Source organism: Schistocerca gregaria, chromosome X (assembly GCF_023897955.1).
Source record: "Schistocerca gregaria isolate iqSchGreg1 chromosome X, iqSchGreg1.2, whole genome shotgun sequence".
Classification (NCBI taxonomy): Eukaryota; Metazoa; Arthropoda; class Insecta; order Orthoptera; family Acrididae; genus Schistocerca; species Schistocerca gregaria.
This window is the reverse complement of record NC_064931.1, coordinates 310,978,365-311,122,543: the sequence shown is the minus strand read 5'-3', so window position 1 is coordinate 311,122,543 and position 144,179 is coordinate 310,978,365.

The following is a 144,179-nucleotide window of genomic DNA, read 5'->3' as shown; positions in this document are numbered from 1 at the left end:
TACAAGCTCATACTAGGAAGGGAAACAATATTATTTAAAAATAGTCTCAGATCACAATTCTGTAACGAGATAATATTCTTCGATTAATAAAAATGGTTCAAATGGCTCTGAGCACTATGGGACTTAACATCTGAGGTCATCAGTCTCTTAGAACTACTTAAACCTAACTAACCTAAGGACATCACACACATCCTTGCCCGAGGCAGGTTTCGAACCTCCGACCGTAGCGGTAGCGCGGTTCCATACTGAAGCGCCTAGAATCGCTTGGCCACACCGGCCGGCTTCGATTAATAATCTCACATTTGCTATATTCTCTAATTGGTTTAAACTTTGATTGCCAATCCCGTCAATGAACGGAACTTGAAAATTTCGATACAATACCATTCTCGTCATGTGACGGGGTATGATTTCTCCCGCTCTTAAATACGAAATCACGTATATTGATGGTCTGTATAAGTACTCACTGTTGCCTAGTCTTCTTAATAAATATTGGAAAACCACAAAGATGGCCGGGAGTCTAAGAATCGGCATACCGACCTCTTCATTGCTCTAACTTCAAAGTTTCATTCAGATCACTCTGTAAATTTATCAGAGTATAACACTTCCTACACAGAGGGTAAAGAGAAGTTTAGACAGCGCCGTGTAACACGCACGACTTCTTGTCTGACAGTTCACAGGGGCATATTTCGTGTACCGGCGTAAAGGGCGCGTAAATCACCCTGCCCTGAAGAGTTTCTGACCGCAGCGACCTCTATCATTATAATTTCTTCTTCCATTTGCATTTTGGACTTTCCAGTCCTCAGATAATTTTTTACTCAACAGGGATCTTGTCCTGAGTGAAACCCAGTAAAATGTTTCACACTGTCTAGCAAGATAAAGCTAATAGATTTTCGTAAGACTTAACAGGAACGCCATTGTGCTCTGAGGGAGCCATTCCGAAGTTGATCGTGGGTAAAATATTTAAGTTACAATGTTCAAAAGCCACACCACACTTATATTCTTGACTCTAAAACGTACTAACATTTCAAAATTATCACTTAAGTTCAAATGGTAGTTAATTTACACAGATTCTCGACTCTACAATGCACTAAATTTTCAAAATTATTACTTAAGTTCAAAAGGTAGTTAATTTACACAGATTTTAGCAAACTCTGCGTATCACTAGTTTTTATTGCATTTGTTCATTTCAAATTATGTACAAAAAAGTATAATTAAGAATTTTTTTACATCAGATGACATGTTTTTACCACTTTAGACTATCTCAGTTTCCGTCTCCATAAGAAAACATCGAAAAACTTACCCCGTCAGTCCACAAAGTTTCGAGACTAGATTAATAAAAAATTGGGAAAAGTTAAGATGGTGGTTTTAAAGCTTCAGGTGTTATACACAGTCTCTGCCCAGTTGAGTGGAACTCACAGAATGTTCATACAACCATTTGAAACTGTCAGTTAAATCCATCTTTGGGATATTGTTTCATTCGCGTGTCTTTTTCTCACCTTCCTCGGTATTGATGGACCATGAGAGACCCATTCTGAACTTTGTCCTGTTGTGATAGGTTCATACTGATAACACCAAATCTTGTCACTCTTGACGATTTTTTTGCAGAAAAGAATTGTCCGTGTTTTCCATTTCAACCAAGTCGCAGCTGGCGTCCACACGTCGTTGTTTTTCTTTGGATGTCAACGTGTGCGGATCAAACTGTGCTCATACGTTTCTTCAAAACGTTCTGGAGACCGTCCCGAACACTTGATTGAGAGCTGTTGCTCCAGTGCAATTTGTGACCCAACAACGTTGACACTCTATGGGCGCACGCCCACTACTTAACACTACCTGCTCGCATCTGACTGGTCGAATGCACTTGTGTTGTTTACTGTTGTTACTTCAAACTGCCACCGTAGTTTATGCGCTTCTGTTGCATGTATGTCAGAAATAAAATCAGTCCCGAAATTAGTTTGGACGGGCTGTATATAATTTAGTCAAACGTTACTTCTCTTCATGTACTACAACTTAATGATAGAAAGGTTATAATAGAAATAGCTATTATTAATGTCAAATTATTTTGAATATATCGTGACGTAATTAGGTTGCACAACGAACTGACCTACCGTTGCAATCAAAATCATTCTGCGGCGCGGACAGAAGGTATGCGCAGAGAGCGATGCAGGGACGCCGTACTTGCTCTTCCACAGTGTGAGCCACACTTCTGTCTCGTATCGTTTCATTACTTATGAAAGTAGATCATAGCCAAATGTGTAAATTTCCTAATGAATAATGGCTACGCAACTTTCAGTGCAGGACGCGAAGCGTCACCAATTCTAAATTCATTCCTCCTGCAAAAAGTATTTTTTGTTGATATTAAGTATTTGTTGATATTAAGTATTAGTTAAAATGTTACGAATTTATGCAGCATGTAAACAAGTTAGAATATTTACATTGAATAGGAATTGGTGCCTGGACCAGACTTAAATATAAGGGCGTAACAGAAGGCTACCCACAAATCTCTATCGGTTGCAGGAGGAGTCTTGGGGAACGAAGAGGGAATAAGAAACTACGACCAGCCACACCTCCACAGAATCATCAAGGAGAGGAAGAATGCCATAAATGTTTCCCTAAATGTTCGTGTAGCTGTGAGTACCGTTCTGTGGAGTTCGGCAGCCTTCTGCAAGTCTATTTATTTGGAGCAAGTTCGGCGATTTGCACGTAGATAATGATAACGCAGACAACTATTCCAGGGTGGAAAAGAAATCTCTGTCCATGCCGGGAACTGAACTCGGGGGCTTTCGGTTTCCAATCCGTCACGCTGACCGCGCAGCTACAGAGGCAGACGCCAGAGAGCGTTGCGAAAGGACATTTTAATGCTGGAATGCAGACTGGAACTCTCCGGATTTCTAAAGGAAACGTTGGCCTGATCATGGGAAAGAATTTTGCTCGAACCGCTACCAACGCCTACCAGTACCTGTTTTTGCGTCACTACCCGCAGTACTCGCACAAGCTGTTTGGAAATTTAGTTCTTCAGATAACGCAGTTTACGATTGTCCATTCTCCGTGAAGCAGATGAACTCTGGGGCACGTGACAGTGCAGCAGCTCACGATACAAATCTCTTATAACATTTTGCGGCATCACGCAGGGAAAGCTAAAAAGATTCTCATCAAAATCATTAAAATAGTGTGAGAAAAGGGACTCATGGAAGAAAAGTATTAATTCTCTTTCCTCGAACCTTGGAAGGATCAATCTGACTGAAATAATAGTAATAAGCTATTTTTGATTCTCACAATGTAAAGAATGCAACTCGGAGGCATATTATATGCGGGTAGCATCAGGCCTGGGCTTCCGGGGAAGTCTTCTTCTTTTTTTGTGGGTCTTCTTTTTGCTTCGATTTTTTAGATATCTTGTCGATTATTAACATAACAAAATGTTTCATAACTTTTTGTCAGAGTCATAAGTGAGACGCTGTTTTTAACAGCTGTAGACAGTATTATGCCACCAGTAATGAATTCAACAACCCTTTTTTATTCGTGGACAACGTCTCAGATTCTGGTTCGTCGTTTAGTCTTTCGTCAAGCACAGTAAGATATGATCCTTAAGAGACTTAAGCATAAAAACAGAAATCACGTTTTCTACACAAAAGCAGTGTGTATTGTTTTTAATCGTTCCTGTCGTTTGATTAATCTGCCCGATCGAAGATGAAGGCACCAACTTAAATTATAATAATTCCGGGGTGGATCTCTGTACACGATTTTCTATAGATACTTACTAGGCTGTCACGTCTGAGTGCCCAGAAAGTCTAATATCTCAAAGCACTTGATATTTTAAAGCATGGTAAGCAGACCGAGACGGGATGTACCAGTTGTATAAACCCTTAAGTCAATTCCGGTTTAATTAAGGTTGCGCAGTGGTTGGTTCTACTACACCATCATATTTGAAGGTATTGACCGTAGTCCCCTACTGAGCAATTTCGCTGACTACAGAGGCGCTTGACTCCGTATGAGCTATAGAGTAATTTAAAACATGATTGACTGGGGAAAAGAATACACACCAGAAGTCATTTCTAAACACTTACTTTGTAATATTTTAGACGGGCTCAATACTTCTGATATTGTTGGTACCCCAGGATCTGCCTGACTGGTGCCTTCAATGTGCCTAACGCTGAGTTGTACGTGACCCTGAAACGTGTGGATCACATGAGGTGCGACTCAGAGAAAAGGTTTCAGTGATTTTTCAGGTTTTTGAGCACATGTGCACAGCAGAGAAAATGGTGAAGAATAAACATGGTTCCGTTCTCTTGCTACAACAGCAACGGAATGAAGGGGAAGCGTGTTACAAATTGCTAGGTACAGATCCACAAACGCATAAGGAAAAGGATCCAGATAATATACAAGCCAAAGAGACGTGTTGGGTTAATACGCTATATGCCGCGAAATATACCATAGTTTTGATTAATGTGTTAGGTAAGAACTTGCTCTGTGTCATTTCAACACTCTCTGAATAAAATTTTGCTGTGGCATAGTTTATCCGTAATTTGTTTTATAATATTGTTAACACTGAATTTGAACATCTGAAAGAGCTTACCTCGAAATTTATTTGGAACTTTTGTTCTTCAAAATGTAACAGAGGATAACTTTTGTCTCTGTAAATGAAACAAAATAATTATATAGAAATTCTCCAGATTTACTGAAAATGTCAATGGAAATGTTAGAGGAATACTGGATTACGAAAACGCTCATTCCTTTTGCGTACATACGTGTTAGTGATGACGTTCGTCCTGCTCATATGAAGTGGCTGCAGCTGCCCACGGTATGCAGTCGTGAGGAACACTGCTCAGATTGGCGTCATGGACATGCGAACCAGTTTTCTTAAAGCCCCCGTGTGAAAACTATGTACCAGCATCGTGATGGAACAGGATCATGACTGTTGTCTCAGTCATCGCTTCATGGACCCGCACGTCACAGCACATATCTGATCACGATCACATCGCTGTTCGCTCCCGGCTGCTTCTGCTGCGAAGCACAACAGTGCTAATTCTGCGTCTACCTCTTATACACTCCTGGAAATTGAAATAAGAACACCGTGAATTCATTGTCCCAGGAAGGGGTAACTTAATTGACACATTCCTGGGGTCAGATACATCACATGATCACACTGACAGAACCACAGGCACATAGACACAGGCAACAGAGCATGCACAATGTCGGCACTAGTACAGTGTATATCCACCTTTCGCAGCAATGCAGGCTGCTATTCTCCCATGGAGACGATAGTAGAGATGCTGGAGTTGGAGTAACTGTATATAGGGCAGAATGGTTGATGCAGGCAAGTCTCAAATATAATATAATTATGTAATAGAAAACAACCCATGCAGAGCCATCAGCTTTGCACATAGCGTCCATGCATTACCGCTATTTTGTATATAGCTTATTAGGAATCGCGTTTAAAATTTATTTACTTACAGGTATTTCTTCTCTGTATCACATAGCAGGAGATCAGATATTGTGCATTGTACTACGATAACATCAAATCCAAGAAAGAGTTACTTAAAAAGATTCGAGGAAACAATAAATGTGCTTTTCTATCAAAGTAAGCCATTATGGCTCACTTAAAGATTGTTTGTAATATACACCGGTTTTTTTTAATTGGAAACATGGTACCCCTGTTTCAGAAGAATGTGAGATGTAACGACTTAATGAAGCAAGCAGTGTGTAATATAAATACCATACGGTGATTCACCAGAAAAATTCCGAGAAAGCTACACGAATAAGATGGCAGTACTCATTCTGATATGCAGGGTTGAGCACAAGTCACGATCGGGAAGTATTCAAGTAACTTCCACGTTTGCCTGGATTTGGATATGAAATATAGGTCTCTATAGTACGTCTGCCTTCTGGTAGAGATCACTCCAACTACTACAGTACAGATGATAACTGCCATACGTAAAAAATTACAACAATGTAGTTAGTTAATTAGTTAGGTACAAGCTCTATAGATCATTTGAACGATTCTTTGATCGAAATGGTTCAAATGGCTCTGAGCACTATGGGACTTAACACCTATGGTCATCAGTCCCCTAGAACTTAGAACTACTTAAACCTGACTAACCTAAGGACATCACACACATCCATGCCCGAGGTAGGATTCGAACCTGCGACTGCAGCAGTCGCCCGGTTCCGGACTGAGCGCCTAGAACCGCGAGACCACCGGGGCCGGCCTTTGATCGAAATGGTGTGGAATGAGTCTACAGAATATGGATGCATGATTAGTGTTAACATAAATGAGTGCATTATCATTTTTACTGATGCAGCTACACTCAGAAACATTTATTTTTAATGGCTACCACCAGTTTTTAAGCAGAAATTCTTCAGAGGAATAGAAATGTTTTTAAATTAGATTTGGAAGCGTGCTTCTCTACCTGTCAGATATTTTATTGGGCAGATGATCAAAAAGTTTTATTGCTGCGTATTGAACCACTGAGCCACTGACATCTTTAGCTGTAGGTAACAAAGTTCATTTTTCCCTCTAGTTTTGTAGGTATGTATATAACTGTTCTTTCTAAATTGTGATGGATTATTTATGACATATTTCAGCAGCAAATATATGTATTGTGACGCTGTCACTTCATGAAAATACGCCATGTGATTGTGTTGATTTGCTTATGGTTCTGTCGAATGCTACAGCATGTGATCGTGTTCTGTTTTCTTACGATGACATTACTGTTGTAAATATTTGTGTTATAATGGAGATTACAAGCAGATCAACAAACGAAGAACGTCTTCTCCTTAGCTTATCGGCGCATGAATAAGAACGAACGGGTGAAAAATTTGACGAAATTATTGAAAACTTTTCTAATCGCTGCAAGAAAGAAGGCCCAGCGGAGGCTGGACTTTGCAGCTGGGTCTGTGACAGATACGCTTCGCAATGGAAGACCTAAGAAATACGACAATAATAATGAAGTCACTAGTAGCTGAAATGCAGCATTGCTACGCTCGCCGTAAAAATGGACAAGTAAGTGACCGGCGGACCAGAACTTTAGAGAAGCTCCATGCGTCGTTTCATTAAGGTTATCGTTCATTTCGACCCGGCACTATCAATGAATTAAGTGGTCATGATATGAAAACACGGCGCTATTCTTGCCAACGGTTACTTGCAGCCTCTTCGACGTTTACGGCTCGCCAAAATGTTATGATGATAGATGAATGTGCTGTGTATCTTAGATATCAGTCTCGAAATGTTTATATCTGGGCGAAAGACAACGCTCACTGTCATGAAGAAATTAACCAATACCCTCCTTATGTACGCTATAGGCCGGCATTACCAGTGACCTTACCATGTGGAGTATGTCGTCGATCAGCCTGTTACAGAGGCATCGCATCTCCATATGTTATCTCTCTGGCTGTTACTTGAATTCAAAAAGGTGGCCTCTTCAACGAAGTTATTCAGCAACAAGTTGCCGCCCGTGGACAATACTGGACTCTTGTAGGAGACAGGTGGGACAACCAGTTTCTGTTATGGGTTGGACTTGGAGAGACTCTTCTATAGCCGTCCAGAAGCCTGGACTTAAACAACGTGCGATAATTGGCTGTGGTCCTTCCTAAAGGAAAACATTTCCTCGTATGATTTCCGTTGAAGAGCTGAAAGAAGAGATTATCCGTACGCTGGGAATTATCACCCACGAAACGCTACGGCGGGCAGCAGACGCACGTGGCAACGAATCCAACTATGCTCCGAGAGTAATGGTCAGCATATAGAGAGAGTTTGAAATATACAAGAAATACGAAAGAGCTTTTTTTTCTATATTATTCCATTCTTGTATGTATCTCTTTTGTTAAATACAATTTCTGCTAGAGCTAAGAAATCGTCGCATGTTTTTGTTTGCTTTTCGTGTTGATTCGTTGTTCGAAACAACAACGTTAAACACTTCCGATCGTGGCTTCCGGACCGCCCTGTACATATTGTTGCTTTTATCACATAATATTTATTGAGCCGATGGAGAAGAGTGGTACAATCCTCCTAGTAAACTAGAAGAAGAGACGAGACGCAACAGTAATGGCACTGGGTAGTACGAGAAAATTAACTCTTAAAACATCATAGTACTGCCTTACTTCAGAGAGAAATCGAAAAACGTGTAACTACATGCTATTATTTAAAGATATCATGATATAATTAGAGGGATTATCGCACTCATGAGAAACTTAAAGGTACTGTTCTTCCCACTTAATAATCCCAAACAAAACACAAAATGGGTAAATGGTGCGGGAAGATAAATGATATACGTCAATCACCTATCCACTGCCATACAGCATATGGTGGCGAGGGAAGTGAGATCGGTTGAATTAACTGCAGGACGGTTATGGTCATCATCACTCATGAGACCAACGACGAAATAAAACTGTACAATTTTTTCCTCCATTAACAATTCAATTCATTGAACAATCACAATCGCTGTCATGAGTAATTGTCCTTCCTTTAAAATTTGGTTACTGTGTTGCATGTAGTATTATACTAGGAATAAAATTAAATGCATAATTCCATTTTTACAACGTATGTACTTTTGTGCATTTAAAGTAGCTATGGGTATTGATTTGGCCTGTAACTAACATATATCTTTTGAGTTTATATTTACGTGCTCCTTTTTCCCCATAAATAAATCGATAGCAGATGTATGACATTTAGACTCTGAGTTACCTCCTCCTTTGCTTTCGCAGCTTTCCTTTCTCAGTAGCTCGTTCATTTCAAGTTAGCGGCAAATGGGATTACGGCCGTAGATTTGTCGACTTACGCCGGGATCCCTCAAAGCTCAACAATCGATCAGTGGGATCGTTTAATTCGTGAGATGCCTCGAAAGTTGCCATCCTACCAGATCGCCTGCGCACCGTTTCTCGGGCGCCAGATTACCAAAGCAGACCGTTTTTCGTTCCTCAGCATCAGAAAAATATTCTTAATAATAACACTTTATTTTCTATGGGCACAATTTTCTGCCTAATGAAAAGTCTTGGTAGAATTATTAGATGTTATTGGAATGTGAATTAATTTTTGTATTCACTTTAGCTAAATAAAAAATAGAGAAATACAGACGGAGGTAGTCACTGAAAATTATGGAGGAATAATATCTTGCACGGGTGACATGGAGACACCTTCATTTATGTTAATCTGTTCATTTTTCAAGTACTGCTGGTATTGTAAATTTTATTGTTTGGAAGAACCCTTTGCCCTCTTTAAATACGCCAGATAATGAAGAGCCCAAAATATGAACTGCATTCCACTTGCTCAGACAGTGGCGTTGTCTATCTTCGAGCTGTCCCTCATCATCGCAGTGTCCCATCTCTTTAAACAGACTTGCAGGGGTTGTCATTGATGTCTCTTTCTTTGAGCATGCGCTCGCTTCTAAAGAAGAAAATAAGGTATGACGGCATCAAGACAGAAGCAGCGACACAAAATGCTTCGTAGGGTGTCCCTTTCCTCCAACTTCTCTCATAGCACAGGAATTGCAAGCGCACAGTGAGCTTAAGCTGTAAGCTGCCTATTGTAATGCGATCGCCCGCTCTCTTCGCCTGTAACATCTTTCTTTCCTCGCAAAAGACAACCCTCTCTCTATAATTATGCTTAGAGCAACCAATTTTCATAAGATTCTACAGAAATTTAATAATATATTATACAGTAAACTGATGCAATCGATACCGTATTAAGCAAATTAATGGCTCTGTTAATTAAAATGCGTTCGAAGATACATTGAAAAGTTCCGATACCAGGCTGTGGACAGGATTCTCAATTCGCTCTTCGGGGAGCTACACTGTTGAAGATTCTGAAAGCTAAATATTCTGCCAGAAGTTTCCTATTCAATCAAGATTTATTGTTGGAACAGAGCATGTGGCGTACATGAAATGGTGACATTTACAGATCAATAGCACAAGCGTTCCTGAAGTACCAGGTATCGACCCATGGTGAAACACCCATATTAATATGTGATGTAGCCTCCACTGGCGGCAATGCAGGCGTTAACACTGCCACCCAGTCGGTCGTACATATGCCGAATACTGTCCTGGGATACGTTATGCCACGCCTCCTCACGTAGCCCGGTAAGAATTGTTGGTCGACAAGTTGGATGATTCACTTCTTCTCCCATCATATCCCGCACGTGCTCGGCTGGAGAAAACTCCTGAGATCGTGCTGGCCAGGGAAGTTGCTGCACGTCCTGCGTAGCACGTTGGGTTTCACGGGCAGTGTGTGGGTAAGCATTATCCTGTTGGAGCAACACATCACCTTCCTGTTGCAAGAACAGCAGATAAACGGGCCTAACAACATTCTGCACGTGCCGAGCGCTGGTTAGCACCCCCTTCCAAGACACCAAAGGTGTACAGGAGTTGTAGCTTATAGCAAAATGGCTCTGAGTACTATGGGACTTAACATGGTCATCAGTTCCCTAGAACATAGAACTACTTAAACCTAACTAACCTAAAGACATCACACACACATCCATGCCCGAGGCAGGATTCGAACCTGCGTAGCTTATAGCAGCCCAGACCATAAGACCTGTGATTGGGCCAGTGCCTTGGATTAATGCACTCTGTGGGATAGTCACCAGGTCCACGTCGTACGCACAAACGACCATCACTTAGGTGCACGCAGAATCTACTTTCATCGCTGAAGATCACGGCGCTCCATTCCATCTTCCAAGTAATCCTTTGACGGCACTAGGCGGGCGGTGCACGTCGATGCTGTGGCATGACTGGAAGACGGGCAAGGTGTGTGTGCCTGTACTCCTACGGTACACTTGACACAGCAAGTCTAATTTTGTGAGACAAATCTCCGAAATGACCATCTCGTCCTTCGGAAGACCACAGTTTGACCCTTCTCAAACTCGCTCAGTAGGCTGCAGGAAGCGCTGGTGCAGCTCCATGGCATGGTTACCTGCGTGCTTCGTACATCAACATCACAATGAGCCTTCTGGTTGTGAGCATTCCCTATTAAAGGGGAGGCGCAGATGTCACTATGGTAGCTATGCCGCTACACTGCTTTTGCCGGACGACGTTGAAACCATTATCAGTACATCTACTGTCCTCCAGGTGGCATAAGCCACCATCGGATTAAAATTGACATTGTCTTTCCAGGTATACTATTTTTTTCATTTTTTCCGGCGGTGTAGAATACGAGAGTCCCGGAGTCAGACTGCAACTAAGATACGATGAAGGCTGTAAGAGCAGGACTAAGGTACTAATTAACATCATGGGAAAAAAGGACGATGATGATGGTACAGAAATATGCATTCCAAGTATGTATTGTGACAGTGCAATGAAAATGCCTATCTCCTTGACAAGGTACCTATATGAAGACCGCGGGTGAACACCATTTATTATTCTTACTGATTTTGGGCAGTCAGTACTTTCTTTCTAAATTTTGAGTGACCCTAGGAAATTAGTCCATAAGGCATTATTGAGTGTAAATATTGCAAATGCGCCAGGAGGTAGATTCGTTTGTTTCCATGGGTAGTAATTATACGAAGAGCAGAAGTAGTTAAGCTTAATTGATTGAGTAGCTTGGTAATACGCTACTTTCAGTTCAAGTTTTTCATCATTGGAGCATTCTGCCTCATTTACTGACTATTGCTCATCAGCCGACTCTATTTCTTGTAAGGAGATGAATATAGTGTGTTTCTCAAAATTTAGGGACAGTCAATATATATATATATATATATATATATATATATATATATATATATATATATATATATATATTCCCAATTTTTTAGATGTAGTGGACAGTAGAGTTCTTTGTTTCAAGCGCCACAATGTAGAGACAGATACGAAGGCTGAAGACTGACGAAGACTGACATTTCTCCAGGGTCATTTATTCTTTCTTGTATGGACAGAAAGAATTGGTTAAAAATTACGATCAGTCTGAAGACTGATGTTTGGTAAATCCCGCAGTTCCATTTAAAAATAGACAGGCTGTGGCACTGAGAGCACTTCTATACTTTGTTATCATTTGTACTGGTTATCACTAGACATATAGCACGTACATTTGACAAGAACTTGTTGAGAGTTCAGGCAAAACTTCATATTTGCAGTCATCATGACGTCATCCTAAAAAAATAACAAAAATTAATCGGTAAACATTTACATACACTGTTCTTTCGACCACATTTGAACGCCGTGGTTGCCTCTGCAGCTGCTGGTCCGTGGTTGTTTACACAAGTAGACCGACGAATATAGAAAGTCTTACATCATGAAGCAGCAGTACGATTTTTATCAAACGTTGTTGGTATGTTCTTCATACTGCTCGAGTTGGGTGGTTAAGCTTTCATTACATTCGGAAATGAAGTACATTATCAGCGTCAGTATGAGGCGTGACCCTCACGAGCACGAATACGCTCTTCTAATCGTATTGGTATGGAAGAAAGCAGCCTCCTGATTTCATCTTGAGGAATGTCTTGTCATGCCGAAACATATGCTATGTCAGTTTATGACGGTTGCTGGTTGACGGCTAGTATAAAAGTATACGTCTTCCAATCACTTTCCAGAGATGCTCAATGGATAACAAATAGCAGACCGGACAGGCCAGCCTACGAACCGTACACATCTCAACGAGTATGAACTGCAGTGTTGTCTCTAGCATTATTCTGCTTTGCTGTACTGGGTGCCCTGGCTAGAGGTAGACTCAAAAAAATCCTTATAACCAAAGAACTCCACATTTTATGTTGTATGGTAAATAGGTAATCGATAGAGACACTCTCCAATATGTGATCCTCGCCATGTCATGGACTGTGCTGCGCGCCATTGACAGGACACGCCTATCTCTACATGTTGGTGAACTATGCAGTTCCGCAGATACCTCCCGACCTCATTTCCCAGCAGGATCCTGGCCCCTCCACACTATTTAGGTGATATTACCACATTTCTCCATAAGGCGTTTCAAGATCGTCGGATTGGAAAGAAGCGGAAGGGGGGTTAGCATTGCATGGCCCCCTCGGTCTCCGGATCTGACCCCGCCGGATTTCTGTGCATGGGTCTTATGAAGGGCATAGTTTACAGATCAAGGGTTCGAAATCTGGTAGATCTGAGACAACGGATCTGAATCGTTGCAAAAGCCGTAATACCTGTAATGCATGTGAACATGTGACGGGAAACAGAGTATCATTTCCATATCTGTCGAGCTCCAAACGGTGCCTACTCTGAACTGTACCAACACGCATAAAAATGTTGAGATCCTGTGCAAAATGTTGTTCAAATAAACTTATAAAACTTAATAGGTAGTGAAATACAAACTAATGATTTGTACACCTCTAGCCCAGATACCACGTATATGCCATTTAAGTACCCTGGTAATGAAGAGTATGAGAAAGGGCTTTACTATTCTTGCCACATATTGGCCAGCGTTCAGCCTACAGTATTACCAAAACAGTTCTTCCCATATTTTATGCTGCTTCCCGTAACTTTTCTGCAGGTCTTCTGCCGGCCGCGGTGGTCGTGCGGTTCTGGCGCTGCAGTCCGGAACCGCGGGACTGCTACGGTCGCAGGTTCGAATCCTGCCTCGGGCATGGACGTGTGTGATGTCCTTAGGTTAGTTAGGTTTAAGTAGTTCTAAGTTCTAGGGGACTGATGACCTAATATGTTAAGTCCCATAGTGCTCAGAGCCATTTGAACCATTTTGCAGGTCGTCTACGTATACGTTGGCGTCGATATGACCGCCACAGACAGAAGTGAGGCTCTTCGCCGAGTACCACAAGATACCACTCAATGTCCTAATTTACTCCTCCCCTAAATCAAGCTTGTCTCTGTTGTCTGTTGAATCCTCCCCTAAATCAAGCTTGTCTCTGTTGCCTGCGATGGTAGCAGCGGTTAACGACAGCTGAAAACTTGAGATCTCAATTCAGTTTTCAGTAATCTATTCCCGACGGTCCGTGGTGAGACACTATCTGCAACCTCTACTCGGATTTTAGCTGTTGTCAGCAGTCTGTTCGTGGAAGCAAGTCGAAGAGTCCTTCGATATTCTCATGGTGTCGCCTTTCGAGAGAGAGCCGTGCCTACTCTTTTTATGACACTGTTCTCTTGAGTCCATCTCGTCAGCACTCGTTGTGAAGTCATTGCACAGCAGCCGGCTCTCTTTGCGACCTGGCGATATGATTGTCTCAAATTCTGAAATATGGCTATAAGGTACAAGTGCACGTCCTGTGGGCATGAAGTATTGAGATGTCCATCTGAAAATTCCTAGCAACGTTAGATACAATTAATAGCCACTATATATTCGCACCATTCTTCGTTAGTTCTAAAGATACTGAAAATAAGATCACGTAAGGATGATATTTTAATCAACATTTTCCATAACCATGGAAATACTAAAGTATTAGTTTGATATCGTTCTGTCAAGATGTTCGTAGTGCCTACGTCTACATCTACATGATTACTCTCCAATTCACAATAAAATACGTGGCAGAGGGTTCATCGAACCACCTTCTAGCTATTTCTCAACAGTTACGCTCTCTAACTGAGCGCAGGAAAAACGACCACTTAAATCTTTCTGTGCGAGCTCTGATTTCTCTTATTCTATCATGATCATTTCTATCTGTGTAGGTGGGAGCCAACAGAATATTTTCGCATTCGGAGGAGATAGTTGGTGGTTTCACGAGAAGATTCTGCTGCAACGAAAAACGCATTTGTTTTAATGCCTGCCACCCTAATTCACGCATCATGTCCGTTACACTCTCTCGCATATTTCGCGATAATGCAGCATCAGCTGCTTTTCTGTAAACTGTTTCGATGACCTCCGTCAGTAACATCTGATGTGGATCCCACACCGCCCAGCAACATTCTAGAAGAGGACGGACAAGCATGGTGCACGCAGTCTCTTTAGTCGATCTGTTGCAGTTTCTAAGTGTTCTACCGATAAATCGCAATCTTTGGTTTGCTTTACCCGCAACATTATCTATATGATCCTTCCAACCAAAGTTATTCGCAACTGTAATCACTAAGTATTTAGTTGAATTTACAGCCTTTAGAGTTGTTCGATTTATCATGTGACCAAAATTTTGCGGATTTCTTTCAGTACTCACGTCGATAACTGCAAACTTTTCATTATTTAGAGTCGATTGTCACTTTTTGTACCATACAAATATCTTGTCTTAATCATTTTGCAGCTGGTTTTGATTATTTAAAAACAATCTAAGATAGCTGCTCTGATTTTCTCCTATGTCGTTTATGTAGATCAGGGACGGCAGAAAACCTATAACACTTCCTTGGGGAACGCCAGATATTACTTCTGTTTTACTCGATGACTTTCCGCCAGATACTACCAACTGTGGCTCTTCCATTTCTGTGCGTGTATATTTACAGGGATAAATCACCCATTCTGGATGATCAGGTCGATACCTTGGTGCAATTATTGTTTCCTAATTGTGATACTGTGTTACAAGACGACAGCACTCCTGTTCACACAGCTCACATCGTTCAGGACTGGTTCTGTGAGCACGAGGGTCAATCGCCGCGTCTCCCCTGGCTATCAGTCACAAGATCTCAACATTATTGAGCGTTTGTGTTCTACTTTGGAGAAAAGAGTGGGTTGTCGCTATCCACCTCCATCATAGTTGCCTGAACTTGTCCCTGTTGTGCAGCATTCCTTTGAGAATCATATGGGACACTTAATTATCCATTCTGAGACGATTGGAAGCTGTTTGGAATGCCAGTTGGTTTCTTACTCCATATTGGGAATGGAAATGTGTTGTGTTTCTAGTGTTTCAAATATTTTTGTCCAACCTTATATTTCTGCACTATCCCATTAACGGTCGATTGTAGTTGACGTTGAGACAGTCGTAATATTTACGTTCTTGCACGTCAGTAAATTATGTACTACCTCCTATACAGTTTTGGATGCTTCTGAAATTGGTATTAGCATATTCTGTGACTGATTCCGATATTGGTAAAATATTTCTTCTTATGGTGAGGATTAACTAAATGAGGGTTAGTTTTTGCACATGAGCAATCCACAAGTTGCCAATTCCTCTATTTTAAAGTTATTTCAAGGCTTCATAGGTACCTGTGAGAAGCTAAAAATGGAAGTCCACTGTTTTCCCTACACAAACATTGTCACAGACAATGGTAGACAGATGACTAAGAGCTCTAACGAGTGATACCCTGAAAATGATCTCAATAGCTGAGGACAGTGTGAGCTATCGCTGAAAATGGCAGTATTATCCATTCTCACGAACCCATCGCCAGTAATGCATTGTAAAACATAACATATTTGCGTGTAAATTACTCTCCTTACAATTCTCTGGATGTCTCAAGACAACTGGTCAGATATTACATCTCTTATTCAGGCAAAAAGCTGAATTTTTGCGCTTCACTAGAAAATGTATCTATTCTATGTGCTGTACGTATGTACTCGTGTCAAACTAATAAACTTTAATATATATATATATATATATATATATATATATATATATATATATTTCTATTAGAGTACGCGACATAGCTGTTTGTATCAGCTTTCTCATGACACCTATAGATTTGTAGAAATTAACATGAATTGAGGACATTTCTGTAATGGCGTAACAGTGTATTTAGACCTAAAACAAGAGCGGTAGCTTTAAAGACTTATAACAGAAACCTATCAAAGGAACGTTCTGAACATCTTTGTCGCTGCTAATAAGGTATTTCTCTGGTTACCCAACATAAAAATCCGATATTAGACGTTTCTCACAATACAGCTAATGGGTATATTTAACCTGTGTGCTGGGTTACAGGTTGTTTTTAGAGAAAAGAAACATGTTTTTCGTTTTTGCAGCAACAACGGGAAAGTCTGTTAAAATGTTCTCCATGTCCCAACAAAATAAATATTTCATAAGTGACAATAGCTGTCTAAAATTTGTACTCGGCAACAGGATAAATTTAGACCTTACAGCAACGCGACTGAATCCAATCTTCACCTCAAAACAGTTAAGTTGATTTTCCACCAAGCTTACAGCAGTCACTCTCTTCCAGATATATTGTATATGGCTGTTGAAAAGTGTAGGGTTTAGGGCACGGTACAACGGAAAATTACTACTTAAGTGCCACAGACAGGCGGCGGCCCTAGAGGTTAACTCTGTCAACAGGCTTGCTTACGTGTATTAACAGACGCGATCTCATAACTGTTTTGGTTTGGCTATAAATAGTGTGGTAACATTTAGACTCGGGGAATACGAATCAGATTACAAGCTCAAAAACATTAGTTTGTTATCCGGCCTGTTGTAGGACTTGTGAAGACTTTCAAAACGCACTGAGGTTAGAATTACGTGGCAGAATTTTAGTCCTCTATCTAACTTGCTGCATGAGCTGGTAGTCAGGTGGGAAAAACGAGTCTTGCCACGTCCTGTACGAACATGCATATGAGGAGTAAAGCATTGCAGTATTCCGATTTCACGTGAAGTTGTAGATCCTCTGTGACTAGTTGAGTTAGCTTCATCTCTGATTAAAGTACAGCAAGAGCATACCACCACCAATATTACATTCAAGATAATGCACAATAAGTTTGGGATTCCTCCGTGAACTGCAGACCTTATATGACTAAGTGGGTGACCCATTTGTGGGAAGATTAGAGCACACCAATCCGACAATTCTTTTGTCAATGAAGCACTGTTGTTATCAGATTATACGTAGTGAAAATATTATTTATAAACGGTATCTCTGTGTGGACGCTATCAGCACTTAAAAATGAACTTTCTCGGTCTCAAGTGCTTTCTCACTGACACGATGTTTCATGACAAAGAGAGACTGCGTTACAAGCAAACAGCGGACTTAGTGCGGCAGATTGAACCCATGTGTTTAACATGCCCATCATACGTTGAATTTCCTGGCACAGTAGCACCAAACAAAAAGGAACAATCAACTGAATGTAGTAGTAGTAGTTTTTTAGAACAGAAATAATAATCGGTATGTATTGGTCCCTATTACCTCTTCGAATCTGTAGACGTCTGGGAGACTAGTCGCTTCTCTAGAGCATGCTGAATTGTGTAACTGGCATACATTCAATTTTTAATTGTATGCTCTTGCAGATGAGTGCATTCTCTCTCGTTAGAAAGTTTAACCATTCAGGGCAAGTCCCCTGCAAAAATAGTATGATTGCCAAACAGCAATGAGGAAGTTTGAGCACTTCTGCTGAACATGTCAGTAATTTGTACTGAAGTATCACATAGAGTATAGATGAATCCACTCATCCAATGATAATGTCACTTTCGTGTCACTCCACTGAGGATTTTCGAAAACAAGTGTTCACAGTAGGTGGCTGTGAAGACTTTTCCTCACTCGCACGAAAAAATACCAATTATGAGTTACAGGTATCAGCGCACCGATGTATCAGGTAGCATTGATCTCTCCTCCAACACATCAGGGGAGTGTTGCACTGTGGAAAGGAAAACTGTAGTTGTTTGCGAAAACATGTACACAATGAATAGTTAATAATAATAACAATAATAATCCGTCTGGGCGTTGCCAAAAATAACCTCTATATACCATATCTTGCATTTGCAGACGACTTGGCGATACTAACAGAGGATGAGCAGACTGCAGTCGAACACCTGAAAATACTTAGAGAATGTGAGAAAACTGAATTCTTTTGTTCAGAAACAGAAACTGCAAGCTTGAAACAAAATATGGTAAAATTAACTGGGTCCCATACTTTAAATACGTTGGAGAATTCATCGACCCGACAGGTATTGAAGAAATCTCAGAGCAACATTGCCTCCAAAAAATTAAAAAATGATTAGGGTTAACGCAAAATCTCTACAACAAAAAATCAGTGTCAAGATGGGCAAAAATTCGACGTTACAATACTGTAATAAAACCAGAAAGCCTCTACGCATGTGAAAGACTGACCCCGTAAGAGAAAACAACAACTTGAAGACATAAAAAAAAGACTGGAAAATCATCAGGAAAATTCTAGGAGGAAGACATGTCCAAGACGGTTATAGGCTACAACCAATTGAAACAACAGAAAAGTTTTCAAACAGTGAAACTGATATTAGGAAAAGGCGAATGAAATTCTTTGGTCATCTCAGCCGACTATCAGAAAAGCGATTGACAAAGAGAATAATAGATTATGTAACTTCACTTAACAATTCCACACCTTGGTTAGATTAACTTCGGAAGGACCGAAATAATGCAAACATAAGACCAGCCGACATTCGAGGAAGAGACACTTTCAGACACAAAGTAGACAAGTAGGAAGTTATATCAGAGCAGCCAAGAGAAAAACGGTACAGACCAAAGTGGTCGGATGAGCATAAACAAGCCTTTTCGGAAATAATTAAAACCTACTGGAAGAACAAGAAGAATCCAAAGAAAAATTGATCGAGTTATTTGCTTAACGTCTTCCATTTCTAGGGATAATTCGCCAATAACAATAACAACACAATGAGAGGGCTTAATATTTACATTCAACTGTTTCAGTTAGTTTTTTGTATTCTGTCTGGAGGTGATAGCAAATCTCTGATGACGCTTCATGATGATCCTTTCGCAATGCCGTACAGAGTGCGAATGATGGTTTACATGCCTGGATGAGTGATGGGATAAGCGACTGAAGTGCCATGGAAACTGGAACTACTGTTTTTTACTGGTAGTGGAGGGAAAGTCCTTTGCATCCATTTGTGTGACGTAAATAATGTTAACTGGGTAATAGGTTATAGATGGGGCTTGACTGAAAGCCACAGGTTATAAATTATACTAATCAATTAGATCTTTATACTTGGATAAATCTGGCCAGCATTTCTGACCAGTAAGATAATACGCTAACCTCAATTTTTTAGTTGCTTTCCATTTATACTTCAGCAAATTGGCCTAGAACGGATGAGAAGCTGAGTGGAAGAGGGGGGTCACCTTGACCTTGGGGAGGGATCGGGCAACAGTGCAGACTGCACTGAAATGTAACCAGCCCCACTACTGGGGTGTCTTCACGTTGGGGTCCATTAACTTTGAATAAAATGTATTTTTCAAAAAAAATCCTTTTTCTTGTTTACCCCAAAAGTTTTCAGTCGGTTCAGTTTTGTACATTCGCAAGCAAATGTATTCTTACAAGCCGATTTGTCTCTCTGAAATGAAGGCTTTGTAAGATTGAACAACTCTGTAACCTCATCAGTCCATTTGCCTCCACAGAAACTTCACATTGCGATTTTAAGAACTGTAAGTGCTTCTCTATTTTTGCAAAGTCTTAAAATATTTCTACAAGTTTTTTGCCAACATCTGATATAAAACTTAGAAATACTGCAGTGCATATTAAGGAATTCTTCTTTTTATATTCAAGTGTAGTTGGAAAATGAATAAACTCTTAATTTCCAGTATTCTACACAAATATATTTTGTGTGTGGTGGAAAGCGGACGCGCTTTGTATCAGATCACATATGATCTTCCCGTTTCCATCTTACTCGTTCTGAGCGCATTTAAATATGTCGGAATTTGTCTTAGGAAAGCCACGACTGACATATTGTACTCGTTTGCTAGGAATTCCAAGTATTCTCTTGTTTCCTGTGTATTCAGGTTTTCCAAGAATGAAGTTACTTGTTCTTTTATTTGCCAAAATCAATCGGTTTCTTGTCCTTTACTTAGACAATGATCATTGTTGTACTGCAGTAAATCACAATTCACCAAAACAAATTCAGAAAGAAATTCATAGAACTCTGTGTGACCGAGCGAGGTGGCGCAGTGGTTAGACACTGGACTCGCATTCGAGAGGACGACGGTTCAATCCCGCGTCCGGCCATCGTGATTTAGGTTTTCCGTGATTTCCCTAAATCGCTCCAGGCAAATGCCGGGATGGTTCCTTTCAAAGGGCACGGCCGACTTCCTTCCTTGTCCTTCCCTAATCCGATGAGACCGATGACCTCACTGTCTGGTCTCCTTCCCCAAAACAACCAACCAACTCTCTGTGCTTAAGACCAGCACGAAATCTCACAGAACTGAACAGCTTGACCAAGCAGTTCGTTATGCATTTCAGCGTAGTATTGAGTTTTCCACAAAAGTGTGTCTGGTGAATTATACACTGATAAGACAGTAACCCAGCGTCATTATCTCTGGCACTCCCCTCATCGCCGGGAACCATCAGTTGAAAGGGAGCCCATTTTATTGTAACGAATGTTTGATTTTGTCATGAAGTCCTCAAAAGTCCTTAACAAATCTTCCCCACGAATCTTGCATTTAAACAGCAATAACGCTTGCAATTTATCAGTGAATGCTTTATTTTAATTGTGAAAAAAAAGAAAAATTGCACAAAAACTGACACTGGTTCATCAACAATATCCCATGTTACAAGGGCATTTAGGACTTCCAACAAATCACTTCCGTGCCCACTTTCAACATACACTCCTGGAAATTGAAATAAGAACACCGTGAATTCATTGTCCCAGGAAGGGGAAACTTTATTGACACATTCCTGGGGTCAGATACATCACATGATCACACTGACAGAACCACAGGCACATAGACACAGGCAACAGAGCATGCACAATGTCGGCACTAGTACAGTGTATATCCACCTTTCGCAGCAATGCAGGCTGCTATTCTCCCATGGAGACGATCGTAGAGATGCTGGATGTAGTCCTGTGGAACGGTTTGCACATGCCATTTTCACCTGGCGCCTCAGTTGGACCAGCGTTCGTGCTGGACATGCAGACCGCGTGAGACGACGCTTCATCCAGTCTCAAACATGCTCAATGGGGGACAGATCCGAAGATCTTGCTGGCCAGGGTAGTTGACTTACACCTTCTAGAGCACGTTGAGTGGCACGGGATACATGCGGACGTCCATTGTCCTGTTGGAACAGCAAGTTCCCTTGCCGGTCTAGGAATAGTAGAACGATGGGTTCGATGACGGTTTGGGTGTACCGTGCACTATTCAGTGTCCCCTCGACGATCACCAGAGCTATACGGCCAGTGTAGGAGATCGCTCCCCACACCATGATGCCGGGTGTTGGCCCTGTGTGCCTCGGTCGTATGCAGTCCTGATTGTGGCGCTCACCTGCACGGCGCCAAACACGCACACGACCATCATTGGCACCAAGGCAGAAGCGACTCTCATCGCTGAAGACGACACGTCTCCATTCGTCCCTCCATTCACGCCTGTCGCGACACCACTGGAGGCGGCCTGCACCATGTTGGGGCGTGACCGGAAGACGGCCTAACGGTGTGCGGGACCGTAGCCCAGCTTCATGGAGACGGTTGCGAATGGTCCTCGCCGATACCCCAGAGGCAACAGTGTCCCTAATTCGCTGGGAAGTGGCGGTGCGGTAACCTACGGCACTGCGTAGGATCCTACGGTCTTGGCGTGCATCCGTGCGTCGCTGCGGTCCGGTCCCAGGTCGACGGGCACGTGCACCTTCCGCCGACCACAGGCGACAACATCGATGTACTGTGGAGACCTCACGCCCCACGTGTTGAGTAATTCGGCGGTACGTCCACCCGGCCTCCCGCATGCCCACTATACGCCCTCGCTCAAAGTCCGTCAACTGCACATAAGGTTCACGTCCACGCTGTCGCGGCATGCTACCAGTGTTAAAGACTGCGTTGGAGCTCCGTATGCCACGGCAAACTGGCAGACACTGACGGCGGCGGTGCACAAATGCTGCTCAGCTAGCGCCATTCGACGGCCAACACCGCGGTTCGTGGTGTGTCCGCTGTGCCGTGCGTGTGATCATTGCTTGTACAGCCCTGTCGCAGTGTCCGGAGCAAGTATGGTGGGTCTGACACACCGGTGTCAATGTGTTCTTTTTTCCATTTCCAGGAGTGTATATTTTTTTAATATCTCAGAGTCTGGAAATGGATTCTGGTACTTATTAAATTTGTGGCACAACGCAGCGCTGCTTCTGGAGATTTTCCTTACTCGCTCATGCACCTGTCTAGGATGACCTTGATTTTTTGGCAAGATGTTAAATTTTCCTAGAGTTCACCTTCACGCGTTGCATTTACAAAGGGAAAGGTTTTATTCAACTGCTGATGAGTTGCTTCGTAGTGTCGCTTTCAATCAGCACTTTCAACAGCTACCGTTTTTTTTAATTTTTTATTTATTTATTTTTTATTTTTTTACATATGAGGCAGTTGGAACAATTTCAGCCCTACTAGCAATACAAAACATTGTTGCTCGGTCTACTCAGTCAATAATTTTCCATTTTCACCGTCAACGTTACGCTTGTTAGGTCCCATTTTCACTGATGCACAGAATGTTGTTAGCACACGTCAATAAATCAATAAATAACACAAACGAACTTACGCTCGCGTCGCGTAAGATAGCAATGACGAATAGCGGTCTGCTCCCGCCAGCGTCGCAACAAACACTTTAGTTGACTAAGGTTCGAAACACACCAGACGGAGAGCACAGTAGCACTTTTCCTACTTCCAAGTAGATTTTAACATTGCTGACGTTAGAATGAAGTCATAGATTAATAAACCTAACCCCAGCTTGAGAAAGAATCAAAGCGGATGCTGGAGCATGCGCGCGTAGACCCTACGTAGAATCAAGTTATTTATTTATTTTGTTACTTTATTTCAGTATCAGCAATGTAGAAACTTATTTGCGATATGATTTTGAATCGCATATGCTCGAGAATATTCCACTATGCTATGCGAGAGACGTGTGTCGGCCCTAAATAAATATACGAATGACTAGTCGCCGGACAACCTCCTGGCAATGTTGTTGAGTTTGGGAAAAATGTCGCAAGCTAGCTTTAAAAAGCTCTTGCATCTGTACGTCTCTCATGGTATTGCCATTGCGGAAAAACTTATTGGCACGTAAAAAGTGAATTTGAACTGAATGAGAAGTTACAGCTTGCAGATATTTTTGGCGGTCCGGATATGGACAGCCGTCCGCCTGTTGCTAACCGTTGGCCTATAGGGATGGCGCTAAGGCAGAAGACTAGTGAAATGAAGGAACACTAGCAGAGCACCTCTTATTGATGGCCGGCCGCGGTGGCCGAGCTGTTCTAGGCGCTCAGTCCGGAACCGGGCGACTGCTACGGTCGCAGGTTCGAATCCTGCCTCGGGCATGGATGCGTGTGATGCGTGTGATGCAGGGACTGGAAGCTGTTCCTGAGCGTAAATAATTGTAACGTATTGTGTATAAATATACGAAAACATCCATTATTCTTCGATTACGCTATTGGCGACAAATCACTGGAAACAGTAACGACAGTAATATATGCATGACTAGCCGTCCGAATCAACGTAAAACTACAGGTAGGAAAAGCAGATGTCAGCCTGTGATTCACTGGAAGATTCTTCAGGAAATATAATTCATCCATGAAATAAATACCTTACTGAACTCGCTTGGCTGATGCTTAAGAGTTTCTGCTACCCTTCCGAGGTAGATTTAGAAGAGAGAGAGAAAATCCAACGAATAACGGTGCGTTTAATGACGCACCGTTTAATAGGCACGAGAGCGCTACAGACATTTTCATCAAGCACCAGTAAGAGAAGCTACGAAAGAGACATCAGGGAAAAAAATCTAATATAAAACTGCTACAGAGTGAGTTCCAAGAACAGTTGAGCAACATATTACTTTGAAACTTCCTGGCAGATTAAAGCTGTGTGCCGGACCGAGACTCGAACTCGGGACCTTTCCCTGTCGCGGGCAAGTGCTCTACCGACTGCGCTACCCAAGCACGACTCACGCCCCGTCCTCACAGCTTTAATTCCGCCAGTACCTCGTCTCCTACCTTCCAAACTTTGCAGAAGCTCTGCTGCGAACCTTGCAGAACTAGCACTCCTGAAAGAAAGGATATTGCGGAGACATGGCTTAGCCACAGCCTGGGGGTTGTTTCTAGAATGAAATTTTCACTCTACAGCGGAGTGTGCGCTGATATGATGAAACTTCCTGACAGATTAAAACTGTGTCCCGGACCGAGACTCGAACTCGGGACCTTTGCTTTTCGCGGGCAAGTGCTCTACCATCTGAGCTACTTGATGGGGCAGCCCATTGATAAAGTTGTAAATTGAGGTTGCGGGGGAGGGGGGAGAAAAGAAAGGAACTACTGATGTGAGCTGCATCGGGACTGTGTGCGGAATCAGCGACAACGGGTGAAAATGTGTGACTGACCAGGATTCGAACCTGGAGTATCTTGCTTACTAGCAGTTAACCACTGCGCCATCCGGATACAATATTTATCCCAATTGCGCGGACTATCTCGGCACATCTCCAGACAGACCTACATTGCTACCTACCGCCACCTATCAGCAGTCCCCGTCCATGTCTTCCATGCTCACTACTTTGAGATTCCCGTAGGAGGTCGAACGTAATTGTGTATCCGCACTGAAGGTGGTGGATTCATTGCCCTTCGAGGTGAATCAGTTATCTGAATGCGTGGTGGTTGTTTTCTCGGAGAAGCCCGAAAGAACAGAAACCACGCATTCTTATCATTGATACAGTGACCATTTTGTTTTTGTCCCTCTGCGGGCGTGCTACGGTACTGTGGTGCAAAAATTGCGGTGTGTACCAGACTTACAGATATGTAGATACAAACAAACAATATATTAATTGCGTAACTTTATATTTGCAAGGTGATAATTACAACTTTGTGACTATCGAATTATATGTTTTTTGATATGATTCTGACGAGAAACTTAGAGTTTGTACGGACTTTTGCCATTCTTCCTACATACAGCTCCCGAATGGAAATGGAAAGGGGATAGTCTGTTGTGTTGAAACAAGGACCCTAAGCAACACACCGAAAGCTTGCGGACTCATGATCTTCCCCAGTACTAATGTTTTATTGAAACTGTCTCTATCACAGAAATTTATTACAAGGTTTACCAGTTATAGCTTCTAAGCAGCCGAAGCAAAAACTAAGTAACAGAAAATAGATGACGCAAACAGATACTGTAAAATATCAACAGTAAAAAGTGCATACGTATTGGCAGAAACATACACAGTAATCTTGTTACAGGATATGTCTCATAATAATGGTCACAACTTTACAAATAATCTTTCATGCTTTTGTGCCACACGTTCAGCTGCGGGATGAACTATGAGGAGGCTTCAAGAAGTAAGTTACACATGTCATTCCACGCACTACGCAACAAGAATGACGCTCAGTCAGAAGGGAGTACGTATTGTGCGTTTCCTCCAGACACAGTTCTCCTGCGGTGCAGGTAATTGGTTCGTCGCAGTGTTGTAGTGAATTGGCGCGGCATCTGGAAACGTACTACCAAGCTGAAGTCTGCAGGACAGTACCATATTTGTGGGTAAAACGTCTAAATTTCATCAGATTCACCATGAAATGCTGTCGGTATATGGACGAATTGCGGTTTTGCGTCCAGTCACATTGTAATCGTGCGAATTATTTGGCCAACGTTGCACGGACGAGGGTGATGGTGATAGGGGAGTACCAGACTTATAGACCTATGGTTTAGGTTTAGGTGTTCGTCTTTCCCGCGCGCTGTTAGGGAGTGGAATAGTAGAGAGATAGTATGATTGTGGTTCGATGAACCCTCTGCCAAGCACTTAAATGTGAATTGCAGAGTAGTCATGTAGATGTAGATGTAGATGGACGGAAAGAGATTTATCAGTGACCAAGACGTTTGCATAGCGGTTGGCGAATGGTGAACAAGAAGCGGATTTCTGTTGCCGAGGAACTGAGCGATTAGTAAAACGTTCCGATAATTGTTTACAGAGACTTGGTTACTAGGGTCAAAACAGTGTCATGTGTATGTGTCTCTCTGAAGTGCAGTGAAGCATTTTATAAAGGTTACATGGTCTGCCATAACACACTGATCAAATGTTTCAAATGGTTCTGATCACTATGGGACTTAACATGTGAGGTCATCAGTCCCCTAGAACTTAGAACTACGTAAACCTGACAAACCTAAGGACATTACACACATCCATGCCCGAGGCAGGATTCGAACCTGCGACCGTAGCGGTTGCGCGCTTCCAGACTGAAGCTCCTAGCACTGCTCGGTCACGGCGGCCGACCCACACTGATCAACCAAAACGTTATGACCACTGCCCACTACTACCATAGATGCTGCCTCGTGGCGTTGCGGACACGTGACGCGGTAACAAAAGTATGTAAGCGGGGCAGACAGGGACAGGGGATCACCATAGGGAAGACATGGACTGTAAAAGGAGAAATCCATTGACATAAGCGACTTTGACGAATGGTAGATCATTATTACGCAGAGCCTGAGAACGAGCATCTCGAAAAAGGCGACGCTGATCGAATGTTCACGTGCTACAGTCGTGAGCATCTACGGAAAGAGATAGGACACTGAAACTATCACTAGGTGCTAATTGCTTGGACGTCCATGACTATTCACAGAACGTGGGGTTCAGAGGCTTGTCTGCTCGGTAAAGTAGGATACATGGTCATCTGTGGGAAAGAGCGCAATGCTGGTGCACGCGAAAGTGTTTTGGAGCACACCGTTAGTCCTACACTGCTGAACGTGGAGCTCCTCAGCAGACCACCCCTACGTGTTCATGTTGTTGTTGTGGTCTTCAGCCCTGAGACTGGTTTTATGCAGCTCTCCAAGCTACTCTATCCTGTGCAAGCTTCTTCATCTCTGAGTAACTACTGCAACCTACATCCTTCTGAAACTGCTTAGTGTATTCATCTCTTAGTCTCCCTCTCCGATTTTTACCGTCCACGCTGTCCTCCAGTACTAAATTGGTGATTCCTTGATGCCTCAGAACATGCCCTACCAACCGATCCCTTCTTCTTGTCAGGTTGTGCCACGAACTCCTTTTCTCCCCAAATCTATTAAATACCTCCTCATTAGTTATGTGATCTACCCATCTAATCTTCAGCATTCTTCTGTAGCACCACATTTCGAAAGCTTCTATTCTCTTCTTGTCCAAACTATTTATCGTCCATGTTTCGCTTCCATACATGGCTACACTCCATACAAAGACTTTCAGAAACGACTTCCTGACACTTAAATCTATACGCGATTTAGATGACCCACGCGAAGACATCTAATGCCAAATACCTTCACAAACCTGCCAACAAACTGTCGGATCACAGAAACGCAGAAACAGTGACATATTTCGTTGAAAAGATGGACAAACAAGTATTAAGCAGATGGTCATAACATTTCGGCTCATCAGTGTAATGTCGAACTCACTTTTTGAATTCCCTTGTACAACCCAGAGAGGGCGCAGAAGTATGCTTCGCTTACATACTTAAAGCTAAAAAGATCACTATTTCTCTTGTCAAAAACAAAATTGTCTGCATTTTTGTTTGTGAGTGAAGGTGTCTTTTAGATATACAGTTGTACTGTCATTTTAGTGTCATTTATACGGCTGTCTTAAATTATGAAATGCTCCTGTGCCTTCTACTGATATGATTTCCGCCCGGGGACTGGGTGTTTGTGTTGTCCTCATCATTTCATCATCGTTTGGGAAAATGGCGAGACAGGACAGTGTGAAGACTGGGACTTGGTGCGGACGCTGATAACCGCGTCATTGAGCACCCCACAAACCAAACATCATTATCAACGTCATAACTGATACAATTTATCTCGCTGTTACAAAGGTGATCCAAAAACACGAAAAACAAGGTATATTTCCGACAATATGTGCGCAGTTTTTCATTGGTCGTACTTTATGCTATCTGTATGCATTATGTCTTTTGCCCTTTTTAGTTGCGATGATAGCTGATTAGCATTTCAAACCGCTTCATCTTGTTAGTTTCTGTTATCAAGACAGTTTCAGTTAGACATTTGTGAATAATAGTTCACGCTGTCTATAGACAATGTCCATTTCCATGTCTTCATTACTTTCTAAGCAGAATTTTAGTGGTGGAACCGTAGCTGATGAAGTATTTGTTGTGGAAATAATATTAATAATAATAATAATTATTATCATTATTACTGTTATTATTATTATCATGGCGATGATCATAATGATTATGTGTTTAAGAGGACTAAAGTACTGGGTCATCAGACCCTCCATTTAATGAGAGAAACACGTAAAAAGGTAAAAAGTGAAAAAAGGTGTGACTTGGTTGCTCCAAATACGTAAGCAAGCCAAGGAATTAGAAAAGGGGCGTAACAGTATTTGTAACACGATATGAAAAAGAAATAGAGATAACGCAGGCAACATCTTTCACAGAAGGATATAAAGGCAAAACAACGTCAGGGGGGGAAGACAGTAAGCTGCGATCGCATTGGGGGGGGGGGGGGGGGGTATCAGCCGCAGAGGGAGGCTCTCCTCCCACAACCACTCCTAACACTGAAAGTGGAGGACTATTATACACTCCTGGAAATGGAAAAAAGAACACATTGACACCGGTGTGTCAGACCCACCATACTTGCTCCGGACACTGCGAGAGGGCTGTACAAGCAATGATCACACGCACGGCACAGCGGACACACCAAGAACCGCGGTGTTGGCCGTCGAATGGCGCTAGCTGCGCAGCATTTGTGCACCGCCGCCGTCAGTGTCAGCCAGTTTTCCGTGGCATACGGAGCTCCATCGCAGTCTTTAACACTGGTAGTATGCCGCGACAGCGTGGACGTGAACCGTATGTGCAGTTGACGGACTTTGAGCGAGGGCGTATAGTGGGCATGCGGGAGGCCGGGTGGACGTACCGCCGAATTGCTCAACACGTGGGGCGTGAGGTCTCCACAGTACATCGATGTTGTCGCCAGTGGTCGGCGGAAGGTGCACGTGCCCGTCGACCTGGGACCGGACCGCAGCGACGCACGGATGCACGCCAAGACCGTAGGATCCTACGCAGTGCCGTAGGGGACCGCACCGCCACTTCCCAGCAAATTAGGGACACTGTTGCTCCTGGGGTATCGGCGAAGACCATTCGCAACCGTCTCCATGAAGCTGGGCTACGGTCCCGCACACCATTAGGCCGTCTTCCGCTCACGCCCCAACATCGTGCAGCCCGCCTCCAGTGGTGTCACGACAGGCGTGAATGGAGGGACGAATGGAGACGTGTCTTCTTCAGCGATGAGAGTCGCTTCTGCCTTGGTGCCAATGATGGTCGTATTCGTGTTTGGCGCCGTGCAGGTGAGCGCCACAATCAGGACTGCGTACGACCGAGGCACACAGGGCCAACACCCGGCATCATGGTGTGGGGAGCGTCTCCTACACTGGCCGTACACCTCTGGTGATCGTCGAGGGGACACTGAATAGTGCACGGTACATCCAAACCGTCATCGAACCCATCGTTCTACCATTCCTAGACCGGCAAGGGAACTTGCTGTTCCAACAGGACAATGCACGTCTGCATGTATCCCGTGCCACCCAACGTGCTCTAGAAGGTGTAAGCCAACTACCCTGGCCAGCAAGATCTCCGGATCTGTCCCCCATTGAGCATGTTTGGGACTGGATGAAGCGTCGTCTCACGCGGTCTGCACGTCCAGCACGAACGCTGGTCCAACTGAGGCGCCAGGTGGAAATGGCATGGCAAGCCGTTCCACAGGACTACATCCAGCATCTCTACGATCGTCTCCATGGGAGAATAGCAGCCTGCATTGCTGCAAAAGGTGGATATACACTGTACTAGTGCTGACATTGTGCATGCTCTGTTGCCTGTGTCTATGTGCCTGTGGTTCTGTCAGTGTGATCATGTGATGTATCTGACCCCAGGAATGTGTCAATAAAATTTCCCCTTCCTGGGACAATGAATTCACGGTGTTCTTATTTCAATTTCCAGGAGTGTAGTTAGTGTAAAATCTGCTCTCGGTCAGGAAGTGCAACAATTTGGTAGTGGCTGTGGCATCATCCGGGAGTGTCTGAGGTAGTGAGGCAGGCAAGCTGAGAGTGTGCCAGCACGGCGCACTCAACAAGAACATGCGCTGCCCGTTCCGACGCAGAAGGAACTCGTGGGTGAGTCTCATGCGACCGATGCGTAGTGGATACAAAACAAACGCATCTTTCCGCTTTGCGTTTGTGGAAATAATTATTCCACAACACTACTGATGCTGGATTCCATCCTGACACCCTGGCTGAATGCGAGAACCATTGCTTTAGAATGAGTCTGCGACCCCGAAACAAGTCGCAAAGAAATCTGTGCGTCCTTAGTCAAACAATTTGTACGATTTCACAGTGGCTGGGCGCGAGACTGTATTTCATCCATACGCCGCCATCATCTCACGGTGAATCTGTGTGAAATTTAGACATTTTCTTCGAAAGAAGGATACTGCCCTGCATGCTTCAAACTGGTAATACGTTTCCAGCTGCCACGCCAGGTTACTCCTTCACTGCGGTGGCCAAGTATCTGCACTGCAGCAGAACTGTATATGGAGGAAACACAGAACATGAACTGCTTTTGGCAATGCTCCACTCTTGTTGTGCAATGCATGGGACGACACGTATAACTTATTATTTGAAGTCCCCTCGTTCTTAGAAATAAAGTTTAGCTGTACAACGTCTATCCCCAAAACAAATCGTTGTGGCGTATAGATTTTGCTCTCTCTCTGATGAGCACTACGTTGATCAACTCGGGAAAAATACTGTCTGATTAAGAAGTATCCGGACACCCGTATGCAATTCGGAACTGACCACTAGATGTTACTAGAGCTGGACCCACCAGTACAAAAGGATGAGGCGAGTATTGTGTGTGTTGTCAGCAGAGAAGCATAACAGCAGAGTGTTTCGGTCAGGAGGGCTCAGTGAGTTAAAATGTGGACTAATAATTGGATGTCATTTGAGTTACAAATCCAACCGGGACATATCAGTCCTTCTCAAGCTGCCAAAGTCGACTACTGGTAGCGTTATTGTGAGGAGGAAGCAAGAAGGAATAGAGACAGCTACATTCACTGACGGAGAGGAACCATCGAGCATTGCCGAAGATAGTTGTACAAAATCGCGTGGAGTCAGTATTCCACAGTGCTGCCAGCAGTCCACCTACGACAATTACGGTGCGTAGGAAGTTAAAAAGCATGGCGTACAACATTCGAGCAGCTCCTCACAAACCGAACATTTCTGTAGTCAGTGCTAAACGACGCTTAACGTAGTGTAAAGAGCTGTGCCAGTGGACAGTGAGTAACTGGAAACGACCGATTTAGGGAGATGAATCACGCTATACACTGTGGCAGACCCACAGAAGTGTCTGAGCTCAGCGAATACGCGCAGAATGTTACCTCCCATCTTTTGTAGAGACAATAGTGAAGTACGGTGTAGAGGGCGTTACTATATAGAAGTGTTTTCCGTGGTAGGATGTGGTCCCGTTATTGTGCGAAAGAAAACGCTAAATGCAGAATCATATGAAGACATTTTACAGAATGATTGGCTGCACAAATGGAGGAACACTTCGAATACTACGACTGCTTTTGTCAGTTCGTTGGGATTAGTTGCGACGTCGAATTCGCTCTAGACCCCAGCGTCCAATGGCACTACCTTCTCTACTTTCAGCTCTTGAGTGAAATGGGCTGCCATTCCTCCACAGACATTTACATACCTCACTGAAAGTGTCCTCAGCAGAGTCTAAGCCGTCATAAAGGTGAATGGTGGCCATGGTTGTTGTGGTCTTCAGTCCTGAGACTGTTTTCATGCAGCTCTCCATGCTACTCTATCCTGTGCAAGCTTCTTCATCTCCCAGTACCTACTGCAGCCTACATCCTTCTGTATCTGCTTAGTGTATTCATCTCTTGGTCCCTCTCTACGATTTTTACCCTCCACGCTGCCCTAAAATACTAAATTGGCGATCCCTTGATGCCTCAGAACATGTCCTACCAACCGATCCCTTCTTCTAGTCAAGTTGTGCCACGAACTTCTCTTCTCTCCAATCCTATTCAATACCTCCTCATTAGTTAAGTGATCTACCCATCTAATCTTCAGCATTCTTCTGTAGCACCACATTTCGAAAGCTTCTATTCTCTTCTTGTCCAAACTATTTATCGACCATGTTTCACTTCCATACATGGCCACACTCCATATAAATACTTTCAGAAACGAGTTCCTGACACTTAAATCTATACCCAATGTTAACAAATTTCTCTTATTCAGAAACACTTTCCTTGCCATTGCCAGACTCCATATTATATCCTCTCTACTTCGACCATCATCAGTTATTTTGCTCCCCAAATAACAAAACTCCTTTACTACTTTAAGTATCTCATTTCCTAATCTAATTCCCGCAGCATCCCCCGACTTTATTCGACTACATTCCATTATCCTCGTTTTGATTTTGTTCATGTTCATCTTATACCTCCTTTCAAGACACTGTCCATTCCGTTCAACTGCTTTTCCAAGTCCTTTGCTGTCTGTGTCAGAATTACAATGTTATCGGCGAACCGCAAAGTTTTTATTTCTGCTCCATGGATTTTAATGCGTACTCCGAATTTTTCTTTTGTTTCCTTCACTGCTTGCTCAATATACAGATTGAATAACATCGGGGAGAGGCTACAACCCTGTCTCACTCCCTTGCCAACCACTGCTTCCCTTTCATATCCCTCGACTCTTATAACTGCCATCTGGTTTCTGTACAAATTGTAAATAGCCTTTAGCACCCTGTATTTTACCCCTGACATATTCAGAATTTGAAAGAGAGTATTCCAGTCAACATTGGCAAAAGCTTTCTCTAAGTCTACAAATGCTAGAAGCGTAGGTTTGCCTGTGGCCATACCACATGATAATGTCCGCTAATGTTGTCCGAATACTTTAGATGACAGTGTAGGTATTGACTAATGAGTAGTATGCGATCTGTACCACATGCAAAAGGAAATCACACTAACGTTACTGGACGCCCCGTGGTTTTGGCTAGTGATGCTGGTGGTCGGTATTGCCTGAGCTGGCGGGTGGGGCAGTAAGGAAGGCTGGGGGAGCACCGCAACAGCCGCGGCTGTGGGACAGGCCAGTTGCAGTCGCAATCAGGAATGTCGCATCGATCCTGCGACGCCGCGCGGTGCGTGCCGCATCTCCTGTGTGCTGCGTGCACTCACGCTGGCTGCCTTCTTCACACGCAGCACAGCCCTAACTATGCAGAACGCTTCATTCCGTGAGAACCCTCACGCGTTCATTCAACTGTATTCTTCTCGCAGTCACTAAAGCTGGCCGTAGCTTGCACCTCTACCAAATTTCGATACACGAAAAACATTTCGCCCAGTTTGTACAAGAGGTACAATTAACCAACCTTCTGATAGCTTCTTTTCGTGTAACTTAAATGCACACATGCTATCATTAATTCACCAGAATCTTTAGTGAGCGGACTCACATTCAGGAGCAGCGGGATCCAAATCCCCACTATGATGCCGATTCTCCGTGGTGTTGCTTAACCTATTCAAGTGAATTCTGGGACAGTTTACGAGACAAGGCTACGACCGCTTCGCTCCCTTGACTTTTTTCTCCTGAACTTGTTTTTAGTTTCTAATGCTTCCAATCTCTTGGTGTAAAATGATATTCTCGTCGTTGCTTCTCACTAACCAACCATATATCTCAACAGGATCTTCCTAATAATTATCCCATCGAGGCATGGAAAGACTGTAGGGTAGAGTCTCCAATTGACACAGTTTCTGCAAAAGTTCTAGATTAAGTTACAAACATCTGCGCTGTGTATCACAGAATAAGAATAAGAGACATTTCTGATGGCGATTGATGCGTTCGACGGATGGAGATGGTTCCTTGGTGTATTCAGGAGATGTTGGCTATGTACATGCTCCGGAAACCATTTTAATTTTCCCGTACCCTAAGAACCATTACATACGATATGATACTAGAAACACACCAGTGTTATTTACCCACATCACAACTCCTATAACTGACACACATGTTACACAGTGTCATCTTGATATTCCTCCATATGGAAATTCTATTCACAACCTCTTTACAGGCTGGAGCAAGTGGCAAGCGATAATGGGTAGTGCTCTGAGTAGCTGTTCTGTGAAAAGAGACATAAGTAATGAAATCACAAGTATGTGAGAAATTGATTCAGTACAGTCAGTTCATATGTTACCTTTAACTACATAGTTTGCACCCAAGAGCGCCCAAGGACTTGGATACATACACATGCACTTGCACTTAGCTGACTATCGGCAAGCATTCTGTCATCTGGCTTACTTGTATTTGGAATTATTCAGAAAATTACCTAGACCATAGTCTGTTTCTTATACATTTTCCGTTATGCTGTTAGTGAACCGATGCCTAACTTGAATATCTGTTTGTCGATGATGACCTCATTGCTTATGAATCTCTAGATCAGATTAGGAATTTGTGGAGAAGCTTGGGGAAACTGTGAAAAGTGTAAATCTGAAATCTGTATCCGAAATGCGATTCCAGTGTGCTAACCACTGCTCCTTTTGTCTCGCTATTTTATTTGAATTCAAATGCTCTATCTCATGGTAGTACGAAGTACTGTATATATAGATGCAGCATGCATCTTATCATAATTAAAGAATACGTGGCTTCAGAAGTTATTAGAGGTTGTTTGTCAATATTATACGCTCAGGATTGAACAATTACTGATCTTGCTGCCAAATCTATTCTGCGCCTAAATATTAATAACAAACTCTGAAACTGAAAATGTAGATAGAATAGGATCTCAGAATTTAGTTACCAACTAACATAGCTATAATATTGAGACTTCCGGTTTCAAAAAAGTGACTAGGCTTTTTTTACCGTGCCCACGACAAATATTGAAACTTTTGACGGTTGTTTGGCTGCTTCGGCTACTTTCTTCGATTTAATGACAGTCGACACATACTGTATAGTCGACCGACCGTGTTTAGCAGATTTAGCAGTTGTAATAGTTTCATTCTGTCGATGGCCAGAGGGATATTTCCATTAGTGCTCCGAGATAATGTTTGCGTTGAGCGGCCGTCACCAGGCGGCTCGCTGGGCTGGGCGGCGGCTATCGGACAGTCCAAACATTGACAAAGACCTATTTCCCCTACACGATCGTTTCCCCAGTACCTAAATATGAATTTCGTGGACAGCTTCTGCAGAAAACGTTTCATAAACTTTCTCTACGTCAAGTAAACTCGAGTTTCGGGCAAACACAACTTTTCATGTCAGTATGACTATTGTGTCGCGGCTCCATGTCCTTCAGAAGAAAAATTACATGTCATTTCCTGAGAGAAAAATATGAAAATAAACACGGGGGCGTTACTTATGAAGCATCTGAGAGTAGCTAAATCTGTGTAAACATAAGGTAAAAGCGGGACGGATGACCCGAGGGATTGACTCTTCCAGTAATTTCCTTAGTAGATGTTCTTGTGCGAGCGACGTTCGTAGTAGCTGCAACCGTTGATGAGATCAGTTTACTCGCAAGTTTTTGTACTTCAGGAGTGGAAAATGAGGATAAATTGAAGAAATTAGAATTTCGAGACCACGCAAGTAAAGGAAGTTTTTCACGATTCAGTTTTAATAGTAGCTAATAGTAGATACGGGCCTGGTAGCTAATATATCGCATTTAGACTGTGCAATAGAAACACTGCAGGTTATATGGCTCGAGTAATGGCTTCTTTCGCTTCATCTTTGGTGAAAATGTGGGTGCGGCATCTGTCCCTATGAAAAAATACAAATGTCTCACCGTTACTGTGGGACAGATGCCGCGATTCTTGCAAATCTAACAGGAATCCATAAGATTGTGTTTTACAGTAGCATCCGGAGATAACGCATTAGAAAAACAGACTGGAAAATGGACTGCAGAAGATCTGACAGAGGCCATGAGACTAGTCAAAGAGAAAGGTAATGAAAAAAGGAAAGCAGCTCGCATTAAAAATATACCAGAACGAACATTAAGAAGAAGATTTGCTACCTGCAATTTCAAGAAAACAGGGATTGGACTATCACGACACCTGTATGAAGATGCAAAAAGGTAATTATCTGTCCATATAAACAAACTGCAAGCATCTGGCTTTGCTCCCAAACCGTTAAACCTCTATCAAATAGCTTTCAATTCAGCTGATCATATGGGACTGAAAAATAAATTCAGTCAAGAAAAGAAAGGTGCAGGGAAAGATTAGCTTCTCTCATTTTTAAAACGCAGTGCAGACAGAAGCATCAGAAAAGTGCAACGACTTTCTGTTTCTAGAGCGATTGAAATAAACAGAGACGAAGTCAATTCTTACTTCGATCTGTTTATAAAAACGTTAACAGTAACAAGCTTTTGGTTAAAGCGGGTAGTACCTACGACGTAGGCAAAACTGGTCTACAGCTAAACAGTGATCAAGGGGAGATTGTGGCGGCAAAAGGAAGCAGAGATGTCCATGTTATTACTTCTGCTGAAGAAGGAGAGACACTAACAGTTATTGCCTACTGTATTGGTGAGGGAAGTTTCTTACCATCCAACTGCATTTACAAAGGTGTAAATAAAAAACAAGACTCTGAAGACAACATGCCTCCAGGATCAGTTGTTGTTATGAGAAGAGAATCCGCTTGCGTCAGCACTGATATTTTCACGTATTGTTTAAAAAACCATTTCCTTCCTAGAAAGGCACCTGGCCCTGCTCTTCTTCTTCTAGATGGTCACTTCTCCCATATGTATTCTGTCACCATTTGGGATATAGCTGCTGGAAACGAAGTGTCGGTAGTTTGTTTGTCTAGTTATATGACACACTTTTGGATTCACTGAAGGAAAGAAGGAAGGGAAAGTCTGAACTCAAAAAAATGTAGCAGCTCAAGGAAATCAAATCCCCAAAACCAGAGGGAAAAACCGCCAAAGAAGCGTCTGTTTGAAGACAGAATTTAAGAAGAAGAAAGATGATATTTCCCTATACGATAGTTCCTCCGATGAGTTAAATTTTGAAGAAAACGAAAGTGTAAAGAGCCTTGAACCTTATCAAGAAATATCGTTTTCCTCTGATTTGATTCAATGTGTAAGATGTCCTAGATGACTTCATGAATCACGCACTATCTATGAGAACATTGTTTTTAAATCGTTCACAAAAATAACATAGTTTTAAACAGAAGAAGCAAAGTGAAGCCATTTTCAGTGTCTTTTGTATTTGGCCATCTGTCCCTCCCTTCTGCGGCATCTTGCCCGCCATTTATCAATTTCTTGATCTCTACAAGCAACAGTATATCATAAGAATGTTCCTTTGCTATAAAGCTTTTTGCAGTACGACAATTTCTGTAACGATACGCAATGTCCATACCACCTATCTTGCATAAATTTACTGCGGTTTAAGTGTTTGTATATTGATAAAAGATTAATTTGAAAAAAAATACGTGGTATGTCCATCCTTTACCTTACATTTTATTCGTGTAATAGGAACAAAAATTTAACTAAAGTTAACATGAATTGACTCGCCTGAAAATAATGTTCATAATCCGATATATTGTACGATATGTATGCCGAATGGCTTACACACCCATGTGTGTGTTAACCTACTAGCAGCATAAATCTGTCTCAGATAACGTGAGACAACGAGAACTGAGGATGTACAGTTTCAGTAATGAGTTTAAATTGGTGATTTACCGCAACAAAGAACTTCATTTTCTTCACTCTCTACAGTTAATGAGCGTGACGAAAGCTTTACGTTTTGTTATTTCATGCTGAAATGCACAAATAATTGTCTTTAACCTTTCACAAAGCAACGAGTAGTTGTCATGGAAATGTATTATTCATCTAGTGTGATGTGGAAAATATGTAACATAGAGTAATTTATCACATATTCTCCGTGGATACTTTGTGGAGATTCTTTATTGAAACCACACACAGAACGTGACCATACAGCAATACTTTCTTCATTCCACAGTTCCCTTGTTATGAAAAATGACTCATTTAAACAGGGAAAAAAGCACAGTAAAGAAAATAGACTAATTGAAACAATCTCCAGCTTCAGCTTCATGAACTACTCCCTGCAGCAAATATGTACCGAAGTAGGATTGCGATTTAGCTTTCTGCCTAATTCTGTTTATGTTAATTACTTGTGTCATTGCTCTATCCCAGCCCACAGGGCTGTTGACAACTACGTAGTTACGAAGTCATACAACGATCAAAGTTTTCAGAAGTTGAGACTCTTCAATGCAGTATCATACGTTTGATCTATTTCCACTGTGTAAAAAGATTTGATCAATATTGACGAAATAATTTACATGAGGTTATGGATAGCTCCAAAACAGCAATGTAATGAGAAAATAATACATAATGCAGAAAACAGACCTAATTGTGAAATACACTGGGACGTTATTAAACAGGGAACTAGGATAAACAAACGGAAGCCCAACAGCATACAGATGTGGGACTGGTTAAAGTAATAATTGATCGACACAAGTGGCCACACTTTGTGGACGAGGGTTTTCCATGTATTCCAGAGAAGTTAAAAAATATTCCTAAAAAAACAGGTGTAATACAACCATGCAGTAGAAACCTTGATGTTATTATCAGCCACAATCTTGAAACCAGAAAACGACACAAAAACTAAATGATAAAGTTCACCAGACTTAGGTAAAGTACCAGTCTATGAGCATAAAAGTTCCAAAAACGAACGTAATAAATGATTACCTAATAAATTTTCTTATGCCTTGACCACACTTTTTTTATTTCCCAAAACTCTTTGCGCGGTTCGACATTCCGTCACTTTCAAAGGCTACAGAATACAACACAAGACTGGTATCGGAAGATATGAAAATATGTTACATTTCACGATTGGTAAGAGTCATAGTACAACGAATGGAATATGGATTTCTAATTTATCAGTGTTACGTCAAGCTTTTAAAATGGCCGCTTAGTCCCACAGAATTTTCATACAAACTGCAGCTATTAAATGACTAGTTTCCATCAGGTAATTTTCTAGTGTATCTAAAACAGGTAGTTAAATGAAAAGAAAACAATGGAAAAAATTAAATAAACTGTTTATCATTTCAAAAGTAATCGCCATAACTGTTCATACATTTTAGAAATGAATGCTCGGAATGAGCTGCAATAAGGTAATTTTTTTAATATTTTACACTGCAAGGCTCTTTCGGCTTATTTCTATTATCAAGTGACTTGCGAAATAACATTAGTAAGATTATCTGTACATAAATTGTGGCTATTTACTCTTACATTTGCGCTGGTACTTACGTCTAGTTGGAAGTGACTACCATCCTGCATCTATAGTAAAGTCTTTCTGTCATGTGCCGGTAAGTATAATAGTTCTTGAAGTTATGTAAAGTAGAAATACGTTTTTGTCAGATATTTTAACAATTCAGTTTGGACAGTTCTTTACTATAATTCTGTATGTTTACGAAGTATATACAGCTTATCAGATATGATGTAACACCTCATTGTTCTTACTTTCCTTAAAATTTTAGCTATGATCCGTGTGAGTTTTGTTTACCATTTGATTATGCTTTGTCGTGCTTTATTATGTCAATAAAGTTTTCTAGTTGGAATTTATGTTTAAAATCTTTGTGTTCGTTTAGAACCTTGTGTGGAGTACTATGAACATTCTCGATGAACTGGAAATTTATATCCAAACAAGCAAATACCCACATGAACGTCTATATGAACACACAATTTTTTACAAAAGTACCATCTAGAAAACTTTATTGACTAACAGATCACGAAAAGACATAGTCAAATGGTAAACAAAACTTACACGGACCATAGCTAAAATTATAGGAAAATAAGAACAACCATAGGTAACATCATTTCTGGTAAGCTATATATACTTCGTAAACATATAGCATAGTAGTAAAAAAACTGTCAAAACTGAACTGTCAAAATATCTGACAAAAACGTATTTTTACGTCTCGTAACTACGAGAACTATTATACTTACCGAGACGTGACAGAAATACTGTACAATAAATACAATATGTTCGTCACTTCCAGTTAGACTTAAGTACCAGCGCAAATTTAAACGTAAAACAGAAACAATGTTCTTTAGCAGGTCACATGTTAGTGGCAACAACTCGAAACAGGCTTGTCGTGTAAAGTATTAGAAAACGTATTACCAACTGGAGCTGGTTTGGATTATTCATTGCCGTACTGTCTTATACCGATGTATACGATGCTGCGGGCCCAGCAGAATATAAAATGTTAAAGCATTTATCCCACTGTGAGATAAGACAGTCAATCCCTTCGCGGAAGAATGTTGGAGGTTGCATTACAGGAGCATAATTGTATCCTTGACGTGCAGGCACCTCTTCGTCTGAAGCAAATCGACAGCTACAAATGTCTGTCTTCAGGGCTCCAAAAATTTGGAAATCGCATGGGGAGAGATCGTAAATATATCCAGGATTTGTAAGGGCTACCCAGCGAAACTTCTGCAGCGTAGTTCAAATAACCTTAGCAACATGTTGGCTGGTCGATCTGCATCGGACAAACAGGTGCACGTCTGGATACTATCGTGGTACCGCAGGCAGTCGCAAATATTTTTCGATGAAAGCATTGACCGTCTTGTCTCACAGTGGGATGGATGTATTAATAGTTACGGTGATTCCTTTTGAAATAATAAACTGTTCAATTACTTTTTTTCCAACTGGCTCTTCTTCATTTGACTGCCTGTTATGAAGCAGCGAGAATTGGGAGATGGTACAGGAAAATACTGAAGAAAGCATGGAATACGTGCTGATTTCTCTGCTGTCATCATTTTCAAAAAATAATACAGTCAATTACGATCTATTACTTGAACATCTAAAACATTAACGTGTCATTGTTTGGTTAGAGAAGCCGTAGAAATACAGGATCAGACTTAATAGATTTTACGGAAGTTATACTTGTTCTTTAACATGGGTGAGGGTGTGATCAGCATATTTTTAAATCTGTCCACGGCTTGACAAAATTGTACTACATAGGCCAACATCGTTAGGAATAACATGTGTAGCTAGCTATTGGTTGCGGTGCTACCTAGAAGACAGGGTACAAAGAGTAGAAATAACAAATCGAAATAACGCCACAATTTAGTAAAAAACTTACAAGAATCAAAATATATCACTATAGAAGTTTCTCAGGTATCAGACAACGAAGCGCCAAAGAAATTGGTATAGGCATGCGTAATCAAATGCAGAGATACGTAAACAGACAGAATACGGCGCTGCGGTCGGCAACGCCTATATAAGACAAGTGTCTGGCGCAGTTGTTAGATCGGTTACTGTTGTTACAATGGCAAGTTATCACGATTTAAATGAGTTTGAACGTGATGTTCTAGTCGGTGCACGAACGATGGGACACAGCATCTCCGTGGTTGCGATGAAGTGGGGATTTTCTCATGAGTGAACAGCGAATATGAGGAATCCAGTAAAACATAAAATCTCCGACATCACTGAGGCAGGAAAAAGATCCTGCAAGAACAGCACCAATGACGACTGAAAAGAATCATTCGACATAACAGAAGTGCAGCCCCTCCGCAAATTGGTGTAGATTTCAGTGCTGGGCCATCAACAAGTGTCAGTGCGCGAACCATATAACGAAGCATTATCGATATGGGCTTCCGGAGCCGAAGGCCCATTCGTAGATCCTTGATGCCTGTACGCAATAAAACTTTATGCGTCGTTGGGCTCTTCAACAGCGACATTGAACTGTTGATGACTGGAAACGTGTTACCTAGTCAGATGAGTCTCGTTTCAAATTGTATCGAGCGGAAAGACGTGGACGGGTATGGAGACAACCTCATGGATCCATGGACCCTGCGCGTCAGCTGGGGAATGTTCAAGCTGGTGGAGGCTCTCTAATGGTGTGGGGTGTCTGCAGTTGGAATGACATGGGACCCCTGATGCGTCTAGATACGACTCTGAGAGGTGACACGTACGTACGTCTGATCACCTGCATCCATTCATGTCCATTGTGCATTACTACGGATTTGTGCAATTCCAGCAGGACAATGCAACATCCCACACGTCCAGAATTGCTACAGAGTCGCTGCAGGAACACTGTTGTGAGTTTAAACACTTCCGCTGGTCACCAAACTCCCGAGACACGAACTTTATTGGGCATATCTGGAATGCAATGCAACATTCTGTTCAGGAGAGATCTCCACCCCCTCGTACTCTTACGGATTTATGCTGTCAGTTCCCTCCAGCACTACTTCAGACATTAGTCGAGACGACGTTGTGTTGCGGCACGTCTGAGTGCTCGCGGGCGTCCTACACGATACGAGGCAGATGTACAGTTTCTTCGGCTCTTCAGTGTATCACAAATAAATAGTATAGCCAATGAGAAACATTTTAGAAAATGGGAATGACATTCCGAAACGCGTGATGCAAAATGTTAATAAAAATAAAATCGTGGATGGCAGCAGAAAATGTTATTTCGTAAACATCCTAACTGTTTCTACAGTCTCAGTCAGTCAGCAACCATTTACAATAGAACAAATGAATTTTCTCCATCTGTAACTGAGGAGATTCCTTTGTAGCAAGAGTGCGGAAGTCATTTTTCGGAACAGTCTCCGAATGGTATCAATAAAGCAGGGTGGGTCTTTGCCGAGCGGTGGTCTCGCGGTTCTAGGCGCGCAGTCCGGAACCGTGCGACTGCTACGGTCGCAGGTTCGAATCCTGCCTCGGGCATGGATGTGTGTGATGTCCTTAGGTTAGTTAGGTTTAAGTAGTTCTAAGTTCTAGGGGACTAATGACCACAGCAGTTGAGTCCCATAGTGCTCAGAGCCATTTGAACCATTTGAACCTTTGCCGGTTTTTACAACACGTGCCATCTGGGTGGCCAAATAATTTGCTCGAATTGTCCAGGATATTCTGACTTGGCACATTGTCATCTATGAAAATGCCATTGTCGTTTGGAAACATGAAGTGCATGAATGGCTGCAAATGGTCTCCAAGTAGCCGAACATAACCATTTCCACTCAATGATCGGTTCAGTTGGACAGGAGAGCCTAGTCCATTCCACGAAAACATAGCCCACACCATTATGGAGCCACCACCATCTTGCGCAATGCTTGTTGACCACCTAGGTCCATGGCTTCGTGGGGCCTGCGGTACACTCGCAGCCTACCATCAGCTCTTACCAACTGAAATAAGGACTCATCTGACCGGGCCACGGTTTTTCAGTCGTCTGGGGTCCAACCGATATGGTCACGACCTCAGCAGAGGAACTGCAGGCGATTTTGCGCTGTTAGCAAAGGCACTCGTGTGGGTCGTTTGCTGTCATAGCTTATTAACGCCAAATTTCGCCGCACTGTCCTAACGGATACGTTCGTTGTACGTCGACGACTGCGTTGTCCGTGGTGAGAGATAATGCCAGAAATTTGTTACTCTGAGCACATTCTTGGCACTGTGGATCTCGAGTATTGAATTTCCTAACGATTTCCGAAACGAAATGTCCCATGCGTCTAACCCCAACTATCATCCCGCGTTCAAAGTAGTGTGACCAGAATCACAAGGGAAACCATTTCACATGAGTACACACGACAGCTCCACCAACACGCTGCACATTTTTGCCTTGTGTATACGATACTATCGCTATCTGTATATGTGCATATTGCTATAATTATTTGTGGATAACAATAAGAAGCGATATTGAAAGGAAGTTCTGGAATACTGTTCCAGTGGTTCGAATCTTTGTCAAGTAGTCATAACAACAGACATTAAAGCAATTTATCGATGGACTGCTAGGATGATAAGAAGTTAGTACAGTCCATATGAAAGTGTAACAGAACTGATCGGGGAACTGAAATGGGGCCGGTCGCTGTGGCCGAGCGGTTCTAGGCGCTTCACTCCGGAACCGCGCTGCTGCCACAGTCGCAGGTTCGAATCCTGCCGCGGGTATGGACGTGTGTGATGTCCTTAGGTTAGTTTGGTTTAAGTAGTTCTAAGTTCTAGGGGACTGATGACCTCACATGTAAAGTCCCATAGTGCTCAGAGCCATTTGAACCATTTGAACTGAAATGGGAATTCATGGATGAAAAGCTACGTAGTCTCGCGATACTATATTTGATCAGTTTAGAGAACCTTTATTCCAAGAAAACTGTGTGACCATCACACTGGTACCATCCTTTATCTTGCATAGAGATAATGAGAATTAGATAAGAAAGATTAAGGCACCTGCACAGGTATTCAGGCAGTCATATTTGTCACTCGATAAGGGACTGGAACAGGGCAGGAAATCGATAATTTGGATAGGACCTACTCCCCGTCATGTGCAGCACAATAGCTTGAGCTGTATATGATTATTCGTTAAGTACCTTCAGTTTGTCAGAAGATGACTTCATGGTAACTAAAATACATAAAGGAATATCAGTGCATAGAACTTTTCTTCTAGTTTTTAACTCAGATTACAGGTGCTCAACATTGTCACCTTTTGGAAGGCGGCAAACGTCAATGTGAGCGCGCCGTCCACTGAAGCTGATGTCTGGGAAGGCAACCCACTTAGGAAATTTGTTCACTGGGTTGTCTATCTGCAGAATCAAACTAATTCGATGCGACAATAAAAGTAAGGTAATTTGTCTGCACGTTCTGACATGACTGTAACCTATTAATGAGCTCTAGAACTACGCCACGGCACGTGTTACTATTCGAAACTTGATGTTCTATCCATCGATACGTGTCATTTTTCTCTATGTCTCATAGTTTTCGGTTTCATCTTCTGAAACTCCGGAATTGCTTGCGCATATCATTGTATTTTTGTATGTTATACAGGGTGTTTCAGAATTCATGTTACACAGTTTTAGAAGCTGTGGTGGGCATTTAGTAGCTCGAGTTTTACAAAGGAACCCATATCTCGAAACATCACCCAGCTACGTTACAGGGCGTCAAAAATTATAGTCAGCGGCAACTCTAAATGTATATATATACAGGGTGATGCCGTCATGACGTTACAAACTTTCTAGGATGACGGAGAAGGATAAAATAAATGTATCAATTTGAGGCAAGGGTCCCTGTAGCGGAAACAGACAAGCAGAAGTTATAATCGAAAACCGTTCTGATACAGCGGAATAAATGCACTGGTCCTCTTGTTGCTAAGATTGTGGGGTAGGCAACTTCCAGAGGTGGTAGTATGGATGAAAACAAGGAAATAAGGCCTAGTAAACATGAGCTCTAAAACGCATACCTGTGGAGCTATGAGCCTTCTTCATATTCGCTACTGAGAAATACATATCCTCTATTGAACAAGTGTTCATACATAGCTCTTAAGGTATGCATATGTCTATAGACATTTTTTTCTTGGTATGGTCCCTTTACCGCCTCCGAAAGTTGCGTACCCTACAATCTTAGCAACAATATACTAGTACATGTATTCGACGGTCAGAGATATCAGAACGGTTTTCGCTTATAGCTTTCGACTCGTTCGTTTTCGATACAGAGTCCCTTGCTTCAAATTGATACATTTATCGTTCTTCATCGTCCTAGAAAGTTTGTAACATCATTACAGAACCATCTTGTATACACATACATTTACAGGCGTAACGTCGTTGGATGACGTTTCCGGCTATGGGTGCCTATGCAAAACTTGATATATTAAGTCCCCTTTACAACCTCTAGAAGTGTGTAAAATGAATTGTGAAACACCCTGTATGATGTTAACATCTTATTCTCTTTATCAGCTCAATATTTCACTCCCATGGCGAGATTATTACTCTTATTTTAAGGCAAGGAAATTGAAAGTAGCAGTACACCAAACGGGTACTAAATACTATAGTCCTTGCTTAGCAAGAATGACAGGATCCAAATTGCTGAGTATCTGAGTAGTCAGCATCAAATATTCAGTGTCGTGTACGAAGATGTACAGCACAAATAGATACAACTGAAAGGCATCGTTCTGTTCTCCTTAGACATGAATATCCCGACTTCGTAAACAAAGCAAGTTTCATCACATATTTAAGAGAAGTCAAAACTTGTTTGACAAACAAAAGCCGAACGAAGCAAAAATGAGCGTAAGAACAGCAATGAATGAATCGTTCAGTGACATTCAGAGTGTGATTTTGCCAACCGTACTGACTAAAAACACTGAGAGGCTTTGGTCTTATGTAAAATCGGTCAGTGGATCGAAATTATCTATCCATTCAATTACAAACCATACTAGAACCGAAATGGATGGCCGAGATTCTGAATTCGATCTTTCGAAGTTGTTCCAAAGCCTAAGATATAAGGTCCCTCCATTCAATCATCATGCGAACGCCGAAATAGGAGATGGCGATATAAGGAATAGCGAAATAGAAAAACACCTATAGTCGCTTTGTAGTGAAAAGGTTTCTGGACCAGATGAGATACCTAAATGTTTCTACGTAGATTGTGCGAAACAATTTCCTCAGCTTCTACCCTCTGTTTATCATATATAGTTGGAACAATGAAGGATACTTAGAGACTGGAAAAAAGGGGAACCCATTCCTGTTTCCAAGAAGGGTCGTTGGACAAATAGATAAAATTATAGGCCCATATCGGAGGCGTGAATCACTTATAGGATTGTGGAACACGTTTTATGCTCACGAATAATTACGAATTTGTTGAATTAAACCAGATGATGCTGAGGGAATTTAATTAGAAAACGAGGAACTTAAAGTAGTATACAGGTTTTGCTATTTTGACAGTAAAATAACTAACGATCGTCGAAGTAGAGAGGATATAATATGTACACTGGCATGCAAGAAAAACGTTTTTGAACAAGAGAAATTTGTTAACATCGAATATAGACTTAAGTCTCAGGAAGTCTTTTCTCAAAGTATTTGTTTGGAGTGTAACCACATAGATAAGTGACATATGGACGATAAACAGTTAAGACAAGAAGAGAATGGAAGCTCTTGACATGTGGTGTTGCAGAAGAATGCCGAAGATTAGATTGGTACATCACGTAACTAATGAGGAGGTATTGGGCAGAATCGGGGAGAAAAGAAATTTGTGGCACAAGTTGATTTAGTTCTGGAGGGAGGGGTGGGGGTAAAAATCGTAGAGCGAGACCAAAAGATGAATACAATAAGCAGATTCAGAAGGATGTAGGTTGCAGTGGTTTCCTGTAGATGAAGAGGCGTGCACAGAATAGAGTAGCATGGAGGGCTGTATCAAACCAGTCTTCAGACTGAAGATCACAACAACAACATTATGACGCATTTGGAGGACTAAAATGAGCTATAGAAAAAAATCAACATGTATTTAACAAACAGATATTGCGAAGTTCTTCTCGCTTTGTTTCTTCTTGAGATCCATAGCGTTGTAGATAACATTTGTAAGGAAATGCAATGCATCCTCGAAACACGTGGCGTACAAGGCGCTTGTTCAACCGATTCATTGGTATTGCTAGGCACCCCAGGACCCGTACCAGATTCGATTAATACACGAATTGTACAAGACCCTATGAAAAACATACTGAATACATTATTGTAGCCAGTATAGACACAAAACTCACACCCACCACAGAAATACAAATTTATATGTGAGCTAGCTTCGCAGACGAAAGAAAGATTGAAGAAATGTATGGATGCGCTATCATACCTAAGCTGAGTGCCACAGTTTTCGCGTCCCAGGCGGTCTGAATCAAAAGAGCTTACCGAAGTTAGTGGGTGAGATAAATATTGAGAGACTTTCGAGATCTCGTGCTATTACTCTACCCAAGTACCAGAAATCATGGACTACGACCCTGCTTGCAGGGAGCCACTAATTTCAATGGGTATTGGGCGAAGGTGATAGACACGCAACACAAATAAAGGATTTAGAAATAAGCACAAACAGATATGTTCCGAAATTAGCACAGAACAACGTACTCTTATCCGAGGCCGGCCTCCAGTAACAGAGACACATTCACTAATGGCATATACGGACAGCATTCACCTATAGCTACATAAGATGAACTGAGAACACATCGGTGTGTCAATCCTGAACTATGAGAATTAGGTTTCGGCAACAATAGAGGGGACGGCAGAATTCGGTGAATCTTACCGCATGGCTGGCGCTGCCTGCTCTCTCTGTTAAGCTGTCGGCACACGGAACGTTGAGCGTTGAGCGTGCCGAGTTTCTGACGACATAGCATGGAACAGCACGTTCGGGAGTCTCTCCGAACGTGCAGAGCAGTATTTGGCATGTCAGATATTCTGAGCGTGCGTCCGGGCGTTGAACAATGAGGTGACACAACGCCACCTAAGTCACACACACGCCGTCTCCCTTCAGTACAGAGTTGTGAGGCGCCATATTGGCATTCATTTCAAGCCTATACGTATATATGCCGTTTCTGAGCACCAGCAAATTGAGAATTACTGGAAAACCCGTTGTTAACTGTGTGACTCGTTCCAATAAAATAATGAGAAGCATCATATTCGTGGCAAAAGAATTATTGTAACTTGCGTATTATGAGAGTAGGCTATTTGAAGACAGCGACACACTGAAGATCCACCCAAAACGGTTTGTTCTTGGTACAATTCGTTATAATTAAATTTCAATTAGCAATATATCTACAATTAAGGTTGGCGTAAGATAATATGATTTCATGTAAGGCGTGTGTTGTTGGTTTAGCGTAATTGTCCAAAAATGAAATGTCAATGGGGGCGGTGGTTCGCGTATTGACACTTTCAGTTTTTTTCCTAACATTCGCGTTTTTATTAGGTTCTGATACTTTATTATTAGTTTAATATAAGTATATACTATAATATTTGATGTTATGTAAATGTAAGTTCACCTTTTCTTGAGGAGTGACTTTGTTCCATCGGCTTAATCTGCAGGACAGCTTGCGCTACTTGTATAAAGATATTTTTCTCCTTTTTCTTTTACGCTTGGTAATTGACATGTTGCAAAGATTCTGCTACTGGGTAGGAACAGTGATCAAGTAAGACTGACCTTGGGGTTTTACTAAAATGTGGGAATGATGAAATAATGTTTATCTTATGCGGAGAAGTATTCCAAATTTGTACCGCACTATTTGTAATGAATCTTTTATAAGCCTGTGTCCTTATTGATTGGACATGGTACTTTCCTTTTCGTGGACGATGGAGGAAACGTGCGTTGTAATAGAGCTAACGTCGGAATGTTACGCGTGCCCGTTTGGTAAACAGTGTGATTTACGAACTTGAAACATCCCTCAACTGCCGCTGGAGTGCGTTGCGATAGCGTATACGACGTTCGGGCCCACTTACCGTATGCGCAAGTCGCATCGTTCCTGAGCGTTCAGCAGCACGTTGAACTTAGCACGCTCAGCGTTAACGTTCGACAGCACGGTCCGTGTGCCGACGGCTTTAGTATCGCTTTACATTTGCGATAGCAAAACGACCGAAAAGGCGATCGAATCCGACGAGCATCATTATTAGACTGTACCCGAAGTCAGGAACCGTTAAACTTTGCCGTCGCATGGCGAAGCGTACGTATGGACAACAGGCGATCGTGGGCGAGACGCCATTGACCTGGCCGCTTCCTTTTTGCCCGGAAGTTTCCTAATCTGGCGCAGCATCGGTCATTGGGACACCGGGATGTTTTGTCTTCGTACGCGACTCAAGGAGAAGACGCTCCGTTTAAACTTGGATGTTTTTAACGGCCGCAGCCATTATTGACACTTTATTAATTCCTCGCTAAATGATGACAGCCGAGATTTGAACTTACGGAATTATTCATACAAGGTTTCTTTCGTTTCTATGATCATTTAGATGCTTTAATTCACGGTTGAATCTTTAGATACTTCGAAATAAAATTGATATGTAAATTATGAATAGAGCAGCGGTTTGTTCGTCGTCAAAAGTTCCCGACTCTGTCACCTGATTTCATATTTATTAATTACTCATGACTCATCGTTTGTTTCCGACCTTGTGCAGCCGCCCATGCGCCTGTCACTGCACGTGACGTTTTTGGGGGAGTTCGTAACACGATATTTTACGTTACGTGATGAGATAAAAGAAATTATTCAGATAATTACGAAAATACAATTGTGGTGGGGGGACAGGAATTCAATTGTAGGAATAGTAAGAGAAGGAAAAATAGAAGGTTAATTTGCACGGGGGTGGGGGGGGGGGGGGGGGGAGAGGAATGAAAGAGGAAGCCACCTGCTAGAATTTTGCATAGAGCATAATTTAAACAAGGCTAACACTTGGTTTTTTGGAGCAGATGTGAACTCTGACCATAATTTATAGGTTAAGAACAGTAGATTAGAACTGAGGAAATTGCAGAAACGTAGGAAATTTTGTATACGGGATCTGCATAAGTTAAAAGAAGTAGAAGTTGTTGAGAGTTTCACGGGAAACTTTAGGCAACGATTGACTGCAACAAGTCCTTGGATATCACATTATTGTTATTTTGAAAATTATTGTTCTATGTAAATGTTGTAGATAAAACAAAAGGAAAGAAAACTGCAAAAAGATGAAAAACTAAAATTGTAATATGTACGACCTGTTTTAAAAACATCAGGTAACAGGTCTATAATTTGGCAATAAATAAATAAATAAAAAATGCCTACAAGTTTCTTATTCTCTGGTTCCCTTGTTGGTGGATGTATGACGGAGTTGGTAATACGAAGGCGCGAGAGGTTAACGGCTGCGGCACGCGGTCGGTCGGTTATCGCCCTTAACGAAGGGTGCTCCGCAGCACTTAGGTGTGCCTTACCTAAACCCATCTTGTCAGAGAAGTCGCAGGGTTAGTGTCGCCTCGCGTGTTGCTACATTTCTCCGAAATCTAAACTGATCTTCTCCGAGGTCAGATTCTACTAGTTTTTTCAATCTTCTGTAAAGAATTTGTTTTATGATTTTGCAACCATGACTTATTAAACTGATAGTTCGGTAATATTTACACCTTTCAGCACCTGTTCTCTTTGGAACTGGAATTATTACATTCTCCTTGAAGTCTGGGGGTATTTCGCTTGTCTCGTACATCTTACGCACAAGACATAATAGTTTGCAGCAGAATTGGTATTGTCGGCATCCACAGCTGTCCAACCGAAGCATATTGAATAATGTCGCTTCAGCTGTATGCAAATTTTTCTTTTTTCTGATCCAACTAGTTTCGGGGCGTTAGAGTCACATCTTTAGGGATACAGATCTATAACTTATTCCAACCGATAAGAAGAAGATGACTCAACATTCTGTGCCCCATGTTGATATAACTGTTTACCGTCAAGGGATTGGTAGTCCAATTTAAAATGAAGCAAAATGTAAGGAAAATCATCCCGATTCAGGAAAACTAAGGCTTAACATCGATGTGACAACATGAGGTCCGCAGTAACTGTCTGAAGCGGTCTTATTCATCATGGAATAGTGTGGGGCTCTCCAAGGATATCAGTATTTCTGACGGAATGTCATCCACTCCAGTGGCATTAACTCAACTTAGGTCTTTCACTGTTCTGTGAAATTCTTCCGCAGTATGTCCCACCTCATCTTCATCTACGTCCTGTTCACTGTCTATAACACTGCCTTCTAGTTCATCTTCCTTGTGTATCCTCTATGAGTATTCCTTCCAACATCCAGCTTTCCTTTATTGCTTCTAACTGATTTTCTATCTGAGATCTTGATATGCACACAGGCGCTTCTCTTTTCTCTATAAGCCTCTTTAATTTTCCTATAGGTTTTGAAAAATAAATAAAATTTCGTAGTTTTTTACGATGAATACAAAACGATGGTAGTATAGAGGAGAGATTTGTTAGCACCATCACCGAATGTGACTGGCGGTGAATACCTCGGAATGAGTTTTTCGAGCCGTTGACCGCCAGTCACACACACACACACACACACACACACACACACACACACACACACACACACACACACACACGCGCGCGCGCGCACACACACACACATTGCTGTTAGTACAGATATAGTATTGCTTGTCCTGTTTATTACTAATCCTATGTGTTAACTTCAGGTGCCCATCTGTGCACAGCATTTGGTGATTTCTTGGCTAGATCGCCAGCACTTTATGCTTATGTACTGTCACATCTCGGATTCCTCCTCCTGTTCCTACTCACTGTCACTGTATCACTGTCAACCCTCTGGAGATTGTTGTTACGTTGCACATAGGCATGTCTGTTATGACACGTCCGCATGTACTCTTCATATGTGGCTTTTGAAATACTGTTTGTCAATACGTTTAATTGTGCTCATTGTTCTCCGTCTCTTATTGATATATATATATATATATATATATATATATATATATATATATATATATATATATATAGTCGAAGTGTATTGTTTCTATTGTTTCTATTGTTCGCGTATTTCCGGCAGAAAAAGACAGTGCGTTCTGGGGAACCTCCTTCCCCGCATGTGCATGTAGGTGTCTGCCTCAGACTCACCCAGTTTAAGTGCGTGGGATAAGGTCCGTGTCCTGTTAAGGAATACAACATACCGCGGCTGGGATCGATATGTTTCATTCTCAACCGCTTCCTTATGTCAGGGAGAAAGTCGTGCAATCTACGTCCCTTATCACATACATCCCACTCATCTTGCCATGCCGGCCGGAGTGGCCGTGCGGTTCTAGGCGCTGCAGTCTGGAGCCGAGCGACCGCTACGGTCGCAAGTTCGAATCCTGCCTCGGGCATGGATGTGTGTGATGTTCTTAGGTTAGTTAGGTTTAATTAGTTCTAAGTTCTAGGCGACTGATGACCTAAGAAGTTAAGTCGCATAGTGCTCAGAGCCATTTGAACCATCACCTTGCCATGTATCCAAACGCCAACTTTTAAGGTGACGTATCGTCTCTATCGGCACACCAGTTATTGTGGTACCTTATCTAGTCTCTCCATCTTTAACAAGTTTAACCAGTACCTTGCAGCTCTATATTTGACCGTGATATCTATGGGGCATATTCCGAGCACCACACACAGTTCATCTGCTGAGGTGTTGCCGAAGGCTCTAGATAGCCTAAGTAGGGCACTTCCCTGCCCTCGTCTGACCGATGCTTTGCTGGTGACCACGTTCAGTTTATGTGCCCACGTGCTAGCTGCGAAGCTGAGTACTGATTCGAAGAGCGCTCAGTGGTATGTCAGTATGTCTGGTATAGGTAATCTGAACTGTTTTTAATTTAGCATCACCAGTTTGTGTAGTATTTTTCTGCTTTGTTGTTAGCCTTATGTGTTCGTGAAAATTCAGTTTTTCATCTATATGTACTCCAAGACAGTACGTAACGTGTTCTCGTTTGATGTTTGTGTACCCAATTTTAACCGAAGGATTCCTTTGGAGTGATTCTTTCAGTAATGTGTATGTTGTTTTGTTTTCGACTATTCTGAGTTCATTGTTGTAACACCATTGTGTAATTGTTTCTAGTGTCCCACTGGCTTTCTCTTCTAACTGGGCACTATTGTTTGCAGTGACTACAAATAATAGTTCATCTGCGTAGACGACAATTCCGTCTGACCTGTCATCCCCATCCAGAAGTTGTACGAGGGGTTCGATTGTTATGTCCCAGAAGATTAGGCCGCAGATCAACCCTTGAGGACAGCCTTTGGTAATTATTTTAATTACTTTCCGGCTGTCCATCTGCCATTCGACTACTCGATCTTAACAGTAGTCTAGGAAACTGTTGTACAGTGACTGCGGTACCTCTAGATGTCTTAACCTCTGAAACAGTCCGAGCCACCAGAGATTATCGAATGCTCCGGCAATGTTAATCATTATTGCCATGGGGTATTTTTGTTTTGTAGTTCTAACTATGTGTAGGGCCTGGTTGATGGCATCATCTGTTGATCTGCCAGTTCTGAAGCCGAATTGACGTTGGCTCATAGCCTTGAGAGCTGTGTGTTTGCACGATCTTACACAGTAGCTTCTCCTGAACCTTTGCTAGGATGTTTATTAGGCATATTGGCCTGTAAGTCTTTAGATCTGAAGGGTCCCTGTTCACTGATTTCTTAATAATGACTGCTTTGGAGGTTTTCGATACGGTACGTACCCCGCCCAGCCGTAAGGCATCGTTCAGTAACGTTGCTAAGAACGGGGTGATTTGCGCTGCTAGTTTTTTCAGTGTTTCTGATTGGATACCATCAGGTCCAGGTGCATTCTTGTTTTTAAGCTCTAAGATTGCTAGCGCAACCTCTTCTTGTGCAAAAGGACAGGTGACAGTTGCAGTGTTGTATGGTGTGTGTAGGTTTTCTCTTAGTGTTGTATCATATTGTGTGTCTGTATCGATAACGTCGTCCGGGAGCAGAAAATCCGCTGTATTCCTCCAACCCCTCGTCATCGTTCCGTCATCCTGCCTTAGCGTTCCCAGAACTAGTGGGGTTTTTATCATCTCTGTCAGTATTGTGTATGGTCCCCCCCCCCCCCCATATATTTTGCTCTGTTTGTGTTATAACAAATAGCTCCCATTGTTGTCTACGCGTGTTGCATAGGGTCTATCTGTATAAGTCTTGTGCATGCCTATATGCTTCAAGTCTTATGCTTCTGTCCCTATCTGCCATCGCGCTTTGATATAATTTTCTTTTGTGTTTGGAATCTTGTTTGAGTCTCGTGAGTTCATTGGTCCATGTTACTGGTGAGAGTTTTGTGTTCTTTGCTGTCAGTACTGATGTGTTTTGTGCATGTTGTGTACTTGTGTCAACTTGTGTGGTCTATAACCGATACCTCCATTGATGTTTTCTAGATCGTTTATTGGATAATTTCCGTTAATTTGTTCCAGTCTGCTTTGTATCTGGTGTGTGATTGGATCGTTGTGGCCTGAGTGTAAGTTAGTGTGTATGTTAAGACGTTGTGATCGCTACTGGTCATCTTGTCATGTACAGTCCAGTTTGTTACCTATGCCATTGCTGCATTATTTGCTTGCGTGAAGTCGATATTACTGCTCGTACCACCGAACCCTGCATATGTTGGTACAGGTCCTTCCGTGTCCATTACATGTAATTGTGTTCCTCGTATTAGGTCGGTGATTATTCGTCCCCTGTCATCTGTTCTGCCTGAGTTCCAGAGCGTCGATCTGGAATTAATGTCAGCAGTTATCACTAATTTCTTGCCTCTGGCGTACATTACACGCGGTTACACTTCATTTTGCTCTCGCTTCTTCCATGCTTTTTGCCTTCACACGTTTTTCACTGATGTTGTTGGTGCTTGCTGGTGTGGTGTCGGCGATGGTGGTGATTTGTGTGGGACTGAATGTATGTGTTATGTTGTCTTTGTTGATGTTTGGAGTGGAGGTTGTTTCTAGACGCACGTTGACATCGCTGTAAATGCCACTTGTGTCTCCCTCTGATTTTTCCTCATCTAATTTGCCTACTTTTATAAGTCAGGGTCCGGTAGTTCTGAGTTTTGTATTGGTTTGTGGCCTGATTGTTTCTGTGTGTATTGATTCAGGGTCTACGTATCAGTCTGTTGCTTGTTCCTTTTTCCCGGGGGAAGAGTGCCTTCCGAGACAAATTTGACTGGTTTGCCGTACTGTTCACATTTACGTGTGTCGTATGGTTTTCCATGTGGTGATGATTCTGGTTTGTGTTCATCTTCTGTATGTGTGATGTGATGTACTTCGGTTTGGAGAAATTGTGAATGCGTATCTCGGTTTTGTTTGTACATTTTCTTGTGCACAATATATGTAAGCTCATCTTACAACTCATCTGTCCTCTGCGTTAATGGTATTTGGAAGTTTATCCGGTGGTGTAATTATCATTTGATCTACCACCTCGTAGTGAATGGAGCCTCCGATGTCCTGTCATCTATACAGGGTGGTCCATTGATAATCATGTCATCTATTCAGGGTGGTCCATTGATAGTGACCGGGTCAAATACCTCACGAAATAAGCATCAAACGAAAAAACTACAAAGAACGAAACTCGTCTAGCTTGATAGCTTGAAGGGGCAAACCACATGCCGCTATGGTTGGCCCACTAGATAGCGCTGCCATAGGTCAAAAGGATATCAGCTGCGTTTTTTTTAAATAGGAACCCCTATTTTTTTATTACATATTCGTGTAGTACGTAAAGAAATATGAATGTTTTCGTTGGACCACTTCTATCTCTTTGTGATATATGGCGCTGTTGTTGTTGTTTTGGTCTTCAGTCCTGCGACTGGTGTGATGCAGCTCTCCATGCTACTCTAGCCTATGCAAGTTTCTTCATCTCCCAGTACCTACTGCAACCTACATCCTTCTGAATCTGCTTAGTGTATTCATCTCTTGGTTTCCCTCTACGATTTTTACCCTCCACGCTGCCCTCCAATATTAAATTGGTGATCCCTTGATGCCTCAGAACATGTTCTACCAACCGATCCCTTCTTCAAGTCAAGTTGTGCCACAAACTCCTCTTCTCCCCAATTCTATTCAATACCTCCTCATTAGTTATTTGATCTACCCATCTAATCTTCAGGATTCTTCTGTAGCAACACATTTCGAAAGCTTCTATTCTCTTCTTGTCCAAACATTTTTCCATGTTTCACTTCCATGGCGCTGTAGTAGTCACAAACGTGCAAGTACGTGGTATCACGTAACATTCCGCCAGTGCGGACGGTATTTGCTTCGTGATACATTACACGTGTTAAAATGGACCGTTTGCCAATTGTGGAAAAGGTCGATATCGTGTTGATGTGTGGCTATTGTGATCAAGGTACCCAACGGGCGTGTGCTATGTATGCTGCTCGGTATCCTGGACGACATCATCTAAGTGTCCGGACCGTTCGCCGGATAGTTAAGTTATTTAAGGAAACAGGAAGTGTTCAGGCACACGTGAAACATCAACCACGACCTGCAAAATTGATGATGCCCAAATAGGTGTTTTAGCAGCTGTCGCTGCCAATCCGCACATCAGTAGCATACAAATTGCGCAAGAATCGGGCATCTCAAAAACGTCGGTGTTGAGAAGGCTACATCAGCATCGATTGCACCCTTACCATATTTCTGTGCACCAGGAATTGCACGGCGACGACTTTGTACGTCGTGTACAGTTCTACCACTGGGCACAAGAGAAATTACGGGATGATGACAGATTTTTTGCACGTGTTCTGTTTAGCGACGAAGCGTCATTTACCAACTGCATTAACGTAAACCGGCATAATATGCATTATTGTGCAACGCAAAATCCACGATGGCGGCGGCAATTGGAACATCAGCGACCTTGGCAGGTTAATCTATGGTGTAGCATTATCGGAGGAAGGATAATTGTCCCCATTTTATCGATGGTAATCTAAATTGTGCAATGTATGCTGATTTCCTACGTAATGCTCTAATGATGTTACTACAAGATGTTTCACTTCATGACAGAATTGCGATGTACTTCCAACATGATGGATGTCCGGCACACAGCTCGCGTGCGGTTGAAGCGGTTCTGAATAGCATATTTCACGACAGGTGGATTGGTCGTCGAAGCACCATACCATGTCCCGCACGTTCGGCGGACCTGACGTCCCCGGATTCCTTTCTGTGGGAAAGTTGAAGGGTATTTGCTATCATGATCCACCGACAACGCCTGACAACATGCGTCAGCGCATTGTCAGTGCATGTGCGAACATTACGGAAGGCGAACTACTCGCTGTTCAGAGGAATGTCGTTACACGTATTGCTAAATGCATTGAGGTTGACGGACATCATTTTGAACATTTATTGCATTAATGTGGTATTTACAGATAATCACGCTGTAACAGCATGCGTTCTCAGAAATGATAAGTTCACAAAGGTTCATGTATCACATTGGAACAGCCGAAATAAAATGTTCAAACGTACCTATGTTCTGTATTTTAATTTAAAAAACCTATATGTTACCAATGTTGGTCTAAAATTGTGAGCCATATATTTGTGTCTATTACAGCGTCATCTATCACAAAGCGAAAAAAGTGGTCCAACTAAAACATTCATATTTATTTACGTACTACACGAATATGTTATAAAAAATGGGGGTTCCTATTTTAAAAAACGCAGTTGATATCCGTTTGACCTATGATAGCGTTATCTAGCGGGCCAACCATAGCGCCATCTGGTTTCCCCCTTCAAGCTAGATAAGCTTCGTTCTTTTTAGTTGTTTCGTTTGACGCTTATTTCGTGAGATATTTGGCCCGGTCACGACCAATGGACCACCCTGTATAATCTACCGTATTAATACAGTTATACTGTAACGTCGTTGTGTGTGTTAGGGGCCGGATGAGTTCATTATCGTTGTAATTCTCCGGCAGAAGATTAATGTGTCTTTGCTCTTTGGTACCTTCTCTGTAAGGTTGAGGGTGATTTACTTTTTTATGTATTTTGGGTGCTTGACTTTGGATGTTCGTGTTTCTCGTGTGTGTGCTGATTTTTAGCTGCCAGGTTTTAGGCATCCGCGCAACCAGGACTTTTGACCACGCCAATTCATGCACCCGCTGAAGACTGATGTGCATCTTGTAAGTCCCCGCCTCTGCTTCCGCCCTGTCCGCGGCTCGCCACAGTCGCCATCAGCCTTCGACGCGGCGCTTCTCGAGACGCGTCCTGCTCAGCACGACACTTTCGTACTTGTGAAGTTTTCAGTCATGACTACTGAACTTAGACAAATTTTCACATCCTATTCTGGACACGGACTTCAGTTCAGAACGAAAGCAGGACATACACGCGCTCTTGGTCTTTGAAATCTAAAATACAGTCTTCACATTGAGTTAAAAATTACGTATTGAAGATAAGGATGTAGGTTACAGGAATAATCAAAGAAGCTATAACAGCCTGAAGGATCGATAGCTCTTTGTAAGATTCAGTTAATCCTCATTAATTTGTGGAATGAAAACTTGAGAAGTGAGAAAGTTAACAGCTACTGCTAAATGACTGTACTTGACTGAGTATGTGTCCTTGGAATATTTCGCGTTGGCATGGCTCAATAAAATCTACAATTTACAAATCTAAAATTTACAAACCGCACCACTTTGAATAAAAATTCGAAGCGACGCGGCTAGTAAACCGAAAAGGTTATCTTGATTCAGTATATCTGCTACTTCCTGTAACTAAGTCGTCTTTTGCATGAAGATATTGACATACATTTCTTGTATGGTCGTTCGTAGAACATGATATGTGAATTCTCGTGGTATGTCTAATTTCGCTTTGTCCTAACTGCGATGACAAGAAGTATTGCCTGTATTATGCAGTCCATTTTTTGTACTTCGCGTTTCATCGTGTAGCTACCCTCTGTTACAGCATTAATTGAACGAGATAACCTAATTAAAGGTGAGTAAATTCAAATTAGATCGTACTTAGTACTCCAGTATCCGAGCCCAGCGATTCTGAAAGCCCACCGGAGAGCATGGAAATGGATTTCGGCCGCTGAGCAGAGCTGTTACAGCTGTGAGCGCCAGCATTGCTTTGCCGCGGCTCCACACACACACACACACACACACACACACACACACACACACACACACACACACATACTCGTTGTTTCGCTCAGTGTTCACACCCGGCGATCTGATGTTGATGGCCCTAGGCCGATAAGTTTAGTATCGTCGGGTTTCTTTTTAGTCGTTCCCGACATTCTGTCGAAACTCAGCCACAGTAACTGGCAATGAGGCAAATGGTTAGCAGAGTATCGTGGAGGCTAAGCTTACGAAACTCTTGTAACAGCAACAGCAATAGATGCTACCGCAGAAGAAACTGCAACAGCAGTTGTAAGGACAGCAACATCGACAGAAACATCAGCGTCAGCAGTAAAATGAGTTGTTCCATCAACAACTTTAGCTGCTGAAGGACCAACTGCTGATATAGGACCAACTCAATACAGGCAATGGTCAGATCACGAGGCGAAGTGCTGTACACTCACGTTTTCCCCACTTAACGATACCTATAAGGATTTTACAGAGGCTGAAGCAATATTTCACCGCCTTTCAAGTCATTGATGACAGACTCCAATGGTCACTCTTCCTGCCTTGGGATTTTCCTGGAGACGTTTTTCTTGATTATGAAGTTGGCTTGTTTCTCGAAATCAGTCAGCCTTACATTTTAGGAATTCGCTATTATTCCATGCGGTCGTATCGGGACTCGAATTACATAGAATGGCAAACAACCTGCCCAGTCGTATCGCTCCTGGTGACTGGTTAAATCACCCGCGTCATTTCACTTGTGCGAATCCGGCATGCCAAACCTCATATTCAGATTCTTTAATTAGAAATATAGTGGTCCAACTGGCTGCCGATCGAGACGCACCCACTTTAGCCCTCAAACTAGACAATCCATCATTGGAACATACTCTGAAACAACTGATGTCATCAGTCACCGAAACTTAGAACTACTTAAACATAACGACATCACACACATCCATGCCCGAGGCAGGATTCGAACCTGCGACCGTAGCAGCAGCGCATTTCCGTGCTGAAGCGCCTAGAACCGCTCGGCCACCTCGGCGGTAGCTCCGTTCTAAATCAACTTTCACCTGATGTGGAATCAGGCAGTCTAAACCAGGTATAACCACGTAGCTCCTGCGCACTTTAGGAGTACTTGTACGCTAACCCAGAAGTTACTTTCCCCCACGCGGAATCCCAGCAGTCCCAAGCCGAGTGAATTAACGTTACCCTCATGTATGCCACTTAACATCCAGAGCGCAGATTCAGCTCAATTTCATTAAATAAATTCTTACTTGACACAGATACTTGAAACCCAGTAACTAATAAAAATTTGCACAATTTTCCTTTCACATAGCCGGTCAGAAAAAGTCTGTCACTGATCCGTGATAAACTTCACTGAGAGCGTTGAGCAGTGGACAAACCACCCTTGCCCCGTTTAAAGGACGCGTATGAGATCCGTCCTGCAACCACCTTCCCCAATTCTGGGTATAGTTTCATTCGGAGAGCCCAAAACGTTTACATGTTTGACATTGCTACTCTCTAGAATTACGCTTAATATGACTTGAACGACAGCATTTAAAGCACTTGATACCTGTATTAAATATCACTTTCCTTTCCCGTTGTTATGTGTCACATCGATTTTAGCTAGTGCTCTTACAGTATCTCCTGCTTCATCCAAAGTCTTTGGAAATTCCATGCAAATCTTACGTGGTCTCTGTTCAAATTCCCGTAAAGTATCCTTATTAATATTATCATCCTCATTCAGCTCACATATGCTAATATTAATCTGCAAAACTCTATTTATTTTCCGTGTTTCTGCTGCTCACATTCGTACCTTGATGTATTTTATCTTCCACATCTTTCCACTAACTCTTCTTCCAAGTCGACTAATGATTGTACATCCCTTAATGTCTTCTCACATATTACATAAGCGCTAGAATCCCCTTCTAATTCCAGTCAGGCTACACTTAATAACTGCTCATTAATCCAATTTCCAAACGTGGTAGCTGTATCTAAATTATGAAAAAACACAAAAACATCATCCCCCGATTTCCAGGAAAATTAGGTTATCACCAAAGTGCTGTAGGTATCAAGGATACGCTCACTAGGATGATACCGTTTGCACCTTTCCTTACTTAGTTTTCCTATTCCTGCCTGTAACTGAGCTACCTCCTCCATCTGATGGTGAATCGCATCTCGACCCAGAACCTGCTTAGACATACGGCTTTCTTACTACCATTACAAGTACACAGTACACTAAAAACAATAAGGAACAAGAAAGGGTGGGAGAAGCAACCATACAGGTCCTAAAAATTCTAAAATCGTCATTTACATATACTGCTACGTAGATTATCACTGCTACAGAGCCATGGAACTGGCTGCTGTCTTCCAGTTGTCCTCTATCTTCGTCTTCAGTATTTTTTTCTGACTCCAAAGATAACGGGATTTCTAGGTAGGCTTGGTGGTGGTGGTGGTTCTCTACCAGAGATGGATCTGGGTGCTACAGAAGAGGCAGCTCGTGGGTACAAGAAACTCTTTATTACTGTTTATTTCTGTTCATCATTCTTCGATGCTGCTAGTGTCGATACCTGGTGAGTGCTGCACCTACGAGGAGCGTTCAATAAATAATGCAACTTTTTTTCTGAAAGTAGGTTGGTTTTATTCAGGATTCCAATACATCATATTATTCCCCACTCTTTTGGCCACAAAATCCTGTTTTTCAACATAATCTCCGATCGACACGACGGCCTCACACCACCTTACCCACATATTACCATTCTACTGGTCATCGTCATACCCAACGTCTTGCTGCATCAGTAACCTCCCCATCATCCACGTACTGCTTCACACGGAGTGCGTCTTTTATTGGGCCAAACAGATAGAAGTTGGAAGGTGTGAGATCCGGCGTGTAAGGTGGACAAGGAATAAGAGACCAATGAAGTTTTGCGAACTCCTCTCGGATGCGCAGATTTATGTGAGGCCTTGCATTGTCATGGAGAAGGAGAAGTTGGTTTGCGTTTTTGTGATAACGTACACGCTGAAGTGACTTTTTCAATTTCCTGAGTGCAGCACAATACACTTCAGAGTTGATCGTTGTATCATGGGGAAGGACATCAAGCAGAATAACCTCTTACTAGACCCCAGAAGACTGTCACCATTATTCTACCGACTGAGGGTGCGGCTTTCAAGTTCTCCGGAGGAGGAGTGATGTGGTGCCACTCCATGGATTGCCGTTTTGTCTCTGATTCGAAGTGATGAGCCCAAGTTTCACGGTCTGTGACGATGTTCGTTAAAAGATTGTCACGATCAGCCTCGTAACGTGCAAGCATTTCTCCACAGATAGTCCTTCGTTGCTCTTTATGGTATTCTCTTAGGCGGCAAGAAACACTGCGGGCACACACTTTTGAGTACCCTCGCTCGTGGACGAGTGTGTCAGCACTACCAACAGAGACCTCTAGTTAAGCAGCGAGGTGTTTGATTCTGATACGTCAGTCACCTCCCACGAGAGTGTCCGCACGTTCCAGCATTGCAGGAGTCACAGCTGTGTGCGGCTAGCCGTAACGTTGTAGATCGAACAGGTTTGTACGACCTTGTTGCGATGATGACAGACGCCTTGCCCAACGACTCACCTTGCTTTTGTTCACTGTCAGGTTTCCGTAGACGTATTGCAATGCTCTGGTTTTCCGCCAAACGAAACTCAATGACAACTCTCTGCTTGGAACGCACCTCCGTTACAGACGTCATTTTGAAGGCTGTTCAAAGCGCTGCCACCTATCGGAATACTGGCTGAATGGGGAATACTCTACAACGTCCCATTACAAATTCTGCATTTTTTCAACCGAAACTGGGCCAGAAAAAAATGTATTGCATTACTTACTGAACGCACCTTGTACACTAAGACTCCCAGCGCTGGGCCTGGCAGCGACAGTCAGCGCCTACTGAGCCCGCAGCTGCTGCGTCAGATAAGTCTTGTTTCCAGCTGTAGCAGGCTCGTCGCAACGTCGGCTATTGTCACCGAGAATACGGCAGACTATGTCTTGCCCCCAGTGATAGAGAGTCAAGGAGTCCCCAGTTAGGGCATCAGCAGAGGCAGGGACGGCTAGCCTCTAGTGTCGTAGACCCATGAAGATGTCAGAGTACTTAGCTGTCCCAACATCCTATTGGTCAGGGGACAGAAAGAGGTTCGAGGCCCGACAAATGCGATATCACTAACATCGTTGGAACCGCACTGGCCTGAGCAGGCTGGATGTCATAAAGCAGGTAATCGGTTTCTGCCTGTGATGACCATCTTCAAGAGCTATAAAAATAACATAGAGACAGTCTACCGTCGAACGTGGCCAAGTACGAAGTGCATCAAAATTACAAACAAGGCAATCAGAACCCATAATATATACGTAAATAACACATTCTAATACCTGCGTACAAACGGTGTTTATACTCAAGTACGAGAATGTATTTTTATTATTATAGATTTATGCTGATATCGTCTATATCTTTCTCCTCCATAGCAGCCCGTTGCGTTAGCTTAAGATTCAAACTCTTCTCCACATCTTTGTTGTAAACGTGTTGTCTAAGATGATTCTTTCGTTAAACCATACAGATCCTTAATTTATAGAACCTAATAATTAAGTAGTAATTCTTGAAAGTGACAGGAGTACGGTTCTGAAGAATGTATCAAACATATTGTCACCGAACGAGCTAGGAGTTTTTTGATAGCTTATCATTATATCCGCGGGGAGTAGCATATAAGTGACGAGATAAAGTTCTTTAAATACCACCTGATTGTATACACATTTACAGTTCTCTCAAAATCTTGACTCGTCACCGCACCACGAATAACCTTGCAAGTAGGGCAGCCACAGCTGTGAGTAGTCTTCTTGGTTGTTATTAAACCGCTTCCGCTCTACGGTTTCAAATACCATGAAACCGGCAGTGATCTAAAAATAAAGGACTAAATACAGCAGAAGCGGTGTAATAATGCCTAAGGCAATCGAGAACAGTTTTTGAGACAGAACTTCTGGATTATATGCTCTAGAAATAAAAGATTACTACTTCTATAGTTTCATGACAACTTAGACAAAGAGTAATCAAATTAAATGCTCACGCCATGCCTCGTCATTTGTTCAAGAAGCCTCTTCTTCTTTATGTACCCACTTAAACAGCCATTTAATAATTAATAAATGAACAAGTAATACCTTGATGTTCATTTGTATTGCATCATCTCTTGTCATGTTTCGTTCAACAGAACTAACGTATTTGCTGCTTGAATAATACATGTGCAGACAAATATTACCATGAAAAACACAACAGTTGACATATCAATAATATTTATACGTATTTAACTTATTCCTTTGAGCTGCTGTTGTCGCCTACCTCCAGGGTATTCGCTTTCCTGTGTATGCTCTGCCAGTTACATTTCCTCTCCACGAATTTTATATGTTTTTGAGCATCCATCAGTGGCTAGCCGCAAACTGATTTGAGTGACACTTACTATAGTGAGTTTACCACTTACTATCACACTCACTTTTACTTTATTCTTTATCTTGCAGACGGAGAGGGGCTATCCACACTTGCTATATTCTCTACCATATATTCTAAGCCACAAATTTGTAGGAGGCACTTGCTGGTACCAGTATGTTTATCGACATCGTGTGGTCTGATGCCACGAAAATTCTTGAGGCTTCTGCGCTAACTTCAGACACTGCAGCCTCTTAGAGTAAACTGAAATATGCGTTTGGAGTGTCAGTAACAATGAATGTACCTAATGGCCATTAAAATTGCTACACCACGATGATGAGGTGCTACAGACGCGAAATTTAACCGACAGGAAGAAGATGCTGTGATATGCAAATGATTAGCTTTTCAGAGCATTCACACAAGGTTGACGCCGGTGGTGACACCTACAACGTGCTGACATGAGGAAAGTTTCCAACCGATTTCTTATACACAAACAGCAGTTCACCGGCGTTGCCTGGTGAAACGTTTTTGTGATGCCTCGTGTAAGGAGGAGAAATGCGTACCATCAAGTTCCCGACTTTGATAAAGGTCTGATTGTAGCCTATCGCGATTGCGGTTTATCGTATCCCGACATTGGTCGAAAACCAATGACTGTTGGCAGAATATGTTATCAGGAGGGGGTTGAGGAGGGTAATACGGAACGCCGTGCTGGATCCCAATGGCTTTGTATCACTAGCAGTCGAGATGACAGGCATCTTATCCACATGGCTGTAACGGATCGTGCAGTCACGTCTCGATCAGTGAGTCAACAAATGGTAACGTTTGCAAGACAACAACCATCTGCACGAACAGTTCGACCACATTTGCGGCAGCATGGACTATCAGCTCTGAGACAATGGCTGTGGTTAGCCTTGACGCTGCATCACAGACAGGAGCGCCTGCGATGGTGTACTCAACGAAAAACCTGGTTGCAAGAATGGCAAAACGTAATTTTTTCGGAGGAATTCAAGTTCTGTTTACAGCATCATGATGGTCGCATCCGTGTTTGGCGACATCGCGGTGAACGCACGTTGGAAGCGTGTATTCGTCATCGCCATACTGGCGCATTACCCGGCATGATGGTATGGGGTGCCATTGGTTACACGTCTCGGTCACCTCTTGTTCGCATTGATGGCACTTTGAACAGTGGACGTTACATTTCAGAAGTGTTACGACCCGTGGCTCTACCCTTCCTTCGATCCCTGCGAAAACCTACATTTCAGCAGGATAATGCGCGACAGCATGTGCTGGTCCTGTACGGGCCTTTCTGGATACAGAAAATGTTTGACTGCTGCCCTGGCCAGCACATTCTCCAGATCTCTCACAAACTGAAAACGTCTAGTCAATGGTGGCCAAGCAAATGGCTCGTCACAATACGCCAGTCACTTCTCTTGATGAACTGTGGTATCTTGTTGAAGCTGCATGGGCAGCTGTACCTGTACACGCCATCCAAGCTCTGTTTGAGTCAATGCCCAGGCGTATCAAGTCCGTTATTACGGCCAGAGGTGGTTGTTCTGGGTACTGATTTCTCAGGATCGATGCACCCAGATTGCGTGAAAATGTAATCACATGTAAGTTCTGGTATTATATATTTGTCCAATGAATACCTGTTTATCATCTACTTTTCTTCTTGGTGTAGCAATTTTAATGGCCAGTAGTGTACTTACAGAGGACCGATCATCAATACCGTGTTGTACATGAGCAGATTACCTGATTTATGAAACGGAAGTTCTGCATAACGATTGGCAGCAGCCATTGTTATTTCGTAGGATCAGTTTGAGACGAGATATTTCTGACCTAAATAACACTTAGTGTCTTGAAGTCACCTTTTCTTCGAGTTTCTGTACTCTGGATTAACTTAATCCACAAATTAAGTAATGCTAATTCATGAGATTCCTGACAAAACAGTGGTAGAAAGAAAATAATGTCCAACAGAACAGACACCACTCAAATATATACATTTATGTAAGAGTGTGACATCTCCTTGACGTTAGTTTCAGATCACATCCACTAATGTCGTCCGAACTTCTAAGGAAATCAATAATTTGCGAGTAGCAGGTTAATGAATGAAGGACACTGCATTCAGCCTGCGATGATTTGGAACCTGGACGGTCAGGTGCAATGTCCGGATGCCTGAATCGGAAGAGGTAAATCAGAATTCGAGTCCCGGTCCGTCATAAATTTTCAGCTTCCGCCATTGCATTTCCACAATGCCCTGTGCGGCTGTAAGTCACCAGTTTCACCCTCATCCTCTCCCTTTTCTCCCCCCCCCCCCTACTTCATATTAAATTTTTTTTTTGCTGTAATTTAGTGTACGCTAGCTTGAACATGGGAGTCATACTTTCTTTGCCTTAAAGCAGTTCATATTCAAGTTTAAATCCGAAATCTTACTTTACTTGTAGAATGCAGTATGTGGCAATAATAATATTTCCGTCACAGAATGCCAGTGCCTTGAAAGGGAAGCTATTACATGTTTATATCTCAAAAAGGTTTTTATAGTAACTGTTTATCACTTGAACGGCATATCTGCAACAGGATAATGGCGTTGGTGTGAGGTTCGTTTCCATCAGTGAGGACGGGCGTGCTACAGTACGTACGCCACGCGCTCCGCGCATATGTTGCTGTGCCAGCCCGAAGCTGACGCTGCTGCCATCTATCTCGGCGCTGTAACTAGATAACGCAATGGTACTTTGTCATTCTCGAAATTCCTGTTCTTGCGCCGTGCGAAATATCTTTAAAAGTTACCGCAAAAACATGAAGATAAAACTAATCTAGTCCCCCCACTCCCTAACCCAAAATCTTCATTGCAAAAATTTCCGGAAACTGAAAGAAATTTTATTTTATTTGGCCGATGTATTATCTCGATTCTTTGAGTGTCGATTGCTTATATCTCATATGTAATCTACATCTTTGAATCTAGTAGTTCAGTGCGTTTCCTGTTTCCGATTAAAAAAGCAATAATGGTGCAAAATGTCTATTGCGTTATGTTTTGTTTCACGTCATCTTTCATGTTTTACGTTAAGAATTTTTCCGTCCCGGATGATGATTTTAACACCATATACCGAGTTTCCAGGATAACAACATTGTTTAAAAAAACAGGTAATATTTAATTTATTTCAGTGAAGCCTTCATGGGATATTCTGTATATACAGGAATTCTGACAACACAAGCAGAACCAAAAGTAGTTGAATACAGAATAACTGTAGATAGTATTCTGATATTTAATTATAGAACAAAAATGTATGTGAATGTTTGTAAGGAAAAAGCTACTAACACACAGTAAAATAATATTTTGTGTTCTGCGAGTCTTGGGCCTTTCGGAGTCAGCTCTCTTACAGATGCAGGCATCCAGGTACGCCCCACATCTTGAGTCTGCCAGTACATCTCTCCCACTTTCCAAGCTCCACAGAGGCTTTCATGCTTTGCTGGGATATTGGGAAAGTACGACTGAAGCAATGGAACACTGCAACTGTGAGGTGTGTCTGAACAGCACAGTCTTCACGAGCCCATAGCATCTCTCCTGCATTCCAAGCTCCACAGGGGGTTTCCTGCGTACTTTGCTGGTATGTTTGGAAAGTAAGAGTGAGGTGATGGAACATTGAAGCAGTGCCATGTGTCTGAATAACGAAGTCGGCATGAGCCATGTCCGTGAAAGGCCATGATCCAGTTATGAAATGTATTTGCAGCTGTAAATATGTACAACCATCAGTTGCATAATTGAGTGATGACGAAGAAAATTTATGCCGGATTGGTACTCGAACTAGAACCTCCCGCGAGCAATCGCCTACCATTAGGCTATCCGAGCACTACTCGCAGCCAGAGCCAAACTTCCGTAAGTCGTCTACACGTACTAGTACATCCATTATGTATATTCCACTACAGAGGAGACGCTTTAATTGAAAGTTGCTTTCCCGGTGTCGGTGGATTAAGGAACATTTCCATCGTACTTCAAAACAACACCAGCACTACAATCTCGTAATGATCCAGGTGTCACTAGCTACTGGTCTTGTGCTTAGCGTTGCTGTTTCTCGGTCGTGGAGCCCTGGCTTAGATTCTGGGCCAGGTCTGTGATATTCTCCACTCGAAAGAGTGTGAGTTTGAGTGAGTCTGCGTGAGTGAGTGAGTGTGTGTGTGTGTGTGTGTGTGTGTGTGTGGGTGGGTGGGTGTGTGTTTGTGTGGTTTCTACTCATCATCATCTAATCTTCTTGAAGGCCACCAAAGTGGTCAATTAAATATACACTACTGGCCATTACAATTGCTATACCACGAAGATGACGTGCTACAGACGCGAAATTTAACCGACAGTAAGAAGATTCTGTGATACGCAAATGATTAGCTTTTCAGAGCATTCACACAAGGTTGGCGCCAGTGGCGACACCTACAACGATCTGGCATGAGGAAAGTTTTCAACCGATTTCTTATACACAAACAGCAGTTGACCGGCGTTGCCTGGTGAAACGTTGTTGTGATGCCTCGTGTGAGGAGGAGAAATGAGTACCATCACGTTTCCGACTTTGATAAAGGTCGGATTGTAGCCTCTTGTTCGCATTGACGGCACTTTGAACAGTGCACGTTACGTTTCAGATGTGTTACGACCCGTGGCTCTACCCTTCCTTCGATCCCTGCGAAACCCAACATTTCAGCAGGATAATGCACGACCGCATGTTGCAGGTCCTGTACGGGCCTTTCGGGATACAGAAATTGTTTGACTGCTGCCCTGGCCAGCAAATTCTCCAGATCTCTCACCAACTGAAAACGTCTGGTCGATGGTGGCCGAGCAACAGGCTCGTCACAATACGCCAGTCACTACTCTTGATAAACTATGGTATCGTGTTGAAGCTGCATGGGCAGCTGTACCTGTACACGCCATCCAAGCTCTGTTTGACTCAATGCCCAGGCGTATCAAGGCGGTTATCACGGCCAGAGATGGTTGTTCTGGGTACTGACTTCTCAGGATCGATGCACCCAGATTGCGTGACAATGTAATCACATGTCAGTTCTAGTATAATATATTTGTCCGATGAATAGCCATTTATCATCTGCTTTTCGTCTTGGTGTAGCAATTGTAATGGCAGTAGTGTACTTAAAAAAACTAAAGATCCTAGGTGGGTTATTCCGGCCATAAATGTCATACTCACATTTAATTTCAATAACATATGTTCGTGATCCTAGCCGGCACTTTGTTTTAAATCATCGAAATCCTCATATGAACTTACATCCTATTGCAGAGTTCAGTATGCAGTCTGGAAACGGAGATATACCATCAGTTTAACGTGGATTTTTCATTCCGTTGTGCAGTTTTCTTCAGTGATAGTATCGCGTCATTACCATGAGACTTCTATAAATATGAAACTGACGGAATTCTAGCGTCATATAATGTTTTTAGATGTCGCTACAGAGCTGTTGCACTACACTGCAGAACTACATTGGAGACGGTAATGGCTGAACAATGAAGAAATGCGGTAACAGAGGGTGAAGGACAGGTGCCTAAACACAGTATTGAAAAAAAGAGAAAAGCGCTTCTCTAATTTGCCATAACCTTTGTTCCATTGTCAGAGTTTCATATCCCTCAGGGACGGGCTCTTTTGTTTGATTGTATTAGCCTTTGTATGTTGCAGAAAAGTTTTTAATTGCTTTGAGTTGCCTCTTTGAAAGCTAATTAGAGCTTCAAAAGAAACTAAACGGCAGCCGTGTTTGTGGATTCTAGGTAATAAGATAAGAGCTGTTGTATAGCTGCAGACAGAGTAACGCATTCTTCTCACATACTTACAACTAGATGATATTTGTACTGTGCCTGACAGTTTGCAGTTCAGTAATGAAAATTAATAATAATCGTGGGGATATAGGTACACAAGATAATCTCTTCCACATATTTAGACTATACACAAAATGCTTTATTAAAGCAGACAGGAAAACGTACTTGAATATGAGAACGTGCTGAAAAGCAATGGCGCCGAATTTTTATTTTGTTCTGAATAACGGTTGAAGTATTATACGTCATGTATATTACTCGGTCGACTTTTCCGCTTCGCTGACGCAAGTTGGAACCCTCTGCTTCCGAATTGTATCGTGTAACGTGGCGGTGTGTAAAGTAACTATGTCGCTGAGCGAGTAACAGTGTGTCGTAATCGATTTTAGAATTGGAAGAGTTCATCCATATATGGACCACCGTCTCCTTCATCATGACAATACCAGACCACACACATCTGCAGCAGTCCGACGCCGTGGTTTCACTGTGATCATCTATCCTCCATACCGACCTGACGTGGCCCCAACCCATTTTCACCCATCCTCAAAATAACCATCTCCAAAATAACACTTTCGAGAACATCAATTTGATACTAATGAATCAGTGGAAGCAGAGTTGGGGTTTGGCTCCGTCAACGAAGTCAAACATTCTACAGTGACGGTGTCAAGAAACTGGACTCTCGGTTGGGGGACATGTGCTCGTTGCCAGGGCGACTATATTCAGGAATAAATATGTAGACATGGAGAATAAAGACGCAAAACGTTAATAAAGTTTGTTTTATTTAAAAAGGTTTAAGAGTTTTCACATAAAAAGGACAGAGGCATTACTTCTCAACATGACCTCGTATATCGACAACTGGCATGACTACAGTATACTGATTACCGAAAGAAATACAGACTGCATACTCCGAATTGGCAGTTGACGTGGTTGCAATAGAAGATACTTAATTGTGAAGGAAATCACTCGTGTTCGACTTTGGATTTGTTTATAACATATAATATTTGAATTTCCTATGAGTTCAGTGACTTCTATCCGGCTTCAGCGATCGTACTATCGTTTACGAGGGATCCATGCCTTCACTTCACACTCTAAAACTATTTTCTCGATCACTGCGCATCAGTTAAAGATGACCTCACCAAAGTCTTCCATTGACGCGAAGAATTCAGTTACCACATGCACACCGTAACGTGTAACTTTATTAAAGTGTTCGTTGTTCTCAAAATGTACGCAAAAATTAACGCATGTGTTGCCATGGCATAAACGAAACGGATCTGCTCACATTACTAATGAATTATTTGTTATGGCGTATGAATGTGTAACAGTTTGTCGACGTTGCACTGTGTCCTTGTTCGATTAATTCAGTGTCAGTGGACGACGCTCGTAAATGGTTTGAGACTTTTTATTTTTTTTACTTCATCCACGACAATTTTCCTCGAAGCTGTCCTTTGCCAATGAGTCAACTGATTTCTCTTACAATTTTCAAACGGAAGCACCCATTTTAAGGTCGAAAAACGTGACGGTAATACAACGTAACATAATAAAAGGTGGATGGAATAAATAAAGGGAAACAGGAAATGAATATACATTATAATACTCCTTGAGGGTTCGTATTAGTGTTATAGAGATGGAAAATTTACAAATTAAAAACCGAATGTAATAATAGTTTCGTTGTGAAATTTTAAAGTCAGTAAAGAAATCGCTACTACTATTACAAATATACATCTGTACCATACGTGCTAATATGCTAAACCTGAAAGAAATTAACTACTTTTAGAATATTTTGAATTTACTATACCGCATATTATAGTAAAAATGACATTCAGTAGGCAATATGAGTACTGCAGTTTTTCTGACTGAATCCTTTGTTTTACGCAGAATTTTCTCACAACAGAAAAGCATTTATTTGGGAAATAACGCTTGTTTGCTTATGATCTGCGTGCGATAGGACACCGTGACGAATTGGTTGATTGCTACGTAATTCACATTGGCATTAAGACGAGCTCTACTTGAAACGTCTATGATTTAAATATTTAATATTTAGGACATTGGAAATGTTATAAAATCCGCTTTAAAAACCGATAAAAACTTACTACCTTCGATAAATACCGGGGCTCTGGCTTGTGGCACGGTTATAACTCATAATTATATTACTGCCATCTGATAAAATACCCTAAGAGCACTTTAATACAAATGTACTGATTTCTCTGAATTAGTGAAAAATCACAGAGATAATCAGATGGCAAAATAGACATCTATTAGTAACTTCTAGACAGTGGCAACAGTTTCTAACAGCTCGTGTGGTTAGCCATAGTCAGCATCTTTTAGGGCACCGTAGTCAATATTTGGTGCTGCACATTCGAAGAGGTAGAATCGCCGCCCATATAAACTACGGTCTGCCCTTGCTGCAGCCGCCAAGTTGCTGATATCACCGTTTTCTGTGCAGAGAAGGTGTCATGAATGTTGTCTTCGTGTGTGGCGATCAGCTACCTGGGTACCACTTACCGATCACCTTTCTTCGTGAGAGTGAGACTTTGCTAAGGTTGCATCACATGTGCGCGAATCTGGAGACCAAGGAATTGCCATGGTCTTCCTAGATGGTTCCCATTGCAGCTTACAAATCTGCATGAGATGTGTTCTGTCCGACGACAACTGTCGTTATCTCGCATGAAACGTCGTGAAAGAGATGCCTTCGGACAAATCTGGCTGTGAGTGAGTTGATTTAACTTTGTGTACAGATCATAATGTCTCTTCGTGTGGATGTGTAACAGTGGCTGTCTTTACAGTTGGTATTCTTGCGTTCATTTGCTTCTTACGTTGGTTCACTAAATAATGACGTAGTACAAAACAACGCCCTACAACAAATGACTCTTCTGATGGACGATAATTTGAACACTAACCACAAAGTGCTCTTATGAAATGTTCTCGGGAGGTGGATTGCTTTTCGCAGTCCGCCTCCGCAAATCAGAACTATTTCTGTGCAAGGAGAACAGTAACAATTTATATGGAGCTCATAGACATCATCATTAGTAAAACGAGCACACGTCGTTGCGTGTGTTGTAGTGTTGCTTCATATAATAGCAATATATATTTCAGGTTACTTCAGCTATTCTCAAGTGGCATCCATTATATACATTTGAAACGTGTTTTAAGTTCTAACATAAAGTCCAAGAAAAAAAATAAAATAAAGAACGGCACACGACGAACGAATTATCCGAATGCGACGGAAATCGATAGATGTGATGTACATGTACAGAAAGACAAATGATCAAAATTTCAGAAAAATGAGATGATTTATTCAAGAGAAAGAGCTTCACAAATTGAGTAAGTCAATAACATGTTGATCCATCTCTTGCCTTTCTGTAAGCAGTTGTTTGGAATGGCATTGCTTGATAGAGTTTCTGGATATTCTCCTGAGGGATAGCGTGCCAAATTCTGACAAATTGGGAAGAGATCCGGTGACCTGGCTGGCCGAGGTAGTGTTTGGCAAGCATGGAGACAAACAGTAAGAAATCTCGCCATGTGCCGATGGGCATTATGTAGCTGAAATGTAAACCAAGTATAGCTCGACATTAAGGGCAACAGAACGAGGGATAGAATATTGTCGACGTACGGCTGTGCCGCAAATGATGGTCTTGCTGTGAAAATAAATGTCATCCAAAACCGTCACTCCTGCCTGACGGGCTGTATGGCGGGCGACAGTCAGGTTGGTATTCCAGGACTGTCTCGGGCGCCTCCAGACACGTTTCGGCCTGGAATCTGATTGACTGGAGTGATATTGTCTTCAGTGATGATTCTCGCTTTGAAAAGAGCCCTAGTGAAAAGAGAAGACGCTTCTGGAGACGCCCGCACAACACTAGGATACCAACTTCACTATCGCGCCCCATGCGGTCCGGCAACCAGTAGTACTGCTCCGGGATGTCATTTATTTTCATAGTAGGACCCCTCCGCGGCACGCTTACAGAAAACCGGTATGTCGACGATACTCTGCGCCCCGTTGTGTGGCCCTTCATAGCAAGACATCACGGGCTTACATTTCAGCAAGATAATGCCCACCACCACACGACGAGAGTTTGTACTGCATGACTTTATGTTTGCAAAACTTGGCAAGCAAGGTGGACAAATCCCTTCCAGAGTGAGAACGTTGGAAGCACTAAGGGCAACGGCCCTCTAAGAAGCTCGGGATCCTGACGACCTAATGTGCCAATTGGGCAGATTTTGGCACGTCCCTAATGAGGACATCCAACAACTTCATCAATCATTGCTAAGCCGAGTAACTGTTTGCGTAAGAGGCAGAGGTGAACCAACGCGCTATTGACTTGCTCAATTTTTGAAGCTCTTTCTCATAAATGAATCATTCAATTTTTCTGAAGTTGTAATCATTTGTTTGCCTGTACATGTATACCACATGTACCGATTTCCGTCCATTTCGGGTGATTCCTTCGTGGTACATCGTCTTTTTGTCTTAGAGTATATATAAAGGGTTATTATAATTAAAGTTAAACTTTCAAAACGCTGTAGAAATAACACTACTGGCCAGGTTGACGTCAAATTGCAACGGAAGATTATCGGAGAAGGGGGAAAACGTATTGCAGAAGAAAAAAAAAAGTGTGAAAATTGATCAATGGATGACGATGTATGTGTCAGAATACGTAAATGAAAACACCTGTCATGCCCACGACCCATTGAAGGTGGTATAAACACGCCGGGTACACGGCTATTTTTCCTTCCGCGTCTGCGACGTTCGTCATCACTGTCTCAATGAAGGATCGCGCTCTGCTTGTAAAGGTGTGTTATAAGAATGATGACTGTGCACACGTCACTCTGCAGAAGTTCCGGACAGTGAAGGCTTTGAAAAAAGGCGTTGGTCCGATGACTGCCGTGGGTCCGGAGAAAATCATTCGGAAATTCAAAAAGACGGGTTCTTTTGGTGTGCAACTTGATAAAGGGGGGAAACGAATTGATTCGAAGTCAGTGGAAGCAGTGGCCACAGAAATGCAGGAGGAGACGAGTGGTGGTATACAAGCGTGTAGTGCACGGAGAATCATTGGACACACCCGTGAACACGGTGAGTAAAATCCTTCTTTGCTATCCATTCAAAGTTACCCACTTGCTTCTTGTTGATTTGCCAGCAAGAAAGACTTTGCCTTAGAATTTGTTGCTCACATGGTAGTGGACAACGATTGGCCGTTTAAGGTTTTGTGGACAGACGAAGCCCACTTCCATCTGACAGGATAAGTCAATACACAGAATTGTCAAATTTGGGCAACGGAAAATCCACGCAAATCAATCAGTACCACTTCATCCTGAAAAGGTCACTGTATAGTGCGAGTATACGGCATCATTTATCATAGTACAATATTTTCTCGAAGAGACACGTGCTTCCGGTCTATTACCTGTACCGTCACTGGTAAGCGCTGTGAGTGTCTTTTGCGCAACAATGTCATTCCAACTCTCCAGCAGCATGGGTCTGCGGATGGGATCATTTTATGCAAGATGGGGCACATCCGCACATTGTAAATCCAGTTAAGCAGCTGCTGTAGTGCCATTTCGGCAATGCTAGAATTATCAGCCGTCACTTCCCTACAGCCTGGCCGTCCCGATCACCTGATCTTAATCTGTGTGACATCTGTATGTGGGGCTGTCTGAAAGATGTTGTGTTCAGTGTTCCGATTCCAAACTTAGGTGTATAGAAGGCACGCACTGCGCAACACATTCTGAACGTGACCCCGGAAGCACTTCGATGAGTTGTGCAACATGATCTTTCACGATTTCAACTTGCTGTAGAAAACGGTGGACAGCATATTGATACTGAACATGTTTTACTTCAGTCACACTGTAATTAGTAATCCTATTTGATTTTGATTGATGCTTTTTATGTGGTTTTTGGCCTCACGACAATTAAAAACCGATATGATTTATGCTTTCTATGCCTTTTTAGGCCTCAGGATAGTTAAAAGCCGATGTGATTGATGCTTTTGATGCGGTTTTTGGCCTCAGGACAATTAAAACCAATTTTTACCATCCGATATGATATGACTTTGCCGTGGTGGATGGGCTTACGTAACTAACAGAATCACACCTGTGCACCCATACATACAGAATAGTACAGTTTGTTTAACTTCAGTCTTACACCTTAGGCATTGTTTTGTGATTCATTTGTCGTTTTTAGTCGACTACTATTATATTATGACGCTTACTGCGCCATCTATTGCTACATTGTGTAACTACTTATTTTTCTTCTGCCATACGTTTTCCCTCTTCTCCGATAATATTCCGTTGCAATTTGACGTCCACCTGACCAGTGGTGTTACTTCCACATCGGTTTGAAAGTTTAACTTTAATTATAATCACCCTGCAAATTTAAAATGTGTTTTAAATTCAAATCCAAAGTCTCTGCGATTTTTCCTTTAGTTATATAAACCAATGTTTCAACTCGTAGTCCATGAGCAAACATAATCTTAACTTCGTGTTAGAGGACAATGGGATATGAACGTTGTAGGTCACAGAACACTTCTGTGCCTAACTTGATGGACCTCACGGTGACAGGACATTCTCAATTGTGATGTGTAAAGTAAGAATGTTGGCATGAGGTTGCCAGTACTCGTATACTCCGTTCATTATCTTTTACATTTAACATGAATTATTTTCCGAGTTAATTCGACTGTCTCTTTAGTACTAAAGATATATTATACTAACCCTATGATTTTCCAAGAGTTTTTCTTCTGACATATATCCTACTTAGCAGTCTCATATTTTAAAATCTCTACAGTTGTATAGGTGTGCTATGTAAACCAGTCTAACCTGAATAACGACGTCAGATTACCATCCCACAGAAATCTTGACAGAGTTCTAGCCGTCCTGCAGGGCTCGCCCAGAAAGCCCGTGATTGTTTTCCGTATTCTTTCAGCGAAACTTCTTGTTTTGAATGTGAGAACGTGATTCAAGATTCATACAGTTTTTATGTTTCAGTTCCTTCTTCTGGCGAAATTGTCGAAGGATTCTCCACATTTAACTAATTCGAGAAAGAATGAAGGATTACTGGTAGCCACGAAAACTCGAACTCGAGATTCTTAACTGTATCTGGATAACGCCATAAATAGGGGACGTAGCTGAATCGTGAAGAAACATTGGCCTCTCTCTCTCTCTCTCTCTCTCTCTCTCTCTCTCTCTCTCTCTCTCTCTCTCTATGAAAAGTGCTGTGGCATTTGGTTTGCTCGTTTTCATGTACTGCGAGAAACGCAGTATTGTCAGTTTTTCTATTGAAGACGTATTAATAACCATACTACTGAGTGTGAAGACTCCATGATGTTTATATGTGCCACAGAAAAAAGGGTATGGATTGGCGAGCTTAATATTATCAAATCTTAAATTAGCAGACATTCATTGTGAACTGCTGATCGGTCATGGATATGACGGAGCAGCATCAGTGAGCAATCATTTATCTGCCACCCAAATTTCTTTAAAAAAGAATACCCAATTGCTGTTTACATACACTATGATGAAAAGTATCCGGACACCCACAAAAAAACATACGTTTTTCGTATTAGGTGCATTGACTGCCACCTACAGTCAGGTACTCCATATCAGCGACCTAAGTAGTCATTAGACATCGTGAGAGGGTAGAATGGTGCGCGCCGCGGTACTCATGGACTTCGCACGTGGTCAAGTGATTGGGTGCCACTTGTGTTATTCGTCTGTACGCGAGATTTCCTGATTGAGATACATCCCTTGGTCCACTGTTTCCGATATGACACGGAAGTGGAAACGTGAAGGGACACGTACAGCACAAAAGCGTACAGGCCAACCTCGTCTGTTGACTGACAGAGACCGCCGACAGTTGAAGAGGGTCGTAATGTGTAATAGGCACAGGAATTCCAAACTGCATCAGGATCCACTGCAAGTACTATGACAGTTAGGCGGGAGATGACAAAAGTTGGACTTCATGGCCGAGCGGCTGTTCATAAGCCACACATCACTCCAGTAAATGCCAAACGACGCCTCGGTTGGTGTAAGGAGCGTAAACATTTGACGACTGAACAGTGGAAAAACGTTGTGTGGAGTGGCGAATCACGGTACACAATGGGCTATCCGATGGCAGTGTGTGGGTATGGCGAATACCCGGTGAACGTCATCTGCCAGCGTGTGTAGCGCCAATAGTAAAATTCGGAGGCGGTGGTGTTGCGGTGTGGTATTGTTTTTCATGGAGGGGCTTGCTGCCCTTGTTGTTTTGCGTGACACTATCATAGCACAGGCCTACATTGATGTGTTAAACACCTTCTTGTTTCCCACTGTTGAAGAGCAATTCGAGGATGGTGATTGCATCTTTCAACACGATCGAGCACCTGTTCATAATGCACAGACTGTGGCGGAATAGTTACATGACAGTAACATCCCTGTAATGGACTGGCCTACCCAGACTCCTGATCTGAATCCTATAGAACACCTTTCGGGTGTGCCAGGTCTCACCGACCGACATCGATACCACTCCTCAGTGCAGCTCTCCGTGAAGAGTGGGCTGCCATTCCCCAAGAAACCTTCCAGCACCTGACTGAACGTTTACCTGCGAGAGTGGAAGCTGTCATCAAGACTAAGATTGGGCCAACTTCATACTGAATTCCAGCATTACAGATGGAGGGCGCCACGAACATGTAAGTCATTTGAACCAGGTGTTCGGATCCTTTTTATCATACAGTGTACATAGCGGGGCCCACTATTTAAATTTAGCATTACATTATTTGTGTTGTATTCAGGCTATTTCAAATTGCCTAGGAGCAGTACAGTTCATCGGAAACTTCACTAAGAGATCTGCTAAATATTATGGCGCCTTGAAACAATCAATAATATATTTACTGCCAAAGAGAGAGAACTTAACATTTTTGGCATTATGCGAATTTCGGTGGATTTAAAAACCTGAAGTAATTCTGCCCTTGAAAGAAACGTCTCTAGTCATAGTGACCCCTCTGCAATAGTTAGGTTACTGTGCTAGTAAATAAAATTCCTTTCAGTTTGCATAACGATTCGAAGTATTAACTGTGATCCTGTTGCAGCTTTAGTATGTTAGTGTTGTGTCCATTGCTTCAGAAGAAATTGTACAGCATAATGATAAAAACTTGAAAAATTTGTTCAGCGAGTCTTCGAAACTTGCAGCCGAAGTAACGGTCACAATACCCAAGTCTGAATCCATAATGAAACATCGCCTCAATAGTCCTTGTAGCTGCCCAGAGGAATACAACAGAGGAAAAGTAGCCTTACCTTTCTTGCAGCACAGAAGAAACCAGCTCCACGACAGTTTTCAGAGCCGTCAAAGTTTAATTAATTCCCTTCAGAGCGTAATTCCGAGGAAATGAGTAAATTGTAGTAACGAAGATATACTGGAGTCCGTCGAACTTTATCAATCAATGTTGCCAAAACCTTCGTCTGCAGCTGGAGAAATTCACGTTAAAGAAGAGCGAAGTGCGGGGGCTAGAGAACGATTTGACTGCGTTAGAGACACAGCAACTCAAAATTTTTCACAATCTTAGGACTCTGCTCCAACTTCTAGCCACTCTCACAGTTTCAACAGCAACACCGTTCAACGACATTTACGACTTCAAAGTTATTAAAAATCTACGTAATAAACAGTACAAACCAAAATATACTGCGTTGCCTTGCTCCCCTCTTTGTGCATCGCAGCATTCCCTATGACCCAGACCAAGTAGTGATTCACTTTTCCAAACTGGGGATAAATTGTTGCTGAAGTTAAGGGATAGCAGTTATTCTGCATTTAACTGTTTGCTTAATATCGGTAAGGTTGAAATTAAATTATAAGTACTGTATCCTCACAAGATTTAAACCAAACTACTACTACCCCCCCCCCCCCCAAATAAAAAAAAATTCTGTACGCGTCCATGCCTGTCACCACCATAAAGAATAGAATACCTAGCGTGCCACGTCACCATAAGGTCACTTTTCCTTTTCGACCCCTCTGAATGTCAGTCGTTCACATTGTGGGCAAGACACCCAGACGATAGGTATATTATAATTACCGCACACTGTTCCCAAAGCCGGGAAGACAATGAAAGTTTCATGGACCACTGGCCAAAATACTGCTGTGAATATTCAGATTCGTGTGACCCACTCATGTAGCTTAAACTGTAGCAAGCTAGTTTTCAAGGCAGCGAGGTGAGTCAGACGCGGATTGAGCACGCACAGTGTGTTAACAAACCGTTCGCCTTTACACCAGATTGCTTCATTGTGGTTTTTGTGCAGTTTGCGACGCTCATTGGAGCAGATGCTGGTCTGGTCCCCAATCTCTGCATCAGAAAACAGTGAAACAGTTGCGGCTGCTGTCTCAGTTTCTCTTACGTCAAGAACTTTGTTTATAACCGCACGGAAGACAAACGGTCGCTTCGAGTAACTCGGACTGCAGCAGCACATACTGTCGGCAGTTACATGTTTATTACAATGACATAATACTGCAGGAAGAGTCAAGTACTTTGTTTATTACCACACGGAGAACAGGCGGCCGTCCCGGGTAACTCGGACATAGGCACTCTGGATAAAATTTTAAACCAATAATATTTGAACTGCAGGAAGAGTCAAGTGCTGTGTTTATTAGCAGGTGGAAGACGAGCGTTACCTCAAGTATCTCGGATTACAATAGCAGATACTCTCCTGTTGTCTCCTGTTGAATGCTGATAACGGTAACATGTGAACAGAAATATAACCAGAGTATTATCTTTGCTGTATTCTAGAAAAACCACAATTTGGTGCATCTGCTATTACACGACAAGCAATTTAGCATGACCGCAGTAACATAGTCGTTGTCAGATTGGAACATTTTAATTTTCAATTGCAGCAAAACAAGAGTTGAGTATATAAAACTAACACTTATACAGCTGCTGCAGAAAGTCGCCACACCAGTGCAATCTCTTACATTAGTATTAAATCTCCACAAACGTTTCTCAGTCTAGACACATGTCCATAGAAAGACTGGAAAAATGAAATTAACCCTTTTCTGGATCAACTCAGTGAACCGACGTTTCGAAATCCTTCCAATGTGTTCTCCACAGTTCACACTGTTAGGTATTACGCCGCCCTAGGCAAGAACTGAAAAATAATGAGCCCTCTTTCTTACTACCATAGGTCTCCCCGATATGCATCTCCCCCTCCCCCCTCCATCATCATCACCAACATCCAAAGGCACAACAGTGTAAATCTACTATTATACTTTTAATCATTAAACTAACTTGACGAGACGTCCTAATTTTGAGGCGACAGTCTTCAATTTTCTTGTTTTTTCGTCAATTCTTTACAACTGACGCTTGAAAAATAATATGCAGAGACAAAAACACGATGAAGGAGGTATGGAGTCGAGTCGCAACACAATCGCAAGCCAGCGGGCGTGTCCCGCTCCAGCGCTTGACAGAGATGAATCAAAGTCATGTTTGTTTCTGTTTCGTTATCACAACAGTAGCGGTTGCTTTTAGTGGAAAGGCGTTTACTTTCATCAAAGTAAGTAAAGACTTATTCAGTAACAGTTCCGTATGCTTCTGAAAACAATTTGGTGTTTTAATTTTCTCTATTTTTCTCCTCATTTGCTCAGTTTTTTCGCTGTTTGATTTGAGATTAATTTCTTCCGCCTTTTGCCGCCTCTAAAATTTTGCCTCCCTAGGACGCTGCTAAGTCGTTCCTAATGGTTTCAAAAATTACGGAAAACCGAGGGCATGATTTGCACAGAGTTCAGGTCTAGATTGCATCGTAATGCCTACTAAAGATATAGGAGAACAACAGAATAGCTTCAATACTACTCGTACGTGATCGTGAGATTAATAATTATCAATTTCTAACAAATGTTGACAGATTAAGGCAGATTGGCAAGGTAGTAGCAAAGTTTTAATGATATTTAGGCTACCCCTAGCATTTACTATATTCAAGGTGTTTTTTAATAATTAATATTTGATAGAGAAAAGTCTTAGTTTCGCGCCTAAATGTGGTGAGGCCCCGTTGTTTAGAATCGCCGAGTAGGATTCATTCTCATGGCTTACCCATACTTCCCGATATGAATGGCGTTCTTCGGTGTCGTATGGCACGGTCAGTCCCACCGCCTGTGTTCCGAACGAGAGAGCCGCATCGCACTCGTCGCTGTAGCATTCTAAATTTTGTTCAAGAAAGGGAATTTTTCCTGTTAATAGCAGTGTTCTAATGCAGTTTTAAAATTATCAAATAAAATGTCGTCCAAAACAAGAGTATCATCACACACCCCTTTCATATTTTGTTCTAAAAGTTCCGTATTTTTGAAACAAAATTCTAATTTTGGAAATAAGTAGTCTTATTGTTATAGCACGTAGGAGTTGTCTTAACATTTCTTAATTTTTTCTGTGCAGTAAACTTATACATCTCTTACATCAAAAACAGAATTTTAATGAAGCGTTTTGATTTCTTATTTACCTTTAGTAATTAAGAAATCAATTTTCATCACAAATTTCCTAAACACAATTTCTTCATTAACTGACTTCTTTGGGGTTACTTTTCATCGCAACATAACTCATCATGTTGTTGAATGGTGTTAAAGGGACTCTATTATGGTTTGTGTCTGCAATGGCGTGCTTACAGAAAATTTCATTTATTTATGGTCGTAATTATGTGTTCATACAATAGATTCTTTTTTGATTCGATAGTGTATGACGTTAAGTGTCAGGTACTGAACCTTACTACCGCCATCAGATCACAAATAGTATTCTGTAGTAAGGGTCACATAAATATTATTGAATCTTTGACAGCTGTAAGAAAATTGGTTGACATTACAGAGTTATGATAAAAACATAGAAGTCGCGCGTCCGTCGATGTGGATATTTATACTGGTAACGTGAATATAGCACATCAGATGTGCTTTAATTGTGACTCAGGCTCATCACATCACAGCAAGATGATGAAATATGCTACACCGAAAATATACAGGTATAAATACGGCTGTCAAAGCGTTTTACTTGAGTACGTAAATTATCTGTATGCCTGTCAAGATGAATGAGACGGGGAGCTGTCTGCTGGAAGAGATTTTTCGGTTTAGTGACACAGAATTATGACTGGATATGATGCATTAAAGCGGAAAAGATCATTCTGTAATCTCATAACGCCACATAGCACGTTAAAGGACTGTAATATGAATTGGGAAGCTAGGGCATTTCTCTGGCTATTCTTCGTGTTTCAATGTTTCCTGCTAACTATACGAATATCGGGCTAGACTAATTTGAGATGTGGCGATGTATGTAATAGTCAGATTCATCCCTAAATCTCAACGTATCTCATTGTTCTAAGTGTGTAATATCGCTAGGCGATGTATATCTCGGCTCTTTTTCGGACCAACATCATCGCTTTTCGTCGCATTACCAACGAGATGAAAACGTATCTCTGTTAATGTCTGGATTCTTTTTGATCATATATAGTTTATGCGAATAATTTTTTAGCCCGTTCGCTGCAGCGACAAGAGACGCGCTGTGAATCGTTATTTTTATCATCCTTCAGCACGTGTTCCAGATAACGCAGAGTGTCTGCTCCACCAGCGTGCACAGGAGGCTGGCACGTGTTTGTGTGCCAGCTCGCAGTGCGTCTGTCATATGCGGAGCGGCGAGCGAAATTAATACATCGTGTGGCGTTCGCGTGACGTCGCTAGTGGATAATACAAAATCGGCCATCCATGTGTGGCTACGCTGTACACTTCCTGCTCGGAGAAGCGTCTCTCTCTCTCTCTCTCTCTCTCTCTCTCTCTCTCTCAACCTAGACTGACTACAGTACCTCCTAGTGCTAGTTTTAAATAGCAACTACCCTCACATCTATCTAACAGTCAGTGTCTAGACTGCTAGAGTACTCTAGTGCCAGATCAGTGCCAATTACCTTCTCAATCTTCATAGTCAGGGAAAGAATGAATATTATTATTAGTTAGAATTATGTACGTCTCAGTACCAATCTGGTGGTCGTCTTGCATCGGTGAGTGTTGAGAGCTCACTCCTACATTCTAGTGCCATCTGTTTGGTAAGTAACGCTTACTGTTATCTTTCTTTTTCACGCAATTCAGATGCTTTGACGTATATTTCGGATGCTTTGTTGCCCCGAAAACAACGCATGTCAACCTATCAGTGGTTTGTCCAATCTACTTAACACAGAATTCATTCTCAAGAAGTGAAAGGTAATCACCAGCTAAATACTAAACATAAAATACTTGAGAGATGAAGTACAGCTGATTTATTTTTGTTCGAATTTTTTGTAGAGGTCATGCACACTACGATATACATATAGAGTGTGTGTATTGTAATGAGTTGTACAAGCAGTTTTAGAAGTGAGAATATTTACTTTAATGCCCTGTAGTAATTCCTACAGTGATACCTTGCACATAATACAATAAATGATAAAGAATTCCATTTATTTTTGGGAAATCAACTCTGTCATCGGCTTTGGTCGTCTCAAGACTGTATTTAAGCAAAACATATCATTTTGCATATTAAGAGATTAAGAGAGGTATTTAATTAAAAAATCTTATTCCTTTCCAAAAAAAAGCAAGAAAAAAAGAGGAACACCTCCATTCCTAATTTGGTGTGTCTTTTTAGACTATGTTGTTTATTATTTAATAGTTGATTAAAGGAAATATAGTATAGTAAAGAAAAGCAGTTAAGGCGTAAAATAAGTATTCGTGTGCAATACCGAACATACACCGAGGTGACAAAAATCATGGGATAACGGTATGCACATACAGTACACAGATGGCGGTAGTATTGCGTACACAAGATATAAAAAGACAGTACATCAGTGGCGGAACTATTCACTTGTACTCAGATTATTCATGTGAAAAGGTTTCCGAAGTGATTATGGCCGCACAATGGGAATTAACGGACTTTGAACGCGGAATGGGAGTAGGAGATAGGCGCATGGGACATTCAGTTTCTGAAATAGTTAGTGAATTCAGTATTCCAAGGTCCACAGTGTCAAGAGTGTACCGAGAATACCGTGTTTTTTTCGTCATTGCCTCTCACCACGGACAACGCAGTGTGCGACGGCATTCCCTTAACGACAGAGAGCAGCGGCGTTTGCGTAGAGTTGTCAGTGCTAACAGACAAGCAATACTATGAGAAATAACAGCATCAATCAATGTGGAACTTACAGCGAACGTATCCGTTAGGACAGAGCGCCAAAATTTGGCGTTAATGGGCTATGGCAGCAGGGGACCAACGCCAGTGCCTTTGCTAACAGCAGGAGATCGCCAGCAGCGCCTCTCCTGGGCCTGTGACCATATCGGGGCCCTAGACGAGTGGAAAACCGCGGCCTAGTCAACTGAGTCCCGAATTCATTTGGTAAGAGCTGATGGTAGAGTTAAACTGTGGCGCAGACGCCACGGAGCCATGGATCCAAGTTGTCAACGGAGTACTGTGGAAGATGGTGGTGGCTCCATATTAGTATGGGCTGTGTTTATGTGGAACAGACTGGGTGCTCTGATCCAAGTGAACCGATAATTAAGTGGAAACCGTTATGTTCGACTAAATGGAGACATTGCAGGCATTCATGGACTTCATGTTCGCAAAAAGGATGGAATTTTTACGAATGAAGATGCATCATGTCACTGGACCATAATTGTCCACGATTGGTTTGAAGACCATGCCGGATAGTTAGGGTGAATGATTTGCTCACCCAGATCACCCGACATTGCTCCCCCAGATTAGCCGAGAGCGCTAATGGGCTGCTCCCGGGACTCGGGTAGGCGCGCCTGCCCCAGATCGAATCCGCCCGCCGGATTAACGACGAGGGCCAGTGTGCCGGCCAGCCTGGATGTGGTTTTTAGGCGGTTTTCCACATTCCTCCGGGTGAATACTGGGCAGGTCTCCACGTCCCGCCTCACAGACATTTGACGCACATCCGCACTTTTCCATGATTTACACTAGACACAGACAGATGGCGTACTCTGATTCCGTCCCGGTGGGTACGGGGTGGTGGCAGGAAGGGCATATGGCAACCCCTTCAAATTAACATGCCAAATCCGATTTAACCACGCTAACCCCGCGCACAATGCGGGACAACGGCGCAAGTGATAGAAATCACCTGACATGGATCCCTTCGAATATTTATGGGACATTATCGAGAAGTCAGCTAGCGCACAAGATCCGAAGCTGGTGACGGCTGTAGGTGCAACATGGTTCAATATTTCTACAGTTACCTTCCACGACTTGCTGAGGCAACGCCACGTCGACATGCAGCACTGAGCCGGGCAAAAGGAGGTCCTATCCGGTATTGCGAGGTAGCCCAAGGCTCACCTCAGTGTAGAATGCTGTGGTTAGTACTTAGCAAGTCCTCATTTTCCCTTTATTATCTCTTATATCCTCATTGACATGGGTTTCACTACAGATTCTGTTGTCTGCAGTGTAATTTTACGCCATGCTTGTAGTAAAGCGTTCTTTAGGTAATTACTATTGGATATCTAATGATTCGTCACATTATTGTCAAGTCCATCCCACAAATTCTCCATTGGATTAATATTTAGGGATCCAGCGAGGAGTGTTACACAACAGCAAAAAATGCTTCAAATGGCTCTGAGCACTATGGGACTTAACATCTGAGGTCATCAGTCCCCTAGACTAAGAACTATTTAAAACTAACTAACCTAAGGACATCACACACATCCATGCCTGAGGCAGGATTCGAACCTGCGACCGTACACACAGCCGCAGCGTTGTATCTAGCGTTTTGTGTTTTAGATAATTGCATTATATGAAAATACAACCCTCAGAAAGACCCATATTATTCACATTTCTTGACATATTTTTGTTTTTTTAGAATGTTTATGTAAATTTTGCTGCTCATAATTCCATCCATAAAACAAAACAATCCTCACACCATTTGCACTTACTCTGCCCCAGACAAGTATTGAAACTCCTCCATGTTTACCTGAGGCTGTTATATTTCCCTCCACAAATTCACAATTCTTTTTTTTTCCCTACTGTTACTCGCACATTTAACTTAAACAGCTTACGTCGACCCTTATCAGTAAATGCAATTTTCTTCCGGAAATCAGACCCATCGCATTAATGTTCTCTTGCAAATGCAATCTCCATTGTACTGGAAGGTCTACCAATGGTTTCTAGTATATCTTACGCCATAATGTCCATCCTGTTTCGTTCTTATCTGAATTTCGTTATACTTTACAGCCTTTCTGTATTGTTTTGCAGAAAACGGCATTCTTCATAAGTTTAAAAATCTTTTTCAAAGTCACACGTCAAAGAAGCCCTATTTTTGGTTTTGATGTGAACGTGTTCCTTGAACCAGAGTGACTTCTTTAATTTAATGGCATGGGTGGCACAAATTAGTTCCATTCCAAAACTATGACATTGCTACAGGTTTCTGTAGTGCATTATCTATTTCCTTTTATCTCCTACCATCATCAACAGCTTGTGGAGGGAACCGTTTCATGGAATGAAGCACTATGAACATAGTGCCAAATTGCTGTGTGGGTCATGTAAACTATTAGAATGTGCCATGTCCTCCTCCATGACATATCCTACACCATAACCTGCTGCCACTCCTGAGAGATCACCTGATTGGAGGATTTCTTCAACGGATGGCCTTCGAAACCCTCCAGTTGTGAGAGACTGTTGCATGGCATGTCCGTCTAAATTGTGGATTTTCTTAAATTTTAATCGTATGTTTTCCTCTGTGGGCATTTCCACATGTGCTGGTTCCTCTGTTGAGTAATCCAGCAGATGCTTTGCTAATCGCTCGTTCCGAGTTAATAGATTCAAACAGCTAGGGGAAATATAGTAGGCATCTTTATGTTTTATCAGTTGGGAGGAAATTAGGATTTTTGAGCGGGTCGTAGCACTGGCATTTCCCCTGAGATACGAGCAACAAATCTACATGTTTCTGACACTGACCACAAAAGTTAGAAAAGAGAATTAGTCCAACCACTTTGTATGTAGTGAATCAGTCACCTGACTTACATTCCTTCATCCCGTAAACGTGAACTGAAGGTTGGGGGTTCTGCCTCTCAAATTTAGATGTATGCTGAATTTAACGGGTAAATCGCGACAATCAGAATTTTAATGCCCATAAACTAGATAAGTTTAGTATCTAGTCATACATTGTGCATATTTATCATGATTTCTTTTACAAGCCTGAAAGTTATCAAGTAAAGCAAACGTCGCCATGATGATTTTGGACGTTAGTAATGGACCTTCTAGCAGCTATATCATCTGTAAGAGGGATATAGGACACCCCATTTAATGGATCAAAAAAAAAGTGAGTGAATATCCAGGTGATGTACACAGCTGAGTGCCTTAGCAGACACTTTCCTACATTCTGGAAAATTCATCCATTACGACACTGAATGTGAAGTCTCAGAGCTGCCCAGCAATTTAGGAACACTGTGATATCACATCAATTCTCCACCAAATATGAACAATGGTTTTCTGTTCACCATCACTATCTTATTTTCTGGGGTGTTTGAATTCGTAGCAAAGAACTACACTGCACTTATTAGCGGGATACCATAGATCATTAACGATATAGGGAAACTACCTTTCCATACCGGGTAGATACGCATTTAGGAAATTGATGGGGACTTGGTAATCTATGGCTGTGTTATCCATGTACGCATACGAGATCCTGTTCCAAAATGCATCTAATTTCTGAGTAATTTAAAGCTGGAATGCTACTAACCTGGTGCTGGCCTACACCATTAGCACGGGCAAAGAAACAGCTGCTAGTCGTTTCGTAACTGAAAGGAGTAGCCAGTGGACCAGTGCGAGGTAAACTTTAGTCCCGTTAGAGGTGAACGTGATGACAGTCTGACAGAGGTGGTATGTCGATGGTCCAGACAAAGGTACGGCTACTGACGTAAGACTGCCTCCTGATCGCTAAATATATCGTACCGGGGATGGGCAAATACATGGAAACACCAAAAACACAACACATACCATGCCTAATATCGTGTAGCAAGACTGTTGACTTTTACAGCAGCCTCAGGTCGTCTCGGAATTGATAAATCGATGTCCTGTATCGTTTCAATGGCATTGTGTACCACGCTTTCTGCAAAATAGTGGCTATTTCAGGTAACAAGTATGGAGGTGGATAGCGATCGCGGACACTTCTTTCCAAAGTGGGCCACAAAGGCTCCATAATATTAAGAGCTTGTGACCATGGTGGCCAGGGGAGACGCAACAATTCGTACTCGTGTTCACAAAACCAGTCCTGGACTATGCGAGCTGTGTGAACTAGTGTCCTGTAGCCTTGGAACATAGCATGACCATTGCGGAACAAACACTGTACCATCAGAACTACCTGATAAGCCAAAATGGTCACATCATCCTCGGCGATAATGCGACTTTTCTGAGTAACCATGGGACCATAGGAATACCACAATTTCGCACCCCAAATCAACTCCGAACCCTTGCCGTGTTTCAGTCTTGCATCACTGATGAGTGGTTTCAGAATCCCAACACGACCTTCAATTCGCTGCTTGTGAAGCTCCCTTCATTTCATGCTGACAGGCTTCGCGGGTGCGACATTTAGTTCTGCAGTGACTTTTGCAACCTTCATCCTCTTATTTTTCGTCACACTCCTCTTCACTGGCCATCAGTCAACACACAGTTTCGTCCGCATTGTAACTTGGCGGATGATGTTTCCCTGCTTTCCCTGTATGCAGTATAAATCATCAATACAGTGCCCCCTGAAACACGATACACTTCGTCTACTTTAGTTATGGAAGCACCCATCATACGAGGTCCAACAGTTTGTCCACGCTCTAATTCACTTAGCTCCGAGATAATGCGCTCACAACGGTACAGAAGACTGTTCTGACCACGACTGACGCTTGGAAGTTGTGGGGATATTGCACAGATGCCATTTGTGGTCAAATAGAATGGTGCAACACGCAGGCGTGCCTAGTATCTGAATTTATGTTCAAGCGTGCACTTCTAAAAACGTTTCGATATTTTTGTCTACCGCCTGTACAAATGCTCCATAGCTGCTGGTGGAAGTCAGAGCAACTCTGATGTAAATTCAGGATGTGGAGCATGTCCTATTTGTACCCTAGGGGTGTTGGGTAGAGGGGGAGGGGCCACGATGAACATGCAACCAATTCATCCATCCAGCTGATGGAATAATTTCTCACTATTTTTTCAAGTAATAGATGAAAAAAAATGAGGATAACACAGCTGTCTTGTGAGACCGTGAATAAATTGACTTCTCGATCCATTATTTAGTCAGGTGCATAAAAATAATGTGTGAGGGTGTGTTAATGTATAAATGCACAACTTCAGTAAGTTTAAAATACACTACATATTTTAACAAACTCTTTAGTGTATCTGTGAAAATTCGAAGAACCTACTGTCTTTATGCATTACATAGAGTACACATGGCTTGCTGGAAATTATGAATTTACTATGATTTGTTGGAGGAACCTTTTTGTCTGTATAATAGATGTATCATATAATGAACTAATACCCATGCAGGAAGTTATAAATCTACTCTAACGTCTCTGCAGGGGTTTGTGTGGTGTCCATTAATATATAGAATGGAGGCATTGTGTGATGAATAAATACTTTGCAGGAAGTTATAAATTTGCTGTGGTGTGTTCGAGGGACCTTTGTGCATATCAAATACAGGCATTATATAATCTCTATTTGCACAGTGGGTCACACTTGTGAAGCAATGAAATGTGAGTGAGCATGTATTAGTATTGTGGCTGTGTCAGGGTTTAATAATCCCTGTCACTCAAAGACATGGACACACCGTTTAAGACAGAAAAACAGTCATTGTGATGAGTGATATAAGCTAGAGGTAAGCGAGTATGCAGCTTCAAAACAGTGTGCAATATCTCAGCTGCCTCTGTTAAATGTAGCTGAACTACCACACACCACTCAATCTGTGTAAACATTGTGGAGACCAGAATGGGTGGTAAGACATGTTGGCTGTGTTATGTCACAAAGTATTTGACACTCTCTTCTTAAAGCAGGTACGTTCTCTAAAAAGTTAGATCACGGTGGTAAGTGAAGTGTCATGTACGTTAACACACAAATAACGCAAGGATGCACTCTTTATATTTTGAAAAATAGTTATAATACAACAGTAATTGTAAATTAGCGCTGTACTGTGCTGTGCATGTATCATCTTTTCCCAGTTATATGTCTGTATGCTTGGTGGTGAGAGGGAAATCTAGGGTGGTCATTTTTGAGCCATAAATAATCCCCATTAAGGTAATCTAGATATAGAGGTTGCCAAGTTTTAATAGTAGCTCATAAACTATAGTAATAAAGATCAGATGAGTCATAAATCACAGCCATTAAGATCAGGCAATCATGCTGGTTGTGCCAGCCAATAGGATATTGTCCCTTCGAATATCCCACCATTTATACATCACCCAATTGTTCTAGAAGGGAGGAGGAAAGGGGAGAGCGGTGACCTTGAAAGTGATAGGTGGTGTTTGTTTACATTAGGGCCATAAATCATTGTGCCAGCTCAAGTCTGTTATACTACTGGTGTTGACTGCTAGGGTTTAGTAAAATACAGGTAAGGTATTGAAACAACTGTGGGTCGTAAAGTTCCTACAGTCAACACTGTAGTGGATTCACAATTAGTGTTTCTAATTAATAAAAAGACGTATGTCAGAATACAAATTAAGATCTAATACAGACCTTTAATTGAAAGTTGAAAAGGTAATAGGTGTAATGAGAAAAAGAAGATTAAAATCATATGGACCCATATACAGAATGAACATTGACAGAATAGCAAAATAAACGTTGACCTACAAAACAACTACAAATCCAGAATCACATGGCTGAGAGAAGAAGGAAGAGATATCGAAAATGTAGACGTCGACTTGGACACAATAAAAGACGGAACATTTTTAAGGCAGCAATAGAAAAGACAGGCTTTCAGGACAAAAATATCAAGACCTGGAAGAAAGTGGACACAAGAAGAGAAGGCACAAAATTCTCGAAGAGAGAAAGAAGCGTGGGCCCAAAGGAAACTACACATGAAAACAAAGAAGTAGAAATAATGCTGATTTATCGTGCCCTCCGGAAAAGTTATTCAGATTTTTTAAAAAAAAAGACATAAATGTGCGTTGAGACATAAATATCTTTACTCAGAAAGAAAATACCACATTTAACATCTCAAGTGTTGGTGATGTTAAATTCAAGTTGAAGCTTTCGTGACACATATCTTCTTAAATTTACCCGAGGCAGGTGGCGAAGTGGTTAGCACACTGGACTCGAATTCGGGAGGACGACGGTTCAATCGCGCGTCCAGCCATCCTCATTTAGGTTTTCCGTGATTTTCCTAAATCAGTTCATGCAAATGCCGGGATGGTTCCTTTGACAGGGCACGGCCGACTTCCTTCTCCATCCTTCACTAATCCGATGAGACCGATTACCTCGCTGTTTGATCTCTTCTCCCAAATTAACCCTACCCTTAAATTTAGTATGATTAATTTTCATCTAAATCGCAATAGACATCAGCAAAAAACAGGAAAAATAACTACTGTGACAATTTACTGATCTATTTAAATAAGAAGTATTTAAATTTCGGACACCTTTTTGTTCTTCACAGTCTAGTTACTCAAGTTTTGGAGAAGTCGACACCACAAAGAACTTTAGCAGCTCTTAAGAAATGCATGTGGCATGTCAGTACGCATTTTTTTCTCTTTTTAAACGTCGAACCGCTGCTGTCTGTAACTGCTTCTCTCTCTTCTTCAGCCGCTTCATCCTACTCAACAGCACTCCAGCTTAACGACACAGGAGGCTTTGCGACTCTCAAGGGATTTCTTTCCTTACAGCTTTTCACAGCGGCGTCGTAACGACCTTCTCTCTCTTTCTCTCTCTCTCTCTCTCTCTCTCTCTCTCTCTCTCTCTCTCTCTCTCTCTCTCCCTCCCTCTCTCTCTTACTCTCTCTTTGTAACGAGCTTTCTCTCTGTCTTAAACATTTTCATAACTAAGTTTTAAATTCGTGCTGGAAGCCTGGACTTAACCTGACAGCTGTCACTGTCACATTTTATGATTTGATCACAGGGTGCTACAGCGATATTTAATGAGGCGATTCTGCAATAGCATTACTACGTTTGCATTACTTCCCGGAAACAATTACTCACTTGTTTGCAAGTTATGACAGTGTATTCTCCATTTGCGTATGTTCACTCCTGGAGGATAAGATATTCCGTAGAAATAGCTTAGGCACACCCTACTGCATAGAGTTCTTGGCAATATTTTCGAAGGACTGATCTTCACTTTTTGTGTCAATTTACTATTATATGCTATAATACTGTCACGCCAAACGCTAGTTTGGAGCTTTGAAATGCCTGACACAAATACAGCTACACGACGTTATAGGGATAGAGCAGCTGTCATTGTGGTGACCGCACACTATGACGTAAGAAGACATATTCAGAAGACAAGATCGTTTAATTCAAGAAGCTGATAAACCGGAAAAAGGTAGCCACCGCCTCTGAAGGGTAACGATGAGCAGTACTAAAGCTCCAGTTAGGATCCTCCAGGTGTTAGTTAAACCAGAAGATCAGAACAAAGTTATTAGCACCCAGTGGCCTCATCTGGCTGCTACAGCCTGTTGTCTCATTTGGGTTAGTGGTGCTGCTGCTGGATGATTATTGGTCACAAGACTTACATAAATATTTCCCCAAATCAACGATTTTCTTTAGAGGTGGGGTTCCGGAAACAGTTTTTGACTGAAATGACGTCTCGTTGTTCCTTCATGCAATGAAATTAGTTGTTCAGGTAGTAATAAATTAACTGTCAATCGAACACCCTTATCGACATATGGTGACAAAGCGTAGGGTTATCTGATTAATACCCCAGATCAGACGATGTGTGTGTGTGTGTGCGTGTGTGTGTGTGTGTCTGTGTGTGTGTGTGTGTGTGTGTGTGTGTATGTATGTGTTGTGATTACTACCCCATATCAGACGGTAATAGCCCATAACAGACGGTGTGTGTGTGTGTGTGTGTGTGTGTGTGTGTGTGTGTGTGTGTTTCCAGCAGTCACGCATTCTCAACTCTGGAACTTCATTACCGCAACCTATAGTCACTTTCCACAGACGTTATATAGTTTCCCACAGTTTATAGTAATAGAGCTACGATAGTGACAGAATTAGATCTATTATTTTCTTTCATCTTAGTAAAGTACAGATTATTACGCCATGCATAACAACCTCTGTGTCGATATCTTCAACGGTTTAATCTTATTTATGCGAACCTTTACTTCCCTATCAAGTGCAATAAAACTAAATTGTAGATTTAGTCTGCGGGCAGTTGTTTATATCATGAGGTACTCACACTTGCGTAAAATACAAGAGTACTACGAGAGCATTGATATGTTTTCACTGATGTGATTTATTATTCCAAAAACATTACCACAGCGGTCCCTGCATCTCTATATCCATCAAATCCATTTATCGGACCATTTTCCCAAATTCCTTCTCAAAGTAAGGTACTTTGACTGTTCTGTACCTACAGCAGCTCTTCATCGGTGATCAATGAATGTCCGCAAGCACAGTTTTCACTAGTAGCAACAAGACAAAGTCACATAGGTGTTACCAGAGCTCTGCAATTTTGAAGCATGTTGCTGCTAAAGAATCAGTGGAAAATTTCGACCTGCGTGCTGCAACATTGTTGATCTTAGGAGGATGACTTCAAGAGCTTCTGGAACCTGTGGCATTCTTTGTTTCATGTACTGCACCCAAGTGTCTGTATCCTTAAAGTTGGGCACTATGCGTTACGATACTTGCCGTAAGATGAAGCTATCAAGAATCGTCCCCTTCTTGACAGACTTGCTTCCTTTGATAGACTAATGTATACCAACTTGTGTTGCCACGGTTGTTTCGAGTATTCTGCAGAAGTTCCGCTGAGAAGCCCTTACACATCCTCCATACAGTTCCTGTCCTTCTCCATGCGACTTCCGTCTTTTTGGAATCCCGTAGAAAGACCTTTTGGCTTTCGATTTTCTTCAGGCGAAAAGCTGCACTCCTGGGTACAATCATGGTTCCGTAGGCAACCGCAGACATTTTTCAATGAAGGCATATACCGATTTGTCTCACAGTGGGATAAATGCGTTAATAGATGTGAACGAGTTTATCCAAACAGAAAGAGGAAGGACGATAGCTGCAGTAATTTAATGTTGGTGAATAAATGTCAAATTTTTAAGGGTACATATAAAGCGTATCAAATTTAAAGAGACAAAATGTTTCTTTATATACTGACTTGACTGCTACTTTTTTTCTTTATAAGAGTGGCATTTTTTCAAAACTCCCTTTGTCAGGTGATGTAAAGCAAATCAAAGTTTTATTCGTGGAGTCACGGGACGTTCCACTAATTTAACGGTGTGGAACATCGGCGCAACGTGCTCCTGGTTACATGCATAGAGAAGTCTCCAGAGCTTACATGCATTTAAGAGTGACTTACTCCTGCGTATTTTTTTCGAGCAACTCTTCATTAAATGAGAAGTTTCATTTTATAAATGTGAGTGACAAGAATCTAACATATGCAGAAGAAAAGATGCATCCACTTGTGAGTAGGCTGTTTAGGTTTTCTTATTGGTAACGCCACATAGAGCTCCGTATAAAAATCACTGGCTGTGCCGTGTGCAGTCTGTGGCTGGTTTGCATTGTTGTCTGCCATTGTAGTGTCGGGCAGCGGCAGCTGGATGCTAACAGCGCGTAGCGTTGCGCAGTTGGAGGTGAGCCGCCAGCAGTGGTGGACGTGGGGAGAGAGATGGCGGAGTTTTGTAATTTGTAAGACTGGATGTCATGAACTATCATATATTTTTTGACTATTAAGGTAAATACACTGTTTGTTCTCTATTAAAATCTTTCATTTGCTAACTATACCTATCAGTAGTTAGTGCCTTCCGTAGTTAGAATCTTTTATTTAGCTGGCAGTAGTGGTGCTCGCTGTATTGCAGTAGTTCGAGTAACGAAGATTTTTTCTGAGGTAAGTGATTTGTGAAAGGTATAGATTAATGCTAGTCAGGGCCATTCTTTCGTAGGGATTTTTGGAAGTCAGATTGCGTTGCGCTAAAGATATTGTGTGTCAGTTTAAGCACAGTCGTGTATAAATTTTTCTAAGGGGACGTTTCATATGTCGACCCTTAGCCGAGAATACCTCACTGGAATCTTCTGATTTTTTTCCTTGTAGTTTGTGTAGTTAGTGTAGCCTTTGTTTATTGCTAGCGTCTTATCATAGAGAGAATTTCCTTTGTAGTTGCAGTCTTTCATTGTTGTACAGTAAAACAGTTGTGGCATGCATGTAGTTTTGCACGAAGTATTTCGCAGCTGCGCTTGCAATTAACTAGATATTATTTTCAGTGCTATGTTAATGTGTTCTCTTATTTTTGTTCTTCAAATTGTGTTTTTCTGTGTTGTCGTGTGAAAAATTGTGACATTAATGGCGTGTGAAAAACGTAACACTATGCTCCAAAGTAAACTGAGAAATGACAGTGAAGACGAAAGCAGTGTGTTAGCGTCACCATCTAATGAATTCACTAACGTTCAAAGTAGTAATTTGGTAATAGCGCATAAGGAAATGGAGCGGGTTGCAAATAATGGTGTAGGAAGTGAAACAATTAGTGAACAGGGAAGCATTATCGATCGATCGGTCGGCAACAGCTCGCCTCAGGATTCCGAAATGACAGGACACAATCTTGCAAATACTGTAGATTCATATTTTGCGTCCTCACCGTTTTCTCAAATAAATCAAGACACATTTTCTGTTTTTCAAACTGCGAATATTGCCGGTTCAAATGCATTGCCGAATAGCACTGAGGAACATGTTTCAGACACCAGTGCACTGTTATTACAGTTAATGCAACAAATGGGACAAAGGCTACAAAAGTTAGACACAACGCTTGAACAAAATCAGAAACAAATGGGACAAAATCTTCAAAAGTTAGACACAATGGAACAAAATCTTCAAAAGTTAGACACAATGGAACAAAATCTTCAAAAGTTAGACACCTTGGAACAAAATCAGAGACAAACACAGCAAAAGCTTCAAAAGTTAGACACAATGGAACAAAATCAGAGACAAACACAACAAAAGCTTCAAAAGTTAGACACAATGGAACAAAATCAGAGACAAACACAGCAAAAGCTTCAAAAGTTAGACACAATGGAACAAAATCTTCGAAAGTTAGACACCACACTTGAACAAACACGTGAAGATTTAACTACTGAGTTACATAACATTGAATCGAAATGCCAAAAAATCTGTAATGACGTTAAAACACAAATTTGTGAGCATTTTCAACCTATTTTTTCGCGGCATGAAAATGCATTACAGAATCATGAAGCAGCCATAAAAGAACTGCAAACTATTGTTCGTGAAAATCACGACACCTTGCAAGCTAAAATGGACTCAGTTGCATCCACCGATTCGGTTACGCAACTTGCAAGAACTCAGGAAAACTTAAAGGTCACAGTAGATTCGATTTCATCACAAATGGACACTCTGAAACTTGGTTCAGAAAAAAACACTGAGGAAATGTGTTCACTATCGGAGAAAGTAGCCGAACTTTCAGATCAGTTCACTAACTTATCTACAAAGGTAGATGATGATCTGAATGATACAGAAAGGTGCGAACAAATTATGAAATTCAAACAAAATCAGAATCAAATTAATACACAACACCAAAGAGAAATCCGGGAAGTGCAAGATCAGCTGACACAGGTAATACAAGAATTACGTATTTCAGAGGGCAGTCGCGCTCCAACACGGGAAGAGGGACTTATAAATACGGAAAAGCCACAAAATAATAACACAGGGCATTTCGGAAATTGTGAAAGAAATTGGCAAGGTGCACCGAATTTTGAGATGGAACTGCCGACACGACGTAACAATGAACGATATGCTACCCGCCGAAACGATGATTTTGACTATAAGCTGTTCATTACTGCACGTAAATTCAAAACATTTAAGAATTCTGGCAACGACATTCATCCACAAGCGTGGCTCCATCAATTCTCTCATTGTTTTCCTCCCAACTGGTCATTAGAGCACAGATTAGAATTTATGTGTGGCTACTTAGAGAATGAACCAGCTGTAAGAATGCGATCGGTCATTCACGATTGTCACAGTGAAGGAGAATTTTATCATGCCTTCCTCTCAGCATATTGGTCTCAAGCTACACAAGACCGAGTAAAACATAGCATCATAATGATGAAACATTTCGAACAATCTGAATTTTCCAGTCTTGTCAAATATTTTGAAGACATGTTACATAAGAATCAGTATCTTTCAAACCCATACAGCCCCTCAGAACTCATCCGCATTTGCTTAATCAAATTACCTGAACATTTACGACAGATTATTTTAGCAGGACGATGCAAAGACGACATTGAAGCTTTTCAGGGACTGTTACAAGAACTGGAAATTGACACTGACAATCGCGGAACGCGAAAGCAGGAGCACAACAATTACAGGTCACACCTGTCACAATTCCGCGATGACAGAAATAATACACGACAAGGCTATTCGTACAACGTAAATCGTGACCAAAACAGACACCACCCGTATGACAACCGTTGGCAGAGTAGTAATTATTACAGGGAAAGATCACCTCTCCGCGGTAATGACTATCACAGAGACAATCAGAGAAACATACAATATGGAAACCAAAATAATTATTATCAAGGGAGACGGAATAACTTAAGACGCAACGGTCAAGCGCGCAGTTACGATTCAGGGAGAAATTCTCCACCACGTGACCGACAAGAAAGAAACTATGGAATCTACCGACATGACGACACACGATATGATCGTAACGACAGACCTGAATTGCAGCAGAACTGGCGGGAATCAAACAGAGCAGGGCCCTCTCGACAAGATGAATTTGTAGAAGTTAGGTCTCCAAATCCCAATAACGACGCGCGCCTACAAAGACACAATAGGCAATGACTCATACCGCTGGCAGCCTCAAAACGTACTTATGAAACTGACGACGCAGCTGCCGTAGCTAGTAATTACGTTAAAATGGAAGACATTAGGGACATCTTACTCCAGGAACAGGACGTAAAACATAACAACATTGCATATCCTGTGATTCACGTTACAGTAAATGACGTAAAATTTACGGCAGTACTTGACTCAGGCAGTCCCATTTCAGTAATTAGTGAAACAGCTTTTAGTAAATGCAGCAAATCGAAAGATTGCCCCACACTTCCGTTACGCAAGCTTAAATTACAAGGTGCAGTCATTGGAAAAAGTGTAGATGTACGCCAACAAACCAACTTAGAATTCTTTTGTCAAAGCCACAGCTTCTCTATGAATTTTCTTATTGTTCCATTATTGTCGACGGAAATTATACTGGGAGTAGACTTTTTGAATGAAAACAAAGCAATCTTAAACTTTCACGATGCTGAAATAAGTTTAGAGAAAGAAGGTAAGTCAATAGCTTTGAAATTTAAAGATTGGCTCTCAAACCATGACGAGGAAACTAATCGGCTTTACCTTCTGTTAGACAACAGGTCGGAATTTTCTACGGAACTAGACACTAACAGTCGCTCTGCAAGTACTGACAGGGATGATATCGACGGCACAATTGAAACTAATGAGTTAATTCAGAATAAAATTCGAACAATTGAGAATTGTAATGACACTGATAGGCAGGACCTTTTTGAGATTTTACAAGCACATTCCACAGTTTTTACTTACAAAACAGGAACAATCAAGGGAATTCAATACCAATTTCGTGTTCGTGAGCATACAAAATTTTGTGTTAGACCATACGTAATTCCAGCACATTATAGGGACCGTGTTAGAACAGAAATACAATCTATGCTTGACGAGGGCATTATTGAGCCTGCAGTAAGCTCATACAACAATCCATTACATGTTGTTGAGAAGAAAAATGGATCGATCAGGCTTGTCTTAGATTCGAGACAAATCAATACTATCATTATTCCTGAAACAGACAGGCCGCAAACGTTGGAAGAACTTCTTCAAAATTTTAATGGTGTAAAAGTGTTGTCTTCCATTGATCTCAGATCCAGCTTTTATCAGATCGAACTTCATCCAGAATGTAGAAAATATACAGCTTTCCTTTGTTTCGGCGTTTGTTATCAGTTTCGGAAACTTCCTTTTGGTTTGAACATTTCCTCGGCAGCATTCATTCGCGGGCTAAATTCCATATTACCTGAGCTCTTAAAACGTCACATCACCTTATATGTGGACGATATTCTGATAGCAGAAGCCTCATGGGAACAACATAATCGCATCCTCAACAGCGTGTTACATATCTTTGCAGAATCTGGAATTACAGTTAACTTGGAAAAGTCTGAATTCGGTAGGACAAAAGTGAAGTTTTTGGGACATATTATTTCTTCTGAAGGCATCCAGCCGGATCCTGATAAGTTAGAAGCAATCAGAGCCATTCCAGTTCCATCCACAAAAAAACAAGTCCGCAGTTTTCTAGGTCTCGTAAATTTTTACCGTCGTTTTCTGAATATGCAAATTCTAGTTACACCAAAACTTTGTTCTCTCACTGGAAAAAATACTATTTGGAACTGGGACGACCAAGCACAGTTGGAATTCAATTCTTTGAAAGAATCGTTACTTAACGCGCCAATACTAGCTCATCCAGATCTCTCACAAGATTTTTGCCTTAGCACGGATTCTTCTAAAGTCGGTCTTGGTGCCCATTTATTTCAAGAAGTCACAGAAAATGACATTACTGTTCAGAAAACCATTGCTTTTGCTAGCCGAGTGCTAACAAAATCTGAAAAAAATTATTCCGTTACTGAATTAGAAGCTTTAGCTATCGTTTGGGCATTTAACAAATTCCGTTTCTTTCTTTATGGTAAGCACGTTAAAGTATACAGTGACCATCGTGCATTACAATTTCTTATGTCTTCAAAATTAAATCATGACAGGTTAAAACGTTGGGCATTGTTTCTGCAAGAATTCCACTTCACAATAGTCTACATTCCCGGCAAGGAGAACATTGTTGCGGACGCACTGTCACGCGCACCGGCTGGGCTCGAGAAAAGTAACACAGAAAGCAACCTCGAGAGAAATTTTAGTATTCTTTACATCCAGAAAGTCGCCTTTGAAAACTTCATCACCACATCTTTAAAGGACATTGCTCATGAACAAGATAAAGATCCGATTTGGAAAGACATCAAAAGTAAATGGCATGAAAAGACACACACACAGATTCGGCATTATTATCTGGTTAGAAACAACATACTGTTCAAACGATGCACTGTTGATGACAAGCTATGGGTACTTTGCATTCCAGACGATTTTGTTAATAAGCTCATTTGGTACATTCATTTCAGCTATGCACATTTTGGTCCACGAAAATGTTATCATATTCTTCGAACGACTTGTTATTTTAACAATATGGAAAAGAGAATTCGAAGAGTCTTGTCTATTTGTAAACTTTGTCAAAAGGCGAAACCATCTACTGTCACTCATCGTGCTCCATTGTTTCCTATCATTCCTTCTAAATTAAAAGAATTTGCTGCTGTTGATCTCTTGGGACCGCTTGTCAGAACATCTAATGGATTTTCGTACGTTCTAGTCGCTGTTGAACTTACTTCAAAATTTGTTTCTTTCACTCCGTTACGTAAAGCCACTGGACGGTCTGTATCCAACGCCTTTGTTAGAAATTTCTTACGTGAAGTTGGACACGTTAGTAAAGTAATTTCAGATAACGGACCGCAATTCAGATCTGCTGTTTGGTCACGCATGCTTCGTAACCATAAAATCAAATCTGTTTTTATTTCATTGTACTCACCACATTGTAACCCGTCTGAACGGATTATGAAAGAAATCAATAAGCTTTGCAGACTTTATTGTCACAGAAAGCATCAGCATTGGGACAGATATTTACACTTATTTAAAAACGTGCTGAATGACATGCCTCATGACTCCACTGCTTTACCACCTGTTCTTATACTGAAGAATAAAGAACCACCTAACAGAATCAGAGAGCTTGTACCTTTTCCGAATACACGTAAACTTCGACACAAAGACATAATTGATTTGGCTATTAAAAATATAAATTATGCTGCAGACAAAAGAAAAAAATTACATGGTAAAGCAAATGCAAAGAAATTATATATTGGTCAGAAAGTTCTCATTAAGGCTCATCCATTGTCACATAAGAAGAAACACTTGAGTCACAAATTCTTTCTAGTTTACAATGGACCTTACAGAATCCGACATATACCACATGATAATTGCGTTGAAGTTGAAACTCTGCGTACTAGGAAGAGTAAAGGTTTACACCACATTTCACATATAAAACCGTTTATTGAAAGATAATCTGCTTTTTAACTTAGTCTTTGCTATAAAATTTTTCATTTCACGTTACCAGTATGCTTTGTCAGACTCAGAATCTGTTAACATGCAACAATGTTTGAAGTTAAATATCCAGTCAAGAACCAAGAGAACTTATTTAAACAGAAATTACGAATGCATTGTCATAGTGAACACACGACACAGTGTTATTGTGTGTGTACATTCTTGCTTGTTAGTTGCACGATTACGTAACGACTATAAGGCTGACATACTTAGAACAGTTACCAGTACTGCTAATGAGATTTTAATGCAACATTTTGGTTTACTTGAAAATAAATTCTAGATTTAAAGTTCTTTCTGTGAGATTAAAGATGACTTAGCATTTGGTTTCTTTGATAGCTGCACGATTATATCACGACGCTACTAATATGTGACATGATTTACATTGTTGCTTTTGCGGTGTATCTGTTTTATATCAGAACAGTTTTTCTGAATTTTTCTGGAAAGTAAAACATGTTTTAGTGGTAACTTTTGTGGTATAGCTACAATTAGACAGCCTTTTCCATAGCACAGCAATACGTTGCAGCATAGTACAGTCTTCATCACGGCAATAAGCGTAATAACTAAGATATTTATACGCAAAGCAATTCACTTCCTTTATTACGAGGTCGGTACATTGACTTCAGTAGAACTTTGCTTGCAGAGGACGATAACTACGACACTTCCACATAATTATCTTGCAACAAGACGCACAGTTTATCGCTACAGTACACGTATTTGAGTGATTAATTTTGTACTTAAAACATTTATTTTTAAAGATATTTGAAGTACAATGATACAAAGGTTTTCTGTGATACATTTCATTCCATTGCTGTAATCTGTAACACCTGAGGATATAATCACATTAATCCTCAGGGGGGTACACGCTTGCTTTGTGTACCATGTGTTTGGCAAGCACAAGGAGCCCTAGCTAATATGGTATTTGCTTATACAACTCTACACATCGGTACCGTATTTATCTAACACATAAATTACACAGCTATCTGATCATTTAACTGAGAGAAATAAACATTTATTATACTACATCAGTGACAGATGTTTACGTAATTACACAGTTGGATAACTTCACACTTACGAAGTTGTATTTTGTGAACTGTTCATATTTTTTCGGAAACATTGTGATACTATGAGAGCTTTGAATGACATATTTGGTATGGGATCACGATTTTTAAAGTACGTTTGAGGTAGATGACACTTTTGACATGAGCAGAGAATTTTTTTAGGTTTTGAAATTATTGGAGGAAGCTACGACGATTTTGAGAATTTGACTGAGGTGTTATGATGTTATTATTACGACGACAATGTGAATTATACTGCTGAGGTATGTTTAAGCTGATGCTATTTGAGGAATTTGATTATGCTACTTATTTATTATGATGAAATATTGAAGAAGTGTCGACGAATAAGGTAAGGAATAAAGAGTAGTGGTTAGGGACTCTGATTTGTGAGAAAGGATGTTGAAAACCGAGAATCGTACTTTAAGAGTTATAAAATGAGTGTATATGCGTGAATGTATCACTATGTGGCGAAAATTATTTGGACACTATTCTATTTAAAGGATTTTGTTTCTACATATTTGTAACGCAAATTCTTGACCTGTGAATTTTTTTATATGAGACTGCCACTGTAGGGGAAACTGGTGTCGTAAATATTTCGATAAGACAGTTAAGTGACCACCTGCATGTAATGCGTCGTGGGCACCCAGCTGCGCGACAACCACCTGACAAAAGAAAGCCATTAGTGTGTGCCTGTCAGAGGCACAGGTGGAGGAAAAAAAAAAAAAAAAAGATGCCGTTATCCTCGCTATTGACATTCCTTTGTAGAAAGCACCGCAAATACGACACGCTCATTTCTCGGAAACATTCTTACATCTGCACACCTGATTATGACAAGTGTCTTTCTACGAGAGTTGAGAGAACTTCTTCTGACTTATGAAATGCCAAATAAGCTATTGAATGATGTTTTTATTCTTTACTTTGCATTATTGCTTATTTCAGTTGATATCTGTTTTCCAGCTGTGTTACAACATTGGTTTTATAAAATAAAAGTAAATGCATTTGCTAATGTGAAAACTTTCTGTCAACAGATCTGTTAAATAATAATTTAATGATCCACATTCTTCAAAAAAAAAAAAAAAAAAAAAAAAAAAAAAAAAAAAAAAAGCACTTGGAAAGGAAAGAACAATAAGAAGGAACTAGTAACAGGAACTGCATACATAATTTTCTTTTCAAGCACTTGGTAATTTATTTCATAGAATAAGTTGTGGTGCACCACTTTAATTACATAGCCATTAAGATGTGATTATATCTTTCCCTTATCTGCATTGTTGTCTTTAGTGTACTATTTTTTTCTGCTTGTAGCTTTTTCATGTTTAGGTATAAGTTATAGCATTTGCTGCAGCTGTTTGCCATTCATAGTGCTACTGAATGTCACTTTGTATTACTAGGATAAGCCAATTTTATTACTGATTTATTTTTCTTGTTTGCTGCGCATTGCCTTATATTACTTGTGATATTGCTGCCTTTTTTGCCAATTTCCATTTTTTTTATCGTTGTTTGTGTAAATTGTTTTGTGCCGCTGCATTGCCTCGTCCCTTAGTTAAGCATCTGAGCTCAGTAGATTTAAGTTAGCTTATGAGGGGGTAGCCTATATAAGAGAATGAGTTGCGATGGATTTGAAGAAATGCACTGAGAGGTTATATAAGAAAAGTACAGAAAGCAGGTATAGATAGGACTTTTTGGAAATAATGAAGAACGAAGGGAGATCTCCGAGAAGTAAAGAAAGTTTTGTTTGCAAAATACTGCAGTAAAACAAACCCTGCCCTTTCCTTGTGTTATCCCACTATGTGTTTGTGTACCCTTGTGTATTTATGTTCTTCCTGTCTTTATATGTTTATCTGATAAGACTTATGTTGCAGAATTTTTCTAATACTAAGCTACATTCACTATGATGAGGAATACTGTTATCCTCAAATATAATTTGCATTAATAACATGTTATTTACTTTTTAAAGATGTTTACACATTATTTATTCTGTTTTGTTCTAATGCTCATGTGTGAAGTTGATGTTTCAATAGTTATTCTGATCTTTTATGTATGTACTTATGTCGTAATTTTTGTAACACTGATGTATTTGCTATTTCGATTCTTTTGTAAAGCCTGTACTACTGCAAATGTTCTCTGTATTGTTATGTTCTTTAAAGATGTATTTTGTACCTTTGTTATTGTATTTTCATGTTATAAAATTGTAATTGACACCAGTTCATCAAATTAAGTAACTTGTAAATTACATTCCACTGCACACGTTTCTGTTGGTCATTGTATATGGACAATATGTGAGAAGTAGGGACTGATAGTGTTTGCACGTGTGTTCATAATTCAGTAAGGGACTGCATAACAGCATTGCTGGTTGTAAGGACATTTCAAAAACAATTTTTGTGAGTGCACAAGTAGTGGTTATGGCCTTGCAATATTATCTGCAAGACTCTTCAATGGTGATTGTGCGCCTGCACAGTCAAACAGATGGCTGCTGGCCATCTCTCCAAGGACTACAGTGGGTCTGCACCTTTGATGACCCACCAATACCATTATTTCTACAAGGACTGCAATGGGTCTGCACCTCTGGTGGCCCACCAATACCGTAATCTCTACCAGGACTACAGTGGGTCTGCTCTGTGATGACCTACCTACCGATAGTTTTCAACGTCGACTGACTCTGCTGTGGCCCATTACCTGTCTGCTTGTCAAGAGTCAGCACTGCCTTTCTGTTGGAAGAACAACACTTCCTCAAGACTGCATGGAAATCCACTACTTCCGTGTGCATTTTCTTTTACTGCTCAGACTTTGAGAAAAACACTGCAATTTTACTTTGATGAATGATCAGGACTGTCTTTATGGACTGTGAGAAAATTTTAGCTTTTGACCAACATTGTATCGATAAGTGTGTGCATTTCTTTGTTATTGTAATTATGAAAAAAATTTTCAAACCTGTATTGGCCACTGCCCAAAACAATTTGTAAATTTTTTTGTGGGGAGCATGGGGGCTATGTGAGTAGGCTGTTTAGGTTTTCTTATTGGTAACGCCACATAGAGCTCCGTATAAAAATCACTGGCTGTGCCGTGTGCAGTCTGTGGCTGGTTTGCATTGTTGTCTGCCATTGTAGTGTCGGGCAGCGGCAGCTGGATGCTAACAGCGCGTAGCGTTGCGCAGTTGGAGGTGAGCCGCCAGCAGTGGTGGACGTGGGGAGAGAGATGGCGGAGTTTTGTAATTTGTAAGACTGGATGTCATGAACTATCATATATTTTTTGACTATTAAGGTAAATACACTGTTTGTTCTCTATTAAAATCTTTCATTTGCTAACTATACCTATCAGTAGTTAGTGCCTTCCGTAGTTAGAATCTTTTATTTAGCTGGCAGTAGTGGTGCTCGCTGTATTGCAGTAGTTCGAGTAACGAAGATTTTTTCTGAGGTAAGTGATTTGTGAAAGGTATAGATTAATGCTAGTCAGGGCCATTCTTTCGTAGGGATTTTTGGAAGTCAGATTGCGTTGCGCTAAAGATATTGTGTGTCAGTTTAAGCACAGTCGTGTATAAATTTTTCTAAGGGGACGTTTCACACTTTCTTTATTTTCAGTGTACGATGTTAAAGACCACAAAAGCTCGTATAAAAAACACCAAAACTTTCATAGACTTGTAATTGCAAGTCTTCCAGACCTCGGCTCACCACTCCACAGCATTATTTTGCTGTTAATATGTCAGAACATTTATCTGGTACCAATTGGCGTAGTGCATACTAAAATAGTTCAACTCGAACTAGACAAACATTTCCCAATGATTGACATTTTTAATGTCTAATAGTTCTCCCTAGACATTCTCAGAATGTCTGTCTGAGTGCTTTCGTGTGCCAACGGAAACTAAATTCTCACTTATTTTGGAGACCGTACACAAAATTAATAATTTTTTTGCAACTGCAGTAATAAAGTCGAGCGTCCTAAGGATCATTAGAAATAAAAGATTATTAACTATTCTTAAATAAACTAAATACAGGAAATTAAATGAATATCGGAAGGTCCATTAGGAAGCGTCATTCAGCAACGGAGTCGCTTAGAAATTGTGTGCGCCGTAACGGGTTTGTTTTGTTAGTGCGAAGGAGTCGTCGGCATCTACACGAAACTGGAGTGGAGCAAGTGTTCACCGAGGGACATTCTATAAAAATTCCGACAACCCACGTTCCAACAAGGCTCCGGAAACTTTCAGGGTGGGAGAAATCTAAGTAACCTGGAAAATGCTTATAAAACGGACGCAGTTTTGACGCTTGTGAATGAACAGAAGAACTGCCCGTCAAAGAAAATGCTGGAAAACGTGTGTTGAGTTTTGCAGGTGGTTTCTGGAGAAGTTGATTATGGACATTTGAATATGCAGCTCTTAATTTCTTTTGGTGTGGCCTGGGTCAGCGTGTCGTTGTATGTGAACAGACAGAACAGCACCATTACGAATCAGGAAGTCCTTATCAATAACTCGTAGAGTCGTTGCATAATCTAAGAGTTGGTGTTTGGTGTGCACTCTCTGGTGTCAGCATTGTAACAAGCGTGACACGGTTCTTTCGTCAAACTGTTAATGCTAACCGGTATGTCTACAGACTGTTTAGTCCACATGTGGATCAAATCGCAGAAGACGAACGACTGTATGGATATCTCATTAAGACGGAGCTGCACAAGTATATGAAGCGTTAGGTGATGAGAGGACTATCAGCAGAGACAGTGCAGTCTCCATGCCACATTGATGACCTGATCTCTCCCCATGTGATTTTTACCGTTCAGGCAAGTTGAACGGTCAGGTGTATTCAAAAATTCCTCACGCACTGGTGTAGGTGCAGCTGAACATTCAAAATGCTATTGCTGCCATCTCTCAGGTAGAGCTGCTACGCGTGCCTTGGCGTTTGATAATCGTGTACAGCGTTGCATTGGCGTCAACAATGGTCATATCCAGCATCTTCTGTTTTGGTCATTAACAAGAGTGATTCTCGCGTCAGTCTAATTTTAAATATTTTTACGGTCCAGTTTATGTCGGACAATGACCACTAGGGCAAATTACAGACATCTGGGCTCAAACATTGATGTTTCCCCCCGCACCATTCGTGGCAGATGTAGGAAGGGAGAAATATGATTATCACATTGCTGGTACCCTCCGTCTTGCGGTGTGCAGGTGTAGATGGAGATTTTTGAATACGTGTTCGAAAATTCCAGAAGGTACTAGACGTCAAATTTCGTTTCCTTTTAATCTCACCTACACTGTGATTTCTGGGAAGAAACTACTGATTATTTCGAAAGTGGGAATGCATTGAGTTACAGAGCACACGAAAAGCGAAATAATAATGGTTTGATCGTGATTTGGAAACGACCACTCTAGGCTATGAAACTACGCTGCCTGAGAAGAAAAGTACACACGGTCGGTCAGTGTAGCGTTACACAGCTACAAACCATCGGCGGGTGTGTAAATGATTATACTCGCAATTCTCTGTGACAAATAGAATGACAACCAGCGTGGAGTATTTGCGTTCGTGCATAACGTTGTTAACAGGCCTGATAGGACATTAAGTCACGTTAATAGCGTACATTGTTGAGGGATCGCTCTGGAGGATACAGAAACGACGCATACTCGCCTGATAGAGCGTTAACAGCACCTGACAGAGCTTGAAAGGGGCCTCATTTTGGGTTACCATTTTCCCGGTTAGTCGCATAGTGAAATATCTGGATTTGTGAAGTATTCTGTTGTGACAGTAGCGAGATGATGGACTGCATAGGAACGTGAGGGAAGACATATTAGTCGTTAAGGTTCCGGTCGAACACGTCTGAGCTCCACAAACGAGGATCGCCGTATTGTGCAGCAAACACATCGATACCGCTTCTCATCTGCGCCATCCATCCCAGAACGACTCAGTGCAACGTTCATTACCACCTTGCAACATTCTTTACCACCCTGCACCACTGGCCGGAGACTGGCAACAGCCACACTAGGGAATTACTGTCCCATGCGCAGGCTGCAGCTGACAGCACAACATAAGGGGCTTCGTCTCGAGTGGTGCCGTGACCGGAAACAATGGACTGCAATGAATGGCGTTTCATTGTGTTCAGCGATGAATCGCGTTTCTGCCCTACCGCGCCGCAGTCATGGACTGTGCGGCTGATCCTGGCGGAGGTTCGAGACCTGACTCGGGCAAGGATGTGTGTGTTTGTCCTTAGGATAATTTAGGTTAAGTAGTGTGTAAGCTTAGAGACTGATGACCTTAGCAGTTAAGTCTCATACGATTTCAACCTTTTTTTTTCCGTGGACGACCATCGTCGGTGGGTATGGCGTGGACCTTGGAATAAATCGCATTCTTCCGTTGTTTTGGAGAGGCACAGTGATGCTACTCCTGGCACCTTGGTGTGGGGAGCCACCAGGCGTGACTTCACGTCACGTAAGTTATTGATTGAGGGAACATGACAAAATGCACAGGTTGCATGTTATGACATGACTATGCTCGTCCACACGTGGCATGTGGCACTGTGAACTGTTTGCGTGACGTTGAGGTGCTCCCGTGACCAGCAAGCTAAAAAACAATGGTTCAATTGGCTCTGAGCACTATGAGACTTAACTTCTAAGGTCATCAGTCCCCTAGAACTTAGAAATACTTAAACCTAACTAACCTAAGGACATCACGCACATCCATGCCCGAGGCAGGATTCGAACCTGCGACCGTAGCGGTCCCGCGGTTCCAGACTGTAGCGCCTAGAACCGCTCGGCCATCCCGGCCGGCCCAGCAAGGTCCCCAGATCTGGAACCGATAGAACATGTGTTGGGTCAGCTCGGACGTCAACTCAGTCCCAGTGCTAGTATGCAGAATATCAAGGGACAGTTTGGACAGTTGCGGGACAGCTCGTTTCAGCAGAGGATGCAACGGCTTTATAATCCCTTCACAACCAAATAGTGCAGACATCCATGCCAGAGAGGATGCAACGTCGTAAAGATAAGAGGTTTCATACCGAAAAATTGTTTCTAAATTTGACTAGATTTTGTAATTACTGAGATAACATCAAGTACTTTATTAACAGGTGCAGTTCCGTTTCCTCCCCCCCCCCCCTCCCCTTCTGGAAGCTTCACTCTTTTTGTCAAGCAGTATATCTCTCCCTGAGTTATGCCATCCATTGGCAACGAAACAAGCCAAGACAACCTAGCCCTGCTTTCGTAAATGAGCGTTACTGTCCTGATGGAGGTGGTTAGCCGTTGCTTCCTCCAACCTGATGTGAATTGGGAAATGTGAACCTTTATCAGGTGAATGACTGTTGAAAGGGCTAGTCGACTGTTTCATCAGTGTTACATCGAATAAGTTCGAAATGAAAAGGAAGAGGTCACCGAACTTAGTGCCTGTATTCGATGAACGGATCATCATTGATAGTGTCATATGCCCTCACATCATGACGCACACTAGAGAGCTTTCAGATTCAACTCAGATTATCTTCGTATAATCTAGAGAGCAGGAAATTATCCCTTCCCTCTACCCTTGTTACAAATGACGTCGAAATCCAGGTGATGAAAATTTCATCTACCATCAAGGTTAGAGGCGACCACTTCTGGGTCGAATATAATTACAGTAGCGTGTGTTAATGACATAGCCTAAAGACGTAAGTGATACTGATAACGCTGCACTCTTTATCAGATAACTTAAAACAGAACCCAGCTTTCTCATCAATGCCAACTACTTAGAGATGTTGTCTGATAAATACGGTTTTATTATGTAACGTACGAAAAGTAGTTTCTTTCCTTTTTTGTGAACACTGACTTACTCGCATTACACCTTGATACATGAGCTAGGTTTGTTGATCTCTAAGCAGTAAGTGGATGTTAACTACTACCACCTGAAACTACCATTGTTTAAAAAATTCCTAAGACTCCATGATAACGCAGAAACTTTTTCCATTTTATACTTCGTATTAACGTTGGCCTTACAGCAGAGTCTGTTATGCTGATTAGAATGATACTGACTAGTTTTAAGTGCTTTAAATGAAGGTCTGTTTACCTGACCTAAATAAGAGGTGTTACATTAAAAGACAGGATAGAAAGGTCTAGCCGACAGAGAATTTGCTTGAGAAGGTCCACTTACTCAGTTGGAGGAGGATTCTAGAAGGGATTGATCTTATAGAAGGAATATGACTGGTATTCGTGTGAGCTAATTTAGTGGAACCACAGGAAAATTAAATTCACTTAGTCAGACATGGACTTACACCTCCCTCCGCCTCAGTGTGAATTCTGTACCTTAGCAACCACGCCACCGGACACGATGTAAAACTAAATACTTTCAGTGTACTCCGCATGAGTACCTCCACACGAAAAGGGTGAACCGACTGTCATATGAAGACAAAGATTAACAGTTGACGCAGGATGTCTTTTATGCCCTCTGACGCAAAAGTTTTAATATCTTCATGTAAGTTGTTATAAGTAATTGAAGTTCATTATACCTGAAGATGATCCTAAGATCGAAACCGATTGTGAATAATGAATTATCTATCAGCAGCTCTTGGCCTTTGAACTATGACGTTTTCCATGTAAATTACACCACAAGAGCATCACTCTAGATTAGATTATCATAGCAAAACTGACCCAAGAATCTATTAGAGTAGGCCTAAAGTGGTTAAATTACTACAGTGTGAAAGCGAAAATCGGATTCGAATTTGAACATGGCAATGTTGGGGGCAATACTTTGTTAAAAAATGAGCAGCAATGCTAAAATCCATTATTACTAGTTATCGAGTACTTTTCGTCCGTGTGGGCTCTTTTCCAAGATGCACTAATGGAAGCTAAAGATAAATATTAAAGAATGACTGCTCACTTCATTACACATTTCTTAAGGTGAAAGAGTAAGACGCATGCGCAACGAACTCAAATGGGAGACGCCACAAAAACAGAGATCTGTCGACTCAAGATTCGAGGTTCCCTCATTACAATGCGGCTCAAATAATATGTTATTCCCTACAACGTATATTGCTAATGATAGTCGCGATGGAAAAATTATAGAAATTCAGACATATACAGAGCGTTTACGACAATATATTATTTTTTCGTGTACCACCTGGGTCTAGAACGGCGAGGAAGAACAATTATTTTGGTGGGATGAGTGGCACAGATATCACCTAACCAATAGTTCTGTGTTATTTCTCTGCTTTCTGACTACAGATAAAGCTGAGAACTCATTACAAGAGATTATCCTGCTTAAGTTTCAAGTATGCGATGCCCTTCTGAGCCTTGCCCGTCATAAATTACTCAGCAGAGTTCGAAAAAATTGGCCTGATGGGGTTCCATATTGTGAATACTATGTGGTTGAAAAAGGCAATAATAGCTCGCATATGACATACCTTAGCAAAGCTTATCATTTTAGGTTTCTGAAATATGAATGATGAACATCTAACATCAGAATAACTGGACCTAAGGCGGAGATTTTGCTAAGGTAGCAGAACATTTCACCCCCTGACAGAAGAGACCGTCTTGGATCGAGCCTGATTGATGAAATCCTGCATTGGATCCACGAGGTGCTTCTTTTATTTGGTTTATATCTTTTCGTTCCTTCTGGGAAAAAAAAAAATTGTGGGGGGTGGAAAGCCGATGACATATGGACCAGTATACGACGTCCAAGTGAAAATCATACTGAGTTTTTCTGATGGCTACTGAAGAAATTAGTTCCAAAACAGCATACATCTTTTGGTACTATACAAGTTACTGGTATCAGTGTATTCATCCCACGCTAGTCAAATCACTGATAGTTAGAAAAGAACAGAATTCTCATAGAATGGGTATTTTACATGGTGTATTTGGAAAGTAAGATCCGATTAGGCGTGAAACGGAAACCACTGAAAAATCCAATAGAACTTTGCACAAATGTGTTGGGTAGTATCTTCAGTGTGCCTGTCGATCGCTTCACGTCGCTCTTCTCAGTTCAGAGCGCGAAGTGATCACGTAGAAATGCTTAAAACAACAGTGTCTCCCGCCAAGTATTTGGATGTGGTGAGAGAAGCTGAGCAGCCTACATAACACAAATATCATGCGTTTCTTTTTTCAAGACAATTTTCAGCCGCTTTCTGCAAGGTCAATGAAGGGGCTACTGCACCGTTTTCGATGGGAAGTCTTTGATCACCCACAATACAGCCCTTAATTGGCTCCCTCCGTTGTTCATCTCTGCTCACATGAACCATTGGCTACGAAGACAACATTTTAGCACAAACAACGAAAGGCAGACCAGCGTAGATGATTAGCGGAAAGCATAGGCGGCTGCTTTCTGTGACGAGGGTGGTGGAAAGTTTGTACAACGCCAAAACAGATGTCTAAATCGGAGCAGAGACTTTTTATAGAGGTAGCTGGTAGGTGTGGCTAACTGCTGGGAATAAAAAAAAATTGATTTTCACTGTGGTTTTCATTTAGCGACCGATCGGACATTACTTTCCGAACAGCCCTAATATAGAGGCAATGATTTTCATAACATCACAGGCCTATGAAATGGTACCACCCATACCTGTCTTGTGACTGTAATTTTCCAGTATAGGGCTGAAGAAAAGGAAGCAAGATAGTACACACTAAATCAGTATATTAAGATGATCCATGATGGTGTTAGTTATATAAGCGTTGTTGATGTTAAGCAATCCATGACCAGAGTTTACAAAATTTTCTTCTCCAGTCTCAAACAGCATTTTCTTCTGACAGATAGTCAAGGTATGTGGAAATTGACGACAAGTAAAATCATAGACTACCACAAGAACTGAGTGACTGTAAGCAGTAATGCAAGTGTTCTTGTCACCTATATATTTTAGCTCCAACAGAAACGGATTCTTAATCATCGGATGATTAAATGCGCTTTTGAAGATAACATACTAATAAAAGCTCCGAAGGTAAAGGACACTGGGAAGTATGTAGCATGTATTGATCTCTATCATCACCGCTACTTTAAAGAGTTGATGCATAAATACGTAGCGCAGGAGGAGGAACATGTGATTGAGAAGTTGAAGTCTGGGACTCAGATTAAAAATGTGAATGTATTAGTCACATTATTGTAAACACATTTAAGTCAGAATGTATACTGTTTCTACCTTGCTAAGTAATTTGAACTGTGTTACTGTGAAGTGGCACAATCCGTGATACAATGACTACCAAAACAGCAACAAAACAAAACATTTTTAACGTTTTTTCGCACTTAAACCATTGTTTCGATTTCACTCATACGGAGCAAGATTGTACATACATAGATTAGTTATCAACACACAAAACATCAGTGTAAATAGGTAAACAATTTCATAGATATGCAAAAATAACTGATTTTCTCAGACATGAGATTGATGGGCTTGTGATTTATTGGAAATCATGGCTTCAGTTTCCACTAGCTATATTTTATCATATTAGAGCAGCAAAATTCTTGCAAGGATATAATCTACTGATGCAGACTCTTCTGTAGTTATGGGAACACATTCAACAAAGATACAAGGTTCATTAGAAAGCGAAAAAATATTATTCAAGACCATATTGAAAATGTTGTCTTGATTGAATAATAGAACTAATCACTGTGTTTTTTTAGTTATTATCATGTCATTGCCAGCGATTCTTAGTAGTAGCCGAGCGAGGTGGCGCAGTGGCCAACAAACTGGAGTCACATTCGGGAGGCTAACGGTTCAAACCCGCGTCCGGCCATACAGATTTAGGTCTTTCATGATTTGCTTAAATCGCACCAGAGAAGGCAAGGACACGGCTGATTTCCTTCCCCATTCTTGACACGAGCCGAGCTGTGCTCCATCTCTAATGACCTCGATGTCGACGGGACGTTAAACGCAATCTTCCTTTCTTCCTTAGTAGCACAAAGCAGGCGTTTGTAGCTAACATACAACATTATCTCATTCCCTGAACATGCTTCTATTGATTTTCAACTGCTTTTCTGTTTGAAATAAGCTTTGGAAGAAGACATTTAAATCCTTATATCTACTGTACGGGAACGACTACAACATGTCTTTGGTAATACAAGCGTAAGGCACATGGAAAGTTTTTGAGCAAGCTGCAATATTACAATTAAATATTCCGATAGCTGTCCAAGAACCACAGACTGATGAGAGTCTGCTACTATGTAGCGCCCGCCGACTCGAGCAAAATCCTCTTAGCGCTATAACAACTCAAGCGTTTCCGCACCTCGACGCCGGTAACGGCCATAAGCTGCTTATCGTAGTTGATCGTATTAACACTTCCGCTTAAAATACAGTCGTCCCGTCAACTGCTTACAAGTGTCATATTTTGTGAATCAGCCAACGCTGATAATATTATTTCCGAAATTTTAAAAGCTGCTGGAATTAGTAGAATTTTTCTCTTATTTTAGGAAATGCAGGTAATACGGAATAGTATCAGTGTAAAGATTTAATTCTTCTCTGAGCTGAAGTAAATTTTAGAATTTTTAAAACCCTAAAACTTATTTACACATCCTAAAATGGAGATTTCGTGTACGTCACATACTGTATGTATTGTTCAGCTTTGTTTTGAAGTGATTGAAATTAGGTGAAATTTCATCTCTAGGTCATTAATAAAGTGAGTTGTTCTACTTCGCCCTTGTATCTCTCATTTGATTTACCCGGTCACTTCTTTCGTTTAGGTGTTGTTTCTTCAGTCACATGTTTCTGTTAGCATCTAAACGGAACTGAGATAGAGATTGTGTACATCATAGTCTTGTGTACCGTTTGAACTCTGCTCCTTGATACTCACATATAAAAGGTTGCACATAATGATTTTTGTAAGCAAAGGGAAAAAAGAACAGCATTCTCCGTAAGTTCATCCACATCTATACTCCGGAAGCCACTTAACGGTGTGTGATGGATGGTACTTCTTTTACTAGTCTCTGTTCCCACCTTTCCTAATGTAGTCGCGAGTGGTAGTACCGGGAAAGGACTGAACATTACATCAGGTCTAAAGTTAGGCTATAAACTTTGCAGCTAAATTTGATTAGTGTCTGATCCCCGCATTTTGCTGATGATTTGGTTTTCATAAAATAAATCTCTTGTGTTGCAAGGAGCAAGGAGTTTGATCAGTCATTTATAATTTAGCTGCATGAAGGAAAGTACACCTTTATCATGTCTCTCCTGACGAATATCAATCATGGAATTGCAAATGACATACAGTCTTCTCAGTTTCACATAGATTGTATTCCGGCAATTTGATTTTTGAAATTACCTCTAATGTTGGAGTCTGACTGCATTATTGTACCAGCAGGAGCAATAAAGGTCCATGATTAATTGACAAAAAAATTGAGTAAAATAATTCTTGTATTTCAACGTGGAGCCCGAGTCATAGTATACGCGTTGTTTTAGGACATATGTTAAAGCTATGAAGAAGTTGTAGTATCGACATATACGAGTCAGGAGGCCAGTAATCGTGTATCTGATTATCAGTGGCTATGGACCTCCTGCTCTTGAAATGTTACATATAAGGTATTAGGGACACACCGGTGACGTATTGTCGTGTTCGTTTCTTCTAAATTATGGAGATAATTTATAAAAGTTCACCTTTACGAATTACTTGCAAAGGACTCAATGTAGTTTTCAGATCTCTGAAAAAGTTTTATCTGTATCCTTCATTCCCACCCACCCCCGCCTAGAAAAATCTTATACGAGTAGAATAAAGAATGCGTGCCTTAACAGTCAATGAACACGAAGAAATATTTAGTCTATGCATTGTGCGAGAGTAATGCACTTAGTTAACACGTCATCTGACAACCAAATGTGCGGAAGCTAGAGTATGCTCATCCTATGATCCTGCAATAATAATGAAAGCTCAATTTACAGCACTTCTTCGTACCATATCATGTTAAGTGAAACGTTCAATAAAACAGCATCATTTATTTACAGAGAAAAGATGTTGAATGTTTGTCTCAACTACGACATACAAATTTTCTTCAGATCTACGAACGTAGTTGTCACCATAACGGTGAAAAGTAGCTTCATCACTGAAGAGTTATTGTGAAATTAATGCGTAAGGTGCAACATGTATCGCTAAAATCCCGACTTTAGAACAGCATCCAGATGTGAAGGTATAAGAATCTATACAGGTAACGCCAAAGAACTTGCACCTCTTCTAGCGTCTGTAGATCACAATAGCTGCGGAGCGTTCTTGAAAAGTTTTTAAATATGGTTCAGGATACTGGATGAAGTTACAAACATACATTATTACCCTTTATTTTTTGTAGAAGACTAAACTTCTATAATTTCAGAAACACTGATCGTATGCATTTCAGTTTGCTCCACGAAACGCAGGCTGATGACACAGGAATCACATGCAGCAACTGAAGGAAATGTTGTAAAGTTGAAATGGGTTGTCTTACCGTCTTGTTAGTTGCTTCCTTTAAAATGCGCTCCTTTGTAGCGGTTATTTTTGGGATTTTACTAAGATCTCTAGAGTGGTCTGAAATATCATTCGCATCCGCCTGCGTCACATACATACCCTGCATGCACATCAGATTAATTATGTTCAAGTTACAAAACCAGCCCAGAACTGAAAGTTATCCTGTTATTGTTGCTCGCAAAGGATAACTAGGATGACTTACTCTGTGATAGGCACGTTAAGGGCAACACATGAGTTTTAGGTTCTCTAAATTGTTTTTTAACCCTCGACTCTTTCTCTGTTTCAGAATTTCAGTTAGGAGTCGTTAATACCAACACTTTGGGGTATCATAGGGGGCGGATTAGGAAATGAGGTGGTCTATAGTCAAAATTTCCATTGAACGTTTCAGTTCCACACAAGCCACTTCTAATCAAGCTGCGGGCCTATGGGGTATAGTCTCAGTTGTGCGACTGGATTCGTGATTTCCTGTCAGGAAGGTCGCAGTTCGTAGTAATAGAGGGCAAATCATCGAGTACAACTGAAGTGATATCGGGTGTTCCCCAGCGAAGCGTCTTGGGGCCTCTGCTGTTCCTGATCTACACTCCTGGAAATTGAAATAAGAACACCGTGAATTCATTGTCCCAGGAAGGGGAAACTTTATTGACATTCCTGGGGTCAGATACATCACATGATCACGCTGACAGAACCACAGGCACATAGACACAGGCAACAGAGCATGCACAATGTCGGCACTAGTACAGTGTATATCCACCTTTCGCAGCAATGCAGGCTGCTATTCTCCCATGGAGACGATCGTAGAGATGCTGGATGTAGTCCTGTGGAACGGCTTGCCATGCCATTTCCACCTGGCGCCTCAGTTGGACCAGCGTTCGTGCTGGACGTGCAGACCGCGTGAGACGACGCTTCATCCAGTCCCAAACATGCTCAATGGGAGACAGATCCGGAGATCTTGCTGGCCAGGGTAGTTGACTTACACCTTCTAGAGCACGTTGGGTGGCGCGGGATACATGCGGACGTGCATTGTCCTGTTGGAACAGCAAGTTCTCTTGCCGGTCTAGGAATGGTAGAACGATGGGTTCGATGACGGTTTGGATGTACCGTGCACTATTCAGTGTCCCCTCGACGATCACCAGAGGTGTACGGCCAGTGTAGGAGATCGCTCCCCACACCAAGATGCCGGGTGTTGACCCTGTGTGCCTCGGTCGTATGCAGTCCTGATTGTGGCGCTCACCTGCACGGCGCCAAACACGCATACGACCATCATTGGCACCAAGGAAGAAGCGACTTTCATCGCTGAAGACGACACGTCTCCATTCGTCCCTCCATTCACGCCTGTCGCGACACCACTGGAGGCGGGCTGCACGATGTTGGGGCGTGAGCGGAAGACGGCCTAACGGTGTGCGGGACCGTAGCCCAGCTTCATGGAGACGGTTGCGAATGGTCCTCGCCGATACCCCAGGAGCAACAGTGTCCCTAATTTGCTGGGAAGTGGCGGTGCGGTCCCCTACGGCACTGCGTAGGATCCTACGGTCTTGGCGTGCATCCGTGCGTCACTGCGGTCCGGTCCCAGGTCGACGGGCATGTGCACCTTCCGCCGACTACTGGCGACAACATCGATGTACTGTGGAGAACTCACGCCCCACGTGTTGAGCAATTCGGCGGTACGTCCACCCGGCCTCCCGCATGCCCACTATACGCCCTGCTCAAAGTCCGTCAACTGCACATACGGTTCACGTCCACGCTATCGCGTCATGCTACCAGTGTTAAAGACTGCGATGGAGCTCCGTATGCCACGGCAAAGTGGCTGACACTGACGGCGGCGGTGCAGAAATGCTGCGCAGCTAGCGCCATTCGACGGCCAACACCGCGGTTCCTGGTGTGTCCGCTGTGCCGTGCGTGTGATCATTGCTTGTACAGCCCTGTCGCAGTGTCCGGAGCAAGTATGGTGGGTCTGACACATCGGTGTCAATGTGTTCTTTTTTTCCATTTCCAGGAGTGACTATCAATTGTTCAAATGGCTCTGAGAACTATGGGACTCAACATCATGGGTCATAAGTCCCCTAGAACTTAGAACTACTTAAACCTAACTAACCAAAGACATCACACACACCCATGCCCGAGGCAGGATTCGAACCTGCGACCGTAGCAGCCCTGCGGTTCCGGACTGCAACGCCAGAACCGCACGTCCACCGCGGCCGGCTATATCAATGACCTGGGTGACAATCTGAGCAGTTCTCTTAGGTTCTTCGCAGATGATGTTACAATTTACCGTCTAGTAAGGTCATCCGAAGACCAGTATCAGTTCCAAAGCGATTTAGAAAAGATTGCTGTATGGTGTGGCAGGTGACAGTTGACGCTAAATAACGCAAAGTGTGAGGTGATCCACATGAGTTCCAAAAGGAATCCGTTGGAATTCGATTACTCGGTAAATAGTACAATTCTCAAGGTTGTCAATTCAACTAAGTACCTGGGTGTAAAAATTACGAACAACTTGAGTTGGAAAGACCACATAGATAATATTGTGGGGAAGGCGACCCAAAGGTTGCGTTTCATTGGCAGAACACTTAGAAGATGCAACCAGTCCACTAAAGAGACAGCTTACACTACACTCGTTCGTCCTCTGTTAGAATATTGCTACGCGGTTGGGATCCTTACCAGGTGCGATTGACGGAGGACATCGAGAGGGTGCAAAAAAGGGCAGCTCGTTTTGTATTATCACGTAATAAGGGAGAGAGTGTGGCAGATACGATATGCGAGTTGGGATGGAAGTCATTAAAGCAAAGACGGTTTTCGTCGCGGCGAGGTCCATTTACGAAATTTCAGTCACCAACTTTATCTTCCGAATGCGAAAATATTTTGTTGATCCCAACCAACATAGGTAGGAATGATCGTCAAAATAAAATAAGAGAAATCAGAGCTCGAACAGAAAGGTTTAGCTTGAATGGTAGGGAGATAGTATGATTATGGTTCGATGAACCCTCTGCCAAGCAATTAAATGTGAATTTCAGAGTAATCATGTAGATGTAGATGTAGAATAAGAACTTGGCTAAAGTAAGCTGGTAAAACAGTTCAGAGAATATAAACTATCATTGCCTGGCATTGAGAAAAGGGAAGCTAGACAAGTGGGAAAGAGGAGCGAGAGAAGAGCACTCACATTACTTACATATTGATACAGTCGAAAGCCCAGCAACACTTACTCCACAATTTATTATTATTCGGATAACCAGAGAGCAATCCAGAGTGTCATGGGCGCGAATCAACATTTATTAAGCAGATAAAAATACTCAAATCAGCAACTGAAAGAACTTATTCTGCACAGACAGGTAGTCTTATTGCTCAGGATGATGTCCCTTATAAAAAGATTGGGCACACCGATGCGAAATGGTGGGACTCGAGAAGCGTGGTGGACTCAAGGGCGAGAACTACACTACCTTCAAGAATTTATGAAATTGGAAGTCTAAGAGAAATTCAGTGCATTCGTACACCTCTCTGCTTTATGATCTGCAGTTTGAACAATACCATGAAATTACAACAACTTTCGAGAACATGGTAAAGTTAACAGTCAAATATTACCTCACAGGACATAAAGAGAAGTCGGCCTACGTCAAGGTATTCGAAAAGCACAGCTCACAAATCCATATGCTAATTACCGAAAAATGGGATCCCATTATCAACCAGTATCTTAAGGATAGTTTAAAATCATAGGGCAAACGTACACATCTGGTGGCTCTGCTATCAGAACAAAAGCTGTCATTTCAAGTTTACACGCCGCGCGGAATTAGCCGAACGGTCTATGGCGTTGCAGTCATAGACTGTGCAGCTGGTTCCGGCGGAGGTTCGAATTCTCCCTCGGGCATGTGTGTGTGTGTGTGTGTGTGTGTGTGTGTGTGTGTGTGTGTGTGTGTGTGTGTGTGTGTTTGTTTGTCCTTAGGATAATTTAGGTTAAGTAGTGTGTAAGCTTAAGGACTGATGACCTTAGCAGTTAAGTCCCATAAGATTTCACACACATTTGAACATTTTGAACAAGTTCACACAAACACACGAAATTATGCAAATCTATGCAAATAAAAGAGGCTACGTATCACTTGCCTAACCACCGTGACTGAAATATAGTTTACCATCATCTGAAACTGAACTTAAACAATACGAAACTTTTGTCCGTTTACCGGTGTATCACTTATACAAGCGTCTAATACTCACAGGGACTAGCGGAAGAAACCTGAAGGTACCGTTGTTTGCATCTGCCACGGGATGTTACCATTAGAGCAGAGGTGGAATATGAACCGCGTTCGTGTGATGTCCCAGCCTGACCCTCGCCCTGTCACAGATGGAAAGCAGCATCACTCTCGCCCTGTCACCGATAGAAAACGCTCTGGCTTTTACGTTCTCACCTATCAAATTAAGTTGGTAATACAAACCCACATATCTATAAACGCTGGCGATACTGCAGATATCTTCAGAATACCGTCTCTCTCTCTCTCTCTCTCTCTCTCTCTCTCTCTCTCTCTCTCTCACACACACACACACACACACACACACACACAAAGCGTTCTATGTTAGCGTGCATTAAAAAAATTTTAAAAACTGTTCCTCTCTTTTCCAGACGCTATGTGTAGCTACAAACATCGACTATCTTGGATGATGACCTTCCAATGCCAGCTGTGGAATTAGTACGTGACATCAATTTTCTTACATTTTTCAATGAAAATTAGACAAATGACTATACATGACACATACTTCTCATGTGAGAGGTTTATCGATTTTTGTCTAAGAATCACACACAATAAAGAAAATAATGACTTACCTTACCTCTGACCGTTACAAGCTCTCCGAGGCAATGGAAAGGAAATGGAAGAAAAAGAAACGAAGAAACCCTATCTGCTAAGGCAGCTCAAACACTACAGTGGAAGATGAACTGGTTCACTAAGCATTTCTAGTTGGTTATATCTCGCGTAGCGGGTCAACAGCTTTCATAAGAATACTCGGAATGAGCTCAGAATCATACATTTGGCGCATATGAGCAAACACTAAGTATGGCGATCAGACACTGTCAGGGCCAAACACTTTCTGATAGCTACGGCGAAGTTTGAGGGAGGTACTCCACCTAAATCAAATCTCCCTCTCGCAAATTTGTCTCTTGGGTGGCAAGTTAATCCGGAAAAGTGTGTAAATTACACGGCGAGCAGCGTATAGGCGGAGGGAACGAACGTGGTGGCGCCCATTTCTCAGGTTGACATGGTGGTAGCGTCCCTCCAGCAGTCAGAGCGACTGTGTGTGCGCAGACGGTGGAACCTTTCTGATACTGTGGCATCACTCAGAGACGAGAGGTCCATGTCAATGGACTCAACGACACAATAGGTCAAAGAGACCACATGCCTGACTATCAGGCAGCACCTCTGCCACACGGCGCCCACTGATTGGAGTTGCTTGGTAAGACGCCGTAAACTGGACAGGGTATCACCTGCAGGCACTTCTTGAACTGCAACTTGAAAAGTCTGCGGTGTGTGACATCACAGAGGATAACTGAACAACATATGGGGAATTAGACACGGCCTGTATCACCAACAACCACAGGTCCCCAAGAAGGGACCAGCGAAGTCCACATGCACCAATTCCCGTGGATGTTCTAGCCTGGTCCATGTAGAAAATTTTTCTGGTGGAGTCACTTAGGAGGGTATTACACTGTTATATTCCTTTGACAAAGAAATATGATAAAATATTCCTCAAATTTCTTTCACAAAGATCTATGACGTAGTGCTAAAAAGGGGTATTACACTGTGATCATATTTTTTGTCAAATTTCAATATGGCAGACGACAACTAGTTATTATAGCTGCAGTTGCTAGTACCTCAACTGCATTGTGTGTATATTTGGAAGAAATGCGGTGGAAAAAAGGAAACATACTTGGATGAAGCCGTAGTACTACGTCGAGATAGTAAAAACGTTCAGCAAAATTTGTTACGCGAGCTGCAAATGGTAAAAGTCATGTCTTAATATGTAAATTACTTACTAATGGATTGAGAGTGTATTTCATTGTGTGCTCAGTAATGTGGCTTCTCATATCACGAAACAGAATATTCTCTTGAGAATTGCTGTACGTGCAGAACACAGGCAAACTGTGACACCTGCGATTTCTTGATACAGGAGAGAGCTATTCTTGTTTACAACGCAGCACTCTAATATCACATTGCACATTAACCAAAATAATTCCAGAAACGTGTGAAGCGATTTATACAATAATAAAGAGGGCATATTTGAAGGTAAATAAATGTATAATAAGAACTATTTTTAATTTTTAATAATTTAATTAATGGTATTAGTGTTCCAACAACTACAAAATAAAAAAGTACGAAACAGATGAAGCGCTTTTAAACTTGTGGTATCCAGAGATCCAAAATAGACGAAGTAGAATGGAAAGCTAAGAAAGAATTTTTTTATTTTAGAGTGTGACTACAACCTCTATTCCGACTTGCTGAAAAGCTGCCTGTATGTTTCCAGATGTGGAGGTGGATAGCTGTAGCTATCATTGTGGACATAAAGTCGTATGCATCATATTTCACCTGCCCATCAACACACTATTAATAGCATGCACTGTGCCCCTTGCTCACCCCCAACCTAGTCGAAGCCAGTTGATTATTAAAAAAATAAAAAAAATAAAAAAGAGAGTCGAAGGAACCAACCAACTTTGAAGACATGTTTACAAACACACTGTAGAGACGTCAAATAGCTGTAGCGACGGCAGCGCTCGAAGCGGTTACATTTCACGTTGCACTGAATAGAAGACTAACGACTTTTATGGTCAAATCTACGGCGATTCCATGTATTTGATCATATTTATTTGATGAAAAGTGAGATTTAACAAAGTTCCCTATTACTCCATCACTTGGGGGCACACACTGAACAGCTGGGCATCATGTATTCAGTGGCTGAATCAGTTACTGGCCAGCCGACGTGTTGCTGAGCCAGTATTTTCATGCATGATATCCGCCAACGCGATATCTTTAACCGCTGCAGAATGCATTATCATACCGAAAGAATCCGGCTCAGGTAGTCAGAAAGTAAAATGTCAGTTATATAATGAGCACAGAGTTTTTATCAATTACGAGAACACAACTTTTCTTCTTGGAAACAAGTCTTGAAATAGTGATGAATAAAATAGACTCTTCTGGTTTGAACACAAAACGCTTCTTCAGGTAGCAGGCCTGGTATTGGAGACAGCAAAAGTTCTGAATTATGTTCTTAGCGCACTTACTGTGGAAACAAAGTCTGGAAGGAATTAATCTCGGTAAAGTCCACAATCAGGAAATATTTTATGTCATGAAAGCCGAAGTAAAACAAATACATAAATATGATAAGTTCACGAATTTTCTAAGTTCAGAGGAACTGCTGACAAGAAAGAATTAATACAGATATTATCAGAAAGCAGAAGGCCTCTGAAATGAAAGCTGACACTATTGGAAATTGTCAATAGCTAGTAATAATACAAAGCACTACGCTAAAACGTTCACGTCCCAGTACGTCAGTCCTAAATTTAAGGTTCCGGAATTACGAAAACATAGTTAAGTCTGGTGTACCGCAAGTAAAGACAAAGTCCAGAATTCCTAAAAGTCCACTCACAGAAACACTAACACACAGATTTACATAGTCGTTGTGGCGGCTCCAAAACGAATTCCTAATTGAAGCAATGCTTAAACATTTGGCATCTTGCCCGGGAAACCCACTCAGTGCGAGCTGGCCTAGGTCACGTGCGCCAGCTTGGGTACAGCTCTCAGCGCCAGGATACAGTCAGTCTTGTATCCTGCCACGTGGCTGGAGTAGGAAAGAGGGCCGCGGTACCAGCCACCAATGCTCGTTGCTCTCTGGTGGCCTGTGTAGCGTGGAATCCCTCTGTCATCTTTAAGGATGCAGGCTACCTACATAACTTGGATGTAATGTGGGTTGCTGGCAAGGTAGGTGTAAGCCCACGATTCAGCAACAATGGTGAAACGAGTGTATTAATTCTGATTTTCTGTAGCTAGCAACAGGACATCTTTGACAATGTGTAGCCTATTCAAAAGTCTAAAACACATACAGAGAGCTCGGTCTGACCATATGGGAAAACATTCTGGCCAACCTTCCTGGACTGCGTGAATTATTCTGTTCAAGAGTGGATCCTCACTCATAGCCACCACAACTCCTCAGACTATTACAGATAATTCGTACACAGTATCCTGAAAGTACTATCCAAAGGAAAACAGATTGCCTCCTGCCTGTCGAAGTGAATGTCAGCACCCACCAGTAACAGAGGAGGCGTCGGCATTCACATGCTGTGAGGCAAGTACTACCACTGCTGAAAAGTTTTGTTTCGGCTATTTAGATACTATGAACTATATTAACCGCTCTTTCATGCTTAATACATGTATCATCATTTCTGTTGTAGCTGCGCAGAAGAAAAGAAAATTTGTCTTCACTGTTGTTTAATGTATTAAACCAACACTGGTTCTTCGCAGAAGACTAAAATTTCAGTAAAAGACTACTTAACAAGCAGAAAGCTGTCTGTAGGAAATCCATATTTTACTTACAACAAGACTGAACAGGAAAAATGCACTGAAGGTGTACAGTGAAGTCATGCAGAACGTTCGCTGCAAATAATTAGAGCACCTAAGAAAATTCAGTGAATAAAATTCTTAAATTACTCTCTCCTCGGAACTCGACTGCGGAGCTGTAATCCCTCTACGTGAAAAAGATGAAAAATTTTATTCAAATTTGCTCATAAATTTTCCCAGTTCGTTATTACTTGAATAATGATTATTCAAGAAAAATTTCCATTTTCTTTCTAGTTGACTGCCTCTACATGCAGTTCTGAATAAAACTGTAACTAAACACGAATGTACCCAGGCATCCATGCATGTATAAATTTCAGTTTAACAGCTCATTAGACCTGTAATTGCAACGTCAAGTACTGCGCGGTCACAGGTCATATTTTAGGAGCAAATGGTACGATGGTGTGAATGATAGCTCTCTATAGCACAGCACTTCAGTTCATTTTTCACTATTGTCGTCTAAGAAAAGAAGTAACTCTATCATTTTGAAAACTCAGCCAGTCCTAGAAAAATTAATAATCCTTCTGTAGTAAGTATTGTCTCTGTTGTTGAAGGATAAAACAAAATAACTTTGTATAAAATTCTGGATTGTAAGACACACCAAACTGAGCGACAGAAGAGCCAAGTGATCACATCTAGGTATGGCATGGACTTCTTTAGGACAAATGGAGCAACATGAAATGCACAAATGTGCAAGCGATAGAGGTAAGTCATAAGGCGTGATCGTTGTACAGCGAGTGAGAAAATCTTGTGACTGAATTTTAACAATGGACAAATAGCGACAAATCCATGACAGTTACTATTGGAGGTACATGATTCGGTTAAGTGTCACTAGTTTCTAAACAAATTTAACAATGGTGGCGAAACTCTCGGTCGACGGAAGTCTGAGAAAACGGAAGTTATTTTTCTACTGCTTATCCACATAAACGATTTAGGAGACAGTCTGAACAACCTTCTTAGATTTTTGCTGATAATGCTGTCATTTACCGTCTATTAAACTCATCAAAAGACAAAACCAATTGCGAAATGACAAACACGATATCTGTATGGTGCGGAAAGTGGGAATTGTCTCTGAATAAGGGAAAGTGTGAGGTCATCGAATGAATACGAAAAAGAAATCCGTTAAATTTCGGTTGCAGGGTAGGCCACACAAATTTAAAGGCAGTCGATTCATCTAAATACCTAGTAACTACAATTACGAATAACTTGAATAGGAATGACCACACAGATAATGTTATGGGGAAGGCAAGTCCCAAGCGTTCTGCGAATAAAACACAATCTTCGGTCAACTAAAGAGACTGCCTACTGTAAGCTTGTCCGTTCTATGCTAGAGTACTACTTTGCGGTATTGAATCCTTACGAAACAGAAATGACGGAGGACATCGAAAAAGTCCAAATATACCGGGAGGACGACAGTTCAATCCCGGGTCTGGCCATCCTGATTTAGGTTTTCCGTGATTTCCCTAAGTCGCTCCAGGCAAATGCCTGGAGCATGGTTCTTTCGACAGGGCACGACCGACTTCCTTCCCCATCCTTCCCTAATCCTATGAGACCGATGACCTCGCTGCTTGGTCTCTTCCTCCAAATAACAAAGTCCAAATAAGTACAACTCGTTTTGAATTATAGGGAAATAGGGGAGAAAGTGTCACGGGTACGATAAGCGAGATAGGGTGGCAATCATTAAAAAAAGGCTTTTTTTTGGCGAGGTAGTTTCACGAAGTTTCAGTCACTAACTTTCTCCTCTGAATGCGAAAATATTTTACTGCTGACATCGGAGCACCTACAGAAGGATTTAAGGGCCTATTTTTCCCATGTGCTTTTAGAGAGTGGAAATGCAGAGAAATAGGCTGCGGGTGGTTTGAAGAACCTTCTACCAGATACGTAAGTGTGAATTGCAGGTTAGTCAGGTAGATATAGATGCCGAATGATCAAGAACAGCTTTCACGATACGAATACATACTTCCACGAGATAGGATAAGGCTATATCACACAATCAATACCAGTGAAAATAATGATGAAAAATATATAATGAGTCCATTCCCCTTGAAACTACTTCATAAAAAAGTAATAAGTATGTAACTTGTACTTCTTAATGTAAAGTAAGCAATTAACAAAAGCACTAGACTGCATTTGATGGATGGAAAAAGATGTGCCTATCTGCAGAAAGAATACTCTAAGAAAGGTATTACTTCTACACGACATTTTTATGCATGAATTAGAGATTGAATATTTGGAAAGTGACACGACTCTGTAAATCATGTTAGAGAGGAAACCGTTATGCTAAGTACCATATCCGTTGTGGTGGAACTGAAATATCAATTACATTCCACCTACTTACAGTCTATTACGCTTTAGCCTGCGGTCAGCGAGTCCGATCACAGCTACTTAACCAACTCTAATTAACGCGTTGTGCGAGTGCATCTCTCTCTCATTTGGTATCTCTCATTACACAGTATAGATAGGAGACTAACAGGCACTTGTAAAGCTAACCTGCTGGACAGTCCAATAAAGCGAGCTCCCGTACCGGTAGTGAGAGTTTACAAACTGCGATTATGTGTTGAAATGCTAAAGACGTTCGTTTATTTTCGTGAGTAACTGTCGCCATGTCTTTTGCTTTAATGTTACTCAATGCAACTTTTTCCGTCTTTCAGTTGCTTGTTGTGAACGCGTGCTGCAATTGTTTCAAGAATATTTTTGAATCTTCAAAGTATTTTTAAATATTCAAAGTAAATTCCTTCCGCATCTTCACATAGCTTCCCCGCAGCGCAGCCAGTATAGGTTTCCTCCTGGAGAGCGTGTTAGGAAACCTCGTTAAGGCAGAATGTCGAATCTTCTTTTACCCCCTCCGATGACCAATGATTCAGGATCGTACTCGAAATCCCAAGTCTCGTTACCTGTTACTACCCTGTCCACAGAATCCAAAACTCGCGGCACTTCAGCACATGGATTTTTTTCTTATTTTAAATTACATTCCTGGAAATGGGAAAAAGAACACATTGACGACGGTGTGTCAGACCCACCATACTTGCTCCGGACACTGCGAGAGGGCTGTACAAGCAATGATCACACGCACGGCACAGCGGACACACCAGGAACCGCGGTGTTGGCCGTCGAATGGCGCTAGCTGCGCATCATTTGTGCACCACCGCCGTCAGTGTCAGCCAGTTTGCCGTGGCATACGGATCTCCATCGCAGTCTTTAACCCTGGTAGCATGCCGCGACAGCGTGGACGTGAACCGTATGCGCAGTTGACGGACTTTGAGCGAGGGTGTATAGTGGGCATGCGGGAGGCCGGGTGGACGTACCGCCGAATTGCTCAAGACGTGGGGCGTGAGGTCTCCACAGTACATCGATGTTGTCGCCAGTGGTCGGCGGAAGGTGCACGTGCCCGTCGACGTGGTTCCGGACCGCAGTGACGCACGGATGCACGCCAAGACCGTAGGGGCCTACGCAGTGCCGTAGGGGACCGCACCGCCACTTCCCAGCAAATTAGGGACACTGTTGCTCCTGGGGTATCGGCGAGGACCATTCGCAACCGTCTCCATAAAGCTGGGCTACGGTCCCGCACACCATTAGGCCGTCTTCCGCTCACGCCCCAACCTCGTGCAGCCCGCCTCCAGTGGTGTCGCGACAGGCGTGAATGGAGGGACGAATGGAGACGTGTCGTCTTCAGCGATGAGAGTCGCTTCTGCCTTGGTGCCAATGATGGTAGTATGCGTGTTTGGCGCCGTGCAGGTGAGCGCCACAATCAGGACTGCATACGACCGAGGCACACAGGGCCAACACCCGGCATCATGGTGTGGGGAGCGATCTCCTACACTGGCCGTACACCTCTGGTGATCGTCGAGGGGACACTGAATAGTGCACGGTACATCCAAACCGTCATCGAACCCATCGTTCTACCATTCCTAGACCGGCAAGGGAACTTGCTGTTCCAACAGGACAATGCACGTCCGCATGTATCCCGTGTCACCCAACGTGCTCTAGAAGGTGTAAGTCAACTACCCTGGCCAGCAAGATCTCCGGATCTGTCCCCCATTGAGCATGTTTGGGACTGGATGAAGCGTCGTCTCACGCGGTCTGCACGTCCAGCACGAACGCTGGTCCAACTGAGGCGCCAGGTGGAAATGGCATGGCAAGCCGTTCCACAGGACTACATCCAGCATCTCTACGATCGTCTCCGTGGGAGAATAGCAGCCTGCATTGCTGCGAAAGGTGGATATACACTGTACTAGTGCCGACATTGTGCATGCTCTGTTGCCTGTGTCTATGTGCCTGTGGTTCTGTCAGTGTGATCATGTGATGTATCTGACCCCAGGAATGTGTCAATAAAGTTTCCCCTTCCTGGGACAATGAATTCACGGTGTTCTTATTTCAATTTCCAGGAGTGTATATTATTACATCATATTCGCAGTTGATCGTTGACTCTACTGTCAACGGCGAATATAATTCTACATGAATGTTAATCCCAACGGTGAGAATTTAATCAGAATATCCTTCTATTCATCGGTCACTACTTTTGAGACCATAATTGCGCACTCCTTCTGAATCTTAATCATTCTCTCTAAATATGATAAACATTCGATTTTGGCATGACACAAACCTTTGCTATCATTCTTACGCTCAGGTGTCGATTCCGGTTCAAGATGTCTTATACATTCTCCACATTTTCAAGCGTTCGGAACTTAGACGGACGCTCGAACCGCTCACTGTCGTCGACGTTATCTCGGGCCTCATGGGACGTTTTGTGCCACTCGAAAATACTTGGCTGGTGACATGCCTTCCTGCCGGCCGCTGTGGCCGAGTGGTTCTAGGCGCTTCAGTCCGGAACCACGCTGCTGCTACAGTCGCAGGTTCGAATCCTGCATCGGGCATGGATGTGTGTGATGTCCTTAGGTTAGTTAGGTTTAAGGAGTTACATGGCATACAGGTAAAGCACGAGAAGATCTTTCGCTAAGTCATAATGCGGACGAAACTGTGTGTTGAGTGACTGGGACGGATGCACACTGAAGAGGATTGTGACGAAAAATAAGGCGACAACAGCAGCGGAAGTTGCTGCAAAACAGAATGTCTCATTCGCGAATTCTTTCATCACCATAACAATAGGAAGGGAGCTACGTACGCTGCAAACTGAAGGGCGATCTGGAGCTCCAAAGCCGCTCATCTATGATGCAAATGCCCGTAACAGGGAAACGTGCTGGCAAAGCCGTAGAATTTGGGCTGAGGAGTAATGGAAAAACGTCACTCGCTCAGATGAGTCTCGTTTCTCAATGTTTACAAATCTGGCAATGTTTACGTCCCAAAAGTGGTACGTTTCGGTGGTTCCGTGACGATTTGTGCTGCCATATCGGGGTGTTCCCTGGGCGCCATAGTTACTCAGCAAGGTCGGATTACTGCCAAGGACTGTGTGACCTAGTTGGCTGATCAGGTCAATCCCTTGGCACAGTGTTTGTTCCCCCGTGATGATGCTGTGTTCCAAGACGGCAGGGTTCCCTGTTCTCGCATCCACCAGGACTGGATTGGTGAGGACGACGATGAATTCTCGAATCTCCCATGACCATCGCAGTTTTTTCCCCTTGGGACCAAACTGCTGAGGTCATCGGTCCCTCACGACTTAATCTAACTAAAACTAACGTACGCTAAGGACAAAACACACACACACACACACACACACACACACACACACAAGCGAGAACTCGAACCTCCTACGTGGGGGAGCCGTGCGAACCGTAGCAAGGTGCCCAAGACCGCGTGGCTACCCCGGGCGGCTACCCCGCGCGGCACCACCGCAGTCACCCGATCTCAGTATTATTGAGCCTTTGTGGTCTAATTTGGAGAGAAGAGTACGTGATCTCAACCAACCCCCTCCATCGTTAGCTGAACGTGCGAACTATTTTACAGGAAGAATGGTATAACATTCCCTTGAAAACCATACAAGACCTGTATCTATCCATTCTGATATGACGTGGAAGCTGTGTTGAATAACAATCGGTTTGCTATACCGTATTAGGCTCGGTAATGTGTTATGTTTTTGATGTTCTCATAAAAACACCAGGGTCCTATGTACCAAAAATTTTGTCTGTCTGCTGTAATTCCTTGGTCGGTAAATTTATTACAATTGTGCTATTTGTATACCGGTACCACCACAGACAAGGGTACGCTCAGAACTGTTAAACGCGTATTTTTATTATTCTAAGGAATGTTATAGGGCGATCTGTCCTCAGAAAGTGGCTAGCGACGTTTCATGTGACTGCCCCTACTTTCCGAGAAAATCGATGTTGAAGTTTTGTGCACACTCTTTGCACCTATAACTTGACTCATTTTTCAGCTAAGTGAGAGAAGCGCAGCGGCTGAAATTCACGGGCGCCATATTGGCCATACCAGTTCAAATATCATCTCTATAGCTTTTTTTTTTTCATTGTACAGAACATTATTCAATAGTATATGTCACGCAAAATTATTCAAAAGTTGCCATTTCTTCCATAGCAATTTCATTAATAAGTCAATCATTACACCAAATTTTTTAAAAATGTGAATTACGTTTGTTACAGAACACACAACACAATCGTCTTACTTCCTGTCCATTGTATCGATACTTAGGCTAGAATAGAATTCCGGATGATATTTGTCGTAGAAGCAACCGAAACATAAATTCGTAGAGCGCCATACACATTTAGTGGAAGCTAATGCTTTGCAGGCACGCTGATTAGTCAGAACCAATTCCGGAGAACACAGGTTGTTTAAATTAAAAAATATTTTTCCCTCTTCAGTCAGCTTCGATGTAAACCACGAGTATTTGATCATTCCTGTGAAGTCAGGTGCACTAAACTGATGAAGAATTAAAGAATGTATTTTTGTGCATATTCCCTCGAAGCGCTACACGCGCTTGATGGAAACACGATTGATGTTACAGGTATAACAGAAATGCATAAAGTTTCGATATCCATTTTAAGAGAAGCTGGAGGCCGTTGCATTAAGAACCACTAGCCAGCAAAACAGAACAGGTCCTTCTACAACATACCTAAGAATCATCAGAATCCGTTATTAATTTTATTTTATTTTCACGTCAAGTTCCACAGGACGAAATTGAGGAGCAAATCTCCAAGGTACATGAAAATGCAACATAAAAGTAACAACATAAAAATAAATGCTTAAGAACCCGAAAAAAGTCAGTCCATAAGTTTAAGTAAACGCAATAAGCAATACAACAAGAATCAGATCAATTTTTCAAGGAACTCCTCGACAGAATAGGTGACCCATGAGAAAACTCTTCAGTTTCGATTTGAAATCTCGTGGATTACTGCTAAGATTTTTGAATTCGAGTAGTATTTTATTGAAAATGGATGCAGCAATATACTGCACACCTTTCTACATAAGAGTTAAGGAAGTCCAAACCAAATGCAGGTTTTATTTCTGCCGAGTATTAACTGAGTGAAAGCTGCTTATTCTTGGGAATAAGCTAATACTGTTAACAAGAAATGACAGAGGCCAATGTCAAAATACCCAAACTCGTGAACAGGGGTCGACTAGAGGATCATGAACTTACACCACTTACTGCCCGAACCGCCCGTTTCTGACCCAGAAACATCCTTTTAGAACAGGAAGAGGTACCCCAAAATATAACACCATACGACATAAGCGAATGAAAATAAGCGTAGTAGACTAATTTTCGTGTCGAACGATCACTTACTTCAGATACCGTTCGAATAGTAAAAATGACAGCATTAAGTCTTTGAACAAGCTCCTGAACGTGGGCTTTCCACGACAGCTTACTAGCTATCTGAACACCTAGAAATTTGAACTGTTCAGTTTCACTAATCATATGCCCACTCTGTGAAATTAAAACGTCACGTTTTGTTGAATTGTGTGTTAGAAACTATAAAAACTGAGTCTTACTGTGATTTAGCGTTAGTTTATTTTCTACGGGCCATGAACTTCTGTCATGAACTGCAGTTTTTGGAAACGAGCCAATGTTGCACACAACATCCTTTACTACCAAGCTAGTGTTTTCAGCAAAGACAAATATTTTAGAGTTACCCATAATATTAGAGGGCATATCATTTATATAAATAAGGAACAGGAGGGGCCCCAACACTGATGCCTGTGGCAGCCCCCCCCCCCCCCCCCCCCACTTGACTGTACCCCACTCAAACTCCACGTCACAGCAATTCTCAACATTGTGAATAATGACCTTTTACCTTATGATGCTAAAGTAAGAGGTGAACCAATTGTGAGCTACTCCCCGTATTCCATAGTGGTCCAACATCTGGAGCAATATTTTGTGATCAACACAATCAGATGCATTAGTGGAATAAAAAACTATGCCCAGCGTTCGAAACCTTTTGTTTAACCCAGCCAGTACCTCACAGAGAAAAGAGAATATATAATTTTCAGTTGATAAACGACTTCTAAAGCCGAACTGTACATCTGACAGCAAATCATGTGATATAAAATGATCAATTATCCTTACATACACAGCCTTTGCAATAACTTTAGCAAACACTGATGGCATAGAAATAGGTATAAAATTATCCCTTTCTCCCTTTTTATAAAGCGGATTTACTACTGAGTACTTTAATCGTTCAGAAAACCGACCACTCCTAAAGGAAAAATTACAATTATGGCTAAATACAGGGCTAACATGTGCAGCACAGTAGTTTAATATTCAGCTAGGCACTCCATCATAACCGTAACAGTCCTTAGTCTTCAGTGATTTAATTATTGACTCAATCTCCCACTTGTCTGTATCACAGAGGAGTATTTCAGACATCAATTTCAGAAAGGCATTTGCCAAGAAAGTTGTACTATTACCTGTAGAAACTAAATTCTTATTTAATTCACCATCAATGCTCAGAAAATGAATGTTAAATACTGTTCATATATCTGACTTATCAGTAAAAGAAATATTTTTACTGCGAACTGATTTTACGTCGTCGATCTTATGCTGCTGACCAGACATTTCATTCACAACTGGTCATATGGTTATAATTTTATCAAGTGAATTAGCTATTTTATTTGCTTACCACATACGCATTACCTTCGTAATAACATTTTTAAGTTCCTTACAATACTGTTTGTAATGGGCTACTGTAGCTTGATTGTGACTACTTTGATACAATTCCCGCTTTGTTCTACATGACAACCTTATCCCATTAGTCAGCCACCCGGGCTGCCTGTTACTGCTAGTACCCCCGTTTAGAACGCTCTAATGGAAAACAAAATTCAAAGAGAATGAGAAATGTGTTAAGGAAAGCATAATATTTATCATCTATATTATCGGCACTATAAACATCCTGCCAATCTTGTTCCTTGACAAGGTTCAAAGACCTCTCAATTAACTTTCCTACATACTTTGTAATTAAATGTGACATTTGTTTGAGTACTAAAGCCTTTTACTGTTAAAATTTGTCCATCATGGTCTGAGAGGCCTTTCACCCTGTTACTAACAGAATGCCCATCTAGTAATGAAGAATGAATAAAAATATTGTCTATGGCTGTGCTACTGTTCCCCTGCACCCTGGTTGGAAAAACGATAGTCTGCATCAGATCATATGATAGATCTCTTGGTCCCTTTGTGGGATGAAAGAAAAAAATACTTAAACTGCTCATCCTACGTGTTTCGATGTTTTAAACTGAGGAAGCATCAACTGGCTTGCAATTTTTTTTTGGCACTATTCCTATGTACGAAGAAAATGGTAATAATAATAATAATAATAATAATAAAATAGTACCTTTTTATTAGATATATAACACCTGTAACGAGAGACTGAGCTTCTGTCAACTCTTGGAACAAATCTGCAGCATAAATTGTATAGTGACCAGGACACAGAATGATGATTATTATGTTTATCATTTTTCCTCCCTCATTCTAAATGAGCTTAAGTAGATATTGGCAAGCCTTTTATTTTATAATACCATGTAAGAGTGAAAGTAAGAAACATCCACGCGTTGTTGCCAAAAGAAAGCGTAGTTTCAAGCTCACCTAAAAGGTGACGGAAAAAAAGCGCAACGCCAAGAAGTTGTGCAACATAAATGAAAGTTCATAGGCGTGTTTATACATCTGAAAGATCATGTCTATTCAAATTTCACGCAGTTGCGTAAGAGTGGCGTTAGTAGAGCAATTTTCAGGATTCAAATTTTGTTTGTTTGAAATGCACGTTGTAACGGTCCTGAGTGTTAGTTACCTTTGAGACTGGACGTAGTGACCTGATGTTAGACAAGAATGCCTTTAAGGCGACAAAGACGCCATTATTAACAGCTCACTGAGTCTGAACGAGATCGAGTAATTACGGCTACGTGAAGCTGGATGTTCCTTCTGAAATATTTCAGAAAGACTTAGCAGGAATGTAGCCACTGTATATGATTGCTAGCACGGTGGTCAGGAGAATGTACGGTCGCAAAAAGACCGGGTTCTGGATGGCCAAGTGGCATGACAGAGAGGGAAGACAATCGTGTTCGGGGTATGGCCCTGGCGCATCGCACTGCGTCTGCAGCAGCAATTTTAGCAGGAGCTGGCACCGCAGTGACACAACGAATTATTACAAATCGGTTACTTCAAGGACAGCTCCGTGTCAGACGCCATATAGCGTGCATTAACTTACCCCAAACCACGTCCATTTGCGCCTTCAATGGTGTCTAGAGAGAGCTCACTGGAGGGCAGGGTGGAGGTCTCTTGTGTTCTGTGATGAGAGATGTTTCTGTCTCGGCGCCAATGATGGCCATGTGTTGGTTAGAAGGAGGCAGTTGAGAGCCTGTAACCAACTTGTCTACGTGCTAGGAACACTGGACCTACACCTGCAAATTTGTACGGCAGTCTGGTGACTAGACCTGTTGTACTGCCATTCATGAATAGCGTTCCAGGAGATATTTTCCAAGAGGATAACGCTCGCCAACATACCACTCTTGTTACCCAACATGCCGTACAGAGCGTCGACATGTCGCCTTGGCTTGCTCGATCATCAGATCTGTCTCCAGTCGAGAACGTACAGGACATCATCGGAGGACAACTCCGGCGTCATCCACAACCAGCTAAAACTGTCCCTGTGTTGACCAACCAAGTACAATAGGCATGGAACTCCGTCCCACAAGCTGACATTTGGCACTTGTACAACGCAATGCATGCATGTTAGCTTACTTGCATTCAACATTCTGGCGGTTACACCGATTATTAATGTAGCAGCATTTCGCATTGGCAACGGCTTATCTCGCTCTTACATTAACCTGCAATCTTGGAATGTTAATCACTTCAATATGTTACCTAGGCAAATCTATTCCCAAAATTTCATTACTCTACATTAATTAATTTTTGGTGTTGTGACTTTTTTCTCGTCAGTATAATTATAATTTACCTTAAAATGTGTTTCACTGTACTTTAGGTTTTACGTTTTCTTACACTCTAAGAAATGAGTGTACTTTTCCCATTCTGATATCGTATTTTATTTTATTAGCGATTTTTCAGTGCACATTGGCATACCTGGATTATCTATGTTAGGAACTGTATCTGTTTTGTAATATTGAATCATTTATGACTGGAAGGTCTTTTAATATACCTTTTCGTAAATTCGGGCAATTATATTCGTAAACTTAATTCTTATTGTTTTCTCCAATCATGTATACTAACGGAATGTAGGATACACTATGCAGTAAATTGTGATTGGTGATTCTTTCTGTTGTCGACAGAATTTCCTATCATTACAATGTTACCTTAGGAGGAAACCCGTGAAGGCCTTTTGCCTATGAATTATTTGAGCTTTTCTTTGTGCATTCCTATTTCAACTCTTGTATATGAGTATGGTTCATATTTATTGAGTTAATTAAGTGTTCTCTATTTAAATGATGCTACATTAATCATTTTATCCTCTCGCATTACTTCAACCAGAAGTTTCTAAATATAAATTCTTCTATGGTGCACAAAAAGTACTTTGCGCTATTAGATATATTTTTATAAGATAATACTGTATACAGAGTTTTTAATACTGTCGAGATTAGATTCGCGCGATGTGTTGTACACAGCAGACGCTGTCTGGTTTTGACCCCTTTGCGTAGTCGCTCTTAAGCCACACATACGAGTAGACATTTTCCAGTAGTTGGGGAGCATGAGAACTGCCGACGAAAATTGTGGAATTATACAGGTACATCTATCTTGAGAAATAATTAGCTTGATCAGGAAATTTTGTAATAGGCGCGTTCTTTTGGCGATCATAGCTGATACTGAATACTTCTTCTTCATCTTCTTGTAACATTTCATAAAAAAACACAGGGGCTCTTTTTCTTATGAACGACGAGTTCCGCTTCTAGTTCTTTTCTTGTCACTAGGGTCCTTTTCTACACTTATTCGAGATTCCAAACTCACACAGGCAGAACACTTGTCTACAGCAAGTGAACCAAATCCAATGTTAAAATTTTTCCTGAAAATGCTTCTGTAAAAGTCGTAATGTACATGTGTTTCAGGATAGGCATCGTTGTACATCTCCCACATTTTCTTGATAGAAAGATCTGAGCTATCACGATTCTTTGCTCTGCATAACTTTTTCCAGCGGTTTAAAACATTTAATGTGGTTGACCACCATTTCATTTCTATCGGTGTATTTTCAGCTTTTCAGTCGCCACCTCTTGTATCTTTTGGACTCACCGGAGTGGGTAGTGATTCCACACATAATCTCTATGTACTTGCAGAGTACATAGAGACCTATCACGGTATTCCACGTTGATTTCTCTTCTTTTTTGAGAAATAACTTAATTGAAACTGTGCTTTTAGTTCCTTCCGCTTGATGTTTTGAGGATGAATCGGTTGTGTGTTGACGGATGATGTTGTTCTGGTAATCTAAGAGATTCTAGTTATAGAAGACCTAGTGATTTCGCCTGATATCTTGAAAATTCAGCTCCGAGCACGGAAACGTCGTTCCGTTTTTTAGCTGGGTGCAAGTCGACCTAGACGGAAATATTTGGAGGACTACGTGAAACATAAGTACGTTTTAGATCGTGTACGGTTATGTTGCACAAAATAAACTTTATGAAAGATGGGTTTAACTATTTTCTTTTCAGTTGCAATAACTTACCTGGCCTTTTTTTTTCAACATTTTGTTTCCAATTTGAGGCTTTGCCTTCCGTTTGCGACCTCGAGCTGACTCCTTAACACGATTTGACGTTGGTGTGTTACAGGGGCCGATTAGGTCGGCACTAATGGTCTGAATAGCCACAACCTCTGTGTCTGCCGTCATTGACCTCTTCCAAGTTATTTACATTGACATCCATAATCAAAATGTCATAAAATCACATAAAACAGCACTACTCCACACAAAAACGAGTGTAACTTTTCGGCTTCCCAAAGCAAACAAAACCAACCTCTCAGGAGTCTCGACAAGGCTGTAATAACAGTGGCGCCAACCTTTGTATAAAATCACCGACTAAGAACATTAAAAAGATTTATTTCGCTTGTTATCTGATTTAAACGGCAACGTTGGTAACTGATACACATTATAGCAGGCTTAGCAGTAGCACATCGTGCAGCGTCCATGTTGCTAGTGTACTATAGCAGGTCTTACAACCGTTTAACATTTTAGCAGGTTTTGCGTCCGTCCGTTCTTTGCATTTAACAGCTTTTGCATCTGGACGACTCATATGTGTACATGAAGAATAAGGATGTAGAACGTTACAACGTTTATTTTACTTAAAAAGCTTTAAGACTTTTCACATAAAGATTCGGAGACATTACTCTTCAGAACGCCTCGTCGATGACGATCTGCAGCACGGCTGACAAATGGGAATTGATATAAGATCTTTGAGAGACATAATCACAAACATAAGAAAGTGGGTGTTAAAACTTACATAAGTTAGTTTTCTGAATGAGAAAATCGGGATACTCTCATTTTCGCTATAAACCGAAGGTCCTGAATCAGTGTGACTTGAGCAGACGCGCAGAATGCGTCGCATACGTATACTGCGTCCCATACGTGTGCGCGTATCGTACCGTCAAGTCAGTGAGTTTGAGGGCGCATTATTAGCACGAGAAAATATGATGCATCCATCCGGGAAATTGCTGCTCGTGTGGGACGGAGTGTTTCGGCAGTGCAACAGGTGTGTGAAGAATGATTCACGGAATGCCGTAGAACACGACGAGATGGGTCAGGTCGCATCGCCCAGACCATACCATGAGAAGATCGACACATCGTCGAATGGCGCTACGGGACACATCTGCGTCCTCCTCGGCTTTGGACTTATTACGGTATGGGTTACGTGCGTGTCGTCCACTTCTCCGCCTAGCTTTGACTAATGTGCATAAATATACTAGACAGAAGTGGTATATGGAACGACCTCACTGGGGCTAGGAATGGCATCAGATAGTGTTTTAGGACGAATCCAGGCTCTTTTTGTTTGAAAATGATGGCATCATTTTGATTCGTTGCAGACAGGGGGAGCGACATCACAGTGACTGCATTCGCACAAGACATACAGCGCCAACTCAATGCCTTATTGTGCGGAGTGCTATTGGATAGAACCACAAATCTCAGATGGTGAGTGTCCAGAGCACTGTGATCAGTGTGACCTACTTGAATGACATCCTACGACATATAGCCATACCCTGTCTACACAACACCCAAGACGTGTTGCTGCATGCACACGTGCCTTCTTGGTCTCACATGATGCCAGCCTTTTGTTCTGGCCAGACAGATCACTAGACTTGTCGCCAATCGAAAACGTGTGAGATATGGTGAAACGACGGGTGCAGCGCTGTGACCCAATGCCATTCACCACAGATGAACTTTGGAAACAAGTGGATGGAGCATGGATGGCTATACCACAGGACGCCATTCCTGCCTTATATCCGTCAATGTCATCGCGCATGGAACAAGTTATCAGGATCCATGTGGGACCCCGACAGAGGGGTCGAAACGTCGATTGTTTGAAGAAATAGGGCGTGACCTAACAAAGCAGAAGATATTAACTTTAATAATCACTATCACCTGCTAAGGCATGCAGCATCTGCAACAACACAACCATCCAAAAATTAAACACAGCTGCCACACTGCACCACGTGCACAAAAGCAGAAACCGAAATAAAGGCACTGGTACTGCTATATCTCTGTGTGTTTGACATCATACGATGTCCGCTACCAACAGCTAATTCGGTGGCCAGTAAGAGGCACCTGTGCTCTAGCTACTGAAGTCAAGAACGGCCGCCAGGCCACTGCAAGACACTTCAAATCGTGCTGTGCCGAAGTCTCCATTTTTCGTATATCATATTTTCGTGATCTTGCAGTTTATTGGATTTCAAATGGACTACATTTTGGATTGCTGTTCAGCGTATACATATTATCTGTGTAATAAAGTGTGTATTGCACTTTAGCAGGTGTTATACATACTACATAGATCGCAATAAAACTGGAAGGGCAGTCGTTCACGGTATTTTTGACATCACTGCCAACACTGTTAATCTAAACAGTATGAGCATTAATACAATCACCAACACAGCAAGAATTCCACATCAAAATTAATAAATCTGAATGTTTAATTAAAAATACTTTCATGCATGACGATCTTACTATCTTATCAATATTTGACCAATATAGAAACTCATAAACCAGTGATATTGAAATAAGCTCTCCCAGTATTGACAAAAACAGCAGTAGTTACGGATCGAAACGGGAGAAAGTATTCAACGTTTAGTCTACGGTGTTTTCGTAAAAAGACAGAGCAGAAGCTAGGATAGGACGAGTAAGGTAATGGAAATATATCGTGTCATTTTCACAAGACCCGTACTGTTAGTTACTTCAGACAATTTGGATAACTGCGCCCGCACCTCGTGGTCGTGCGGTAGCGTTCTCGCTTCCCGCACCCGGGTTTCCGGGTTCGATTCCCGGCGGGGTCAGGGATTTTCTCTGCCTCGTGATGGCTGGGTGTTGTGTGTTGTCCTTAGGTTAGTTAGGTTTAAGTAGTTCTAAGTTCTAGGGGACTGATGACCACAGATGTTAAGTCCCACAGTGCTCAGAGCCATTTGAACCATTTGATAACTGCGCTGTACCAAAATGAAGATGGCCGGATGTTGACATGAACTCTGCCGGACAGAGTTGTGAGTCCAGTGCCTCAGTCACTGCTCATATCGCTCAATGAAACTCCTCAGAGCGAAGCTGGGTCCTGCTCCAGACTCTATCCTTATTAAATATTACAGTGATAATCTGTGGGAAATTCCTCTTTCCTAGTTCCCATTTTTCCTTTCTCCATAAGTGATAGCAGTGGCACGAAAAATAATTAATAGTGAAATGACGATTCCCTTGACTACAATTTGTTCCGGACCTAGACTCGAACCCGGGTTTCCCGCATTACGCTATCGATTTCCTTAATCACTTCGACTATCCTAGCGCGAATCCCAGACGGACTCAAACCCCTATATGTCAATCTGTGTCCACGTCACGCACCCCCACACCTTTGTCACTGACAGTGTTACTATGACAAGCAATTACACTATCACTAGCCTTAGTCCTTACCAAATCCACCTTAAATGCTACACAGAGTTCAAGTGCCCCTAGGAAATTGAGAAAGTCAACAGTCCGAAGAGAAGTGAGATATGGAGTTGTCTTCTTAAATGAAGTATCTACAGTGTGGTTGTAATTAAGCTTTCGCTACTTGAGATGGTCCTCACGACAGACGAGTGATCCTAGGACAATGAAGCTTTGTGGAAACATTTATAAAGACACGGGGAAGAGAACTAGCGAATAAACCATTGAGAAAAACACATTTTAACTTCCACACGGGAGGATAACGTTTGTCAATTG